Source organism: Equus przewalskii, chromosome 4 (genome assembly GCF_037783145.1).
Source record: "Equus przewalskii isolate Varuska chromosome 4, EquPr2, whole genome shotgun sequence".
NCBI lineage: Eukaryota > Metazoa > Chordata > Mammalia > Perissodactyla > Equidae > Equus > Equus przewalskii.
The window spans coordinates 1,018,397-1,162,575 of NC_091834.1; the positions used below are offsets into that span (position 1 = coordinate 1,018,397).

The 144,179-nt window shown below is 42.8% G+C and overlaps 1 protein-coding gene across 1 annotated transcript; it reads right to left on the reverse strand.

The window, feature by feature from the left end:
• Positions 1 to 34,618: 34,618 nt before the first annotated feature.
• On the reverse strand, positions 34,619 to 113,081 carry GNAI1 (G protein subunit alpha i1). The gene is made up of 8 exons (XM_070616984.1): positions 112,729 to 113,081; positions 63,325 to 63,367; positions 63,092 to 63,233; positions 54,786 to 54,943; positions 50,458 to 50,586; positions 44,307 to 44,436; positions 43,126 to 43,279; positions 34,619 to 36,711 (listed from the first exon to the last, which is right to left on the reverse strand). The coding sequence occupies exons 1-8, from the start codon at positions 112,844 to 112,846 to the stop codon at positions 36,521 to 36,523; spliced, it is 1,065 nt and encodes a 354-aa protein (XP_070473085.1). The 5' UTR covers positions 112,847 to 113,081; the 3' UTR covers positions 34,619 to 36,520.
• Between the last annotated feature and the right edge of the window lie 31,098 nt (positions 113,082 to 144,179).

Consider the following 144,179-nt stretch of genomic DNA (forward strand, 5'->3'; position numbering starts at 1 on the left):
GTTGGTGATCAAGACATACCCCATCCTGTGCTTTTAGAGCTTACCTTTTAGTAGAGAGAGAGAGAATTAATACATATTTATTCTTTAAGATAATTTTTAAGGTGGTCAGTGCTATCCAATAAATAGGATGATATGACAATAAATTGCACAAAGGAGAGACAACCATAGATCAAGTCAAGAGGGCAGGTTTTCTGATTTTGTGCCACGTGAGCTAAGGTCTGAAAAAAAGACAGCATTTCAAGAGCCTAGGAAAGACTATTCCAGGTAGTGGGGTTTATAAGAACAGAAATCCTGAAGTTGGAAGGACATTGGTGTATCTGGCTAATAAGAGATGGTTTGGTGTGATTGCAGCATAGTGAGGAAGGGAGAAAATGGCACAAATTGGTGTAGGAAAGGAGGGAGAAACCATCCAGGACCTTGTGAACCAAGCTATGGAATCTGGATTTTATCACAAGCAAAATGAGAGCCCACTGGCGACTTTTTCAGGGGGTGACATACAATTATCTCTCACAACTGCTCTGTTTCCTCCGTGGGGAAAGGGGAAGACAGGATACCAATTCCACTTTTGCTCCTACTTCAGAGATAGGTTCTGGAAAAACATTCTAAGTTTTGGAATAAAGTGGGTTTTAGCATCTGCTAATGATCACTAAAAAGTTTCTGGGTGGACCTTTGTTCTCTTGACATCTTAGCAGGAAAGGTATTGCCTGCAGAGTGTCCCACATGCAATAGATCAAATGCCTAACAAACATTCAAAAGTTCTATATCCAAGCAGATAGAATGAAGGGAAAATCTTCCAAGATCAGAGGAAGTTTTAGTTACTGCTGGGTGGACCAGCTTATCAGTAAGGAAGTAACAGGGCTGAAATAACACTGAACTACAAAGGCGCTAGCCAGGGCAATTTTGTGTTTAAGTGGAGAACACAGCATAGTTTCTCCAATTCTAACTTCTTCCCTTTCAACTATATTCATCTCTCTTGTTCTTCAAGGTCAAAGTCAGGTTCCACTTCCCATGTGAAGGTTTATCTTGTGTTTGCAAACACTACATAGACGTAATATTGTATCGTTCTCAAAATGTGTGTGATATTTTATTTTTATCTCACAACAAAATTGGGATTTCTTTTAGAATAAGGACTAGGAGATTGATAGGCAATTAAGGTGGAATTTGGTAAATATCTGATTGACCCATTTGATATGAGATGGTTGGACACATCTTCTCAAACCAATTTGACTCACATTTAACAAAATATGAGACTATTTCAGTTTTATGTTGGTTATATATGGGTTGAAGCTCCACATCTGAAAGCTATAGCCATTGCAATAACCCAGGATGTAAAACTGAGAATTTTGACAATTTATTTTTGGACAACATCTGCCCTTATAACATACTGCTTCCAAAAGCAGATAGCATTCAATAAAAGAAGCGAGCAAGGTCGCTTTCAATTTGTTCAAACGTGTTCAGAAAAATCACATAATCCTAGTAGGTAATAAGTAGGAAATTCTGAATGGCTGTATTTGGCAAGATATTGAGCACAGGAAGGAGAAAGTTCTGATTGGAAAAATATATCGGAGATTTGTAAGCCCTAATGTGAGCAGAGCAGGGGCAAATTAAGAGGAGCTGGGAAAAGTATGCTCTGCCATCAGTGGTCATTAAACACAGCTGAATGGGGTATACAGGTAGACCCGATGCCAACCCAGTGGAGCTCATAGTAGAAATCTGACAGCGTTTTCTTTTGTTGTTGTCGCCTAGCATCCAAGTTTCTATTCTATTAGCACCTTATCTCCCCGCTGTCAAAGCCCCCATTTTTGTGTTGTCTTGCTGGAAGGTAGTGCCAGTCCCAGGGTCACCAATGGGGATGTTTCTAACTCTGTACCAGCATAGCCAGGAGATAGCACATGATTTGGGATTGGCCAGTTTGATTTTGGGGCTCCTGAGACCGAGTTTGGATGGTCTCCTCGCTAGTTAGAGTTCACATTCTCTCAAGTGGCCGTCTGGACCAGCCTCTCACTGCTGCCTGAACCTCGTCACCCTGCTGTGAAGCAGCCTTCTAAGAGGCCCCTTGATCTTCCCCCACTGTTGTGAACTCTGGGATCCTCTGATGTCCTTCCAATACAATCCCTTTTTTGCCCAGGATTGCCAGAGTTTGGTTCTAATGGTTGAAAGCAAGAAATGTCACTAATTCTGACCCAGGGGATATTTAATCTCTTTTCCATAGCACCCAAACTCTCTCCAAGCCAACCCTGTCCAATGCTGTTTTCCCTTCAGTGAAGCCTCTTCTGTGCTCCCAGAGCATGCTGCTCCCCAGCCTCAGCCCTGAGCACCGAGATGCCTTATGCTTCTTTTTCCTTCAACTCAGAACCTACCCTTAGGACACAAAAATCATTAGAAGATGGAAGCTAAAGCTGGAACCACTATTCTTAAACTTAGCTCCCTTGGAGACTAATATGGTGTGTGTGAAAGTGTGGCTTCAGAGACCACACTTGCTCAAAAGCAAAGCCTGGGAGAAGCCCGGGAATTTGCATCTTTTACAATGTAAACTGAATCAAGGAACATACAATTCTATTTGTTGAATATATCTGTGTCCATTTGGCTTTGAACGAAAAGAGCCCCACTTGAATGGTCCGTATATTTTGTATTTCATTAATGTTTACCTCCTCAGCTTATTTCTTGAGCCATATGTGATTTCCTTGGCCTTCAAGGCACAGCCTGCTCTGATTTGTCTGTGCCTTCTTGTGAATTTCTTGTTGCCGTTTAAAGCATATTTATTTATTTTGCTGAAGTGTCCAGAGTCTTGCAATCAACTTCAGAGAGTTTTGCAAAGGTCAGTCTAGTCGCTGCTGTACTGAGACGACTTAAATTCTGCTCCTCTTGGGAACTTTCCTTCAAGCACGAGGAACGGTGAGCATTTGTCATCAGTGGCCACTTGCCGAGGGGTCCTGTTCTAAGCTGAAAAATAAACGTTACTGCTTCAGCATCTCGAGAACACATAAATGTGCGTTTCCTTTTACTTATCAAAAATACTGACTGCTGAGAAGGACACATTTTCACAACAAATTGAAACTAAATTAAAATTTTTGCCTTTTGAAAAAAATCAGACATTTACTATTCTGAATAAAATTTCTGCATACAAGATGAAAAACTGAAAACGTTTCTTCTAAGATTCATATAGTTTTCATTATGGCTATAAAATATAATAAAATATAATCCCAGTTGGAGGTTGAATATACAAATCTTAATCCAAAGTCTAACTTTTTTTTAATCTTATAACTTACAGTTTCAATTTTTTTCATCTATTAAATGGATATAATTCTACCTTGCCTGATTATATGAATGCAAGACAGAATTAAGTTTTGTGGACTCTAAAACCATGCCACAAACAGAAAACATTTGTAAATAGTACATGAATATTGCCACAGGGTATGTCATTCAATTTAAATGGTGTTAAGAAATAACAACAATAATAGTTTATATAGTTTTATGCGTCTGGTGCTATTCTAAGCAGTGCATGCGGTGTGTGTGTGTGTGTCTGTGTGTAAAGAGAGAAAAAGAGATTTATTTAATACTCTAAAGCACTCTATGAAATTGATATTATTATCCCCGTTTTCAGATGAGAAAGCTGAGGCACAGAAAAGTTTAACTGTCAGAGATCCCATAGATTTTGACAGCTATTTTGCATAAATGCAGCAAGAACGATGATTTTTTTTTTTTTTTAAAGATTTTATTTTTTCCTTTTTCTCCCCAAAGCCCCCCGGTACATAGTTGTATATTCTTCGATGTGGGTCCTTCTAGTTGTGGCATGTGGGACGCTGCCTCAGCGTGGTTTGATGAGCAGTGCTATGTCCGCGCCCAGGATTCGAACCAACGAAACACTGGGCCGCCTGCAGCGGAGCGCGCGAACTTAACCGCTCAGCCACGGGGCCAGCCCCAAGAACGATGATTTTTTAAATGAACATACCAATATCCACAAATATTTTGGAATTGCCCCTGGCATCTTGATAGTGTGACGTAAATATACATTTTCCTCATTATGAAGCTCAACAAACTAAATGCATTTTATTCAGCTAAAAGGATTTTGTACTAGTGTCACTTGCCTTCCAAATCCTAATACTCTAAGATGACTGCCTGCCTTTACGCAGAGAGCAAAAATAGCCAGCTGGAATGCCATGTAATTGCTGGAATTTTAATTGGCTGGGAAAGAGGAGCATAAAATAGTGTTACAGCCAGAGCAAGTCCAGATTTAAAGTCAGCGACTATTTCAGTTGCAATTTATGAGGTTCCTCTGCAACGTCTCCTCCTCCTCAGAATCCTTCACCAGAGAACTACAGTCCTGCATCTTTTCTTACCTAATCTAAACTTCCCACCACCGATAGCACTTCTACGTTGTATCATTTTTTATCAAATTTGTCCTGGTAAAAGACATAGAGGTCATTGTACTCATTGTGTAGCCCTGTGAATTGTTAATATTAACCATGTAGTTACAACACCAATGATTTTGTGCCGAACTAGATACCCTTGCTCACTAGATTATGACATAGTAAAGTTTCCTAAAAAAGAGGTAGAAGTATAAAATTTGATTTATCGGTTTCATTTTTTCCTTAAGATTAGAAAAATGCTGCCACTATTGGATTCATTCCAAGATTCCTCAAGGTCAGGGGGGGATCTTTCGACTTCCAAGGGCAGAGGTAGGATATCTGGAACGGGGAGAGAAGAGAGTCCTTTTATGTCTCCCTTTACGGAAGGCCCATCTACAGGGATTCCTGTACATGTAAGTAAGGGGACCCTTGAAGAAGCGTGGAGAATCTGGCCCCAAGATCATGAGATCCAACCGGCCGGTACAAAAGGGTAACAGAGCACGAGATGAAGAGAGCTGCACAGTTACCCGAGGGTCTACGAGCAAGAGATGTTAGCCTCACCCGGGCACCAAAATGAAGACCTCTGGGCCTTGACTCAGCACAGGGAGACGTGAGGGAGAACAGCCAGACTGTGGAGGAAGATCCACACTGGAAGGGGATGTGTTAGGAAACCCAAATAATTCCCGCTGTGTGGTAATTATATACAAGGCAATGATTTGTGCCAGATTCTTTGCTAAGGATCTCATTCTCCGGAGCTGTCTTTCAATGTGGAAGCAGTTTAGATGGAATAACCCTCCTAATCTCCTTCCACTCACTGGACAATTACGACTTGTGTGATTAATGAGTTTGCGAGGAGGAAACAATCATGGTCAGCCCAAGAGACATGGGTCTGCGTCTTTCAGGTCTGCCTACTTTGGGAGAACGCTGCTGTCTAATCTCTTCTCAACCGTGTGGTAAGTGGTCTCCCCCTACAAGGGGGCCAAGGTCATTTGACTCTGTTGATGACTGAAAAGTGTGAATTTATTTCCCGAGTGAAGAATTAGAAAGCCCATGGTGGCCACACATCCAGGTCACATCATCCAATTCAGCCTGTATCAGCAATAACACTAGTCTTCAATTTTCCCCTTGTCCTTTATGTCTCATTTCTCAGTTGGTCCTAAATTTGAGAGATGAAAGGGATGTGATTTATTGATGCCCTAAAAGCCCAACCCATGTGTCAATTCCTTTAACTCTTGCAATATTGTTAGTATTAGGATTAGTTTTCATTGCTGCCATAACAAATTACCGTAAACGCGGCACCTTTAGACAACATCGATTTATTGTCTCAGAGTTTCCGTAGGTCAGAAGCACAGCACGGTGTGGCTGGGTTTTCTGCTCACTGTCTCTGGGGGCTGAAATCGAAGCATTGGCCGGAGCCACAGTTCTCAACTGGGACTCCAGGTCCTCTGCAGAGATAACTGACCATCACCAGAATCCATTCCTTCTCTTGCTTTCCATGTGGCCCCTCCATCGTCAAGCCAGCAATAGCGCACCGAACTGCTCTCTTGCTTCGAGTCTCTCTGACTGGCTCTTCTGCCTTTCTCTTCTGCTTTGAAGTCTTCATGAGAAGACCTTGAACCAACCTAGGTAATTCAGGATAACCTCCCAACCTTAAACTTAATACGTTAGTAACATTAATTACACCTACAAAGTCCCTTTTGCCTTGTAAAAGGGTGTCATACCAGGGAGTAAAATCGTGGGGGCCAAATCTCTGCCTACTGCAGTTGGATAATGACATTCCCACTTTAGAAATACGAAAGTTGATACTTAGAAAGGATAAAGCACTTGCATACGTCACACAGACGGTAAATGGCGATGCTAGAAAGAAAGGCCGAGCATGTCTGAGTTCAGGCTCAGGGTTTCCCTTGACCCTGAAGTTCCTCCATTCCTGCCCACCGTTCACCTTGGTCACAGGATGCAATTTCTTTCTAATCAAACACAGCTGTGGGGACATTTTCCTATTTAACAGGGAAGAGAAAGACATGCTCATTATACTTCACAGCCTCTCGCCTTCCTTCATCTTGATTTTTCTGTTTTCACTCCGGTCTCACAGACATTCCCCCTTGCTCACAAATGAGAAATGGTTAGGGAGAGAATAATAAAGAGTAGATGAGAAAACAAGGAGATACAAGAGGCAGAGGTACAACAGAAAAGAGAGAGAGAAGGAGAGAGAAAAGGGAGAAGAAAATGCTGAGAAAAGGGGAGGGAGGAACAGACAGAAACGACACCGAAGTACTCAGAAGTAAATATACCCACTGTAATCTAGGGTAACGCTTTATATGCTGAGAGATTAGTTAAAAACTTCACCCACTGTTCTGTCTGTATTCCCAAGCAGAGCCTGCACATTGCTGACTAGGCCCCCAAATAAAACATACAATCTGGCGTTAAACAGCTCAAGAAAGTCTTTAAGTGCTTTGAGATGGAAACAACTTGAGGCCAGAACTTCGGTTTGAGGTCACTTCATCCTGGGTTGCTTCTCACCCTTGTCCTACTTATCAACCGTCCTGAATGCGAACGCCTCTGTCCCTCTCTCCTGCAGTGTATTCTTGCGGCAACGTTGCTCTGTCCTTCTTCCTGCCCTCCCTGGGCCCCACAGCTTACTTTTCTTACAGCATCTTTTCCGTTTTGTCTCCTAAACCTCCTAGTCCACTGGAAATGTACCCTCAACCTTTTTTTTTTTTTTTAAAAAAAAAGAACAGAATGTTCCCTTTGCAGGCAGATTTCCCAAAAGGTCAGTTCCTTCCAGCACTTACTAAGTAGAAGACACTGTTCCAGGGCTGCTACAAAAGTATCAAAGGACATGGGCGTTGTCTTGTAGATTTTGCAGGCTGGCCATTAAGTAGAACAGTAGATAAGTAGATAATGTCAATGTAACACGGTTGAAGGCAATAGCAGATGACGCCATGACTTTGCCTTGCATTCCTATTTCAGACCATCATTCTTCCACCCTCCAACAAAATCTCTTTCTTTAAGATGCATGCTATACCAATATATTATGTCTACCTTCAGTTCTTCCCAGACTTAATTCTACATGTCCCCAGTCCACTGGTTTCTCTTCTCCCTTCAGGGTATTTTCCAAGTTTTTGTCCTCTTCATGAGAACCTTCACTCCACTACTGTCCACTTCATTCTCCTGGGAACTTAAACTTTCTCCACCCCACGTAAAAATAAGGTTAATTTAATCTGCACTCTTCCTTCTTTGCTTTCCTCTTGTCTTAACAGAGGAAGTTGCCCTCCCCACCAGTTCAAGGCTAATTCTCCCTCCTGTTCTTTAGATCTCGTTGGTTTGTGCTCATCAGAAACTGTGGTTCATCGTTGATCTCTGGTCTCCTCTTTGAACAGCGTTCAAACAGTGGCGAGTCCCGCCCATCTTCGACAAGAAGCTGGCCCTCGATCCCGCGTTACTCCTTGGTTAACCTCCTCCCTCTCTTCCATACACCTTCTTGAAGAAGTTGTAGTCACTATCATCATTACTACTTGAGCTTAAATTTAATCTAAAACCCAAGACAAGGTAGCTAATGACACTTCACCGAAACACTGCAGCAGGTGCGACTTCACACCTAGAGACACACACCTGGAAAACAGTAACATTTCTTATTTCCTTTCAATCAAATTAAATACGGTTCGAAGTCTCCGTCCTGCCAAGATGCTGGGGAACCCAACCTTCACTTTCCAAGGGCCCTCTACTTCCCAGGTTCACAGCGAATCGGGGAAGTTTATGGGGTGCCTGGAAACAAGGGCTCTACTTGTGTGATCATCTGTTCACTACCCGTCACCGCCTCGGCCCCCAACACCGCGCTGCTCACCGTTTGTAGCGGTTTTATTGATTATCTGCTATGATACCGTTTATGGAGTCTGAGCCTTCGTGATCTTGTCTTGTAGGCGGGGGCCACCCTTTCCTCCCTTCCTTGCTTGGATCTTTCCATTTGTTCTTCAGAATGGGGCTCAGGTTTTCACTCCTTCATTCCCTGGACACTCCCTAACCCCTCAGAATGATGTAGACATACTCACATCACTGCCATTGCATTCTGTCCAAACTTTGTGTAATTATCACTAGATTCTGTGATTAAAACAGAGAAAATCAGGCTCCCAAGGAACTTATAATCTGGGGAAGAATGCAAGAAACAAAACAGGGGATTGTAATACTGTATGTACATGTTTACGGTCTTGCCCCAGGGCCATGTTAACGCTCCTGCTGTCTGTCGTAGTATATTCTGAAGGAATATGAACTGTCCGGACGTTTCAAGAGACATTATTTTAATCTGATGAGATGAGCAAGCAGTAAACAATGTGTCAGAAGTTTAGGAAATGCATGCACGCTACAGGGTGGGAGATGAACCCTACAACGTTTTAGCCAAACACCATATCAGCACAGTTGTTAGGGATACGGCAATCTTGGGTGTGTCAGGACATCCTCTCCAAAATAAAGGACAACTTGTTGCATGTTGCATTTCCTACAACTTAAAAAAAAATCGCTACAGTTGGTAGCTCTTTTAGAGCTTTGCAATTGCAAATACTACTTGAATCCAGTTACCCAGTGATGTGGAAAATTGCCATCTTTGAGTGGAGAGAACAACAGGAAAGAGCTCTGCAGGAAAGAGCAAGTCCAGGCTGTGGTGCAAACAACCTGGTCACTTGGGCCACACAATCTGGGATTCCCTCGTACCAGCATTATTCGTAATGAGAATGGACAGGTGGATTTTACAAGCCCAGCAGGAGACAGCGTTTGATCCTGGACCATCTAGTGACTACGTGGCCAGTTTCCCTCCTGAGCTGTTATCCCCATGTCATGAGCAGTGGGAAGGCCCAGCAGCAATCCCTTGTAAGACGGAAGTGGTACGTCTGGAATTGAGCATGCGCACAGCCAGGAAGCACCAGTAAACCACATGAGTATGTGACCCAGATCCCCCGTCATCCACCGTGTTGTCTGGCACTTCTCCCTCAGCTCGTCCCACCGCCCCACAGAAAGCCCTTTAGGGCATCTACAGAGGAGGAAAAAGGAGGAGCAGGATGAATGGATGGGTCAGCTGGACGGCAAGTGCAAGCTAACACTGGGTGTTTCTGCGCTACGGGTGACTCAGGGCTGGCCCTGAAAGACGTTGGTGAGGAGAAATCCTCCCCACGGGCAGAGCTCCCGTTGGTGGACCTGGTCAGCCACTTCGTGTGGAGAGAGAAGTGGCCTGAGATAAGTGTCACCACCCTGAGACTGATGCTCCTTTCATGTTCACCCAAAGTGCCTCCCCTTCTTCAGGGGGCCCCGGCCCTGTACAAGATCAAAGGACTCAGTGGTCCTGTAATATCACACACAACTCCGATCCAGTCAGCCTGATGGAGGTCGATTGGCCTCAGGAGGAGGCAGGCCAGCTGCTACCCAGCGGGGAGGGAGGAAGGCGTCTGGCCCCCGGGTGATTCACGGGCTCTGTGGGCCCCACCAGGCCCCGTTTTAATGGAGTACAGACAAGTACAGCAGCCGCAGCCTGGGGATGGCACAGCAACCGGGGGCTCCAGCCCTTCAGGAATGACAGTGCAGGTTGTCCAACCAGGCAAACAGCCCTAGACCAGCAGAGGTCTGAGCTGAGGGAAGGGGATCTGGAACGGGTGGCGGAGGAGGGAGATGGGGGATCAGCGGCAGCTTCGAGATCAGGAGCAGCACGGACTGTGGTTCATTCCACCCACCCTTCTCTCCTGATTTCCCCCAGGAAGCCCGACCAACCAGGATCCTGGTAAAGCCTTTCCCTGATGCGGAGAAGTTACTGAAGGAGCAAGTGGTCATGAGCCCCTCAAAGCGTAGGTGGGGCAGATATTGTGGTGCTCCACTCGGATCCCCTCTGTAGGGCCAGTCACTCGCTTCCTCAGCCAGGAATCTCCATCTGCCGTAGGTGGTTGTCCTCAGTCCCACGCAGGGCTCTGTGATGCACGAGGTGGCCCAGGCCTACAACCTTCTGATGTGGGGATTCGAAGGCCCAGCCCATGTGTCAGCTGGAGGAACTCTAGTGCTCCCCCACAGGATGATGCGGCCTCAGCAAGGACTACCTTGTAGGTCACCTCGTTCTGCTTGACCCTGCCGTCTTCACTTCCTTACCTAATTTATTTCTGGTTAACCTTATTAGCTAGACGCTACTACACTAACCTTTGAGACGGAGATCTGAGGGCATGACGATTTGCGGGGGAGTGTTCTTGGAATGAACACTGTGGAGGGCAGAAGGGGGTCGAGATGGGTGGAAAGAGAAGGCAGGACATGATGCAATCAGAATAAAGTCCTGAGCAAGCAGGTGGACTCTGAAGCTTAGATGACCCTTCAGAGTTTTGGCAGGGGGCCCCGAGACGTCCAGTCCCTGGATGCTGGTGTCCCTGAACGGGGCATGGCCTCAGGCCGGGTGACTTAGATCCACTGATGCAATTGCTGAAGAGGGCTGAGGGCTGTTGAGCAGGCTGCGCTCCCCGCGACCTTCGGGCAGCTGAGGAAGCAGGTGCACCAGCCGTGAAGGGGGATCCAGGTAGCAAGTTACAGCGTTCGCTACACTTTTCATGTGAAAGATGGGGACATTTTTCCATTTACATATCCTCTCATCTCTACTTTCCTATTTTTGGGGTACATTGCAGAATTTTTGTTTTGGTCTTTTATAGAGAAGTTATTATTTTTCTTACACAGCTTTTATTTCAAGAATTGAAACTTTTGTGTTCTTTTCTGTATCATATTCCACATTATTTTGGCATTAATTCTATGTTTCAGTGGATTACATATTCACGACTGGTCCTTCACAGGGTGACTTCTGACTAATGCATTTTTGTGTGTATCGTGGATGTACTTAGGAGCACATGGATTATGTATCTCGTGGGTACTTGCTCTTTGGAGAATGTCTTTCTGATGCCCTCACTTAAATTAAAAACATCTTTTTGTGACACAAATTTTTCCCTTACAACTCAGCGGATATCACTCCCTTGATTTCTGGAATAAAACGCTGCCGAGAAGACATCCAAGGCCAGAGACTCGTGAAAATGTTCAAGTAATCAACTTTCCTAAGTCCAATATTTTCGTATTTAAATAATGAATCTTTTATGCTTATAAAACAAAAGGCTCATTATAATATTTGACTGGAACCAGAGTGTATAAAGTAAAAAATACGACCCTCTTTCTCCCTTTCCTGACTCATGCCCGCTTTACCAGTTTAAAGTCTGTCTCTCCGTATTCATTTTTCAATTTTACAAGATTTGATTATAAGCATATGTAGCACGCTGTGCTTTTCTTGGTTCATCCAATAATCTACCATAGGCACTCTTTCCTTCCAACATACATTTCTTTTACCTAAAGAGGTTTTAGATTTTAAATTAAATTATGTTTAATTTAATCTGTTTATTATCTTTGCGGTTTCTTCTGAGCATTTCTAAGTGTTTAAATGGAGCCTACAATGTGTTTAGACATTGCGGGAATGTGGGGCATTTACTTTACTGAGAGCAAAGAATATTACTCTTTTATCTCCCCAAAACATAACTGAAATAAGGATTCAAGAGAATATTGAAAAGAATATAGTGTTTGGAAATCTGGTCCTGTGCTCGCGTGATTATCTATTGTCTGGAACTACCCAAATCAGTGACAGCTTCCACGTCCCTGTTTGGTGTCATTCTGTGAAACTGAATCTTTTATTCCAGGATATTCTCTGTTTCAACGCCTGGTTTTAAAATGGTGTCTGTACAAACGCAGACCTGGCAGAAGTCACAGCTCCAATCTTAATAGCTTGCCTCTTTCCATTCACCGAGCTCTAATTTTTAACACAATGCCTCTTGCCTTCCTGCTGCTTTCCCCTGCAGTCATACCTTGCACATTCATTTACATCCCTGTCGCTAAAGTTTTTTTCTTATTTTCATTTTTATCATTGCACATTAGTGCGTTCATGTGCCTCGTGAACGTGTGACATACCCCTGTGTATTTAGAACAGATTTCAGCTCTCTTTCCTCTCCTGTATTTTCGTTTGAAGCATGCCTTATTCTGTGCAAGCCTCTATTTTCCCAAAACAGATTGGCGACTCTTCTTGTGATCTCTTCATTTTTGCTTCCAAAGCTTACTCTTTCTGTTGATTACTTGCACAGATAAGGACGGTTTTCAGATGTCCACGCCGGAGTCTACATTTGGGTGCATCGCGGAAAGAGCAACGAGATCCTTCATTAATCACATTTCCTTTTGGCCTTGCTAAGCCTCTTGATGGCATCCGTAGTGTCAGCCCCATGGATCACTCTGGTCTCATCCTGATCACCTCAGCTTTCCATTTATTCTCTCTTGTAGGTGTCTTATTTTTTTCTTTTCCTAGACCCTCAGATCCTACTAACCCCTTCATATTTTGAAGATAATCAGGGATTAGCTGACTTCCATAGTTTGGGAGAAACTATTGCTAAAACTTACCTGCAGCTTTGTGCTACCTTATTTTTTTTTTTTTTTTTTTTGCCAATTGAACACAACTTCCCTTCTTTTAGCTTCTCACCCCCATCATCCCTCCATGCTCCCCCCCAACCCCAACCCACCCATTGTAAGGGCTAGAAGCCTGGGAACTCCATTAGCCAGAATCCCTACCAGGAGTTCCTCTAATGAGAAGCACCTGCACAAGGTCCGGAGGAAAGAAAAGCAGCCGAGGCCATTTTCTCGTTCTCCAGGCAGCAGTCGGTGGATGCGTGGGTTTCGGCAGACGTGGCCAGCAGCCTCTGGCGTCTTCCTGTGAGTCCTCTGCCTCAGGTTGCACCGTATAATCCAGCCCAGTGGTTTTCAAAGCATCGCCAGCATCACCTGGGAACTTGCGACAATGAACATTCTTGGACCCGCTCCAGACCTCCACATCCAGAAACGCTGGCGGTGAGTGTTTTACTGAGCGGCCTAGTTGACTCTGCACCAAAGCTGAGAACCGCTGATGCTGCTTTAATGCAACAGAACAGGGCCGAGTTTTCAAACTGGGTTGGTTATCAGAATTATCAGGAGTGATTCTGAAAACTACAGATTCCTGGGTCCCACCACCCACCTCCCCATAAATAAGAGTCTCCAGGAAAAGGACCTATAACTCTGTATTGTTACAGGTATCCCCATGTAATTCTGATGGTTAGTCCAGTATGGGAAGTTGGTCAAGGATTTTTGCTCTGTGGTCTCCCCAGTTTCTTGCCGAAACAGCATTCCCTTTTCCTAATAGTTGCAAAGCAAGAGAAAAACAATTATAGTTTAGTGAAAAGCTGTACTTGTTTGGAAAAGTGTGCTCACTCAGCATAAAATCCCTTTTTAAAACTTTTACGTTCTATTGTTCTGTATTTCTCAATACCCACCAAGGAACACGTTCATCACAATCACTGTTGAAGTTGCAGGTCCTGGGCTCCGTTCAGACTTATTGAACTGGATCTCTGGGCGTGGGACGTGTTTATCAAATACATCAGCACGCAAAAATTTGAGCACCACCAAGCAGTTTTTCCCTGTTCTATACTACACCATGCGACAGTGTATCACCAGATCGTCCAGCTATATGACAAGGGCAAATAGGATCAAGGGACACCTACAAAGAGGACTGGAACCAGCCTTGGGCCTCAGGTTCTTCCTGGGTAAATGAGGATGTGGAAATAGATTATCTCTAATTTCTCTTCCTGCTCTAAAGTGCTATGATTAGATTGTGCGTTTGTCAACCTGGCCACACGGCCACTTCCAGGAACCATAAATAACGTTATATGGTTTTCCTTGGGCCTCCTGCTTGACCACGTCATTTATCGCATTGACCAGAGGCAAATATTTCAATTTTATTGTCCTTGTTGGTGCAAAACAAGGGGAAAGAGAGAAAAGTGCTCTAAATATTTTGTTCATACTTTGATCAGTTTCTTACAAATTTCTTTCTCTTCTACTTAAAATATTCAAAATGATAATCATTTTCTTGGACAATTTTACAAGATGATTGAATGAGATTTTACTTCCAAATGAAAATATTAATACTTAAGTATATTAATAAAATACTTAAAGAAAACATCAAAAATGTCAAAAGTATCCAAAACATCCCATTGTACCACCACATGTAATTTTAGTCATAAATATTCTTTATTGTGAAAATACAATATATTTTCTATTAATGGCTAACATGACTACATTTGAACCACTGAGGCTTTTTATTATTGTTTTCAGTTAAAATGTGTCTTCTTAGCCTATGAATAAGTTGTGATAAACCATCTAGACATGTCAAGTGAAACTGAACCAATGTTGAGGCACATCTGGCACCCTGTCTTGCTTTGGTATTCAGCAAATGTTTCTTGAATGGTGATTAAGTACTCCACAAATTATTTCTGACATAAGTAATCATTTTTAAAAGCACCTTTCATGTGATTTGAATAATGAACAGTACATCTTTTAATGGGCTTACAGAGGCTTCAGTTTTTCTTGTCTATAATTTTAGCGTGTCTTAAAGTAATTCCGCGTCACCCTGAAATTGCTCTGGCTAAATTGAACGTTCTTAAGGACATGGAAGTGACAACTGTGAAATTACAGAAACCACATTATTCCTCTTGTGATGGGATTTTGGTGCATGTGGGGACCATCTTGCTGAGAAAGAGCGTATCAGGAAAAAATCGGGTCAAGGTAAAACCTGGCAGCCATCCAAAATTGACTAAAAGTTGTCGTGTTGTTTCTTGACTTAACCTGGAATGCTTTGTTGGCTTTTCCTGTCAGTTTTTAAGATGCTCCCAAAAGCTAATTTCACAGTCACCTTATTTCTGGACTCTCCCAGTCTGGTGAAGTATTATGAGTTAACGACAAGGGAAGGGCAAAGCCACGCAAATGGTCATGGTCCAACAAACACAAGTCTGCTCACCTTCAGGGCTCGGTCCACGATCCGTCTGTTTAGCCAGATTTTCCTCCTGAATCAGGAGAAGCCAGCCAGTTCCATAATTTCAAAATTGCATCATTTCATTTTATTTTGATGGTTTTACTTTTATATCCACAGTTCCAGTGATGTTTGATATTGGTACATTTTTAGAAATAAGTCTATAGTGATTATTATGTTTTTGGTCTTTGAGTAGATTTCGTGTTGTTACTGCTAAAAATAATACTGGTGCCATAAACAGTATAGTTTGTACAAAACACGTCAAACATTTTAAAATATGTAATTTTCTGTAAATTATTCAGTATGAAAATTCCTTGTTACCCATAAGACTTCATTCACCAGTTGGCATAAGAAATGTTAATGTGCTAAGCAGAAAGAGTCATATTAAGACCTTTGACATTATGGGACTCATTATTTATTTATTTATTTATAATTATTTTATTTTATTTTTTTTAAAGATTTTATTTTTTCCTTTTTCTCCCCAAAGCCCCCTGGTACATAGTTGTATATTCTTCGTTGTGGGTCCTTATAGTTGTGGCATGTGGGACGCTGCCTCAGCGTGGTTTGATGAGCAGTGCCATGTCCGTGCCCAGGATTCGAACCAATGAAACACTGGGCCTCCTGCAGCAGAGCACGCGAACTTAACCACTCGGCCATGGGGCCAGCCCCTCATGTTTTATTTTTTTAAATAATTAAAGTTATTTTATATTAAAAAAAAAAAACAGTGGGGGCCTACCTGTGGCCAAATGGTTAAGTTCGCCTGCTCCACTTTGGTGGCCCAGGGTTCACCAGTTCAGATCCTAGGCACGGACATGGCACCGCTCCTCAGGCCATGCTGAGGCGGCATCCCACATGCCACAACTAGAAGGACCCACAACTAGAATATACAGCTATGTACTGGGGGGCTTTGGGAGAAGAAGAAGAAGAAGAAAAAGAAGAAGATTGGCAGCAGTTGTTAACTCAGGTGCCAATTTTAAAAACAAAAACAAAAACAGTACATTCCCAACCTAATTTATATTTGATCTGACTCAACCATGCACAGTTAATGAAAAAGCAGATTTTAGTTTTACCCCCAGAACCTTGAAGTGATTTATGTGCATTTGAGAAACACATCAGGCTTGACTACAAAATCACATTTTCCCTGGTAATATTTTGCTGGAAGAAAAAAGGTGTTTTGTAAACTAACCAGGATTCCTGGAGAATTGAAAGAACAATGCTAGCACCTAAAAAAAAATGAATTAGCGTAAGCAGAGTGAGATGTGCTTGATTCTGACTCACAATTATGAGCCAGCCAACCCCTGGAACTGGGTGCTGTCCTAAGTTACAGACTCATTGCAGACAGAAACATAGGTCAGACATGGCACTTTAATGATTATGGTGGACAAGTTTTTTCTTAATCACACAGAGTAGCAGACCATTAGATTATTACATATGCTTTCATTGTATTTGCCTCTTTCTAAAAACGTGCATTTCCCCCACTGTTTGGATCGGTATTAAATTTTTAAAAAGCAGAAGAATCAGTGTAGAAAGTACTTTGAGGAAGTTCTTCCAAGCTCTCTGTTTACTTCTCACATCTATAATCAAATAAAAGCACACTGTGGTTTCTCAATCTTTGTTTCCATTTTGGTGTTTTCGCAGTGCTCAAGTTGTGAAACTGAAAACACTCCACATGTCTAAATTAATAAAAGAAGAAAATAAGAAAAGTTAGTTCCTCCAGCTAAAAAATAAATCGGTTTTTAAAATTCTCATTTCCAAATTGATCGCGTTAGACTAGTGGTTCCAAAAGGCTGATCTCAGGACCCGCAGCAGCATCGCCTTAGTACTTGTTATAAATGTGAATTCTCAGGTGCCACTCAGACGTACTGAATCAGAAACTCAGACTGGAGCCCATCGATCTGAGTCTTGACAAGCTTCTCATGAATTCTCATGCCTACTAAAGTTCGAGAACACCGGCCTTGGAGTGTGGGGCGGAAATCAACAAAGCTAAAACAGCTGGGTCTGAATTCCTGGGTAGACCTGTTGTCTCTCGTTGGCCCTCAGTCCTGCCTGCTGATCCCACCTGGGGATGTTTTCAAGACCCCCCAACCCAGATCAATTGAATCAGAATCTCTGCCTTAGCGTCGGCATTTTGGAAAGCTCTCTAGCAGTTGGAACGAGTAGCAGGATCTGGAAACACGGTTATGTGTTCCACATACTTGTTCTATAGGTCATAGGTCAACCACCTGCTGCATCTTCACCATGGACTAGCACGTGGTTATTCCTGTTGCCCTTTTCTGTTGACCCTGCTTCCCTGCTTTCCCTTGTGACCCCATTAGCTGAAGCTGCAGAGAGCCACTGAGAGCATGGATCAGCTGCAGAGTAGCTTATATATGTGATTGACTCCCATTTGGGGAGATTTTATATTCAATTTAAAAATGAGCCCACTGTCCCTTGGATTATTTGACAGACTCCGCTACTGTTCTCCTTGCTCTTAATCTTACCCCTTTTCAGTCCATTCTCCACATTGTAATCAGTGTTATCTTTCTAAAATGCAAATGTGATCATGTCCAAGCTCTTAAAAATGGCTTGAGGGGCCGGCCCTGTGGCCGAGTGGTTAAGTTTGTGCGCTCCGCTGCTGCGGCCCAGGGTTTCGTCGGTTCGGATCCTGGGTGCAGACATGGCACCGCTCATCAGGCCATGGTGAGGCGGCGTCCCACATGCCACAACTGGAAGGACCCACAACTAAAATATACAACTATGTACTGGGGGGATTAAGGGGGAAAAAAAAGCAGAAAGAGAAGAAGATTGGCAACAGTTGTTAGCTCAGGTGCCAATCTTTAAAAAGAAAACAAAACGGCTTGCAAGATTCTCCTTCATCTACCCAAGATTCCCCTCCCCAAGTTCCTTCTCTGTTGTGACCACGCTAAATGTCTAGTTCACTATGTTGGTTTGAATCCACCGTGTTTTCTCCCTCCTCCTGTCAGCAGGACACACCTCATTCTACTTGGAACGTTGCCCCCTGACACGTGGTCACGCCCCCATCACTCATTCACCCACGTCTTTGACATGACTTCTTCCAAGAAAACGACATTGCTTTTCCAAGCTTGAGATGACATTCTCTGAGGTACCGTAGAATCTCCCTTATGGACTTTGTTAGAACTTACTTGCTTATCTGAAATTCCCAATGAACTATAAAATTAAAGGCGCTATTGTTCATATGTTTATTGTTAAATTGTCACTCTGACGTCTAGCACAGAGCCTATACATAATGTGTTTTCAGCAAACCTTTATCGAGTAAACGAAAGGATGAATTTAAAGCAAGCTCACGTCAGGTAACACAACCAAAGAGCAAATTAAAAGTAAAGAATAGACAAACCAAAGAGAAAACTGAAAAGGTAATGTAGAGTCAGGAGTGAAAGGTGTGCATTGAATGTGCTGTGATAGACGCAGGGCCCAGGTGACTGATCTCCCAGGTAAGCGTCCTTTCTCTTACGCCGTCCTGACACTTCCATCCTTTTCTTTCCACCTTGTCTGAAGTAACTGTCTTCTGGGAAAATATTTCAGGTGCTGTTGTCTTATTCAAGGGAAGCCCATATCTCTGAATTTGTTGGCATGTCCATGCTGGGCTCCTCAAGCACTAGATTCACAAGATTTTGTTGGACATTTCACATAAAAACATTTTCTGGTCAAATCATTTTGGGAGGTACTAGGGTAAATTCAGGTAAACAGCTTTCTTCCGTGCAGACACATCCAGAATCCTTTCCATACTAATCTGCTTTGTAAATATCCCAAAGAGAAAAATAGTAAGCACTTCTGTGGAGTTTAGGGGGAGACATCTTGCAGAATTTATTGTCAGTTTATTGAAACAGTTTGAGAAACGTTAGTTTAAAAGTATCAATAAATTTTTCAGTCCAAGAAAGTCGAGGGAAAAAGAGAGGAGGTTTTGCAGAGAGATTTCCTCCATCTCTTGGGAAACTAATTGATCAGTATTATTTCTGAACGATGTGAACTTTGTGAGCTCAGAAAAAGAACATCTATATTTTTATATATTTGTATATTTTCTAGGCTATTTAAAAGCATGCATTAAATGCATACAGTATGAATTGACAAGTATAGGATCTTGATCCTTCTGTAACTACACACACTTTTTGAGCAGGCAGTTCACTGTGGTGTATATTGCTCTGAATTGTAAAGAGTATAAATGCATAAGAATTCAGAGAAAAAGTACAGCAATGTCAGCTGAATAGATGGTTAACTCTGGAGAGGATGGAGAGATCTGTGGGCAGAGACAGGTGTATGGGGGCTCCAAAGATGTTGCTAACTTTATGTATCATAGAGAACACCAGTGTTGGCTTTATTCTTCTTTAAACCACACAAATACATTATGTTTTGTGCACACCCATCTACGTACAAACACAATGTCATAATTAAATTTTTCTAAAGGATCCTGTAAGCAGGCTCTGTAGCTGTGTAAGAGCAAGCCCAGTCAGGAAGTCTTCATGGCTCTCTTGACTCCCTGGTTGGCAAAACCCTAATGAGGTGGAGAACCATTTGCATAAGAACCTCAGCTTTCTGAGAGAGGAAAGACCAGAACACCAGCTCCTGCCCAGCTGTTCTCTGCAAACCAGCACAGACAGTGGGGAATGTGTCACTGGACATGGGAACCTCAGAGGGTCGGGAGCACTTCACTGGACACGGGGACCTCAGACGGTTGGGAGCACATCATTAGACATGAGGACCAGACAGTGTGGAGCGTGTCATTGGACATGAGGACCACAAACCGTGAATTTTCCATCTATATTCATTAGCAATATTGGCTTGTAGTTTTCTTATACAGTCAGTTTGTGGCTTTAGTAACAGGGTAATGTTGGCCTTGTAAAATGAGTTTGGGAGTATAAGCTGCTGTTCAACTTTTTGGAAAAGTTTGAGAAGGATTGGCAATAATTCTCCTTTAAATGTTTGCTAAAATTCCCCAGTGAAGCCATATGGTCCTTGGCTTTTTCTGGTTGGGAGGCTTTAGATTAATGATTTAATCTTCTTACTAGTAATTGGTCTGTTCAGATTTTCTATTTCTTCCTGATTCAGTGTTAGTAGAGGGTGTGTTTCTAGGAATTTTTCTATTTCTTAGGTCGTCCAGTTTTTTGGCATATAGTTATTCACAGAAGTCCCTTAGGATTCTTTGTGTTTCTGTGGTGTCTTTATAATGTTCCCTTTTTCATTTGTAATTTTGTTGATTTGGGTCCTCTCTCTTCCTTTCTTTGGTTGATCTAGCTAAAGATTTGTCAGTTTTGTTTACCTTTTCAAAGAGCCAACTCTTCATTTTGTTAATATTTGTTATTGTTTTCCTGTTCTCTAATCTTTATTATTTCCTTTTTCTGCTACCTTTGGGCTCAGTTTGTTCTTCTTTTTCTAGTTCCATGAGGCATAGATTTAGGTTGTTTATTTGAGATCTTTCTTACTTCTAAATGTAGGCATTTATTGCTATGAACTTCCCTCTTAACTGCTTTCCCAGCACCACATAAGTATTAGTATGATATGATTCCATTTTCATTTGTCTCAAGATACTTTTTTTATTTCTCTTTTCATTTCTTCTTTGATCCATTGGTTGTTTAGGAGAATCTTGTTTAATTTCCTTGTATTTGTGAGTTTACTAGTATTCCTCCTGTTATTGATTTCTATTTTCATACTATGGTAATCAGAGAAGACATTTGGTATGATTTCAGTCTTCTTGAATTTGCTAAGAATTCTTTTGTGGTCTAACATATGGTCCGTCCTAGAAAATGTTCCATGTGCACTTGAGAGGAATGTGTTTTCTGCTGTTGTCAGATGGAATGTTCTGTTAGGTGCATTTGGTCTGTAGCACTGTTCAAATCCTCTTTTTCCTTATTGATTTCCTGTCTGGATGATCGATCCATTGTTTTAGAGTATGGTATCAGAGTCCCCAACTGTTACTGTACTGCCGTTTGTTTCTCCTTTTAGCTCTGTTGGTCTTTGCTTTCCGTAGTTAAGTGCTTTGATCTTGGGTGCATAAATATTTATAATTGCTTTTTAACATCTAAACTAGAGTTGTAAGTGAATTATGCACCACCATGGCCATATCACAGAATATAACTTCAACTGTATATTTTCTATTACTATGGAGTTTTCACTATCCTTCTTATGTTTTATGATGTTAATTAGCGTCCATTTACTTCCACTCAAAGAACTCCCTTTAGCATTTCTTGCAAGGCACGTCCAGTGGTGATGCACTCTCTCAGCTTTTGTTTGTTTGGGAAAATCTTTCTCTCTCCTTCGTTTATGAAGGAGAGCTTGGCTGGGTGTACAGTCCTTGATTGACAGTTGTTTACTTTCAATATTTTGAATGTATTATCCCATTCTCTTCTGGGCTAAAAAGTTTCTGCTGGTAAATCTGCCAATAGTCATATGGGAGTTCTCGTATATGTAATTTCTCTTTTCTCTTGATGCTTTTAAAATTCTTTGTCTTTGACTTTTGTTAATTTAATTATTCTGTGTCTGCGTGTAACCCTATCCAGGTTCAACCAATTTGGGGTCCTTTGGGCTTCATGAATCTGATTGTCTACTTTTCTCCCCAGGTTTGGAAAGTTTTCAGCCATGATTGCTTTAAATATACTTTCTGTCTCTTTCTCTTTTCCTTCAGGAATTCCCATAATGCAGATATTGTTTCTTTTGATTGTGTCCTATAAGTCCCATATGCTTTCTTTGCTCTTTTTCATTTTTTTTTCTTTTTTCTCTTCTGATTAGAGAATTTCAAATGTCCTGTCTTCAAGTTCATGGATTCTTTCTTCTGCATGGCCAAGTCTGCTTTTGGAGCTCTCTCGTCAGTTTTTCAGTTCAGTCATTATATTTTTCAGCTCTAGGACTTCTGTTTGATTTTTTCGATGGTTTCTATTTCTTTGTTGAACTTCTCATGTTGGTCATGCGTGGTGTTCCTAATTCTGTTTAGTTGTCTATCTGTGTGTTGTTTGAGAGGATTACTGTGAATTCGTTGTCTGACGGATCATAGGTCTCCATTTCCTTAGGGTCAGTTATTGGAACTTTAGTGGTTTCCTTTGGTGGTGTCATGTTTACCTGATTTTTCATGATCCGTGCTTCCTCATCTTGGTGTGTCTGCACACTTGAGTAAGTGATCTTCTCTTTCAGACTTTCCAGGTTCACTTTGGCAGAGGCAATTCCTCACCAGTCAGCTCAGTTTGATTTCTGGACGTGTCTGCTGGTAATGTCCTTGGGCAGGTTGCACATGCTCTCAGAACCTATTTTTGGGCAAGGCCACTGCCCAGGCTCTGAGGTTGGGGGGTGGGGTGCCAGTGGCTGAGAAAAGTTGGGTAGGACTGCTGGCACATTGCCCTGGCCATGCAAGGCTGTAGGATAGGCTCCGTGGTTGTCTGCATTCTCTAGTCAGGCTTGTCAGATGGTCAGGACTGGATGCTATACTCAGTAGTAGACAAGGCTACAGATTAGCTGCCGCCCTGGCAGGGCAGCAGAATGTGCCCCAGGGCCTGCACAGCTCATTGTTTGAGGGCCCGAATTAGGCAAGACTCTGCACTAAGTTCCCTAGTCAGACAGGACCACTGGCTTTACTCTGAGGACGATCAGCTCTGCCTGCTGGACTTTCTACTCAAGCAATGCTGGGCTATGTGGCTCTGCTGGTGTTTCAGCCAGGCTTTCTGGTCAGGCAGAGCTGGGAGCTACACTTAGCAGTGCACCCAGCTATGACTCAACTTCCTTGCCTGGGGGTGATGGGAAGACCAGGCTTCAAGGCCAGCAAGGTCTTCATTTGAGGACCTCAATCAGGCAGACCTGCACCCTGCCAAGTTCCCTGCTCAGACTGCACCACCGTATTGGCTGTGCAGAGGAGCAAAGATGCTGGGCGGGACTACTTGTGTGCTGCAAGTAGGAACTCAGTCTGTCAAGATCCAAGTGCTGGCTGTTGCAAGCCCCTTTCCCCTTCTCCATCACAATCAGATTCCCAGTGGTCAAGCCCCAAAGATTCCCCTGCAGTTCCTGTGGGGCAAGACCAGAGGTGGAGCTCCCAAGAAGCGACCCACAATGCTGGCAGAGCTGGATGTCTGCCCTGGGCTCTTTTTCCCACTGGAGGAGACGTGGGCTCAGGGTGACCCCTCCATGTGGTGCTGCACTGGTGTGGGGAAGAGCAGTTCCATGAGCACACAGCCATTCCACTTCCCACACTAAGGCAGTCTGTCTTGGTCCCTGTGGTGCAGGGAGGTACTTCAGCCTCACCCCCGTCTTCTAGGATTTTCTCAGTGACGTTTTGTCCATGAAAGGTTGCTAGTTGTTCTTGTGACATGGAGCAAAGTCAGGAGTGACCTATGTTGCCATCTTGGTGATGTCTCCCCTGCATTGTTAACTTGCTTTGTGGTTAGAGATTAACCATAGTGTCTACAAGTGGAGCTGGCAGGTGTATTTTCCTTAATAGGTCAAATGCTTCCCAACTGTCCTTGGCAATAACTAAACAGAAAGGGCATTTTCTGCCCAAGGTTCAAGGAAAAGAGGGATAACATTTAGTTAGAAAATATGGAAGGTTTATATGGCTCATTAGATGAACTCTTGTGCCAAATCTGAAAGAAGTCGTGTTGAGAGACAGCCCTGGGCTGGGACTGCCAGGCAAGTGTGTGAAGGCTTCTGCTGCTTTGTAAACAGAATAACCATTGATTTTGATTTTCTACACACTTGTGCCAAGAAAAGTCACAAGCCTAAAAGACAAAGTTGGACTCTAGAAAATTAGGTAGGAGGATTAATGCTGCTGCTTTTCTGTGGAAAACTACTGCTTCCCATGTGAACCAGGATGTGCGGAAGTAAAAGTAAGTGCATCCTATTTATTTAGTGATATGAGGAGTGGAAACAGGTGGAATTATCAGAATGAAGACAGGACTCGTAATACCATGAGCATGATGATTTGATTAAAAAAATGGATTCTTTCAAACGAGATTATTTGATATAAAAATAGGGATATAAATTTAGTTGAATCTTAATGCCTTTATTGGATACATAATCATTTAATCAAATGATAATTAAGTTGATATCAAACCTAGTCTTTTTCTTCTTCATAATTGTTAGAGTAACTTAAAGAAGCTTTAATCATTTAGGCTCTTCCAAGCCTAAAAAAAAAAAATCTAGATATATTTCTAAAATGTGCCTTGATAATTTCAACTAATTACAAATGAAATTATTCACCTATTCCAATATAGTTAACTTTTTCTTGGTGCACATTGTGCCAAGTAGGAACTCATACTTCTCATGGAGTGATTTATATATGTACCCTCTAATGAGGAGGATAGCTGACATATGCACATGTGTATAATAACCTTTCTCAGATTGACACTGTTGAACTGAGGAACTCAAACCCTGAGGGAAGTTGGAGAATCTGGAAAGCTTCAATTACACAGATAAACAGATCTGACTTTATGAACCTGAAAGAATAGATGTGATTTTATGGCTGTCTTCCGTCTTTATCAAAAACAAAATCTGCATCTAAGGCCTTGGAACATTTGAGCTCCCGTCTTGATTTAAGTCCCACAGAATATGAAATTCCTGTCCTCCTCCACAGCTCCAGGGAGCTCCTCTTTCGGAAAAGAGCTCGGAAGCTTTGTTAATGCATGACTCTGCTCAGCCCGGGCCTGTGGGAGGTGTGGAGGCAGAAAGGAATGCGGCTGGGGGAATCGAAATGTATTAAAAAGCAAAAGACAACACAATAACAACATCAAATAAAAGAAAAACTGTAAGCTTATGATTTGGCTAAAGAACACTAAAGAGATGGATTTGTAAACCGGTACCCAGATCGGCCCATTCCTACTCCACGTATTAGAACTGAAAATAAAGATGCAGCTAATTCAAGAACTCATTTTCAGAGTGTGGATTTCAAAATGTGTATTGCTGTCCTTTATCACCGCTGACAGATTCGAAATGAGAATGAGATAGCCCCTCCCCCCACAGTAGAGGCCTGTTACATCACACCAAAGCCAAGCATTTTAGAACTGAAATAGGCTTGGAATCTTAGCTTTTTATCCATGGTATCTGCTTCTCTAAAATTTGGGAACTTTCCCATGGAATGCAAATAGAGTTGTTGTGGAAGAAAAAAAAAAAACAAGTGTTTCCCTTTGCAAATGGAAATCTAATGCAAGATGCTTGAGCATTTTATTTACTCCAGCAGCCACGTTAGCAATGTAAGAAGAAACAGGTGGAATTTTAAAGATGTATTTAATTGAACCCAATATACCCAAAGTACTAGTTTAATACATACACGGGTTTTCATGTAAGTCTTTGAGTTCCCGTGTGCGTTTTATACTCACAGCTCATCTCCACTTGGACCGGCTGCATTTCCAGTGCTCGTCAGTCCTACGTGGGCAGCGGCTGCTGCGTGAGCCCAGCTCCAGTGTCTGTAGACCAGCGGTTAACACATACACGCTTCACCGCACAACTTTCCATAGCCATTGACACGCTGGCGTGCACCGTGCACGCTTAGGCAACACCATTTGGCACTACCCCACGTGACACTCTTAGGAAAAACTTCTTTACGCCACTGGGTTTTGAAGACACGGGTGATAAATGACTTAGAGCCCCGGATTTTACTCCCACCTCTGCCACTTACCAGGGAGTCAGTATCACACCGGACACTTAACCTTCTTAAATTTGTCCCCTCATCTGAAAAATGGAACCTTTACTGATGATGTGCAGGGGTGCTCTGACGGCTGAATGAGAGCACAAGCAGAGCATCATGGGAAGAGCCTGGTACCCAGGAGCCTGAGGTGCAGACCAGACGTGGGGCTCAGAGAGAAGAAAGGCCAGTTCATTCTGGCGCCAAGCTTTCCCCTCCACCTCAGCCAGAAAACTCTTTAATTATTAGACTTCACGTGAGCTTCCTTTTGAAGAAAAAGATACACAGTTAAAATGAATTGGTAATTTACTGTAATAGGGAATTTAAGAATGGAATAAAAAATATGCCCAGGCCTGCAAAAAGTTCTGTTTATTGGAGGTTAATTGCCTTGTGAAGTGGGTTGCTAGAAGTGGTCCCTTATATAGACAGGTACTTATGTCTGTCAAAAAGGGAAACACAGGTTATACTCCAGAGGAGTGATGGAAAACGAGTCCTGTGCGAATTAGATAGACGAATTTGCTGCTGTGGGGATGGGCCACGTGCCACAAGCTGCAGGACTGACGATGCAGTACTGTTTATTTTTTTTGTTTGAATGAGTGCATTTTTATTCATAGACCAATATAATTTTGAAGCTGGAAGGAACTCAGACATCTATTCCTTCTTCAATTTATCTTTTTATTGAGATATAATTGACATATATTAGTTTCAGGTGTACAAGGGAATGATTGATATTTGTATACGTTGTGAAATGATCACAATAGGACTAGTTGACATCCATGACCAGACAAAGTTACAGAACTCTTTTTTTCTTGTAATGAGAACATTTAAGATCTACTCTCTTAGCAACTTTCAAATAGACAATGCAGTGTTCTTAACTGCAGTCACCATGCTGTGCATTACATCCCATGACGTATTTATTTTCTAACTGTAAGTTTGTACCTTTTGACCTCTTTCACCCATTTCGCCCACCCCCAACCTCCACCTCTGGCAACCACCAATCTGTTCTCTGTTATCCATGAATGTGGGATTTTTTTCTTTGATTTTTGCTTGTTTGTTTTGCGTGTGTGTGTAAGGAAGTTGGCCTGAGCTAACATCTGTTGCCATTCTTTCTCTTTTCCCTTGAAGAAGATTGTCGCTGAGTTAACATCTGTGCCAATCTTCCTCTATTTTATGTGGGATGCTGCCACAGCATGGCTTGACGAGTGGTGCTGGTTCTGCACCCAGGATCCGAAGCTGGGAACCCCGGGCCACTGAAGTGGAGTGCATGAACTTAACCGTCATGCAACCGGGCTGGCCCTGTTGTTGTGTTTTTTAGATTTCATATATATGTGAGATCATATGGCATTTCTCTTTCTCTGATTTATTTCACTTAACATAATGCCCTCAAAGTCCATCTATGTTTTTGTGAATGGCAGGATTTTCTTCTTTTATATGGCTTAATAATATTCCATTGTGTGGGAGTATGTAATATATATACCTTACATATATATATACACACACACATTACATATATGTTATGTATGTACATATGTATGTACACATATGTAATGTGATATATATATCACATTTTCTTTATCCATTCATCCAGCAATGGGTGCTTCCCACCAGTGGGTTGCTTCCACGTCTTGGCTACTGTAAGTGCTGCTGCTATCAACATGGGGGTGCAGGTATTTCTTTCACATAGCGTTATTGTTTCCTTCAGACATATTCCCAGAAGCGAAATTACTAGACCATATAGATCAATTTTTAACTGATTCCATAGTGGCTGCACCAGTTTACATTCCCACCAGTGGTGCACACGAGTTCCCTTTTCTCCACGTCCTCGCCAATGCTCATTATTTCTTCTCTTCTTGATAAGAGCTATTTTAACAGGTATGAGACAAAAGCTCACTGTAGTTTTGATTTGCATTTCCCTAATGATTAGTGATGCTGAGCAACTTTTCCTAGGCCTGTTGGCCATCCATATCTTCTTTGGCAAAATGTCTATTCAGATCCTCTGCCTATTTTTTAATTGGATTTTGTGATTTTTGCTATTGAGTTGCCTGAGTTCTTTATATATTTTTGATATATATTTTGGATATTAACCTCTTATCAGATATTGGGTTTGCAAATACTTTCTCTCATTTTGTACCTTGCCTTTTCCTTTTGTCGGTGGTTTCCATTTCCGTGCAGGAGATTTTTAGTTAGTTGTTTTGCTCATCTATTTTTGCTTTTGTTGACTCTGCTTTTGGTGTCAAATCCAAAAAATCATCTCCAAGACTGAAGTCAAGTTGCTTACCATGTATGTTTTCCTCTAGGAGTTTTATGGTTTCAGGTCTTACATTCAAGTCTTTAATCCATTTTGAGTTGATTTTTGTGTAGGGTGTAAGATAGGGGTCCAATTTCATTCTTTTGGCTGTCCAGTTTTCCAACACCATTTATTGAAGAGACTGCCATTTCTTTTTTTGTTGTTGTTTTGAGGAAGATTAGCCCTGAGCTAACATCTGCCAATCCTCCTCTTTTTGCTGAGGAAGCCTGGCCCTGAGCTAACATCCGTGCCCATCTTCCACTACTTTATGTGTGGGATGCCTACCATAGCATGGTGTGCCAAACGGTGCCATGTCCGCCACCTGGATTCGAACCGGCGAACCCTGGACTCCCGAGAAGCGGAACGTGCAAACTTAACTGCTTCACCACCGGGCCGGCCCCCAGACTGCCATTTCTTCATTGCATATTCTTTGCTTCTTTTTTATAAATTAATTGACATATATGCATTGGTTAATTTCTTGGCTTTCTATTCTGTTCCATTGATCTATGTGTATGCTTTTATGCCAGTGCCATACTGTTTTGATTCCTATAGCTTTGTAATGTAGTTTGAAATCAGGGAGCATGCTGCCTCCAGCTTTGTTCTTCTTTCTCAAGACTGCTTTGGCTCTTCAGGGTCTTTGTGGTTCCATACAAATTTTAGGATTGTTTGTTCTATTTCTTTGAAAAATGCCATTGAAATTTTGATAGGGACTGCATTGAATCTGTAGATTGCTTTGGGTACTGTTTTAACAATATTAATTTGTCCAATCCATAAGCACGGAATAACTGTTCATGTCTTCTTCCATTTCTTCCAATGTCCTGCAGTTTTCAGAGTCCAGGTCTTTCATCTCCTTGGTTAAATTTATTCTTAGGTATTTCATTCTTTTTGATCCAATTGTAAGTAAGATTGTTTTCTTAATCTCTTTTTCTGACAGTTTGTTATTAGCATATAGAAATGCACCAGATTTTTGCATATTGATTTTGTACCAGGCCACTTTACTGAATTTGCTCATTAGTTCTAACAGGCAGCAGATTTAAATCATGAAAATATACACAGTCCTGTGGGACCGCAAACCTAAGCCTCACTGGCCGCCAGACCCAGCAATGTGGAGTTGTCCCCGGGCAGCAGCCACCCAAACCAGGGTGCCATATGCGTGTCCAAGCCCCTCTCCAGGAGACCCTGGTGGCCTGGAGGGAGGCAGGGGGCAAGATGGTGACCCTCGGCCTCCGTCCTGGGGCATACTGGAGGTCCCTGGATGTGTGTTAAATTAGACCCTGCCACTCAGGGCACGGCTTTCGCAGAAGCAAACACTCCCTTTCCCAGCAAGTCCGTGCTTTCCGCTCAGTGCCCTCTGCTCTGGGAGGCTGTGGGTCCGTGCGCCTGAAGCTGTTCAGAGCTCTTTCTCAGTTCGCTGTAGCCTTGGGGTCCCATGGGATGCAAGCCCCCTTGGCTTTCAAAGCTAGATGTTTTGAGGGCTCCTCTCTTGGGTGCAGGTTTTAAAAGCTGGGGTGCCGGAGGTGGGGTTCGAACCCTTCACTGGGCAGGGTTTTGAGTTCTCTGCCAGCGGGTGGCTGTGCCAGGCGTGGTCCCTGGTGAGATGGAGACTTGCTCTCCTACCTGCTTCCAAGTGATTCTTCTCATTCATCCTGATGTGCAGGAGTCCCTCAGCTAGTTTTTGGGGTTTTCTCAGAGGAAATTGGCCCACATGCAGCTGTAAATTCCGCATCCGTGGGAGGAGGTGAGTCCAGGATCCTCCTAGGTCATCCTCTTGAATTGGAACTCAGTAGTACTTAGTTTAATAAAGATTACAGACAGAGTTATCTGGCAGCAGCTTTAACTTCTCTCCTTGTTGATGTTCAAAAGTAAGTAAAGGATCAAAGCTGAAATTCCTGGGAAGTTTTCACAGGAAATAATTAAAATTCAAGAAGGCGTAACAGAAAATTCCAGGTAATATCCAGTCTTCACAGTGGCTTATTTTTAAGAGTAGCTTTTCACCGAAATTGCACAAACACCTGTCAATTTAGTAAAAAGTCACTGCAAAATTCTTGATCTAAATTAATAAAAAGAGAAAATCCTGGTAAGAGAGAGAATACACACAGAGTGTGTGTGCAGGAATACAGTTATTTTTAAGAATCCCTTAATAGACACTGCAGTTGGATAAGGAATTTGTTTGGCCTTGATTCTTGAGTCCTACTCCACATACCTTCTTTCAGGTGATGCACTGTGCAGTTCAGGAGGAAAAGGCACCTTCTTTTACTAAAAGTGGCCTCTGTCACCTGCTAAAATCGTAGTTAGAATTGCACTGTGGATCTTCCATGCACGCTTTGCCCAACACTCTCGTCTCACTTTTAATCGATTGCAATGCATTCTTAATTTAAAGAACTCTGTCTTGGCATGGGCGGTGTTTCCATTCACTCTGTTGGTACAGAGACCCAGGAAGATGGCCAGTAAATCAGAGCAGCTGGAAATATCTGACCTTGTATGTGGTGCTCGACAAGATTCACTACATGGCGGGAGTGTCTGGGTTCAGGCCTCCTCAGTGCTGGCCTGTGACTGCAGCAGATTCCTGCGTGGGTCTATTTGAGTGTTTCTGGAATTGATGAAATGTGTTTCATCACTTTTAAAGTAACTAAAAAGTACAAGTAAATAATGGAAATCACAACAGACACCAAAGCAAGCCATTATTGGGTAAGGGAAAAATGTCTGGGAAACGGGCCAGTGGAGTTGTGAAACACAAAACTCTTGATATAAAGGCATTTTAACTATTAAGATAGAGTTGTGAAAAGCAACTGCGAGAGAAGATTTCCCACATTAACTTTAAAACAACATCAATCTCTCACATTTTTGGTTACATTGACAACAACAGAGAAGTGTCCTGAAGTTAATTTAAAAAGATGCATTTTTTTCCCTCATTCCCATTTTCTAATATCAATATCAAATTTGAGACACTCACAAATTTTAACTATAAAGATAAATTATGATAGAAATTTTGTTTTGGAGGCATTTCATCCAAAGCTCATATCAACAAGTATTGGTTATGCACTGATTATTATCATAAAGCACCCCAAAATTAGTCTTTATAGTCAAGTAACAGTAAAACTTGAGTATTTACCACACGCCAGGCTCACTTCTAAGTGCTTAACATGCATTGTGAACTTATTAAATACAATAACCATTAACATTAAGGGTCTGATTATTTAATTTGCATTTTTTCAGATGATGAAAAAGGAGGGGGAGCAAGATTAAATAACTCGGCAAAGATTACCCAGTTAATAAGAGAGAGCACCAGCATCTGAAGCCAGACTGCACACCAGAGTTTAGGCCACTACCACCGGTTTCTACTTCTCTCTGAAGTAACACACTGAGCAATGACAATGTGAATGTCTGTACTATTGATTATAGTAACTTCACTTACACAAGGCAGGCACTGTGGGTGGTTGTGCAGACAATAAATAAGGTGAAAGTGTCCATAACTGTTCATCCCCTTAAGTAGCTTCAAATCTAATGGGTGCTGAGATCACATAAAAAGCTTTGATATGACATCATAGGTATCACATGCATTTTTAAAGTTTTTTTTTAATTGAGATATATTTGACATATAACATATTACTCTCAGGTGTACATCATAATGATTCAATATTTGTATATGTTGGAAAATGATCACCACAATGTCTAGTTAACATCCTCACCAAACATAGTTACAAAATTTTTTTTCTTGTGATGAGAACTTTTAAGATTTACTCTTAGCAACTTTAAACACGCAATACAATATCACTTACTATAGTGACCATGCTGTATGTTACGTCCCCATGACTTATTTTATAGCTTGAAGTTTGTACCTTTTGACCCCTGTCAACCATTTTGCCCTCTTTCCCTAACCTCTGGCAACCACAAACCTTTTCTCTGTATCTATCAGTTTTTTTTTTTTTAGATTCCACATATAAATGAGATCATACGGTATTTGTCTTTCTATCTGACTTATTTCACTTAAGGCCCTCAGTGTCCATCCATGTTGCCACAAACGTCAGGATTTTCTTCTTCTTCTTCTGTCTTGTATATATACACCACATCTTCTTTATCCATTCATCCATTGAAGGACACTTAGGTTGTTTCCATATCTTGGCTATTGTACATAATGCTACAAAGACCATGGGGGTGCAAATATCTTTTTGAATTAGTGTTTTTGCTTTCTTCAAATAAATACCCAGAAGTGGAATTGCTGGATCATAGGGTAGTTCTATTTTTAACTAATTTGTGGAATCTCCATACTGTTCTCCATGGTGGCTGCACAAGTTTGCATTCCCACCAACAAGGCACAAAGCTTCCCTTTTCTCCACGTCCTCACCGACAGTTGTTATTTCTTTTGTGATAAGTCCTTCCGACAGGTGTAAGGGCGACAGCTCACTGTGGTTTTGATTTGCATTTCTCTGATGATTAGTGACGTTGAGCACCTTTTCATAGACTTGTTGGCCATGTGTATATCTTCGTTGGAAAAATGTCATTCAGATCCTCTGACTAGTTTTTAATTGGATTGTGTGATTTTTGCTATTGAGTTATATGAGTTTATATACTTTGGATATTAACCCCTGATTAGATATATGATTTGCAAATATTTTCTCCCATTCCATAGGTTGCCTTTTCATTTTGATGGTTTCCTTTCTTGTGCAGAACCTTTTTAGTTTGATGTAGTCCCACTTGTTTTTTATTTTGTGGCCTTTGCTTTTGGTGTCAAATCTAAAGCATTATCACCAAGAGTGTCATCAAGTTGCTTACTGCCTGTGTTTTTCTTCCAGGACTTTTATGGTTTCAGGTATTATGTTCTTTAATCCATTTAATTTTTGTGAACGGTGTAAGATAATGGTCCAGTTTCATTCTTCTGCATGTGTCTGTCCAGTTTTCCCAACACAATTTATTGAAGAGACTGTCCTTTGCCTGTTGTTTATTTTTGGCTCCTTTTTTTGTAAATTAATTGACCATATATGTGTGGGCTTATTTCTGGACTCTGTATTCTGCCCCATTCATCTATGTGTCTGTTTTTATGCCAAAACCATACCATTTTGATTACATAGCTTTGTAATATAGTTTGAAACCAGGGAATGTGATGCTTCCAGCTTTGTTCTATCTTATGTCTTTTTAATCTAGAAAAGTATTATGGTTCAGATAAACTGAGAAGGTGAGAGTGGGGACAGTTAAAACACTACTTACACAGTTTCTGGAAAGAAGATAGCAGTTTTTGGAGTTCGGTGACAGACCTAAGATAGAAGCCAAATGTCTGAATCCTTGATCTGATCTTGCTCAAGGAAACTAACCTCTCTGAGCCTCTTTTGATCCATCTCACACTTACTGTTCCCATTCAGTAAGAACATACACATTTCAACCAGGATTTTTTCAGAAAGAGACTGAACCTGACGAATTAGATCCAGCATAAAAGGAGTTTCTTAGAAGGGTACTGAAATGAACAAAGGAAATTTTAGAAACCAGAACAGCTTTAGGAACCTTAGAAATGGCAACTGGGACTATGATTGGTTCAGTTTGGGTCAGTGGCCCAGTGACGGGGGACTAGGAGTGGTCGGGCCTGAACCCACGGCCAGGGGGATGAGAACTGTGATTGACAGCTCTACTGCAACTACAGTTCCCAAAGGGCAGACTGAAGAACAGATGCCAGCTGAATCTAAAAAAGCTGCCACAAACAAAAGTGCTAATGAGTAAAAATAATGACCTTAGCAGACACGCGCCATGTTCCGAGGACTGTTTTAAGTATGTCTCGGGTGGTATGTGGTATAATGTTTGGAGGAAAACCCACACTATGCACAAAGCACTATTAGCACATAGTGGGGTAGTGGAGCGGGGACACAGTGAAGTGGCTCAGATGATGAGGAGCACGGATGGGAGGCTGTCAGATTTGACTTGATTGACGTGTCAGAGCCAGTGCAGGTCAACGCACAGAAGACAACACAGCCACAGTTCTGTGTTAGGATAACTTGGGTTAGAGAAGGGACACATGGGAGGTGGGGAATTTAATTAATAAGCCATCTCAAGTGGAAGGTAAGGAAAGATCTGAATTCAGTAGGTGGTAGTGGGGATGGAAAGAAAGAATAAACAAAAAACCACGTGAGGCATTGGAAAAGTAGAATAGTGTCAAATGGTGGCTCATTAGAGATGGAGATGAGGGCTAAGAAGTCCTCCACTGAGAATGAAATGAATGCTGGTACTGGGTAGCTACCATGGCAAACAAAGTCGGGGGCGAGACCCGGTTTAAAGAGAGAATGAGGATGAATATGATTTTGGTCCTACTGAGTGGAGGCAGGCAATAAATTCTCAGAAGGGGATGTCCACCAGGCAATTCCAAGTGTGTGCCATGTCTCATGAGAAAACGTGGAGCAGGAAAAACTAGCTTCTCGAGTAGACGAAATTGCAAAAAGAGAGGAGAGATAAAGAAGAAATGCACATCCTATAGAATGACACTTAAATCCTAACGCAAAACGTGTTCAGCCAACAGGTTTGTAAAATTTTAAAAATTTAAATTTATTAGGATTTATTAGTAACACAATTACACAGAATAAAGTTCAGGAATCATCCATGATGGTCACCAATATGTACGTCTTTGTGGCTTTTTAAACTGTATTTCTCATGATTCAAATTTATTCCCAGTATAGTTGAATTTCATACATGACTTCACAATATGGATATTACATGTCTTCCATCGGTAAAATTAATGAGAACATGTCTTTCATGAAAGGCACATAAAGAATCTAAACTAACACACTGAAGGAATTTTGATAACTTTGAATTTCTTTACATTACAAAGAAGAAAAACAAGCCCCTCAAATGAAACAAAGATAGATGTAGCTTGTGGTTACCCACAGACACGCACACGCACGCTCACACTTCAACAAATATACTTCAGAATGACAGCACAGGACGAAACTCAGAAACGACGTGCCCCCGAAGTTTACTCAAAGACTTTGTCAAGATGCGTAAAACAAACAGAAGTAAGGTAGGGAATGCTGTTCATTTTGCTGAGACGAGGTCACAGGACACACAGTGAATAAGCGAAAGAAAATGACTGCCCAAGTTCACGATCCAGCCCAGATGAGACCCTCATTTCAGTGCACATACAATCACTGGCTGTATTAAATCCTGTTACTCACTTTCTAAGGGCAATTGCATGTGTCATTCTCAGAAATAATAGCGCAATTTAAAAAGAAAGAATATAAATTCAAGCAGGTGGAGGAAATTTGAATGATCTAAGGGAAAAAAGTAATTTTAATAAAGGGTGATAAGTAAATTTGAAACTAGTTACATAGATGAATTTAAAACTCGTATCACATCAGAAGCTGACTAGATTCAGAGATCTTTCCTGTTATTTTCCAAACTCGGAGCTACTGTGTGTGCTCCATGTGTACGAGGATTTCCCAAAGGAAATACACAAACGGATGTCTCAACATTCACTAGGCTGACATGTTTTACCCACAAGAATGCTCGCGAATCCACCTAAACTTAAGTTATAAATAAAAACGTAGTTATTCAAAGTGTATAAAAATTAATCTGGCATCACCTTGACGGCAACGCATGAATACCATCCAAATATTAAAATTCAAAGTGAAAACAAAACCAACTGAATAAAAATTAAGTGTCTATCATAGGTCTAAGATAGTGTATCCTCAAAAATCTAAAATTTTAGCTCTTCAAACCAAAATCTAACATAGAATCAGATCAGCATGCACTATTAAAAAAAAATCAAAATGCATATAATGTTTAAATAACTGATCCAAAGGCAAGTATATTCATCCGCTTTAAGAACATTTCAATAAAACACATTAAATTTAAAGAACAAATCATGTTATTAAAATAGACTGTGCCGTGTTTGTACAAATAACATTTTTATGATTACAAGTGTACAGAGAACCAAGATAAGGGCCGCCCCTTCTCCTAATGTTAATCACTGTACTCAAGAATTTACAGGACACGAACACAAATAAAGCTGGTAAAACTGGCAAACACAGTAAGAGCCTGTCATTCAGGGCGAAGTACTCAGTGTTTCCGCTATTTCCAACGCCATCATGCTACAATCATAGGCTGCCGCTCTGAAAACCTAGAAGGAACGCAGGCAACTAAAGCTGTAAGTACGTGTAGACACACGCGTGCATATTTACACGGACGCAGAAATGGTGAGGACACCGCAGCCCAGCTCTGACAGGCCTCAGCGCACACCGAGGGACCACCTTCCACACTTAGGAAAGGTCCTTCTGTGACCTTCAGTTAACAAACCAGAAGAGCTCTGGTCAGGCCCTACACGTGTTTGCCATACTTTACATCCTGTGTGGCTGCGAGACTCGAGACTAGAGAGGTTCAATGTACGCGTTTGGTTTCAAAATGCATTTACCCACGAGCTGCAAAACTCAGAAGAGACCACAATCCTTCAGGTTATTTTTTATGATGACATCCGTTACGGCGTCGAAAACGAACTGCACGTTCTTCGTGTCGGTGGCACACGTGAAGTGGGTGTATATCTCCTTCGTGTCCTTTCTCTTATTGAGCTCTTCAAACTGACACTGGATGTATGCGGCTGCCTCTTCATACGTGTTCGAGCCTGAGACGGGAAAAGGAAAGAAACACAGGGTGAAAAGCTGCAACGAGCACAAAGCTGTGCAAAACGGGCCTTGAAATACAGTTCCATTCGTATAAAATATGTGGACTCCGTAATTGTATTCCCCCTTCGAGAATGAGAGAAATTACTTCCCCTAAATGAAATATACCCATGTTAATTACCTTTTGATGACTGTTAAGTTACTCTTAAAAAAAAAACCCAAACCCAAATCATGGTATTCCATGTTCCCCATGATCTTTGTTCCTGCCGCCATTCCAAACGCCAGATCCCCCTTTTTCCTACATCCCAGCACGAACCACTCAGCCCCTCATGGTGGCACGCTGTTTCAGCTCTCGTCTAGGGGCTGATCAAGAAATGCCGAGTGAAGGCCGATGGGTATTTCTCACTTCCTCTCGTATGTACACGTTAATTAGCCTTTCTCACTCATTTTTCTCTATTCAAAAGTCGTACAAGGGTCTACACGTGGCTTATGGCCATGAAGTTATAAAATGAGGGACACGCCCCTGCTTTCAAGTGACTACTAGACTTCTGAGCACAAACAGTCTGGAACTTGTCTGGCAGTATCTAAAAATCACTACGGCTACTCTGCTGACCGGCTGTTCAGGTTCTAGGTGTGCCCTTGACAGACCACACACAGGCACCTCTCGGAGACGGCGCGGGCTCAGTTCCAGACCACTGCAGTAAAGCGAACATCGCGATACAGCGGGTCACGGGAATTTTCTGGTTTCCCAGTGCACATAAAAGTTATGTTTACACTTTGTGGTCTATTAACTGTGCAATAGCACTGTGTCTAAAAAAAACAATGTACACACTTTAATTAAAAAATACTTTATTGGTACAAAACGCTAACCATCATCTCAGCCTTCAGTGGGTCATCATCTTTTTGCTGGTGGGGGGGGGGTCTCGTAAAAAATGCAACATCTGCAAAGCACAACTAAGTGCAATAAAACGAGGTGGGCATGTACATATGTTCACCAGAAGACATTCAAAGACAGCTAATAGCGAACGAACTTCTACTTTAGGAAACAACCCAGAAGGTCATTAAGTGTAGACTGGCTAATGAATTCTGGCACGTTCATACAATGAGCTGCCACAGAGTAACGAGAAACGAGAACGAAGGTTCTGCTGCTACACACACCAGCATGGATGGGTTTCCTACATATACTGTTCAACACAAAAGGCCAGACACAGTGTATACTACATGACTGATGTTTAGAAAGCAATCAAAATTAGTCAATGAGGACAAAAGTCGTAATAATGGTTATTCTTTGTGTGTGTTTGTGTGTAGGGAGGTGATGAGTTAAGACTGGGAGCGGCATGTTGGGCCTTCTGGGGACCTGGAAACACTCTGTCTTGATATAAGTGGGGTATATATCAGTATGTTCACTTCTTAAAATTTAATGAGCTTCACATTTGTGCTGTATGTACATATTTTATATATGTATGTATATAATACTTCAATAAAATGTTTATTTGAAAGAATGTTCAATCTCGCTTTGCAGTAGTAACACAGAATTACATGCCTGGCTTTCAAGGTCCCCTGTTGCCCAGCCTGCTCACTAAGGCCCGTCTGTGATCCTCTATTCCACATCTGAGGCTGGCTCCGTGTCAGGGGACCCGATGTACAAGCTGCCACCTGTCACTGGAGTGCTTCCCCCGCTGCACTCACCAGCTGTTTCCATGTCTTGGCCACTGTGAAAAATGCTGCAATGATCATGGGATGTACATATCTTTTCAAGTTAGTGTTTCCATTTTCCTCAAATACTCAGAAGTGGAATTGCTGGATCATACAGTAGTTTTATTTTTAATTTTTTGAGGAAACTCCATACTTTTTTTCCACAGCAGCTGCACCAGTTTACCTTCCCGCCAACAGAGCACAAGGGTTCCCCTTTCTCCACATCCTTGCCAACACTCGTTATTTCTTGTCTTTTAGATAATAGTCATTATATTAGGTGTGAGGTGATAGCTCACTGTGGTTTTGATTTGCATTTCCCTGATGTTTAGTGATGTTGAGCATCTTTTCATGTACCTGTAGGTCACCTGCCTGTCTTCTTTGGAAAAAGGTCCATTCAGATCCTCTGCCCATTTTTTAATTTGACTGTGTGGTTTTTTTTGCTATTGAGTTGTGTGAGTTCTTTATATATTTTAGATATTAACCCTTTATCAGATATATGATTTGCACCTATTTTCTCCCATTCCATAGGTTGCCTTTTCCTTTTGTTGATGGCTTCCTTTGCTGTGCAGCTTTTTAATTTGATATAGTCCCACTTGTTTATTTTTGCTCTTGTTGCCTTTGCTTTTAAGATGTCAAATCCAAAGAATCATCACCAAGACTGACGTCAAGGAGCTTACCAGTTGTGTTTTCTTATAGGAGTTTTACACTTTTAGGTCTTACAATCAAGTCTTTAATCCATTTTGAGTTGATTTTTGTGTATGGTCTAAGATAGTGGTCCAGTTTCCCAGCATTTATTGAAGAGACTGTCCTTTCCCCATCGTATATTCTTGGCTCCTTTGCCATAAACTGAGCATATAGGTGTGGGTTTATTTCTGGGTTCTCTATTCTGTTCCATTGATCTCTGTCTCTGTTTCTGTGCCAGTACCATGCTGTTTTTTACTATAGCTTTGTAGTATAGTTTGATATCAGGAAGCGTGATGCCCCCAGCTTTGTTCTTCTTTCTCAACATTACTTTGGCTGTTTGGGATCTATCTGTGGTTCCCTACAAATCTGATTGTTTGTTCTATTTCTGTGAAAAATGCTATTGAAATTTTGATAGGGATTGAATTGAATCTGTAGACTGCTTTGGGTAGTGTAGACATTTTGACAATATTAATTCTTCTAATCCATGAGCACAGAATATCTTCCATTGATTTGTGTCATCTTCAGTTTTTTCCATCAACATCTTACTTACAGTTTTCAGTGTACAGGTCTTTCACCTCCTTGGTAAAATCTGTTCTAGATATTTTGGGGGTTTTTGATGCAATTGTAAATGGGATGATTTTCTTACTTTCTCCCTCCAACAGTTTATTATTCATGTATCGAAATGCACAGATTTTTGAATATTGGTTTTGTATATCCTGCAACTTTACTGAATTTGTCGGTTAAATGGCGTTTTAGTGGAGTCTTTAGAGTTTTCTACATATTAAATGTCATCCACAAATAGTGACAGTTTGACTTCTTCCTTCCTATTTAGATGCTTTCTATTTCCTTTTCTTGCCTAAGTGCTCTGGCTAGGACTTCCAACACTGTGTGGAATAAAAGTGGTGAGAGTGGGACTCCAGTGTCGTCCGCGGTCTTAGTGGAAAAGCTTTCGGCTTTTCACTGTTGAGTATGATGTTAGCTGTGGGCGTGTCATATACGGCCTTATTCTGTCGAGGTACATTCCCTCTACACCCTTTTTGTTGAGTCTTTATCATAAACGGATGTTGAATTTTGTCAAAAGCTTTCTCTGCATCTATTGAGGTGATCATGTGATTTTTATTCTTCATTTTGTTGATGTGTTCTGTCATGTTGACTGATTTGTGGAGGTTGAACCATCCCTGCAGCCCTGGAATAAATCCCACTTGATCATGGTGTACACTCCTTTTATTGTGTTGCTGAATTCTGTTTGCTAGTATTTTGTTGAGGATTTTTGCATTTATGTTCATCAGAGATACTGGCTGTAATTTTCTTGTGATGTATTCATCTGGTTTTGGTATCAGGGTAATGCTGGTCTTGTAAAATGAGTTTGGAAGCGTTCCCTCCTCTTCTGTTTTTTGGAAGAATTTGAGAAGGACTGGTGTTAATTCTTCAGTAAATGTTTGCTAGAATTCACCAGTGAAGCCATCTGGTCCGGGGCCTTTGTCTGTTGAAAGGTTTTTGATTACCGATTCAACCTCCTTCCTAGTAACTGATCTGTTCAGATTTTCTGTTTCTTCATGATTCTTGGTAGGTTGTATGTTTCTATGATTTTTCCATTGTTGTAGGTTGTCAAAATAAGTTTACATTTTAACTCTTAATGTAGCTAGTAGACAACTCCATATCTTTTACAAAACAAATTTTAATTTATTTTATTAAAGTATAAATAAGGCTCTTTGTCTGAAATTCTAAAGCAATAAACAGTGTCTTGTTGGCTCACAGAAGCTTTTTCAACCTCTAAATTAAAACCATGTTTTGGGAAAACAGCTTGCACTGAGTGCACAGCTCATTACTGAATATATTCTGGGCAGCTGGCTAGATTACTGACTCCCAAGAGCTACAAGACACATGAATGAACTATTGAGCGCCTTCCTCAATATGATTCTAAGTCTTAGGAACAGCAAAGAATGGGGAGGAGGAATTTGACAGATATCTTCTAGTATTTTCTAATGTGACAAGACAGTCCTGAATAAAGGTAAGTACAGATGATAACCTGGTTCAAGAAGGGAGAATTGGGAGGCTGGTGATATAATTCAAGGGAGATGGAGGAAATGGGAGAAAGAAAATGACATGAGTTCAGGCTGAGTTTCAGGTGCTAAAAAGCATGCACATGTCCATCAAGCAGCTGGAAATGCAGGCCTGGGCCTTAGGGAGAAACCAGAGTCGACAGCAGACTTGACCATGGTGAGAACAAATATGACTATGAAGGGATGAAGCACTAAAAATCACAGGACGGAGATGGAATGTGGTGCAACACCAGCATACAGATAAAAAGAGGAGAAGACGTGAGCAGACAGGGGTAGAGATGAGCCAAGTGAGGGGTCCACACACCGTGGGGATCTTCCACAGAGGCAAGGGCCACAGGGATTAACAGCTGAGGTTGCAGCAAGAGGTAACGGAGTCAAGACTTGGGGTGTGGGGAGAAGACAGTAAATCCCAATCTAACACTGGGAACGTGAAAGAACGATGTGACATTCTCTCGGTTCAAAGATTCTAAGATCGGAGATGCTCATTAACTCAAGGAAAATTATCAAACACACTGTCTACCTGGCAAAGAAAAAGCAAACGAGTCTATTCTTGGCTGCTCTGAAATCCCGATAGGTGTGTGATCTTTATGGGCTCGTTTGGGTCGTCTGGTAATATTAGCACAAAATGGCTACTTCATAGAAACTGACAAAAATGAACCAAAAGACAGACGAAAGTAAGAGCAAAACTGAGCCATGTTGACCGTGGGTAACTTCAATCCTGTAATTAGAATTATAAATGACTTTATTCCTAATAAGCACTAAAAGTGTTTCCGAATAAGGTGACTTAAGGATGTGATGACTTTCAAAAAGAAAACAGAAATTTTAAAATAAGCAACCATGTGGAATGATTTGGAATTGAGTGTAACTTTGCCGTCCACAGAAGGGCTTAGATCACGCGCAGTGGGACTGCACTCAAGGACCCTCCCTCGGTGGCTCCAATGAGAACACAACCACACACGGTCTGGCTGTGAAGGGTGTGGGTGCAGGAGCGCCACAGACTCGGGTCTGGACCCTGTCATCTCAAGAAGCCCCAGCGCTCTCCCCTGTAGAGTGGGAACAGGAGAACTGACATCACAGGGCTGTTGTAACACCGCCTGTGAACGGCAGTAAACGCTCATCGCACAACCTAACACTAGACAGACTGAAATATTGTGCATAATGAAACAAATTCTTGAGACTTTTATTTTTTGGTGAGGAAGACTGGCCCTGAGTTAACATCTGTTGCTGATCTTCCTTTTTTTCCTTGAGGAAGACTGTCCCTGAGCTAATATCTGTGCCAATCTTCCTCTATTTTATATGTGAGACGCCACCACAGGAGCGGTGCTAGGTCTGAACCCAGGATCTGATTTTACAGATGGGGTAGAGACCCCAGTAAATTAACTGCCTTGTTCAAGATCAAAGAGCTAATTGAGGAAAAGCCAGCACTGGACCTGAGGTCCCTCCTTGCCACCATGGACCATTTTCCAAGGGAGGAAAATTAAAGCAGTCTCATTACCACAATTCAGATTTCTCGGGAAACCTTGCGTGACTCCCCCTGAGGAGTCACCTGACTCCTGGATTCCCTCTTCTTCTCTCCCCCTCGTGATTACTGTCGTGTTCCTTCTACCAGCATGTTGGCTGCTGCTTTTATGTGTTTGTTGACGAGTCCATGTGTCTGTGAGATGAGACAGTGAGCAAGGACGTGTCCCATTTGCTGCGCATCACAGGATACCTGACACAGATCCATAAACCAGATGGACGAACCAATGCCTCAGATTTAGGAAGATGTGGAGTCATCACAGAAAATTACCCAACATCTTTTCCATAAAATGAATGCGTTACTTTCACTAATCTCATCCACACCTCAAGGAACGGAGTTGATAAGCAACTTGTCTTCAAGGTGCAATTTACTAAACTAAGAGATTCCATGGGCACCTGAAACCCTGCCTTAGGGGAACTTTCACTTAGAAATATTGTCCACAGAACTTAAAATACCTGCATATTCCGGATAGCATATGGTGAGGGCACTCTTCTTGATTTTCTCCTCAAAGAGATCCTTCTTGTTTAGAAAAAGGATAATAGAAGTGTCTGTAAACCATTTGTTGTTACATATGCTGTCGAACAACTTCATGCTTTCGTGCATCCGATTCTGTAACGGAGAAGAATACAACCAGTCTGTCATCACGGCAAGGATTTTGAGAAATACTGCTTATAAAATAGACCACATGCTATAATAAAATAGAGCTTAGTCAGCTGAGGAACAGGGCACCAACCACAAAAACACATTTCCGCCATTTAAGAACAAACAGCCTCTGATTTTAGGCGAGGGGAGCATCTACGTGACTCTTCATTCATCGCACCCGGCACGTGACAAGAGCTCTCACTGTCACAGTCAATCGAAGTTTCCATTAAGGGATAAGCAGAGGGTTTAAAGATTAATAAATTAAACGGAACAAGCTGAACACAATTAGCCCAACACCCTGAATACAATGGTGCATCAGGAAGGAAACCGAGGTCCCTCTTTCCTGCCCTCCAGGATCTGTGGTTCCCACAAGGGCACCTATACGTCTTCTCGTGAAGACAGAAGACAAGGACACAGGCTGGGGGACAGTGCCTCCTGCCCAACGGCTGCACACACCTGATTTCAGAAGTGTTAACATGGACATTTCTCTTTTTTCCCCCAGTTTGTACTAAAGTTGATTCAAAATGATTGAGTTTTAAATTTCTATTTAAAAATATTGCCCCCAGATTACTGGTACATTGAGATGCACGTGAAAATCACGTGGCAACAGCAAAGTATAACTCGGGTCAAAGATGACTGAGTGATCTGAGCAGTAGTAACAAGTCAAGAACAACGAGCGTTGGGGTATCGTGGAAATAAGTTTATCTCCGCTCAGTATGTAGAGACCAGATGCAGGAAACGCTGAGTTAGGCATGCACGGTTGAGGCAAGATTAAGTCTCAGCCTTTTCCTTTTCCTCTGTGCTCCTTGATCTACTTCCCTCTTAGTATCCAGACAGAGAAATGAGAGAAATGAGCCTGAACTTTCAAATGCTTCAGACATTAGCGAGAATTTCTCAAGAAGTTTTCCGAGAAGCATTTTTCTCGGAAAAATTCTCGTCAGCATCTCGGGCTCTTCCTATCCCATGCCCAATCTTGAAAAGCGGGTCTACGTGCCATCTCTTCGTCTTCAGCCAGAACCAGGTCGTAGTCGCTCAGCGCCACACAGAAGATGATGGCGGTCACGCCTTCGAAGCAGTGGATCCATTTCTTCCGCTCGGACCTCTGTCCTCCCACATCAAACATTCTGTAAGAGGAAAACTAATGAGTTGAGCGTCAAATGAAATGTTCAGAAGCTCCGAGGCATTCTATAACATCAACAGAAAAGCTCCAAACTGCAGGCGGAAGGTGGGATGGGAACAAAGGAGAAAAGGACTTTTGGGAAGAAAATTTTGATGGAGAGGAGGGGGTATCTCAAAACAAAACAAGAAAACCCCAAAATACCCTCAAAGAAAACAACACATTCATTGACAGATGAGAACACTTAGAGCAGAACATTAAACCCTGAGAAGTCCCATGAAGCAATTAGGGAAGACAGAGAAAACGGGGGAAATTCGAGTTGCAGAAGTCACGGCAAAGAGAGGGGCCCCGCCCACTACAAAAAGTCCTTTTCTCCCAGAGGAAACAAGCAAGACTTTCACGTAAACCAGGAAAGAAAAAGCTGAGCAAGCAGTCGACTCAGACGGGGCAAAGAGGCTGCTAATGAAAAGCTCAACTATGGTGCAGAAGAAAAATGGGATGAAATAGGAGATGAACGAGTGGCCGTATCGAATAGTTTTTAAGTTAAGACTGAAAAACTCAATTTTTACACAATATATAATAGTACACCATGAAACAATATAAAGGCGACAATCTTTTTTTCCTCTCTTTCTGATAAGAGTTTAAGTTAAGCAAAGGTTGCAACTCACATAGATTATGTTACGCAACCTAGAAATAACCACTTACATAACGGAAACACTATGCAAACTGGTACATTTTTAAAGGTTCCATTTATCGAGATGATGCACTAATTAAAACAGTCCCGATTTAATTCTCAGCAAAGGAATTTTCCCTGCGGAGTCGCACTGGCCTATAAACCAAATCTGAGTCCACCAGCTAGTCCTGCTACTTCTGTCATCATTTCAGCGGCCTTCCTGCTATTGGTTTGGCTGGTAAATCATTCGTTAAGTTGAAATATGCTCCGTAACAAAATGATCTGACCACACCATAAAACGGGTAAGATCCAAAAAGGACGGCTGGTGATAAAGATCGGACACAAACAACATGAAAGAAAATAAAATCGTGGCCCGTTTGTCAACCTGCCAAGGAACACAATTTGAAAATAACTTGACCAAAAAGGTAACATACTTTTAGAGAAGTCCTCTGATCAGAGGTCACGATTCCCCACCACTCGATATAAACAACAAGGAAACCCACCCAGCGCGCGCGTCCCTCTGCGACGGCTCGTTTCGTCATGGACTTTTGGCTAGGCCATCACACGGCGATTTAACCAAACACGAATCCAGGCGCAGCCGGGACGGTATTTCAGAGTCGCGGTTAACATCCATAATCAGCTGACTCCATAGAGGAGATTATCTGAGATCACGTGGGCAGACTCGCCGAATCAACTGACCAGCCTGACGGGCAAAAACCGAGCTTTCTCAGGGGAAAAAGAGATTCGGCCGCAGGCCTGCGAACGCCAGGTTCTGTCGGCACCTGCCATCCTGCTGGCCCTACGGATTTCACAGTCGCCAGCCCCACAGGCGTGGAAACCAATTCCTGGAAACAGACAGAGCCCGCTGGTCTGCTTCTCTGCAGAACCCCGATGGATACAGATCTTAGTTCCCAGAGCCGGGTGATGCTCTCACGTTCCTAAAGACGTGAAAGTGGCTTTGGAATCGGGGAACAGGCAGAGGCTGGAAGAATCTCAAGTTACCAGACAGGAAAAGCCCAGATTTCCTGGAAAAGATGGTCGGTTAGGAGCATGGACCTTCGAGGTGATTTTGGTGAGACTTTGATGGAAGTGAAGAGGACGGTGGAAAAGCTCGCCCCTTAGAGAATACATATCACCATGAACACGACGTCAGGGGGGGATGCGAATGTTAAATGTCTCCGATGAGGTCTCAGAAGGAAGGAGAAACACGTTCCTGGACACTGAGGAAAGTTGTAAGGCGGCAGAAACCTTGCTTAACCGCGTTCTAGAGCCGGGTGTAAGGTCAGACCTGAAGGAGGGGAACCTGGATCTTCAGCTGAGGATGTGACCCAGCCAAGTGGGGAAAGAGAGAAACCGAGGAATGAACTATCAGGCAAAAGGGAAGCAGACACACACAGGAAAGGCGGCCCCGTGACGAGGGCCCAGGGCTGCAGGGACGTGGCCACAGACCGAGGAGCACCAACGGCCACCAGCCACCACTACAGGCAGGAAGAGGCGGGGAGCCCCCACGGCTAGAGCCTGAAGACTGAAGACGCTCAGTCCTGCAGACACACGATCTCAATCTTCCGCCCCCAGAACCACGAGGGAATCAATCGGCTCCCGTTGTTTTACGACACCTAGTTTCCTCGACTTTGTCAGAGCAGCCCTGCTGGCTTTGTTCTTCACTATAGGAATTACCACCCCCAGCCTGTTAAATATTTAACCTCCCACCCCCACCCCCAGCAATATGAAGGCAAAGACTTGTCTGTCTGGTGCGTTCTATATGCCCCACACTGGACACACACAAGGGCACTTCCTAACGTTTCTTGAATGACTGAGTGAACTGTGTCTACAGAATATTTTCAAACACTTTCGAGCAACAATAGACTTCACGCCACGACGTTAAAGATCTAGATCTTCCAGGTGCGCGGTGGGAAGGTTAACCATAAAAGAGCTTCTACTTGATCACCAAGTAACGTGACCACGGACGACATCTCTTCAATCTACTTAATTTAGAAATGAACGAGAGCCATTCACATACTGGTCACAAACCAAGGACCTTCAATCTAAGCCTGCGTTTCTTAAAGTTCAGTGCACACCAGACGCCAGGTGGATGAAGCTGGGGCTGCTGATCCAGGGACTATGTCTGGAGAATCACTGGTCTAACTCATAAACCAAGGAGCAAGAACGACTAAGAACAGGGGCCGGCCCAGTAGCATAGTGGTTAAGCTCATGCACTCCACTTAGCGGCCCGTGGGGGTTCACCGGTTCAGATCCCGGGTGCAGACCTACAGCCCACTTGTCAAGCCATGCTGTGGCAGGCATCCCACATAGGAAGCAGAGGAAGATGGGCACAGATGTTAGCTCAGGGCCAGCCTTCCTCAGCAAAAAGAGGAGGATTGGCAAAAGATGTTAGCTCAGGGCTAATCCTCCTCAAAAAAAAAAGAGAAAAGAAAAGAAAAGATAGGACTTTAGCATCAAATAGGGAGTGAATTTGAGTTTTCTTAGGTTTCTTTTTTTAGGGGGAGGGGAAAGGTGGAAGGGGGTATTGGAGATCCTGCAGTGTGCGGACCTGTCCTCAGACTCAACTAACACCAACATGACCACGACTGACTGATGCAAAGCTAGCTGACCACACACAGACATCAACCCCACCAACACGACACTGCGCTCCAAAACCCACTACACGTTTATATTACTATAGAAACTTGTCTTATATTACGATGGCAATTTTATAATAGATGGGGTATTTTGCTTCTATATTCAGCAAACACATAATAGCAAAATAAAACTGTTTTTCTTTTCTTTTTTTTTTTTTTTGTGGTGAGGAAGATTGGCCCTGAGTTAACATCTGTGCCCATCTTCCTCTATTTTATGTGGGACACCTGCCACAGCATGGGTGATGAGCCGTGCCAGGTCCACGCCCAGGATCGGAACCTGCAAACCCTGGGCCATCAAAGCAGAGCACGTGAACTTAATCCCTACACCCGTGGGCTGGCCCCAAGCATTGATTCTTCAGAGCAAAATAATCCAAAGAGACACCTTCCACAGACGCTTGGTCATGGAGGTGATAATATATATTCTTAAAGTATAACACCTTATCACCTCATTCTGAATTTGTTAATTCCAACCATACAACAAAATAAGTGAAACTGAAATTTTACATCGGCAGTTAAAATCAGACAATGAATTACAGCACAAAACACACAAAATGATAAGCACGCTGACGACCTCCCAGTGGAATCATCCTAAGTACGTTTCTGCCCTCGTTCTCCTGAGGCTCACTGAGCATACACAGCAAAGTTGAAACCATATGTGAGCAATGACAGTAATTTAAGAGAATTCAGATCCAAAATGAGACAAAGTCTGTCTGCAGTTCCTGACAGACCTGTGTTTATCTTCAAGGCGGCAGGTGGAAACAGTGACTAAATGCATCCTGAGAAATTCTACCTCACCAGGGACACCGGACAGGGCAGCAGAAACAGATGCACGGCGAGGACCAGGCAAGGGACAACCTCACTGAATCAGGGCGCCCGCGAGATGCTGCAGTGACAACTCTGAGAAACCTCGGCTGGAGGTGAAAAGTGTGTTCTGGAAGCGAACGTTTAAGGGGGATCTCAGCAAGCCTGGAGCCGGACTTTACAGTTAGACTGTTTTAAGTACCAGAGGACGGACTGAGCCATCTACCACTGCATTTCCACCATCCGCAGGCTCTCCCTCCACAGACGATAACTCATTTGATGTCTGAACCTCTGACAACACGCAAGGTTGCAACACCCTCGGGAAGAATCTTAACCCAGTTTGCCCTCATACCCAGCAGGGGCCTGGGTCTAGGACCCTGACTTGCTCATCCCGACCCCATGCATTTTCTCCCCGCACTAAATGGTTAGAATAAAGCCATTATCCAAACATAGCAATGTAAATTTGCTATAAAATAGGGTCTTTAAAGCAAGGTAAATAAAAAGCAAAAAGTCAGAATCTAAGCTGCACTTGGTTTAAAAACAAGAACATCCTTACAGCCTCATTCTAACAGTGGGCTTCCTTATAATCAAAATCACTTCTTAATTTTAAGATAAATATGAAAATAGGGCTCAGATAAGACATACCAGATTATTTGAAATCCCAGTATTTGAATATTCCCGAGTTGGTCACTTAACATCCTAGGAGTCGTGAGCAGACTAAAAGGAGGTGAATGATTTCAGTCAGAGAGAATGCCAGCAGCGAAAAAACACCCACTGACAGCTTAAAAAAAATAGTGGAAACAGAAAAAAATAAAAAAGCAGATGCAAAACCACACCCTGTGTTAAAACAGCAGGTTGCACGGTCAGATAAACGAATTAGGATCCGTGTCTCTGTTTAAGAGAGCAGGGCAAGGTTTGTTTTCCTGGGAGGGAAGTTGCCATGGAAAATTGAAATGAAATCTTAGTTTTCTGGAAAATTCAATTACATGAACCACTGAATGTGGGATAAATTAGTGACAAACGATAGTAACAAATGCATTATATTTAAAATACGGGGAATCAGAGGTGTAATTGCACATATTTAACTGTGCTCCCCACGGTCTGGAATTGTGAGCTTGTTCATGAGTGAGCTTAGGAACATCTGTTTATCTTGGACAGGAACCTTTGCTTAAGGGGCTTTCAGAAATTCTGCCTTATCATCACGACTGCTTAAGGGCATCAGCGTTAACTGAAGTCCAGCAGTTTTTCTCATACTTTGAAAACTGTTATTTATTGGAAAAAGAAAATGAGTCCTATAAATGTGAACGTGATGTTTAATTGAACTTCCTGAGGCGGGTTCGTGACGAGATGAGTGCACTGGACAAAATGAACTCCAATTCCCTCTCATTTCTGCTCTGCTCGGGTGTCAGAATGTGAAAATTCAGCAGACTCGAAATTAAATGAATGTTTTTCATCTCGAAATAGTGCAAACATCAGTTCGCATGAACAAAACTTTTCAGGAAAAATTTTTAAAAGCTACCCTTCCTTTTTAATATTTCCATAAATAAGCACATATTCTATCAGTAAAACTCTCTCTTTTTACCTAAAAATAGATAGCAACACTTTCCCAAAATATAAAATATTAGAGAGTATTTTCTATTTAGAAATGAAAACCAAAAAGTATTTTTATTTACATCCCTGTGAACAATATAGGCAACTGGAATTTGCATAGCTATTATTCTTAAATAAAAATATAAATATTCCTCTTAAGAATGTTTCTCTCCCTCTTTCACCCCAAAATTATTTTTGTCCAATCATCTGAGAAAAGTTTTCTGTAATTTCCAACCCTAAATTTATTGAAACGTTTACTATACTTTTTTTCCCAAATAGTGTTTTCTATCTAAATTTATAAATGATATGTTTTGAAGCTACTCACTTAAAATGAAGATCTTTGAAAGTAAAATGGGTTTCAACGATTCCTGTAGTTTTCACTCTAGTTCTGAGAACGTCTTGTTGAGTGGGGATGTAATTTGTTTGTGCTATTCTGTCCAAGTCATTCAGGTAGCTGAAAAAATAAAGAAAACAATACGCTCATAGTTAACACAGCCAGTAAAGAGCATCTAAATAAAGAGGAAACATTTCGAACGCATGCAATATTCCAAATTACTGGCAGTTTTTACATTTCTGTGTAATGATGTAATACAACCAATTTAAGTTTATATCTTACAGGAATCCCACTGCAATGAAAACGTCTCTACTTCTCCAGCCACAAAGCTCTTTTAACGTTTTTTTAAAGGTTGTGTCCTATGTTTCTTAAGGACGGTAATTAGTCATTCTCTTTGCTGGGGGAGAAAACAGAATAATAACTTCTTCAAAAACCACCCAAACTAAGTGTGCAGCATGAGTTTGTTTCTTAAAACTCTTGATTCCACTTTTTTGATGCAGGGCTGCGCTCACATCCAGACATTACTCTTCTGTTGTGGATTTAAGAAGTCTCAGTCTTCAGGAAAGTGATGAGGGAACCTCTGGCCGAAGTTGAACTGGATCCTGTTCCTCTATGACCAGCCTGAAGCTCCATGAAGGGGAACACCCATAGGCTCCCTTCCTTCCCGTTTCACGGGCTCCCTAACCGATCTTTGCATTGCACCGCTCACTGACCAGTCACTCATTCAACGCTCTCGGCCGATGACGCCAAACTCGTTGTGATACGAAACCGTCCTGGTGTCACACCACGCCATGATTCTGTGTAAATTAACGTGTCACATTATATAGTAGAGTCAGTAACGTTATACAGAGTCTCGGCGTGGAGACAGGAACGTGAATGTGGTAAAGAAGGATTCGGGGAGAGTGCGGGGGGTTCACCCAGATCTGAACAGCGGGACGGATAAACAGGAATGTCAATCATGTCAGGAGGAGCAGGGAAAGAACACGGGAGCAGGAGGAGCCACAGTTTGTTTCTCAGAGAGGAAGGCCAGGGGCAGGCTATGCGTAACCTGGAATGGGAAGTCTGGAAGGAGTCCTAAGGTCAGCTGGACGTGGGGGGCATCGCCAAATTCTGGAGGGGAACGGCCCAGGAGGATTTAGAAGATGCATCCAGGCGTCTTGCAGACAGGCACCCACTCCTGCACCTTTAACTGATGTTATCCTCCGAAACTGCCCTTGGCATTCAGACGGGGTCTTGCAAACCAAAGGAGCTCAATAAATATTTGATTTGTGGAGATGGAGTCGGAAAACAATCTGAACATTAAATTAGTAATCAAAACATTTCAGATGGCTAAGTGTATGTACGTGGTGTTGACACCAGAACACACGGAGAGAGGACAGCTTGAGTTATCTGTATTGTATGTACTGAATTTAAAAGAATCTTATTACGGGGGCCAGCCCAACGGTGCAGAGGTTAAGTTTGCACATTCTGCTTTGGTGGCCCGGGGTTCGCAGGTTTGGATCCTGGGTGCGGACATACACACTGCTCGTCAAGCCACGCTGTGGAGGCATCCCACATACAAAATAGAGGAAGATTGGCACAGATGTTAGCTCAGGGCCAATCCTCCTCAAGCAAAAAAAAATCTTATTACTGCATTGCTGATAATCCCCCAGTACTTTATCTCTTTTTAATCCCACATATATAATGTTACACCTTATTGGAAGAAAATCTAAATAAACAAAACGGGCCACAGCCCAATTTTACGAATTGTGTCTTTGAAACGGTGAGCTACTCTTATTTAAAATGTGCTCTGATCACTCACAGGAATATTTCTTTGCTTAAAACTGCTAGAGTTCTAATAGCCTCTAAAAGTAACACACGTTTATATTTCAACAAAACGAAAAAAGAAAAACAGGCGTTGTGAAAAACTCCAATTGTTTTAAATGATTGTGAATTTAAAGTGTGAACTGGTGGTTAGATGTCTTATTGGCAACGTTGGTGGCACCTCCCCATCTCTGGTCAAGACCTCGGAAATCGTGACGCCTGTAACGGCCGTGAACAAGATCTCTGTGACGTCCTCGTCCCTTTACTGCCATCGTAAGGTCAGGATGACTAGTAATAAAATAACGGGGAGCCAAAGTGACATGTCTTCCTCAGCACATGTCCAAGCACCATGAGAGGAGAGGGGGCGTCTCTGGCAACAGACTGAGGGGCCCAGGAAGTCCCCCACAGGGGACACAGACTTCAAACAGTGTCCCTGGAAAGCGCCCCACAACTGCTGAAACAGCCCCTTGCCGGGCTCGGCTCAGAGCATCTTCTCACCCTAACGGTGACCCCCGTGTGGCCCTTCCTGCAGGTGCTGGTGAGGCCGAAACCAACACCACGGCCCAAGAGCTGTGTTCCTGCTCTCTCTAACTTTCCCTAATTTCTCTTCCAGCCTCCGTAAAGGGTGGTGGCTCATCCATTCATTATTAATTAAGGACATCCTGAGCGACGGCTGCGTGTCAGGCAACAGAGACAGAAGCCTGAGCAGAGACAGACCTCGCTGAATTCACAGAGTGGCGGCCAAGACAGAAAATAATCAAAAGGTCTCGGTGTAAGTGCAAATCAAATTGCCTCAAAGGAAATGTAAATCTGTGAAAGAAAACACAACGTATTAGGGGTACACAAAACAGAGAGGCAAGGACCTCCTCAGGGAGACGAGGAATATTTCCTAGCAGAAGGGAGGCCTCCAGCTGGCGAGATGGGCTACATGTGCAATAAGAAGGTGTGACATATGGGGCCGGCCCAGTGGCTCAGCGGTTAAGTTCCCACGTTCAGCTTCGGTGGCCCGGGGTTTGCCGGTTCGGATCCCGGGTGTGGACATGGCATGGCTTGGCAAAGCCATGCTGTGGTAGGCATCCCACATATAAAGTAGAGGAAGATGGGCATGATGTTAGCTCAGGGCTAATCTTCCTCAAAAAAAAAAAAAAAAAGGAAGGTGTTACACAAATATATCTAAACTGCATATGTGATAATATATATGGTTTATATACATAGAAAACATTAAAGGGGCCAGCCCCGTGGCCAAGTGGTTAAGTTCACACACTCTGCTTCGGTGGCCCAGGGTTTCACCGGTTTGGATCCCAGGTGTGGACATGGCACCACTCATCAGGCCATGCTGAGGCGGCATCCCATATGCCACAACCAGAAGGACCCACAACTAAAAATATGCAACTATGTACTGGGGGGATTTGGGGAGAAAAAGCAAAAAAAAAAGAAAAAATTAAAAATATAGATTAAGAAATAGCATTATAAAAATTACCATGGGTTATACAATAATATGCATTATTTGTTCACTCGCACCCAATCACTGATGTAACACACATGGAGTTTGCTGATGTGCGACAGATGACAGGCTGTTTGATAACAGTGGCGTAAGGGGAGCCAGACCCCATTTGTCTGTTTTCCATTGTGTCAAAGTGTGTGTATTTCCTGAGACCTAATACTTGTCATCTTCTGTGCGATCCTCACTGTGTCCCTAAGAGTCAAGAGCTCTGTCAAGAGGATGGAACAATCCTGGAAAGGAAAATGAGGGCAGAGCATGTGCTTTAAGACCAACAATTCCTACTCACATCCTATGTGGCATTTTTGAAGATGTTTGCCAAATTACGGAAACAAATACTCTATTTTTTTAATTCTATGTAGATCACCAAGCAGAAAGCGCCCTGATTAGGTTTTCTCACATCTTGCTTTACAAACTTTCTGGGCCACCACCTAGAAAACCAGGGTAGATTTTTCTGCCAAAAAGCTGTCCTTAGATGTCTAAGGCAACAAGACACATACAACTGACAAGTCTCAAGTGAAGAGCTATTCTACACTGTGGGAAAAGATATTGGGATGAGCAGACACCTCTTTAAAAAGGGTGCATGTCATCAAGGTGCCTGGGACCGGACAGCCAACCCATTCCAGGCACCATCAGCACAATGACAAGAACCCCCGTCAGTGACCCTCCCTGTGGCTTGTCCCAGGCCATCTGGAGAGACCCCCAAATTCAGAGTGAACTGTGAAAAGTTCCAGCTACTTTCTTAGAAATACACTGGAAATTCCCATTCTGCGTGTTCCAATTGGAGTCACGTAACCATGAGTCTCGAGACACTTTTGAACACAAGAGAAATAACGGCACTGCTGTCTACAGACAGACACAAGAAAGACGGAGAAGGCTTTTCCAACACTGTCACCCTGATGTCCTGCGTTGTACTGGGACGTGTCAGCCAATTCTGCAACAGAAGTGACTTGGGGGTATATACAACTCGAGGCAATTACTCATCATCGTTGGTTCTGAAGTTAGGAGTACTTACTATGCTGCGGAATCGTTGAGCTGGTACTCGCGGGATCTGTTGAAACAGGCCTGCACACCGCTGTCTTTCCACAACCTCTTTATAACCCCGGCCAGCTCCGCCGTCATGAAACCTTCCTCAGCGGCCCCCGCGAGCACGAAGAGCTGGCGGGCATCATCCTGAACATCGGAAGGCCGTTTTGCAAAAAAAGGAAAAAGGGAGACGTTACCGATAAAAACTACAAAGGGGGACGTTACGGGTCACAAAAGGCGCAATGGGCAATTTCCTTTAGGTTTTTTTATTGGTGTCAGAACTTTTATTTTTCTAAAGCACCCCTGAAAAAAATGGGCTTAATCAGAAAGGCATCATCTTAAATCGTGAGTCTATGTTTTGTGATGTTAGTGAGAGCTCTATAGGTGCGAGGAAGCCGGAAGCACCAGCACATTTGGAGGTCGTGAGGGGACACGTAGCCCACCGTCCACTGACAGTCTGCGGGACACTGTAAAGGACCACTTAGGAGAAAACAGAAGGATGTACCCTTGCTCCCTCCGTCCCAAAAACGTCTCGAATCTAAGAAACAGATTAACACTTAGACATGAAGATAAGAGTCTAATGAAATGTCAGCCTCTGATACACTCTGTAGACGCAAAGTGAGTTGAGAGAAGGGAGAGATCAACGTAGAATGAGCAAGAACCGTTTCACGGGGCAGCCAGAGACTTCTCAGAAGACCGTAAAGTGGATGTATGTCAACATCCACGGGCAGGAGGGTGGCAGGCACCCGCTGATCAGGTGCAGAAAACAGAACAGACACAGATCCGGGGCAGAAATACTCAAGATGCATAGAGAAGACGGCACGCGGAAGTTTTTAAATGAAGGAATCTTGCATACAAAGTTAATTAAATTTCCCTTAAGTTTTGAGGCTACAAATATGTACAGCTATTCTGACCCGCAGGCGATCGACCACGCTCGGCAGTGCAGTCCAAAAGAAATACAGTGGGAGCCACCGATGCAATTCTAAATTTTCTAACAGCCACATTCTAAAAAGTAAAAAAAAATGTGAAACTCATTTTCACAGTTTTATTTAACCTGTCTATGAAGCGTTATTCCAACATGTAATAGGAAATTATGAATAAGATGGTTCATATTCGCTTTGATACGTACTTAGTCTTCACGATCTGGCGTTCACTTCACAGGGACAGCGCATCTCAATTCACACTAGACACGTTTCAAACACACGCGTGTGCAGCAGCAATGGTGCCGGGCACCGTCCTCAGGCAACAACACAGCTGATTCTCCACCTGAGACCGTGGCTTTGTGTTAACCAGGCGGACGACCCCTAACTGTTCGCAAGGGGAGTTTTTCCAAAGCACCGTGGTGGATGTTCATGAAGGGAGGGTGCACAGGGTAAGGGGTGCACACGAGAAGCATCCGGTGACCCAGGCTGGCAGAGGCGCCAGCTGACGGTGTGTGAACTCCTTCTGCGGCCAATCTGTGAAACCCTTCCTTTTCAGATGGAACCCACTGCGGGAAATATTAAGTTTCTCAGCATGGGAACATACGATGCAAGCCTATGTTCCCCTTTTGAGTAAATCACAAGAGAAACGCATGCAAGCGAGCCACACGTGCACAATATCCTTAATAAACGCGGAGGTAACCAGGTTCTGAGTCATTCTGAGCACCATTTAGTAATTCCAGCAAACAACAATTCAGTCTTCCAAACATTTACCTGAATAGGAGAAATTTCTAAATTTGGTCATTTTCGTTAATTAACGGACATCAACATAATTATCTCCATCCACTTCAGAAAAGTACTTTTCAGTAAAGTGGGATTTTAAATGAGCTTTCCTTCTGTCTTTCTTCAATTTTAGTAAAATTTCTTGACAGAAAGGACTCCCGCCCTCTGGGATGGGTCATAAGATCACATCCTCTTCAAACCTTCTAGGAAGCAGCCTGAAGACAGGACAGGAGAAGCCTTGGAAGCTGGATTTATAAAGTGTGTTCTCTCTGCGGCATTCAAAAATATGTCCTATCCACAAAAATGTAAAATCGTCTCTTTTCCCTGAAAAACTAATTGGAATGTTCGCTTCAGTGTCACTAGCAGGATATTCAGAGGTCAGTAGAGGAGCTTTAAGGTAATAAATTTAAGCAGGAAGGTACTTCAGCAATTATTCTAATTTTCATTTTGTATAAAAAAAAATGTGAGGCACAGAGAGGTTAAGCAACTCATGTAAAGTCTCACAGCTAATGAGTCACCCAATCCCACATATTAGTCAGTCAATGACTGGTAAGTAGTGTTGCCTAACAGGGTAAATTTTAAATCTGTAGAATGATGACAACTATCTTATCGCTGACGCAGGCAAGAGGGCCTTCTCTGCAGACAGTCGGGGGCACCTGTGCTCTCTGAGCGTCACCGTCTGTCTGATCTGAGGCTGTCCCCCGCCGTGAGAACTCAGAAGGGTCTGCCCAGGATGGGCAAGGCTTGGAGGGACCATGACGCTGTCTTCCCACATACTAAGGATCGTGAGAGGTAAGAAAGAGTAGACTCCGCGTTCGGAAACAGAGCAGACAAAGAAGAATTCTTAGGGCAAAAGACATCAGATTTCAATTCAATAAGAAGAACACTTTTTTTTAAACAACCAAAGCCATCCAAAAAAAAAAAATAAAGGGGGGACGAGAAAGAGAAGTTTTTAAGCAAAGGCTGGATGATTCTTTATTGTGATACAGCGGAGAGAATTTATGAATGAGATCAAGAGTTGGAACAGAAAACGTCAGAAAGCTCTTCCACAACAGAGGCTAAATCGTAGGATAAAAGAGTGTCAAAAAACAGCGACACCTCTCAATTTGGGGCCAGAAGGATCATATATTGATGTCATAATAGTTACGTGTATGGAAATCTCTTGTTCCAATGGTTTAGCTCAATTACTGCTTAACAACAAACTCAGAAAACCACACACGAGAGCTCCTCCTTTATCCGCGTGTCTAAGCACACACTCACCCCATAAATCTGAGAGCCACACGGCTCCCGTCACAGGCAGTGCGCCCTGAGCAAATCCGGGGAAAGTGGGGGCGTTCCGGCTGCCAGCTCACGGCGCCCATCCCAGACATTAAAGAATTACTTTGATTCAGAAATACGCAAACTTGCAACTTTTTTTCCTCTAAAAACACAAACATAACCCAAGTAAAAATGGCTGAGGCAAGGAAAGAAGAAATCCTTTTCCTTTTTTCCCATAGCAATGGTTAAAGGGAGGAAAAAGCCTAAAAGTGAAATATTCTACGTTAATTTCAACTAAACTGCAGACAGCAAACATTTTGACTGATTTGTATTGATCACGAGCTTCATTATGTCAAGATGAAAAATTACAATAAATGCGTTATGCAAATACAAATGTTATGCATGTATTTACGAATCATAAATATATACTTTTTATTTTCAAGTTAATAAAAAATACCTAAGACTTCTTTATATGGACGATAGAACTTGTCCAAAGAGATATAGAAATATGGGATAATTGATACATGAATAGAAGGAAATAGAAAATACTAGCTGGAGGCACATACTACATTTCAAATAGGGTTAATATCACTTTGCCACATATATAAATGGGTATCTCTCAGAATGAAAACAATATAATCCTGTAACATCATCTTAGTTTGCAAACATGAGCCAGAATACGAAACCTATTCAAATATTCATCTGGAAAAATAACAAGCACAAATAACTAGGAACGTTTTAAAAAAGGATACCAGAGAAGGAAGGCTAAATATCCGATATTAAAAGCTGACAATTTGTAGACTGTCTGGTATTAATGTAGCTCACCAGGAAACAAAATCCCAAATCTGAAACTATTATAGGATAAAGGTAAATTAGCAGGAAAGAACATGATTATTCAAAAAACGCTAATAGATTTAGCCATTGAAGAGGAAAAAAATGAAGTAGATCCTTAGTCCATGGATACGACAAAATAAGTTTCAGAGGGATTAAAGAATAAACACAGAAAACTGTTAAAATTCAGTCTAAAAAATGTTAAATTTGCATGTATATGTGGTAAATCTTTGGTTGAGAGATTTTCTAAATTTAAACATAAGGGAAGAAATAATATGGCAAGATTTAAAAACCCGAAACCGTAAAACTGAAGGTAATCAGCATAACGTGGAGAATATTTATGTCAGTGGACAAGGGGTAACACGTGCACATGCGAACAGGCCAACAGACTATCAAACACCAAGGCTCCAACAGGTGGGGAACAAGGGATGAAACAGGCCACTAACGTAGAGAAATGAAAACGCAGCCAATAAAGATACGGAAAACTGTACAACTACACTAAAAATCGAACATACAAATTATACTGAAATAAGACTTGCTAACAAACGAGCCAACATTTTTTAAACGTAAGGCTCCTAAATGTTGGCTGCCCAGAGCGTTAAAAAAGGCACCCTGGTCAGCCGCTAACGGGAAGGTGAAAGGAGTCAACCTTCTCCAAAGCAATCTGGCAAATATGGCGGACACGTGTGCACTAACGAAATAAATGACAGATTCGAGGCACAGAGTGGCGGCCACGCAGGCGCACGCTGAGGCTGGGGAAAGGAGCTTCTTCGGTCAACGCTAGGCAGACTTTTCTGTTTCCTCCAGCCTGTGTTATTCAAAGTGAGCGCTTCTCAAACCATCCGTGACAGAGGACCCATCCTGTTTTACACTGTCTTACATTCATTTGTTTCCAATCTAATTCGGAACTAATACCATTAGAAAAATAAAATTTAAATGACATAAAAATATAAATCCACATTCTTAAACTATCAGAATCAACATATAAATTACCCTGTTGATGGCAATAAGTCTCTCTAAATGCTTACCCCTCATTTCTGTATTTGCCTTGTGCACGTGCTTGTGCACTGACCCGGGCTGTGGATCATCCTTGGAGCAGCACATGCTAACAGGCCCCACATAACGCTTTCCTAATTTCACATTATTAGAAACAGTAATCTAATCTATCAATATATCATCACCATCCACAGCCTGATGACAGCCATTCTGGGAGAGTTTTGAAAGGATGATTAGGCACAAAATTTGATTGTTCTACGACAGGCTTAAAAACAATTTTGTTTCGTCTCATTTTGAATAAGTCATGTATAATCTGCTTTGCAAATCTGGTAACTGCCAAATATGAAGGAAACCACAGCAAATCAGTCACCCTCTCTTACAATTTTACATCTTTTTGGTCAGTTCTCACCAAATTAACCTAGGCATTAAGATGTCATTCCAATGAAGGTACCAACAGGCTTTTTCTGCTTGGTTGAAGAGGGGTGCAGGGAATTAAGCTGATTCTCAAATCCATCTGGAAGATAAACGCATAACAGCCTTGATATTCTGGTAAAAGAAGAATGGGATGGGTGCTCTGACTTTGCCAAATACCAATTTATCCTATGAGGCAAGAGAAACTAAAACGACGTGACGGTGACAACAGCAACAGTGGCAACAAACATCTACTGAGCATCAATTCCAACCCGGGCGTGAGGTAAACACGATGTTCATTGTGTCATTATTCCTCACAGCCCTGCAACATAGAAGTTATTATTATTTCCATCTTATTATGAGGAAACAAACTTACAGAGGTTAATTTAATAAGTGAGTGATCTGGGAAGAAAAGAATATATCCCAAAAAATGGGAGTCCAGAAACACACCCAATTTCATGCTGAAGGGAGCATTTTCAAGTTATGGAGGAACGGAGTATTTAATAAATGGTTCTAAGGCAAGAAATGATCAGAGTAAAAAACATACTTAGATCCCACCTACCACGAGACATAAGTAAGATTTCCAGGTGGGTGAAGAGAGAAATCTAAAAAATAAAACTATAAACATTCTAGAAAAATAAGAGTAGTTTTAAAAATAATTATAAATCGAAGAATATCTTTCTAACAAGACACACAGAAGTCAGAAATGACTGCAGAAATTTTATTTAGGAGTTCTATAACAAGAAAAATGCTATTTCAAAAAAGGAAAAGAGGGGCCAGCCCAGTAGCGTAGTGGTTAAGTTCACACGTTCTGCTTCGGCGGCCTGGGGTTTGTGGGTTCAGATCCCAGGCATGGACCTACACCACTCGTCAGCCATGCTGTGGCGGCGTCCCACATACAAAACAGAGGAAGACTGGCACAGACGTTAGCTCACAGGCAATCTTCCTCACCAAAAAAAAAAAAAAAAAGTAAAAAATAAATTGAACAAAAATATTTGCAAAATATTAAAGAAGGGTTAATATCCCTAATATTTAAAGAGAATTAATGTGAAAAGGACAAGTCATTTAACAGAACTGAGTGAAGAACACTAACAGGAGTTCACAGAAGAAAGACAGTACTGTTTCCTATTCCTAGAACGTTTTTTCCTTGTTTTTGTCTAGAAAACTCATACACGTTTCAAGTCAAGACTGAGCGCCAGTGGCCCCTCCTCACGTGCAGGCCACATTGATCCTTTGACTCCTCAGCACAGTTCCTGGAGCCTCGTGTATTCACAGCTTCTGCAGAGGCCAGATGACCAGAGACACACAGAGGAGACCCATCGAAACCAGCGCAAGAGCAAGAGCAAGACCGCGTCCGCGGGAAGGAGGCAGCAACCACGGCTAACACGGCAGAAGCAACAGGCTGACGGTGGAAGAAAAGAGTTAGGAGGGCAGAGCAGCGGGAGGAAAAGAGCGGTCGAACCAGCAAGGCAGACGAGGCGGCACAGCAGGCCTGCACGCCGCCCCCAAGCATCAGAAAACCAGCGTCAAAAAAGGCTGTGGTGAGCAGTTGTTCCCGGTCAGTCCTGAAACCAAGTCCAGGAACGTTAAAAAATGAAATTAAGCAGAAAGTGGCAACAATTTATGAGAGAAAAACAAGAAAACAGATAGACTTGATTAAATACTGCCTGCAGCGATCTTTCATCACCCCCTAAAACGGAGGCTACAAAATCTCTAAGAATCACGTGTAAGAGCGGAATGCAGAATCCCGCACACAGGAATCTGACCAAAGTCACCATCGTTAGAAGTGGTATCAGTACAATGTCTATCAGTCTAAAGGGGGTTCCCCTCTCCGTAAGACGAAGAGCTCAAAGAGCATTTGTTGACTGAATAAATGATAAATGCGTAAATTACAGACTGACTGGGCAGGAAGCAGACAAGGCACAAAAATGCCTGGATGTGAGCAAGTCTTGTTTTCAGAAAAGACGACGTAGAAGAATGTGATGAATTACTATTAAAAAGGATCTGGAAATCTACTTGGAAGTTTTAAGTCATTACACTAAGCTTTTTTAATCCTTCTTTAAAGGGAAAAGCTGAGGAAATTATCATGGTTCAGTAACTTATGAAGAAATTTTAGAGTAATTCATAAAAAATAAACCAGGTGTATTTTACAGGTTTCTCCAATGTATATTTTCTAACGTTGCTTTCATTCATTTTTTTCCATCAAGTGTGAATTGAGCCTCTGCTAAAAAAAGGAAGAAAAAGTTATAGTCTCTGAACAAAAAAAATCTTCATAGTGTTAGAAGGGACAGAGCACACACACGTATGGAACACATAAAAATACAAAGGAATTATGAAAAGGAGCAGTATGGTAGTGATAACAATAATAATACACCTTTGTACAAAAAAAATTAAAAATGAAGCTACAGATTCAGTTAAAGGTTTCTGGGAAGGTCAAGTCTTATATGTTATTAGACAAAGAAACAGTGAAGAAAAAGCCACACGTGTATAGATAATAAACTTGAAATGAAAGGAGGAAGCAAGCCGCGTGCTGGGTTACCACCCTTTCTGTCCTGTCTCTCCTGGGCTCCAGGTTCTTCACCCACGAAACAAAGGCGTGCAGCCAGCTTGTCTCCTAAGGGCCGTGTCCCTTTAGCCGTGAAATTCTGACGTGTGTTTTCTGACAGCCAAGGCTTTCCGATTCCAAAGACAGGCTCACTCTTACACTGCTCTCATTCTAGGAGATGAGAATGCTTTTTCGTCCGGGCATGAAAACAAACAATTAGATCATTTCAGCGTTCCGAACGATAAGAATGAACCTTGAAGAGGCAGCTCACTAAACTCAGTGGGAACTGCTACAAACTGTGACGGAGACACGGCTCCCGAGCACCAGGTTACACAGGAAGCACTGCAAGGGGTACTGAGCGCCCACCATCTGATGGGGAAGGAACGCATCCAGCTAGAAAGGGGAGATCATGAGATCTCGTGTGTCCTTCTCTGGTCCTTGTGACTCCCTTTTACAGAATGTCCCGAGACAGCTGAGGAATCTATGTGACGCGGTACAATATTGTCACTCTTTGCACTCATCAGGCCGGCGCCAATGAATCTGAGAACTTACCGCCCGCGCTGAGTCGCCGAAGTCTATCTTGAGCCGGCCCATGGCCCTGATGATGGCAATGATGGACTGGATGGTGTTGCTGTATACCACAGCTCTGTACTGTTTACACTCCTCTTCCGAATAACCGGCTTCGTGGATGATCCTACCGGGACCGAGGAACAGAGAACACTCACTCCTCTGGTGCAGGCGCACACCCACGCCCAAAACACAAACCCAACGTCCATTCTACTCACTTCATCTGCTTCACAATGGTGCTTTTCCCAGATTCACCAGCACCTGAAAAAAGGAAAATACAATACGGGATTTCTAACTTCATCACTTATGTCTGCTCAGTTCCCAACACACACACACACAGTCCCTCTTTCTGTCTCTAACAAACAGTCGAATTTTGTTTCATAACAAAATGATCTTTACTGGTTTCCAAATATATAGGAAAGTTCTCAAAAAAATAAGTCCCATCTGTCTATTATTTTTTAATACTTAAATTCAGCAAACCCAAGTGAAATAAAAATCTTTCATTGGTATTTGTGTGTGTTCCCTAAAGCATTAAAAATTCAATCTTCCATAACTTAAATTGAAGCACCATAAGCAGTTTTATTCAGAGTCTTGCTCCCTCGAAGACGTTTTAACTGTTCAGCCAATTGTCGTAATTTTAGCCTTTGGCTCTGGTGAAGTAGATGGCAGTGATGCCCAGGAGCCACGTGAAAAATACTTTAAAAATATATGTGAAAATAGCTATGGCTCGTGCAATACGTGTTCATCCACCGCTACTCAACAGCTGACACGCAGCCAACACGAGCCCCAGCAACGAAGGGGCGACGGTGTGTGTGGGACAGAAATGTCTCCGTCGTCCCTGTCACCCGCCATGAGCCCATTCTCAGAACACTCTCCACACGCAGGGTCTGCTCACGACCTGAGTCCCCAGCATCCTGCCATCGTACCATGGAAGTATGACCGATGAAACGGCCGTTACAAAGCCAGCGCCCTCTTACGCTTCACACTTAGAGGAGCTGCCACCTTTACGTCAGATTAGACACATGGCTTGTCAGGCTCCGCTCGATGGCTAGACATGGAGAACGTCTGAGCGCAGAACACAAAACAGGGAAGATAGCACAGCGTCTTCTGGCTTCTCGCGTCTTTGTCAGGGCCACGTGTCGTGGAGGTGTTTATCACCGTCTAAGAGACCCGGCTCAGGGTTTTCATTGTCTGGGCCCCATATTCCCATCTTCCCAGGGATATTCCCACAGTGCTCGGCTCCAGCATCAGTGAACAACTTAAGTTCCAAGAACACCTACACGGACCACGCCCAAAGCGTCACTCTGGTTCCGCTGCCGAAACGCGACCTGGCCCGCTGCATCTCACCATGTGGTGGTCCTCGTTCACCCACCACACTCACCTGCTTCGTCACGTCCAGACCCCCTCCCTGTGTGACCCCTGCCTCTCACTCTGCACGTTCCTACTTGAATTCTCAGCAAGCTGCGCTAGACACAACATCAGTCAACCAGAAACGTAATGGGACTTATTTACGCTCTCTGTGACGGGTACCATTTGACGGCATCTTTCTGGGCTCCATTCCCTTCGCCCCTTCTCCCTCCAGCTACACACAGACACACATACCCCCAAATCCTTGGGGGCATCTGAGAATGTCATAGTTAAATGGCCTATTTGAAAATCGGGGTGGGGGTGGGCTTTAATTTTACTTGTGATTTGATATTCAAGAAATTTTCCCCAAGATAAGCAGCATATTAAGCGGAAAAGCAGGAGCTGAATACACAACGGGGGCCTTCTTCAGGCACAGCCAGCCTTTGACTCTTTCGGGGCATCTGCCAATAAAACAATTCCAAGATAAACAACCCATTAGTTCTTAGTCAACAGTGTACTTGGCTCGGGAAGGCACCACGGCAGGCATTACTGCTCACGCGTTTCTCAGACTCAAGAGACGTCGGCCCGAGCAACACACGGGCGCAGCGTCCAGCTGGGCCACCTGGGAGCGGGCCCTCGGCTCCGGAGCACTGAGCGCTGCCCAGCAGCTGGTCAACTCAAAGCCCAGAGAACAGGTCACACGAGACAAGCTACTGAGGTCTGAGAGCCACGTGAGGGGAAAAATCAGGAACAGTAAAGAATAGTTGAATATGTAATAGTTGAACTATGTGTACACATATGAGAATTTTTAAATCTTAACGAGGAAAAAGCAAATTTTTCTGATGTTAGCCGTTATCTTTGAATTCTAATTCCCTCATCTCTCAAAATAATTGGTGACACGGAACACTTAGCTTACTTTGCAAAGAACATCTAGTCAGTGGCTTGTGGTTGCAAAAATCCTGAAAACCATCTAACATTAAAGCATCAGGATGGCAGTGTTACTAATCGAATTTCTACCTAGTTTCTTGGCTAGTCACAAGGTACTCTTTGCGGAATAGATATCCTGGAGGCAGAAAGGCTGAAAAGAAGTGTTTCAAAGCTTTGCAATTTATATTAATGGTTTTCAGTTCTCACTTCCACGCAGACAGACTCGTAAGAGGAAAATGAGCAATGCCGCACGGGTACGGCTCCAGCCTTCTTCCCCAGAGTGTACAGGAAAGGGGGAAAGGACACTTTACAAATCTCAGCACAGTCACGTTCGAGAGATGGGCAGGAAGCAATATTGTAAAAATACTAGGAGATCGTGGAAGGGCAGGGAAGGGAGAAAAAGGTACATTCTCCTAAGAGCACCCAGCTAGGCAGCTATCACTTCCCTGTAAGTCCAGAGGCGGGATGAAAAGGGCGGGAGCAGCCTTCTCTCAAGAAGAATCAAGGCATACAGACCGTGTATCCATCAGCAGAGATCAAGGCACGTGGCCACCACGGTCACCAGGCCAAGCTAGTCAAGGGGACTAAGGGGCCTGCAAAGCAACTGTCAACCAGCTGGTCACTGTGAAATGAGCGGGACTTCAGAGCAGAAGGAAGGGAGAATGTACCTCCCACAGAGCCGAGAACGTGTGCAGTGTGGTCACGGCAGGCCCGAGACCGTAAAGCCAAGGGCAGGGTCACCGAGGGGTCCCCGGGCCTCTCCCCACGGAGGAAGTGGCTGATGGAAAACAGCATCTCGGAGAGCAAATGCTGAGCCAGCAGGTGCATGCAGTGGAGCTCAGCATGCGATGCTAACGCACGTGCAGACGGTGGAGGACCGAAGAGCGTCCACAGCACCGCGGCGAGGGAACGCAGCCCAGGGGAAGCCACCTACGGCGGCCTCCTAACGGATCCGGGTTCAGAAAGGGAAATGCTCCAGGTTAGGGCAAGGAGAAGGAAGGGACGGGGGAAAACTCAAGACAAACCAAGATCTGCGTAAAGTAACCCCTGGCTAGATTCTAAGTCCTAGAATAGAATGATGTAATTCACCTTATAAAAATGGCGACCGAATAGTGCCTGCCCCTGATTCTGTTGAGGAGCACTGGAGGAAATCTAAAATTTTAACTGCTGGCAAAGTTTAAAAGAAAAAAAAAAATCCTCTGACCTCAGGAAATAAATACTTTTTTTTCTTCCAAGAAGATTCTTTGTCCAACCCTCTGCTTGGGATGGTATTGACAACATTTATTCCCTGGTTTCAGGGTTGTAAGCTGCCCCATATCACAGACTGTTCACCTATTAAAACGGTGATTCAGTCAAGTTATGCTCAATTCCTGACACTACCATGCTACTTTTAAGAAATCCTAATTTTTATGTAGAATTCAACAATTCAAAATTTTTATACTGAATAAAACTAGATTACAATTTAGTCCAAATTACAAGTGCACTTAAAGTCACTTTTGTTTACCATGGTGCTACTAAAGATGCCCAAGATCAGGGTCCCTATATTTAAGATAGAACACTAATAAAGAGGGTGTGAGGGCAAATAGAAGTTCAAAATAGGAGGCTGGATTATCCCAGTTGAAAGTAAGGGAGCAGGTTCCTTCTCCTCCTTTTTCTTAGAGCCTCTATTTTCAGAAAAATTGTAAGTACTTTCTCTTCTCTTTGAAATGTATATAATATCCTTCTGAAAACTAAATAGGCCTTTTTTGTCAGCATTATGACCCAGAATGTCTTCCTGGAGGATGTGGGCACCGTTTCTCTGAAATGCAAACGTCCAAGGAGACAGCGCCCCGTCTCCCAGTTTCTCTGGGAGGGCAGGAGCCTAAGCTGGGTGGGCGCCTTACTCCAGGTTGCAAAACTAGCCTCCTGTCGGAAAGACAGAAGACTGTTCCTCCTCTGGATAAGAACACAGACGGGGTCACCAGTGACCAGGTACAGCCAGGATGAACTAGTGTGTCGGAAGGCGTTGGTGAGCCTCTTACTTAAGGACTATTATTGATCATCTTGGAAACAGCATGTAAGAAGCTGTACCAGCCTCGCTACATCAGAGGACAAGATTCCTTTCTAGACGCTCGTGGTGGACAGCCTGCGAGAGGCACACCACAGCCCGGTTCAACGTTCTTCAATAATAAAAGCGTTTTCTTTCTCTACTACCTTTGTGAAGAAGATTTCTGGGTTGGGAGAAGATTTTGTTTCTAATTATAATTCCCCAACAGGGGTAACAATCTAAAAATCTTTTCTATTTAGTGATAAGAAGCTCTGAACTGATATTTAAATAAATACATACATATTTATGGAATAGATCTGACATTCTGGGATAGGACAATAATTTGGTAATGACGGTAAACATCAGAATCTAGGTCCCCCACATGACCCACTTTCTCCAATGTTAACTCCCCACTGAAGTACTCCCCGAGCCATTCGTGCCTGAGATAGCTAACATAGTGTTACACGGAGCAAGAGTGATTGCACACACCAGACTCCTCTAGAAAAGTAGGACGAAAGGAAGGAGGATTTGGGCAGCCCAGTCAGAGACGGCGGAAGTCAGCTAACTAACCAAGAGATCAATGTTTCTACGAGGGAAGTCTACAGACTCACAGGTGAGGGCGAGGCAGGATGGAGACTGGAGGCCACAAGCATATTCTTGGGGCTCTGCAAGTTTTCTGCAAGAATTTTTAGTTCAGTGTTTTTATTTGTACAATAAGAAATAATTTAAGAAATTCTGAGGCACTTGAATGACTCCATATGATGGAACAGAACAGAGCTATGCAACTTCTGGGTCTGTATTTGAGTTTGTGTTTATAGACGCCTAAGATGCTTAAGCAAGTGCCCAACATTCACCTTGCCTGGGAACCCCTCCGTGCCCCACTCTGTCTGGTCTGGCTGTCAATCACTCGACCCTTTACCCAAAGAAGGGGTCATGTGTTTCTAGCTGACCAATCAGTTGCATGACTGGGAGTAAAATTACTTATCCTGACAGCTCTTATACAAAGCATCAAACAAAACATTTTATAAATTAATGCATGTAGATATATTTGTAAATAATATGTATAAAACTTACAAAATAGTCACTTCGGATGCACTGATTTTTTTTTTTTCCCTCCAAGAAAGGAAGGAGATCTGGGTGCCAATGAGAGGTCTTCTCTGGCTTTTTAAGTGAAAGCTATTGGAGGAATCCCAGCCCTGAAAGGATAACGTGAAATCTGGCCCACAGAAGCCATCTTCCATGATCACATGATGGAGACACCATCCAAGGACGGGGCCAAAACAGGGAAGCAGCACTGAGACACGGAGAGAGGGCGAGAGCGGGAGGAACCTGACAGCACCGCTGGACCTCAGGAGAAGTCACACCCGGGAAGACAATCACAACTTACCAGCCACACTGGGACGCTGTGAGAGTGCAGGGCAGAAGCAGAACCCAGGACTGACCTGGAAAAGCAGGAGACACATCTCTCAAGTCACAGCTGAAGACGACCTCACCTGATTTCCAAGCTACGAGAGCCCTTAGGAGTCTGCTTGCTGTCACACGGACCCAAAAAGAGTCCGGACTAACCTTGTGCCAAACAGCTTTACTTTAACGATCTTTAGCTAATGAGGGAAAAATAAAGGAGGTTAAGGATGCATTTGTGCCAAGGGCAGGTCGAATGCTAACCCCTGCGCGCTTTACAAAAGAAAGACAGAAGTTTAGACAGAGAAAAGATGTGGGAAAATCAGCCCACTTCAGAAAAGGTGCCAAATCCAAAGGAATCTATTGCGAGTACAATTTATTTGTGGCTAAGGTATCATTATTTGTCATGTTAAGTTAATATTATTCTTTTTAAATTTAAATATATATATTAATTTACAGAATTGTTTTTATAGTTCATATAAGACCCATAAGCATGAGGAATTTTGCTCCCAATGATGGTTATAAACATTTATGAAAATAACTTAGAACCACACAGGGGAAGAATATTCTTCTCTGTCTTTGTCTAAAACACAAGTCTAATTGGGCTCATGTTTTTTGATCAGCTGTTTACTATTAGGGATCAGTAAATAATTAATATATGCAAACGTTCTCAACTTGTCCTCCGTTGACCTACAACTCTCCACGGGTTTCTGCGGCATTTCTGAACAGGTATGGGCCGAGGCACCAACTGCCTTTCTCCCCAACCGTCTTGTCCAGGACGTTCATATGGGGAACAGTTTGGGAAGACAGAGGTGATGCCTCCCTCTGGAGCAGAGAGCACGTCCCTGTACTGTCCAATATAAAACAGATAACGTCCTCCGGGCCAAAGGGTTATTGCACCTTATGAAAAAGAAACTGGGGACCCCTACGCTCAGAGCTCCCCCACTGCCACATAAACTACTGCTTGAGCAGCCACCACCTGCTGCTGTTAGGGAGCTGGGCTTAGTAAACCTTCAAAAATGCTAATTCTCTGGCAACTGCGATTGTTGTAAAAAAGTCGTTCTTGTTTCTGAACCAGGAATCTCACATCTTCGGCCAGCACCCGTGCGACTGCAGTGGGCCAACTTGCTGGCTGGCAAGTACGATAAAGCCTCAGACCCCGAAAAAGTCTTGATGTGCTGTTCTGCTTAATAACCAATATATTGTTTTTCTGAAATAATTATATTTCCCTCCTCCCTTTCAAAAAACAATGAGACAAGTAATGCTGTTTTACATTTCTGCAAATAGCTTATTAAAAGGCAGCTGGATTCTCACATCTACTTCTGCATCTAACTCGGTGCGATATATTACTTTGGATGAAGTACATGAAAAAAATCAATTTTCACATAATTAGTAGTTAGAAAAGGGAAGAACATTTTAATAGTATTTACAGATAACTGTGGATAGTCTTCTTTGATTCCGTATCAAAATGTGAAAAAGGTGGCCTAAAGTTTGGTTATAATGCATTTCTACGAACTTTTCACATTTGGAATGTATCTTTTACCCAAGTCTGATATGGAAATTAGTTCACTGAGTTATGCAGAAATGAATGATGACACATTTTCAATCTAAAAAGTAATATATACGTGTGTGTATATATATTTAATCACCTTTTAAAATTACCCATAATTTCATCAGAAAAACCTGAGGGTCTTGGGAAGACGTCAAGCTCCCAGTGGCAGGGACATTTTTTTTTTTCTTTTTTTTTTTTGCCTTGAAAGATCAAATTTTATTACAGGCAACAAATACTGTCAGCTGTTTCCTTGAAGGGACAGGACTAACTCTGCCCAGCCCCAAGGTCGGACTAACCCTAATTTATCTATCAGTCATTCTTTCAAGCAAAAAGGGGCATTCCAGGAAAAAGAGCCACTAGTTCAGTTCTCAGCTCGATCCCACAACTGCTTTTCCTCCAGACGACCAACACGCTTTGGCATAGGGAAGAAGGACGCTGAGTATAGTTCACATTTGGTCACAGGGAGTCTTAAAGAGGTGCCTACCCAATGGTCAAGATTTAACAAAAATAATGATTTTTCTCACACGTGTGTAGCAGTGAAGAATAACGACGACTACTGGCACAATTCGATGCCATTGACTTGATTCAGTAGTTTGACCCACTATTACTTTGGTGCCATTGGAGCAAATACCACAACAAAAAAGGCAAACATCATCATAATATTATTATGAAAATGGTCTCAGGGGATCCCAGGGTCCATGGGTCACCCCTTGAATCGTTGATTTAACGTCTTTCTCACCCACTGGACTATAAGTTATGAGGGAAGAGAGCCCTTGGTCTTGTCACCATGATGTCCCCAAAGCTTATTCCCATACTTAGCACAAAGCAGGAGTGCAATCAACTTTTGTTCACTGGCTGGATGCAAGGGAGAAAGGCAGGAAGGAGGACACCATCAAGACAGTATAAGAAAATGTCCCTGAATCTCTATATGAACTGTGGAAAGGGAGAATTCTGTTAGAAGACCAGAAGAAATCAAGAAAACATGTGGTGGAGGGTCGTGGCTGCCCACTGAGCGGCTTCTCTCCTTCCGCTGTCGGCAGAGTAGAGGCTGGCTGCACGGCAGCTGGAGACCACCATTCTTAGGCTCCTAGGCTGCCAGGTGCAAACCACATCACCCTTGTCACCAAAGCAGGTGACGTGTGCAAAAGGAAGACGCAGCCTTGGACTCTGTCCTGCTCCTTCAGATGAGCCGGACAACGGGTGTGCCTGGGGTCTTGTCCAACCATGGGGATCAAGACAACGCCCAGGGGATGGTGGGGCAATGAGAGGCAGGCTCCCCGAATGCCCCGGCGAGGGAGAGCACGCTGACACTGTTTCAGCCCAGATTTGGTACACGGCAGACAGCAGCACCCAGCTTCTTTAGGACATGGCCAGCTTAGGTTTCTCTGATACACAGTTTGGCCTTTGTGCTGACAAATTTTTTATAAGTTATCTAGGTTTAAATATGTAAACACAAAGATATATAAAACAAATCAAACTAAAAAGTCCCCAAACATACAAATGTCTAAAAAAATCCCCATAAATAAAGTGGAAAGATAAACTACAGAATAGGGAAAAATATTAGTAATTAGTATCAAAGTATAGATTTCTTTAATTCATAATGAATTAACATTAACTGACAAGAAAAATACCAATATTCCAAATGGCAAAAGCCACAAACACAACTTACAGAGGAAAAACACACATATAGAGTATTTCTAAACTATATACACATGTACATATATTCATGCAAAAAAAAGTACATTGACTGAAATACACTGAAAAGTGTTTATATCTGAGTAACGCAATTTTACTCTCCAAACATTTCTGTAATTTCCAAATTTTTACTTTGTACATAACACTGAATCAAAACTACGCAAGTTATTCAGAAAAATTTGGTCATCGCTCTTGCATGATTGAAGTTGAATAAAATCATCTTCTCTAATCTTGCGCTTCAACTCACGTTCTCAGATCATCACTCATGCACAGAAATCTCACGTCCTAATCACAGCGAATCACTTTACTTCCAAAAGTTTCATGACCATTCCTGCCTCTAACCCTCCCCCAGCTTTCTCCCAAGTGGAGCCTCTTAACAACACGGCCCCCAAGGAGGACCACACCATACTCAGGCAGAAGAGCATCTGGGGTTGATCCCAAGGCACTGGAGAGTGGGAACGGGGTTGCCAGATGCTGGGCCTGCCATATGGCCCACATGGCAGACAGGATGACCACCAAGACCGGAGCCCTGCCGAGACTCAGGTGGGAGATGCCAAGGTCTACACTCGGAGGCAGCTCAGACAGGCAGGCTCAAGCAAGCCATGAGTCACAACGCCAGAGAGGTCAACTGTGATGCTGGGGGCAGCCAGGAGAGAGCCACCCCTCCAGGCCCAGGGTAGGTGGAGCCGGTCACCTCTAAGGGACTGGACTCTCCCTGCTACAGGGAGGAGCTCACCTGAGCCACTCCGCCCCCTTCCCACCCACCCACTGCCCCACCCACCAGCAAGAGATGAAACATTTTCATCTGACACTATGTAATCGGACTGTCTAAATGACCAGACTGGACTCTCGCAGCCCCCACTATTAACGGATAAGCAATGATTTCTAAGCATACTTAGAGAGAGACAAGGATACTGTCCCTTCCTCTATCAGACACCCCAAACTCACAGACGACCTCCACAGCCTGCTCCGAGCGACTATCAGGGACCTGGAGGAGCAGGTGTTCACACCTGACGAGAGCTGACATCTCTCTCTCTCTCCACGGTAAACGTTTCCCGTCAGTAAGTAACCCGAGGCACATACCACCATCCCCTCCTCTACTTCCACCAACTCAGAGGAAACCAGTTCCGTGACACCGTGCTCCTGGCATGTACACACGACCTTAAAGTTTCCACGAGGATTCCTGCTCAGGCCACGGAAGTGAGTGAAACGAGAGAGCGAGTGCCACCCTTCTTTCCCACCGTGGTCCAAGTGGGAGCAGTCCAGGCTCATGGTCAGCTGGATGGTGTTGGGGACCCAAGAGCCCTTTATCTTACTGCTCTGCCACCTTCATGCCATGGCTTCCAACTCAGGGGTAGACACCTGTCTGTGATCCCACCTGTCCAGGAACCTGCAGTCAGTGGGAGGGAGCAGAAGAGGAGGAGGGCAGGGAATGTGCTTAAGGGGACAGCCCCAAACTGTAAGTGCATTTCCACCCACATCCCCACGATCAGAACCGAGCCTCTTGGCCTCACTGGCTATGAAATACGGTCCCTGGCTGTGTGGCTACGTGTCCAGAAAATGGATCCCAGGGCTGGTGGGGGACGAGCAGAAGTCTCTGCTACTAACGAGGGTTACCGGATTACCTAAGGTGACGTGTCGTTCGCTAGAGAGGGGAAGAATTTTCAGATCTCGAAGGATTCTTCATTCAGAGTCTCACTTGAAAGAAACAGAAACTGGAAATAAGGCGTCCACTTTGGACATGCAAAAAAGACAACCCTGAGCGATAACCAGTGAATCATACTCTCCAAAAAACACCACGATCCTACATCAAAAGATTGCCGAATACGCCTATGTTTTCCATTAGAACAAAATATTCAGGGTATGTTTGCAAATTTTTTTTTACTTCCCCTTAAGACATAGTTTTTGACAGATGAATTCTGATCCCACCAGTACACAAGATTCCTATTTCCCCCTGCATATCAACATATTCCAAACTTATTACCTCTCTCTCTCAATTTTGATACTCCTGCCAGAACTATTTTTCCAAAATGTTTAAATTTGTATCAACTCTCTAATGCAAACTTCTGAGCATCACATTCCAAGGATTCTAGGATTTGGACCCAAATGCCTCTTAGTCTCACATACCTCCAACCATTCTCTAGTCATATAAATCTTCAAATACTCTCTCTAACCTACACAGAAAGAACCCCAACATCTTTGTGTCAAGGACTATGTGAGGCCACCAAGTCAAAGCTGAATAAGACAAGGGTCCTGATTCTAGAAGTTGTATCCAGAAGAAAAGAAGACAATGGAGGAAATGAACAATCATAATATTTTTTCTTCCATTCAAAAAATATGTATGGAGCACCCACACGATACGGCAGGCACAACGCTGGACAGTGAGGACAGAGTGAGTGGGAATACAGCCATGGCCCCTGCTCTCAGGAGCGGGAGGAACAGGTGGCAGGAAACACTTGAGATTGCGGGGAAGAAAAAAAAATCTTAATGCATCCAGTAACTCACTGGAAGAACAAAATTAATGAAAAGTAAGAAAACGACAGTAACAGCTTACAGAAAACTTAATAAGAACAAAATGTGTATGACTACATATAATTCCAAAGAACAAGAACTAGATCCCTATTATACTTTTCACAGGCCCACAACGTCTGAAAGACGCCCTTTAACCACTCCTCTCGGAAGGACACTGACAAACGGGGTTATGTCCAGAGAGGCAGCATGAAGGACTATAAACTACTTCATTTGAAGAAAGGCTGAGGAGAGAGGGAATTTTTAGGGAAGAAAAAGCCTAGGGAAAATCAGGATGTCTGATGAATAGCTGAAAAGCCCCCACATGGGAAGAGAAGTTACGCCGGGTGACACCCAAGAAGGCTGAATTAAGATCAGTAACAGAAATTACACGGAAGCAAGTTTGGCTCAATAAAAGGAATAATCTGTTAATAATCTGATGTCAGAATCTATAAAATAACATGACCCGTCAATGAGACTGTTATTGCCCCAGTTCCCCACTGTAAGAGGCATATATATCGTTTCACTGGATGCCATTTTACATCACTAAGATATATGTTAAAAAGAAATGGGGCAACTCCCCACTTCCCATAGTTCATAACACTCTATCATTGTACACTTAGAATTTTGTCAAGAGGGTAGATCCATTGTTGGGTGGTCTTATCACAATCAAAGAGTGGGGGGGCGAGGGAGGGAAGGGGGCAATACAGAACTCTGGATTACACTACTGGAAATCATTAAAATTATCTGTACTATCCTGATTCCTGCACTCCTGTTAAACTGTAGGTTTCACAGAAGCAATAATAAAAGGCGATGCTGAATTCATTCTGGCCACGGCCCATTTCCGCACAGGGTCAAAGTCCCATGGAATCAACAAAAAACAAGCCTGCACTGCTATTCCTCATCAGCTTTTCCCACCACACAAGAGAGTCTAAAAATGACAAACGATGGGGCAGCTTGAACTAAATCTCTGCACTTCTTCCCCCAAATTGACACACAGTCTTAAACTTTATAAAGAAGGAAATAGGAAAAAAGTCTTGAGTAAATATCCAATAAATTAATTTTTTACAAGGAAATAGGAAGTTACTTTTTATTAAAAAGTGAGCATCAACTCCCTCACGACTGTCAAGGACATGACAGAGTAGTTTGGCAAGTCCTGGCAAGCTAATCAGAAAAGTTGAGTAAGCAAAGAGGCTTCACATTATGAGTTATTTAAAAATTTAATCCGATGAACTGGCAGAGAAGGAATTATCTGGTCCTAATTTGAGAACATTTTAGTTTCTAGTTGAACCAGCTGCTTCAGGACTAAGAAAACAAGAAAGAGTAAGCTTGTTAAATGCCAACTGGATTTTCTTTTTTCAAATTGTCTTTATTAAAGCCATATTACATTTACTATAAGGTATGCTGACTTCAGTGATGTTAAATGTAAAAAACGGATAGCCTAGAATTAATGAAATATATGTCCCCTTGATCCATCCTCATTAATGCATCCAAACGCCAAGTTAGACCTTCCACCAGGGATTTAGTTTATTTAAGTTTTAAGAGTTATTACGAGTTCGTAAACATCAAAAGACATTCAACATCAATAGTCATCAGGGAAACGCAAATTAAGACCACAGTAAGATGCGACTTCGCACCTACTAGGATAGCTGGAATCACAAGTCAGAGAATAACAAGTGGTGGTAAGGTGTGTAGAAACCAGAAGCCTCATACGCTGGTGGTGGAATGTAAAACGGTGCAGCCACTTTTGAAAACACTCTGACGGTTCAAGAAGTTAAAGAAAGAGTTGCCATCTGGTCCAACATTTCCACTGTGAAGTATATACCCAAGAGAAATGAACCATAAGCCCAAGCAAAATTGGTACATGAATGTTCACAGCAGCGTTGTTCATAATAGTCAAAAAGACGGAAACAAACCAAATACAGGTGGTAGATTCAACCAGCTTCAGATGGAAAGATCCTACGGTGGCTACATCTGTACTGAATGTGTAGACTTTTCTTCTTGTCATGATTCCCTAAACAATACAGTATAACAACTATTTACATAGCACTTACATGGTATTAGGTATTGTAAGTAATCTAGAGATGATTTAAAGTACATGGAAGGATTGTGTAGGTTATATGCAAATACTACACCATTTTATATAAGGGACTTGAGCATCTGCAGATTTTGGTACGGGGGGTGGGGTCCTGGAACCAATCCCCCACAGATACCCAGGGATGATTATATCCATCAACTGATGAATAAAGAAACTGTGGCACAGACATACAGTGGAATATTATTTGGCCATAAAAAGGAACGAAGTACTGATAGACACTACAACGTGGATGAACCCTACAAACATCACACTAAGAGAAAGAGGTCAAACAGAAAGACCACATATTGCTGTATGATTCTACTTACAGGAAATGTCCAGAAATGTCAACTCTATAGACACAGAGTAGAGTAGTGGTTGCTAAAGACTCGGGGTGGAGGGTGGGGTTTAGGGGAAATGGGAGGTAACTGCTAAAGGATGCCGGCTTCCTTTGGGGGGCCATGAAAATGTTCTAAAATTGATAGGGTGATGACTGCACAACAATGTGACTATACTAAGAAACAGTGAACTGTACACTTTGGCAAATTTTATGGTTGGTGAATTATCTCTCAATAAAGATGTTTTCAAAAATTTGATAATTAATAATTATGATTAAAAAGATAATTTAAGAATATTTTTAAAACCCAATTGTACCTGTTTCCCATGAAATCATCCTGAAACTTTGACTTAGCCCTTGGATCCTTGTGAGATAAGACCAAACTTTTTCTAAACAGAATCTTCCTTCTACCTCTTCTTCTACTGAGCAGCATTTCTGACTGCACAGTTTGCTGAAAGACTAGTGATTTTATCAGAAGTAGAAGTCCAAAGATTTTATACCGAGCAGACAGGTGGTGTCTGTTATAAGAGAGTGATGTATTTCTACTACTTTAGTCTGGTTCCAACACCAGCTGAATATTCCCTTTGGGGGGGAATTTTAGCCCGTAGGTCTATAGACTGCAGACTCGCAGAAGTGAAAATCTTCCAGGCCATTCAGGACAGTCATTTCAGGGCTTCGTCACAGAGACCTGGGGGCCGTGGCGGCGGCAGGTGGACGGAAAAGGCACCCCAAGTGCCAGACGTAGGACATGGGGTCTTCCTAAAACCGTCGTCTCTCAAGGCGTTGAGTCTAGCTCCCTATTTTAAATCCAGGAATATTTTTAAAAAGAAAAGCTATTTTTTTTTAATGCGGACAAATAAAATAGTGAAAGTAAAATTAAGAGAATCAGGAAAAGAACTACAGTAAGAGGGCAAGGAGAAAACCATTATTTAAAATATTTAAAATAGTCAAGATTTCAAAAATAAACCAACACAGAATAAGGTCAGAACAAGCAACCATAAAGAAACAAAAAATGAAACACAAGAACTGTCAACAGAGGAAAAATACAAGCCCTGTAAACAGAAAAAGACAGCCAATTGCACTAGGCATCAAAAAAACACAATGTTTTTAACCAAGCCACTATGGTAAACCGTAAACAACGGTGTGAGGCTGTGAGTCCACTCACATACCATTACTGAGGCCAGAGCTGTGACCACCCTTCAAACAATGTATTTCAAAAGCCGTCAAAAATGTCCTGTCATACCAGGATCCTCTTCAGAGATCCATCTTAAACACATCTACAAATTTTAACAATAGGAAAAGAGTCCAGTCAACCTAAATGTCCAGGATTAGGGAGCTCATCAAACAAATTATGAAATAGCCATATAAACATATTTTTATAGAAGCATTAAAAATGTGATAGCTCTGCATGAGTCGACATAGAAAAACACAGAGCACACACGATGCTGTGAAAGCGTATGGACAGTTTACATATATATGTAAGATCTACACATGCACCACCAGTCAGCATCTGGAAGGGCACACACTAAGCCACTGTGATCTCCTGAGACTAGGATTATGAGTGCTTCTCATTTTCTAATTTACATATCATTTTTGGGAAATTTTTTTATACTAATCACATCACTTCATAATAAAAATAATCTTACAACAGAAAGACAGCATTCGAACCAAGTAAATAACATATCAAGTGGGCAAGCACAAAAAGAGATGGTTAAAAATAAGAAAGATTGAAAAAGAGGATACAGCTAAAATAGAAAAGTTAAAAAAATAAAACGTGCACATATTTAAGAATAAAAATGAATAACACAAATTAGAGAATGAATGGAATGTTTTAAAAAATAACTAGAAGAAAGTTACATGTGAAAGGAGATGAAGACATTATAATGGTAAGGTAGCTAAGACTGTAATAATTTTGAAAGGGAAAAGTTAAAAATTTAGTAAGTTAGACAGCCATGTGCAAAAGAATGAAGTTGGACCCCTACCTTTCACCATATACAAAAATTAACTCAAAATGGATCAAAGGCCTAAACATACAAAACTCTTAGAGACACAGGGCAGAGCCTCAGCGCATTGCATTCCGCACTGATTTCTCAGATATGACACCAAAAGCACCAGCAACAAAAGAAAAAACAGCTAAATTAGACTTCACCAACATTTAAAACTTGTACATCAAAAGACACTATAAAGAACATGAAAAGGCAACCCACAGAATGGGAGAAAATATTTTCAAATTATGTATCTGAGAAGGGATTAATATGTAGAATACAGTCAGCCATCGCTTAACAACGGGGGTGTGTTCTGTGTTCTGAGAAATGTGTCTTTAAGCGATTCCGTCGCTGTGGGAACACACAGAGTGACTCGCACAGACCCAGATGGGACAGCCCACTACACACCTAGGCTGTATGGTACGAATCTTGTGGGACCACCGTCGTATGTGTGGTCTGTCGTTTTCTGAAACATCGTTACGCAGCGCATGATTCTATATACATATAGAAGTCCTACAACTCAACGACAAAAAGATAAGTAACTCAATTTAAAAAGGGACAAAGGAACGGAATAGACATTTCTTCAAAGGAGACATACGAACGGCCAACAAGCACATGAAAGGATGTTCAACATCACTTATGATTAGGAAAATGCAAATCAAAACTGCCATGAGACACCCACCTCACACCCATCAGGACGGCTACTATCAAAAAAACAGTAAAGAACGAGTGTTGGGGAGGATATGGAGAAATCAGAACCTTTGTGCACTGTTGAGGGGAACGCAAAATGGTGCGGCCATGGTGGAAAACAGTACGGCAGTCTAAAATAAAAAAAAAACTTTTTTTTCTACAAAATAAAAATATAATATAGAATTACCATATGATCCAGTGACTCCACTTTGGGTATAAACCAAAAGAATTGAGAGCAGAGTCTCAAAGAGATACTTACACCCCCATGCTCACGGCAGCATTATTGACAATGGCCAAAAGACGGAACAACTGAAATGTCTACCAGTGGATGACCGGACAAAGAAACCACGGTCAATACACACAATGGAATATTATTCAGCCCCTAAAAAGGAAAGAGATTCTGACACATGCTACAACATGGATGAACCCTGAAGATATTATGCTAAGTGAGATAAGCCAGAGACACTAAAGAAAAATATCACATGATTCCACTTATATGAGGCATACAGAAGAGACAAATTCAGAGACACAGGAAGGAGAAGGGGGGGTCACCAGGGGCTGGGTATAGGGAGGTATTATTTAGTGGGTACAGAGTTTCAGTTTGGGGTGATGCAGAAGTCCCAAAGATGGATAATGGGTGAACAATAGTATGCTTAATGCCAGTGAATTGCACACTTAAAAAAAGCTGAAACAGCAAATTTTATGTTGTGTATATTTTACCATAATAAAAAAAAAATTTTTTTTAAGTGTATCTGGTGTTCTGGATGTGGCCTTTGTATGCATGGGGGATTGTTTCTAAAAAATTTCACAGCATCTGAAAATCTAGTAAGTTAGTCAAAAGGGGTTAAATACAGGACTAGCGATTGCTGGAACGCATTCACAGGTGCAGACTGGTGTTACGCTTTTGGACCTGAGGTAGCAGGGTTTCAAGGTGAAGTTCTAGTGGAGTCAGCGCAGGGCACTGATTCTCAAAAAAGATGGTGCCACCCCAGGGGCAGGGCAAAGGAAGTTTATGAGAGCATTTTTGATGGGCGGAGTGGTGAGGTATATTACTGCGATATATAGAGCAATCCTATCAATGAAGCATTGTGCTGTGTTCTGCTCGATTTTCTAACGACCTTCTGAACGTCCCTGTCAGTTAAAAAAAAAAATTCCCTGTCTGACTCTAGAACCTAACCCCAGTTCCCACATAAACACAAAGACCTTTCTGCATGGCATTAATACATACTGAATTGTTCCAGGAGTGCAACTACCACCAGGAGGAAAGAAGAGTGTACCCCCATGGTTCATCAATTTCAGGGAAGCTGAACTCCATTTCTGACTCATTCTCAGCAGCGCACCTCTGCAGTCTGCACGTGTCGCGACTACAAGACTTGACCCACAGAACCCGGCATGGAGCTTTCAGAGCGACTCGTAGTTGTAGCTGACCACTTACGTACCGAAAAACATACTATAAATTACTTTCCTTTGTTTCTCCTAAAACATTACAGTTAGGGTGTTTTATTGACTGTTTTCTAATAAGTCTATAATGATAGGTCATTATTATCTACAACTTTTGTTTCAGGGTATCATGGGGCACAGGAAAATTATTGGCAACAAAAGGAGGCATTGGATCTGACCATTATAGGAGCCACTGCTCAGGGCAAGTAAAATATGGACCTCCTTTCCGTTGCCAGAGACCTGACTCCGTCTTCACTTTAGCAACGCTGACTCCATCTCAAGGACAGAGAAGACACGCTAACCCCACGTGCCTCTTGCTGCCCATTAGACACTGCAAATGCCTGTTTTCCACGAAGGCCAAGCTTCCCAGAAGAGCTTTCTTCTCTCCCTTCCATCCAACCACATGCAGTGCTCAGAGGCAGGGTGCCCACCAGTCAGAGATGCAGAATCATAAGGCCATTCTCACATTGGCTGTAAGGCTGGACAACGGTCAACGCCAAGATTGTTTCCCACTCCAAGAAGTGTGTGAAACCATCAGTGGTCTTCAGGCGACTCGGTCAGGGCACGCCCCAGGAAACAGCAATCCACGAACCCACTCACTCTCCCTGGTCGTTGCTTATAATGACGCCATCCACCTCCGCGGCTCCCACAGGCAACGAGGCCCCAACATCAACACCCCAACGATGACAAGAACCCTGTCATGACAACCTGCACAGACCTTGTCAACTTCCAAACCCGAAGAACCTGCTTGGGGAACGGCAGCAAATCACTTTTAATAACCACATACACATCTTAGAGGGCGCGTGGAGAAGACCCATTTCCACCCCCAACCAACGACCTTAGGAGTAGTGAGAGAAAAAATGAAGCTGAAAATGTCTTCATAAATATACACATTATCAAAACTCCCATGTCATCTGAAAGGATTAAAATTAAATTATACTAAGTAGCGTTAAAGAAACAAAATTAGAATGAAAACTCAATATGAGTGATCGAGTCAATTTAGAACACTCAATTAATATCAATATGCAAATACCCACAACGAAATCTTCTGCGACACTGCTCCCTTCCTCCAGCAGGCTCTACACACAGTCATTTATAGTCAAGAAAAGGCAAAATGCATTTCTATTAACTTTATGATTATTTACGTTTGTAAGAACAATATGTCAATCCACTTGGCACAAAGGAAAATGATCTAAACAGCGCCGCCACTTTTTAAAAGTAATTTGGAAGTTCTGTTTTTACCAGTGAGCAAGTTACTATCCAATTCCACCTTCTGAAAGACTGCATTTCTAGGATCACAGTTTCTTGTTTCTACCTAACGTTTCCCAGGTAAGGACGAGAGCTCCCCCAGAGCAGAAGCCAGTCTTCTCACTGTCGGCTGCTCAGTGCCCAGCACAAGCAACCGTGCCTGTTTCCGTGAATGCACAAAAATGGCCACTTCTATACCCTTACTAGGTGACAGGCACTATGCTAAGCATTTTGCATTCTTTTTTTGATCAGTCTTAATAAGCACTGCGTCACTACCATGTTATATTATAAAGTGGTAAAACTGGAGCTTGACAAAGATCAAACAAATTGCTCAAGGTCACACACTTGAAAGCAGAGATCCAGGAGTCAAAGGTTTTGTATTAATTTCCCTTCTCTGTCTTTAATTCTCAAAGAAGGACAAAGTAACAAAGGTCAAACCAGACGACACGGTCCAAAGGATGCGGTAACTGTTATGGGAATATTTTACATATTTATTTTGAATATATCCATGGTTTATTTTACTTCCAAATCAGAAAAAAATTAGGGATATTTCCAAATAGTATTCATTCTTTTGGGGATAGATAATACCACCTGCTTGATAGTAATCTAGTTTTTAAAAAGTACTTTAGTGAAGAATACCTCTGGTTATAGAATTTAGCTAAAAGAACTAACTAGCAATAAAATATTAAGTAAAAACAAATGAATGGCACCTTCAATTTCACAACTGACAGAAAAAATGCTCTGCCAGAACTCTTAAGGTAAATGGAAAAATACCGATTGTCATTAAAAATAATTCATCAAGCATCTCCTGCCATTTTAATTACTGAGGCATTAGATGAAGTATCTGTATTTTACGTAAACCTAGGAAGTATTTATTTTTATACAGAACAGCACCTTAAACGGCACAGCCACTCTCCCATTAGCAGATGCATGATGGAATGTTCCGGCACTCAATGACAGACAGGGAAAGAGGAAGAGGAACTCTAATGGAACACCTCTAGATGGGAGGTGAGAATCACTGAGCAAGAAAGGACATGGAAGGTCACCCGGCATCTCTGGTAGCCTCTGGGAGCACCACACGACTACACCACTGCTGGAGGTGAAAATCTGTTATTTTTAGAGACTTTTAGAGGGGAGGGAAAAAATTCCAACTTCCTTTAAAACATCACTCCAGAGATGAACAATATTTAGAATCATAAAATTCCTATTTATACTCAATATAAATCCTTGAACAGTTCAGCTTAAATCCATTTCCTTTTGTTTGGTCTTTGTGGAATGTGCGAAACAGATGGCCATTCCAGTCAATCCTCACGCACAAAGTCTCCAGGTTTCTCTCTTGGAGGGACAAACACGACATCTTCAGCCTTTTCTCGCAGGCTTTATTTTCTAATCTGCTATAAAGCGTTTTCTCGGATGCCTCTCCATGACTCTTAGAAGGCCGAGTGAGGAAGGAGTGGCCCTCTAAGGCTTCTGAAATGTCAACAGCTCTTATTAAGGCGTCACTGCCGCTTCTCCAATGGCTGGTGTCTTTGTGAAGTCATCCAACGGCAGCCGAGAAATCATGGAGAACGTCAGCGAGGAGAAGAGATGGGCCAGGAGGAGCGGGAAAATCAGGTGAGCCTCGAATCCATTTCTGACAATTCTGAAGACAACTCATTGAAAGGTAAAAAGGGGCCATTTAGAAAAGAAATCACTGGCACGAGGAAACAGCAGACGCTCACTAAAAAAGGCCAGCCCTGTTTCGACAAGATTATTAGACCGAGAAAAGACAAGACCACAGGTGAGACCCAGAGTAGCTTCGTTTCAGCCAAGCGTTCACCGTATGTCCCACAACATCCTCTGCTCAATACAAGAAGATGCCAGACTCCAGTTCATTAGGTGGCCTTGTATCTCGTATCTATTTAAAGAACACCGATTAATGAATTACTATCTGCATGTGAATAATGTGCTACAACATTCACACTTTAATCATGAGGTGGGCAGAAAAAGACAGAAGGAAAACCAGTGTCTCTAAATATCTCAAAATTCAGTAATTAATGGGCTGGAACAAATTATCTTCACATATGTTAAAATGGAGGTAAAATACAGAACTTGGACTCAAAACGTCCAATTTCTCAAATGTGTGATCCTACTGGTTTGTGCTAAGTAGCTACATAAGGATTTTCAATGGAACAGAATTAACGTGCCAATTAAGTGAAGACTTTGCTCAACACAGAGTGACGGAGAGTCCACCCTAGACGGGCCGTATCCTTATAGCCATCGAGCAAGGTCTCTGTACTCACCACTGTTCAAATACACCTGGGCTTTGCAAACATACGGGCCCACACTCAGAAGGGCTCCTAGGATGCTAAGCTGTCGGCAGGCGGGTAATGTGACAGAGATGGTTACAGAACTAAAATTATTTAGTTAAATAAAAGATTGAGGGGTTCTAAGGTAGGGACCACCCTGTGCTTCCAACATCTAAAAGCCTTTCAGATGCAGGGGAAAGGAGAACAGACACATACACGGCCAGAGGGAAATGAACACGAGGGCCAGGGAGAAACGCGACCTCCACCGTCACCCTCCACTGGGTGGTCTCAGCAAGTCGGCTCCGAGGCTCCCTGAAGCTGTAGTCAGGACGTGGCCCCGTTCCCTAAAACAAATCCAGCTTTGCAAATTATTCAGGGAAAAAAAAGGTTTAATAAAGATTTTATGGGGAGACAGGACTAAGATTTACATCATAACACCATGTGCACCAGAAACCCGGTATGACTTACACACATCCATTCTTCCTTCTCGTTTCTCTTCACGGGAAGTGACCCCAAATCTGCTCCATTCTCTCTCACGCGGCATCTCAAGCACCCGCCAAGCTCAGCCACACCAAATCCAGCAGGTGGCTCAGTAGGGACCATTCATGATTTCTCCCAGGTATCTTAACCATCTCTCCTCTGACTTCAAGGAGCCATTCAAAGTATTCCCTCAACCCAAGAAGGGTTTCTTTCTGGGCAGAGAGATTTCCCATTGCTGCTGACACGGTGGCTCCAAGAGCAAAATCTCTTTGCAGACACGACACTGAAGAGAAGTCCACTGATTTCACTCGTGCATGAGCAGAGCCAGCTGCGGAAGGCGCAGGGTAGGTCTCTCCCCGCTGTCTGAACCGACCTGGCAGGCAGGTGTGGCCCTGAGGCTGAGACGCACGAGAAGAGTGTCTGTTTCCTCATCGATCAAATGGACATAACACAGACTTCCTCACGAGCTGGTGCAGGATTTAACACAACACCTTAAAGAGCCAGGAAACCGCCCGGCACATTAGCAGACACTCGATAACTATTAATGAAATAGCCTGATGGGTACAGATCCCCAAGGACACTGCCTGGCAAACGGCAGGAACGGCGTAAGAACCTGTTAAGAAACAGAACAACTGAGCACCTTTCCAGTGACTTCGAATCTTGGTAGACCATTCCATAATCCAGTAGGAATGCTGCAGGGGTTATTTCAGCTTTCTGAAAAGGCGGATGGACTTAGGAACCCCAGAAAACTTTTGGGGCCGGCCCAGTGGCATAGTGGTTAAGTTGCGCACTCTGCTTTGGCGGCCCAGGGTTTGTGGGTTCGGATCCCCGGCACGGACCTACACACCGTTCATCAAGCCACACTGTGGCAACATCCCACGTACAAAATAGAGGAAGACTGGCACAGATGTTAGCTCAGGCCAATCTTCCTCAGGAAAAAAAATAATCTCTTTGAACTCAACGTCCTATCAAGCCTACGATTCAGAATATTTTGGATCTTGGAGCTCACCTTTCAGAAACAAGCTGCCTTAGCAAACAATAACATGATAAATTAACTTGTACTTTCACATTTAATAAGAACCCAGAGAATTTATATGGCAGAGCCACAACACACTTCTAAAAACATACGGCATTTAAAGAAATTCTTTCTCCTTGACACAAACATAATTAAGGAGTGGAAAATTTCACCAGCATGCCCGGTCGTAAATAGCTGACATTCTTAAACTCTCATTCTCTAAATCAACGTCTTCTAACAGAGTTCTCTTTAATCACCAAAGCTGCACTCAATTAACTTCTCAAATATTTCTCAAAACAACATGCCGTTGCTGATTTAAGATCTAATTTCCTTCTCAACATAAACTAGTCTCCAACTGAGTAATTCTGAGCCTCCAGGTGTAGCCGGTTTCTCCAGCGCCCATGGACCTGGCCAGCAAGCACCCAACCAGGCTGTGAGAATCAAGAGAGGTAATAATGCGACCGTGCTGTATGGACCGCAGACCACTGCACATGAAGGAGCTTCTCACACCGTGTCCTTGGAACACTGACGTTATCAAGAAGGCCAAGAGGTTTCTGGGAAACCAGGCCACACAGCATAATAACGTGTGTGCTATACTCTCTTTTCGAGGATGCACAATGCGTTTCAGCCTATTAAAGATTCAAAAGCCTCCTACATTAAAAAGTCTGTTACCTTTAACTCAGCATTTCCTAGATGTAATTAACTGGGGAGCCATTTTATGTGACTTATGGAAATTCAGTGTTCCGGAGAAGACTGTTTGGAAAATAGCGTACGATACAATATCAACTATTATGTTAGCTATCAAAATGTTTTCTCATGAAAAATAGTACTACTAAGTGGAAAGAATATAAAAAACATACATACTTCCTGCCCTCCTTAGGAAATACTCAAATTGTTTTACCAAAAAACCCTCTTTAACAGATTTTCAGGTTGCTCTCAAGAACATAACGTGCTATAACAACTCAAGGTAACCTTCTTCTTCTTGAAAGTATTAACTGGCGAAATCACTCAAGATAATACATTGGCAGATAACTTGATTTGCAAACAGACACCACAAATATTCATTTTTAAAAGGTAATGAAAATCTTTAAGGCCACAACCAAAAGGGGCTGGAAGCTGTGGGATCGATTTGCAAACTCTGACGTGTGCTGAGTTTCTCCTGGACACTTGCTCATTCCATGATGGGAAACCAGAAAGCATCCTACTTATATGCAAACCAGCAATCTAAAATACCAAGTTGAGCACAGCAGATCTGTCCTATGGAATAACAGATTCATTTTCTTTTTAAACATGGAAAAGCTCTTAAAAGATCACCTGGTTCTTTCCATCTTAACAACCCACCGCGGCTCAGAGAACCACAGAGAACCCAGGCTCTGTGCACAGTTGAGGTTAATCTACGCTCTGCTGATTGTCACATGCTCACGTCGCGTGCAAACCGTTCTAACGTTTCCCCCACATTTTAAAGGAAAATGGTCTGCAGGGAGCTAGCCTAGAAGAGAGGCTGCCCATAATACGTCCATGTCACCCGTGGGGCGGCGGGGGTAGCATTTATAAGAGAAGCAGCTGTTTCTAGAGGGGCTGCAGGGAACTGATTTGCCAGAGAGCTGCCTCGAAGCTCAGATCCAAGCAGCAAAGTACAGCAAGGACTCGTTTATTTACTGACACTTAATGAGTGATCCAAGCAACGCGGGGAGGTCAACACCAGCCAGCACGTAATGAGCATCCGGAGTGTGCCCAGCACTGGACTTGCATCTAATCCCCATGAGACAGATGTCTTCTACCATTGTTACAGGGGAGGAGCCTGAGTTTCCCAGAAATTCAGAAATGCGCCATGATCATCCTGCAGGTTCAAGTGTTGAAGTTGGGATGCAAACTGAATTCTCCCGCTTCGTGAAGACAAGGATCTTTGAGCACAGAAGAGCAAAGTGGAGACAGTTTACCTGGAGACGACCACAACCACAGGTCCTTGGCCATCCAAACAGGAAACAAACTATATTTCAAAACGTTAACAGTTTGCTGAAAGAGAAGACAGTAAAGAGAAACATCTCGAGGGTCTGTTACGGACGACCCACTGGGTGTACAGCTTGGACTCGAGCTGTGGGCATCTCGGATTTAGGCTTTTCCAGAACTAAAAGGCACTATTTCAAAACAAATACAGGGGTGAGGAGGAGTCAGTCCACGGAGTCTGGCTCAAAAACAAAGGACCAGCCTGTCGCTCAGCCAAGCCCATCTGGACTTGGGCGGAACAGGGCACAAGGGCAGTGCAATGAACAAGCAAAACCGAGAAAGAACTGTTTCTGCAAAGTCTCCGTGGGACTCTGAGAACACAGGGCCCCAGAACTTGTGCCAGCAGCTCTGGCCCGGGTGGGACAGCGTCCCCAATGTGACATGGGAAACATCGAGAGAGACTTGGTGAGGCCAGGAGACAGACACAGCAAACTCAGGCCTGGGTGCCCGCAGCCCCAGCACATCGAGGGCGGGCGGTGGCGGAAGCTGGGCCACCTCCGACCTCAGCAGCTTCAGCAGACATCACCACCGTGAGCCACAGAAAGACTGGAGGAAACGATGGCATCCACGTGGAGGCCAAGGGCAAGGACACAGCTGGAAGTCTCCTGACAAATCCCAGGATGTCTGGGAGGAATGTGAAAGGGCTGGCGAGAGCCGCCTGGTGCATACTGAGAAAACAGCGTCTCGCCATTTGCACGGCGACTTTTTATTTAAAGGTCACTCTTTGGAAAAGAAAAATTTAATTAAGTATCTAGAAACACTGTTAAACATAGATACTGACTCAACAGGCAAGCACATCATCAAGAGTTTTGGAGTTAGAAAGAAATGGATCTCCTTTCGCTACTTGAAGCCCTCCTTCAGGATAAGCGTACTTGTAACACACACTTGGGGCCTGTTTCACGTCACAGAGGGAACCTTAAATCTCTCACTCGCCCCTAGATCCGGGGCCAAGAACTTTATCTTTCCTTGATTTCTTTTAGTTCTTCCAACGGGATGCATGGCACAGGATAAGCAGACAGTAAGCGCTTACTGAATACAACACATTTACTTAAGACAGGGGAAAAGGGTTAGGAAGAATTTTGCAAATGAACACCCATCCTCCAGGATGAAGGCCGCTCCCAGAGCGCTCTTCTGCTGCCAGGAGAAGAGGCAACTCGCCTGCTCACGGGTCCCCGCTTCCTAAGAGTCTGCTCAGTGACACGCGGGATTTTTTTCCTTAAACATCTAGCTGTACAACTCCGTTATCATTCTTTCTGGAATGCCACTGCCACTTAAAATCTCAAAACTTCAATTATAATCACCGATCCTTAATAATAAAGACACCAGCCTACTCACCGACTTTGACACCTTAATGACTAAGAGTGCAAAGTCTTGAAAAGGAGACGACATAAAATATACTAAAGGGAGGTGAGCACATGGGAGATTCTGTTTAACCTCAATGAAACCGTGTGATTTCCGAATAAAAACAACACCCCCGACAACCAAATTCTCAAATCACTAAAACCGGTATCTATTATAGACCTGGCACATACCAAAAAAATTAAAAAGTCATTTTTATTCTTTATACATCTATTGCCTGATAGAAATATAGAATTAGAAATTATTGGAAATTGACAATACTATCAAAGAAAATTTCGTTTCCTTTTTTATGTAAGAAAAAACAGTTCAATTATGACTAAAATATGCAAAAAACAAAATAATTCATGTGTTTCCTTAATATCAACTCAATAGTTTGTCTTACTCATGTAAGCAGACTTTATTAAAAAGCAATAAACTGTTCCATTTATCAGGAAAAGCTCAATAATTCAAGAGTTGCATAATCTCACTTATTGGGTCAATAATTTTGAAAAAGCTCTGCAGTCTAGGTAGAAATACAACATTTATAGACAAATCCATTTAAAAATGAATTCAAAAGCAGGCTAAAGGAATAAAGAATAAGCAACATATTATTTTATTTTTCCATAATATGTAATAGGTACTTTTGCTGCAGTAATATTTCTCACTAAAGATGAAACTATCTTTTATAAAAAATAAGCTAATTTAAAAAATATTATATCTGTAATCTAATAAACTGTAATCCAAGTCTTTCACAATTAGAACCCAAATCTAATTCTGGAGCACAGCCCAGAAAGCTATTGCTGAGGGCAAAGTTCTAGCTACACTAATCAAAATCTTTCTAAGTTCTTCCAACTCAGAGGAAATACAATTTTCAAGAGATATTTTACAGTGTTCTCTCAAATGTAAAATGTACACATCATCTGCTTTACTGTAAATAAAGAAAACAACCCTAAAAAATGATGTAATAACTGGGGCCTGCCCGGCAGCCTAGTGGTTAAGTTCAGCAGGCTCCACTTTGGTGGCCCAGGTTCAATTCCCGGGTGTGGACCTACACGATTCCTTGGCCGCCATGCTGTGGTGGTGTCCCACATATAAAATAAAGGAAGACTGGCAGGGATATTAGCTCAGGGCAAATCTTCCTCAGCAAAAAAAAAAAAAAAAGTAATAATTGAAGTGTTATTTGTCAACCATAAACCTAAATAAAGTTACTCTAGTAAAGAATATAAATTATGGTAGAAGTGTGTTTATTTAAGAAGTAACCAAATAAAAAACAAAAGCCCCAGATAACTTCGGTCTAGAAATTAACGTACACACAAGAGTTGACAGAATTGGGCACTGCCACCCCATCCCCACCACTGTTTCCACACCCAAGGGTTTGGGGAAAATGAAGGCTTTATTTCTAGAGTCCCAGTGCATCGAGTTCAACCCTAGTTTATCACAACGGCACCAAAGACGACATTCAACATATTCACAGAGGCTTAAAAATACACCCTTGAAACATTTACAATCCAGAACTCAATTAAACACAAGACATTATAACCATGAAAATAACAATTAAAATAAAGATGTGCCTCTCTATTTCTTTCCTAAAAACATTAGTTTACTGAGTATATAAATCTGATGTCCATAGAGAATTATGTAAATTGACTGCCAAAAATTATTTCTAGGAATTACACTAAAGGAAACCAAACAGAAGTCACAAAAGATTAAGAAAACTAGACAATCTTCTAAATGCAAGAAAAAAAGTATTACTTTCAGTTCGATAAAAATTTCTTCCTCTCCTTCTCAGCCAGGGCACACAGGATGTGCCTCTATTTGACGGCTTCAGGAGTAAAATGTCCGATGAAGAGATAACATTTCAGAATGTTGAGGCCATTAACTAATATGACCCCTCAAAATAAGCTGATGAGAAGCACCCCTTTGTCTACTTACAATATCTCAGCGTTCTAGATGGAACAAGCATCTTATCCCCGGCACCTCTGACTTCTTTATTAATCGTCTCACTGTTTCTTTCATATAATATCAGAGCAAAACCACCCCCGACATACTCCTGGTTAACTGGCAGAAATGGAAATGGTTTTAATTCCAATTTGATAATTAGATGTATCACTGTTCACTATACTTACAAAGTTATTAGAAAAACGCATGCATTAAGTACAGCTTACCAATTTTTAAGATATACATTTTATAACCAAAACCTTAAACCAGGGATGTAAAACCGTGTACTAGGCCGCTACCAAAGAAAAAAAGAACGCAAAGTCACACGAATGCTTTGACTCTTCTCAATGAGTACGTTAGACATGATAAGATGGATTAATTTAATCTCCCCCCTTCCAGGCTCCATCATCACCATGCAGGGGCCAGCTTGTCAATGACGGGGATGTTTTTCCATCACGGCATATTCTTAAAAATTTGCTATTTTAGTCAACTTGGTTAATGGGAAGGTCATTGATGCAGAAAAAGTCTTTCTGAAATACAACAGCCCACATGTTTTCTTTAGTAACTACAGTGCAGTAAGCATAATTAACTTTTTCTTCAAAGATTCGGGAATTCAATTGCATCAGTTTTTTTTTAATAAGAAATTTCACTTTTCATTTGAAATACTTCAGCCCTAGATACAGAAGATGTAAGAGATGAGACCGAATCTATACTATTACACCCAGATTATACCCTGAAGTTGGTTTTTCTTGCTCATTTTTTTTTAAGATTTTATTTTTCCTTTTTCTCCGCAAATCCCCGCAGTTACATAGCTGCATATTTTTAGTTGTGGGTCCTTCTAGTTGTGGTACATGGGACACCGCCTCAGCAGGGCCCGATGAGCGGTGCCATGTCCGCACCCAGGATCCAAACCGGTGAAACCCTGGGCCACCGCAGCGGAGCACCAGAACTCAACCACTCGGCCACGGGGCCGGCCGCTCTCTTGCTCATTTTTTAAAAAACAAAACACTGACACTATTTTAATGTACATGCACGATTTTGTCTTCCCTTAAAAAATACCATTAAAATACGTGATTATGTATACCAGTTAATACTTGCATTTTAAGTTGTAATTATTAATTCTTTCAACTAAGACACAATTGTTAATTAATTTATTTAACCCATATTTACTGAGACACACAGACCCAGCCTGGCACCTGCCGGCTGCACGTCCTTGGGCAAGACACGCACCTTGTAAGCCTGCATCTCCCACTTTGTAACATGAGATTAATATCCCCTCCCTTAGTTTAGAAAATTGAAGGAAACAGGGTCCACAAGCAAGAAACGAGAAGAGGCAATGAAAGCAGCATGAGGAACATGAATGTGACAGTAGAGAAATCAGCTCAAAATAAACACATCGACCTAATATCCTGGCTTCCGCCTTTTCACAGCCCAAGGGCCGCAGAGTTCACAGCTGAGAACCTGAAAGTCAGCTGCCGCCGCCCTGGGTGAGTTCAAATCCCACCCCAGCGTTTATCCCTCCCACCAATAAGGCTGCCGTCTGCTTTATTTTGCAGCTAAAACCCCTGAGGGCAGGACCCACGTTTGGCGCCCGTGTGGATGCCCACAGCTCACACAGCCCGGAGCAGACGGCATCTCACTGAGGATTTCTGAATGACCTCCGCACTGAGTCCAGAAATTTCGCTCGTGTTATAAAAGCAGGCTCCTTGGTGGGCACGTTACTGAGCCTCACAGTTCACACCATCAGAGACCCAGTGAAGGGAAGCCCCCGGGGAATGGGGCTCTGCAATGACTCAGCTGGAGAAGGGTGAGGAGAGAGTGGAGACGGGCTGTGGCCCAGTCCAGGCATGCCCAACGCAATCGCAGTCTACACCCAATTTAGGTCCCACCCAGCACAGGACAAGCAGTTCATGAGAACTGCAGAGCTGGCACTTTTGTTTGTAATTTTTCTGGCTTTGTGGTTGCTTAGGAGTAAGAAATGTATAATTTTTACACATTATTTGTTTGAATAATTATTATCTGAAATCTGCAAGCATTGTTTCCTCTTTATTAACGATCTAGATATTATTCAATTTTGATAGAAAATGTCCCAAACTCTGCTCATGAACATACATAGGCAGGACTGGAAACAGATAAGGATGGAAGGGTATTTCCAGAAAGAGGAACAGCATGATCAAGATGGAAAAGCAGGGGACGTGCGCAGAGGTGCCAAGGGAGAGTCACGGGAGGTACGAGGAGGCAGAGTGGAAGCCACAGGACAGAGGCTCCTGGATACCACGCTAATAAGAGGGTGGGAGTCTGAAAGCAGTCAGAGCTACTGAGGACTCCTGAGCAGTTCCAGATCAGATCAAAGCGTCACCCAGGAGGATTAATTTAGAAGGAAGGGCGGAAAGTGTGTAGGTGGGAAGACCAGGGCGGGGAGTATTACAACAGACTAACTTCCGTGAAAACGGGAAAAGGAGGATGACGGGCGGGGTGGTGGAGAGGAGAGTAAACAGTGTTTGGGAAATAACCAGGTGTGGAAGCAGAGAAAGAGAGGACGCCAAAATTCACACAAATTAGCCCACAGTCACAAACCTTCTGTTTAGTGACAACATATTCCAGTCATACAAAAATATCTGGAAAATAAGAGAATTAACATCTCTGCCTCCAGCTCCCGGCTTAAGAGTGAAGATGTCACAGCATCCTGGGGACCTCGCTCTCATCCACATCTCTCCCCCATCTCAGAAAGAACCAGCGCTCTGAATCCGAGCTTTGTCCTCCCCGTGCGTCTCTCTGTGCTTCTGCTATATGTTCGCACCTGTAAACATGGAACAGTTCTGAAGAGTTTTTTTTAACTCTCTATGAATGTGTCACAGAGCACGTCATTTTGCAAACTGCAGATTTAACTCAACACTGTCACTGAGAGTTGTCACAGGTTCACTTTCTCTGTATAGTATTTCATTCGTACAGTCCTATATAGTATTTCATGTTTAATATATACTCATTTATTTATTCACTCCTGCTCATTTATTCACTCCTGATGAATATTTTATGTTTATTTCTAACTTTTGTATTACTAGAAATTTTGCAGGAAACATTTTTCTTGGTACAAGTGCAATACCCTCTCTGGAGGCCAAATCTAAGACTGATTATTTGGTCCAAGGGATGTGTATCTTTACTAGATATTGACCAAACATTATGCAAAATGGTTCTACCAACTGATGCTCCCACCAACGCTGCATCAAAGTTGTCCAAGTCAACATTTGGTACTGACTGTGACAGGTGTGAAATGGTATCTTATTCTAGTTTGCACTTCCATCCTAACAGGCGGTACCGTATATGGCACGCTTTTTGCCCCACTCTGGTTTATGGTGCATTTGTTATCAATGTTCACATGAATGAATTAATCAATCTTGTCTCTTAGAGTCTGCATTTTTTTCTTCTTGTTTAAGAAAGTCTTCTCTATTTCTGATGAAAAAGTTCTCAGGTTGTATATCCCGAAGGCACATATAATTAAGTGAATTTAAAAACATCATTTGTTAAAATCACTCCAGGCACAGTTATACGTGCCAACCATTTAAACAACTCTAAATCTTCTTATTTAACCCAAGGCAAAACAAGTGATGTATGTCAAAAAGCAACAGAATCAATAAGCCCACAAGTGGGTAAAAATATATGCAACAAATATGCAAAGTGTTACAGGACAGCTTCTGACGAATCTCAAAATGGAGCAGATTCACTTCTTTAAAAAGTCGTTCTACCTTGGCAAACCCGAGTGCAGATTAAAGCAAGGTGAAACCACTTTTACTCATCATTGTAGCGCAGATAATCATAAGAACACCCAACGCTAATGAGGGTGAGGGCCACAGAGCCTCACGACCACCTGTCCGGGTGGAAACGGGAAGATCTGGGGAAAGCAGTCATCCCATAACACATCAGAAGCCTTCAAACAGTTCAAACCTTTTCACTCAGTAATTTAAGGAAATAATCACAAATATAAGTAACGACAGATGCATAAAATATACTCGACACAGCACAGTATCTGATTATAAGACTGGAAGGCCTCCACTTTCAACGTGAGTGTGATTCAATAAACGACGGCAGATCTAGAAAATGAATTATTATGTAGCCACTGCACTTGAGATTTACAGAAGATGTTTAAGGACAGCTAAATACGTAAGCCAAAAAGCGCACAGGGACATCCAGATACAGCATCAGGTCAGCTATTCAAAATGCAGAGAAAAGCAACTCACTCACAGGCTTACTTTTCCCAAATGCCCAAAGTACACACATAAAACTTTATAATTAGAGGATCAGCATTCGCAAATAATTAGATACCAGAACACAAGAGCAATGCCTGTATTTTCTTCCTCTGATAAAATAATGCTGAATATAATTAAATCAAGTTACACTGAGACATTGGTTAGTAATATCCCATATCAGACTCAAGAGCGAACAGCCCAAAACATGTGACACGATGAACACGTATGTCACCCCTGATGGAGGAGATGAATCCAAAGCTCTATCTTTGTTGTTTAAAAGGCAATAAATAAACCATTTTCTGATAATGGGGACATGAAGGATCTGAAAGCAGCACCACATTCCTTTTTTTGTTTAACAGTCTGAGGGCCTTCCCCGGCGTTCCTGAAGAGCGGGCTCTGTGACCTCACACTGCCCTCCCCCCACAGCTGCCTGGACCAGAGGGCAGCGAGCACTCGAGCCAAGGGAGCCCAGCCTCTACCTGCCAAAGGCCCAGGACCCACAGCGTGGGGCCAAAGCCAAGGTGGGCACATCAGATTTGTCCGATTTGGGAAAATTCATCAAGAGTTTGAGGCAGTGAGCAGTGTGAACTGAGCTGAAAGCTCACGAAGCGAGGGGACGAGAAGCTGGATGGCAGGTGCCACAGCAATGCCCCTGGATGCAGAGCCCGAGGCACCAGGTTCGTTCTGACCCACTGGCCTGAAGAGCTGTGGCCTTGGCTTCCTGGGAGCCCTCTGTGCCTGAGCTAACTCAGGGAGCATCTCTTCCCAGCACGGCAAGAGCCCTGTCTAATCACAGACGTGTTCTCCACACACTTACCACGCCAAACATTTACCACATCTACCAGCACAGATCCCACTTTATTTTCATAAGAGAATGACATATGAACATTAAATAGAAAATTAGACGAACAGAGATGGCTAGAAGGGAAAGAAACACTTGGTGAATGTGTTGTGCCCAGGAAAGCGGGAGAATGTGTCTTTTATAAAGCCTCCTACTGAAGCGATCAGAGTAGACCGCATGAGGACATGAAACGATCTCGGATCTATGTCACACCATCAAACGTCTTCGGAAGATTAACAACAGAAGGGCTCTGGCTGAATGCTTCAATTTAAGGCACACACATCTCAGGCTGGAGAACCTTAATTATCGTAAACTAAACCTCGAAGGTGCAGCAGATGTAAATGACGCACACATTACTAAAAACCAAACTTGCCTCAGTCACAGACCACTGTGGATATGGGAAATACACGACAACTAAGTCACGCCTCTATGATTTTACTCAAAATGGTCTATCAAAGAAGCTGGCTATCTTGGTTGCAAACTTATCCATATAATATTGAACGATTAAAGCTATCAAAAATCTAACTACCTAATCTTAACTTTCAGAAATCCAGACAAACCCTTATGCCCAATGATTTCTAGAATACTACACAAGTCCAAAAATACTAAAGCTCGGCTCTCAACTTACTCCGTCACCTAGATGGATCCATTGTAGAAATTCTCACGGCATTTTCTACTTTTATTCAGAAAAAATTAAGTTCCTTGTCCAAGAGACTCATTCTGATGCTTTAATTTTCTGACTTTTTTGGTTTCTTAAAATAACTTTTGCTCACTGATGAACAGAAGCATCCACACAGACCCCAATCTAACTCGGAATCTACACAAGTCTACGAATTATAAAGGGTTGAGTCCTGCTGACTGACTCTCCAAAGGCAGCCGCTATTGAGAGCCTCCTCAGAGTTCTGTATTTTTCAGAAACCGTCTTTTGATACAGGTTGCTCTTTATACCAGAGTGTAAGTGATTTCAGATGTGACTGCTAATACGACAATGGGCTGCACCGACGGCTGGTAACTCTTCAGGAAATTACTTCTGAAATTCTAAGCAGCACCAGGTGCTCAGGGTTAAGTTGCTGTGAAGCTCATTGCTTGTCCTTTGCTCTGAAAGGTTCTGAACAGCCTTTGGCAAAAAGGAATAAAATTCAACCTGATGCATAAAAAGCAATGATCCAAATCGAAGTTGAAATGGTCTACCACAAAGGCATACCAAGACAAATGGGAGCGAGAGGAAACCCAGAACCTATTTTTTTATACTTAAACTTCTAACTAGACAAGCCGAAATAAGCGTATTGCTTTTATCCAACGGTAAAATGATTAAAGAACGTTTTCTCTACCTTAATCAATATCAGCTTCCCCAAAGTTGTCCCATTTCCAGATACTCAGATAATAAATGCCAGAGGTGGCATTCCAGAAATATTTGTTGAATGAATTTACACGTTTCATAAGAACCAGATGTCATAAGTAACTGCAAGTTAAGCCTAACTAGCAAATGATACTATGACAAAAGCAGAAGGTATAGATCATTTATGCTATATTTGATCAGAAAGTGTTCCACATTTTGTAGGTGCTTGTCAGTAAATATTGTTGTGAAAGACAGTTTTCTAAGATGAGAATTCCCTTTCAAAGGCAACAGCAATTACACTGTATGTGCATATAGATTAGCAGAGCTAAGGTTACATAAAAATAGCACAATCAATTATTCCAAGAACAACAACTATTAACCTTCTCAGATTTGCAAGCATCCTTTATTTACTTCCGAAGAAGGAATCTCACCATGAACACTGCCAGATGGAAATGTCCATAAAACATTATTATAAGGTCACATTCAACCTGACCTGAATAATCGTACCATCAAAAGAAGAAACCCACTTTAAAAATTCTTGCTAAAAACAGAGAAGATTCATTATCACTAATTATAGTTTTTGATCACTCTCCAGGAAACGCGTGTTTCCATGCAAGATTACATCAAACAGTTTTTCTCAAAATGCACTACTAAAAAAAGGTTTCAGATTAACATTAGAAGAAGTTTAACTACATAACAACAGTAAGGATGACAGGCATCATATATGCGTGTACATATATGTGAGTGTATAAAACATAATGAACGAGCTTTTGGGCAAGCCACTGGTTCAAAGCTTTATAAACAAGGTGACGAGAGGTTTCATGAACGTGGCAATGATGGAGGAAGTCTTGAAAAAGGCTCATGAAATGGATAAATGGGAAAGATGTAGGCGCATCCGCCACTCCAGGACTCTGCTTCTCGAAGTGTGACCTGGACTGTGGATCCCTTGAGAGCTTGGGAGAAATGCACCATCTCAGGCGCCACCCCAGACCTACTGGAGGAGCATCTGCATTTTAAAAGATTCCAGCTTATTCCTATGCACATGAAAGTCTGAGTTTAAGGCGAGCTGCTTTAGGAAAATAAGGTGGAGAAGCAAGATCAGTGGCCTAGTAGCGACGGCAGAAGGGGACCAGGGAGGCGGGAGTCACCTGTCTGATGTCATCTTTGGGCCAGTTTCAGAGGTGAACAGTATGTCAGAGAAGAGGAAGAGAAAGCTAACGGCAGAGGGATCTGTCTGGGATCCTGGGAGGATGAAGTCGCCAGGCAGCCTGGTGGGGAGGAGCGCTTGAGCAGAAGGACACCTGAGCTCACATCTCCTCAGCACCACAGAATGGATGCAACATCTAATTTCGCACATGCTTGAGGGGACCGGAGAAGCAGAGCACTTGAGATCCCGAGAGCCTGGCCACCACGTATGGCTGTGCAGCAGAGGGCTGCCCGGGGGACAGAAGTGGGAAGGGCCACAGCATCCACAGAGATGACGGAGGGCCCCCCAGGAAGAGAGGTGGTCCCGGCCATGACCAAAATGCAACGTGAGGGACCAACCGGACACTCAGACTTCAGCAGCAGACGCCAGCGGACAGGAAACGAGCTAGATGCAGGGGACGGAGGCCCGATGGAAGTCGAAGAGGATCCCAGCGTAGAAGTGGGAGGCAGTCCTGGCCACGCACACACACGCGCGTGCACACACACATACACGTGCCTCTCACTGAGCAGAGACCACAAGAGCATAAAGCAAGGCATAAAAACAAGCAAATTATTTACAAAATAAAGTCCATGCAGCTTCGCCTATGTGAGTGTGAAAGCAAATGAGAAGTCAAGGACGGGTGGTGCCAGCAACCAAGGAAGAGAAAGCAGGAGGAGGGAGAAAGTGGCTGAACACGTGGGGGAGAGCAGATGCCTTCAGTTTAGGAAGAATGTGTCCCGGTAAATCCAAAATAGGCCAGCCCTCCACCCTCAACCCACCAGCCTGAAAGGGAACTCGAGCCACGCCAGGGGCACAGCATTCACACAGACCATGTGCCGGTTAACATATGCTCACAAAAGCCACAGGAGGACACGATCCCCCGTGAGATTCAGTCAAGACGCCACAAGGAGCTGAACCCCAAGAACTTCAAATAATAAATTCTTCACCAAGAGACTGAAATAAGTCTGGCATAATGAAAGCGACTTTTTAAAAAGTTGGGAAATAGAACAATAGAAATCATAAACTATTTTTTAAAAGAAGGATTAGAAATAGTTTCTGGAAATAAAAATGTCACCATTACAATTAAAAATTCACCACGCTAAAAGGCAGCTTAGGTTACTAATGAATAGACACAGTGAACCAGAAAATATATAAGCAGCACAAAAAGGTAAAGAGATAAAAACCTGGAGAGAGGTTAAGAGCTAGAGAAGTTAGAACGAGAAGCCCAACCCGATTGGAAAAGAAACTCCAGCAGGAAGGAAGAGAGGGAATGACCACAAGACGTTCTCCCTTCCAAAAATAATATGTAGGTGCAGGTCACAGGAGTGTCTGTCACATTTCTCACTATCTCTACATCACTGGGAAAGTCCACCATGTTAAAACAAGAAGCAATTCCAAGAGTGAATGGGGAGTGAGAAAGTAACAGTGGAATGCAGCCTAATATTGTGAAAGGTTTAGATGAACAAACGAGACATTAAACACTACTAAAGGTGGGTGTGAGCAGTTCGGCTTGGATTTTATTCCTTGTGATGCGGAGCACGACTGGAGGCTGTCTGTGGACCGGGACACAGGCGTCTGGAAAGAAGTATGAAGACAGCAGAGTCGGGTGGGCGGGAGGCCCAGGAGGAAGAGCAGGTGGGAAAGTGGGAGCAGTGCACAACGCTGGCCTCAAACGAGGGGAGCATCCCCTGGTCACTCGCGCCACCCTCCCTGGGTAGCACGATGACTCGTTCTGGTCCCCATGCGTCCCGTGCAGATGTTTCTTGACCTAGCTGCTGATGGCAGCGATGGGCTCAGTTTGTGAAAACTCCGCGAGCTACCATTCGTGGATTGATTTTAAATCGTATAGACATAAATGTAACTCTTGGAATTAGATTAACTTCAGAACTATGTCTAAGAAGACAGTTTTGTTCTAACTCCTATCAGGTCATATTGATCTTATGTGCGGTTTACTTACAGCTCCCATGCATCTTAAATACCATGAAAGGCTGCCAAATAAAAGGCACGCGCCCAAAGAAGAAAAAAACGTAATACAGATGAGGTCAGCAAATTACAGGAAAAAAATTCTGGACTGCACCTCAGAAACGCAAGGTAGAAGGAATTCAGAGAATTCTAGGCTAAGTCCTAAGGGACTCCTTTGGAAAACTATTAAAAGGCATAAACACTACACATTCGACGCTTCGTTGTTCCTCTATCTAGGTTACAGCTACTCTTCAGGAGACTGCTTCTCTCTTAAAAGTAACCTGATGGCAATCCTAGTGTTTTATTAGGAATCTCTTGGAGTCATCAGCACGGGGAGTTTCCGAGAGGATTAGCATTTGCCGGACGGAATCGTAACCTCCCCGCAGAAATGGCACACTCATTGCAATCAACGCAAGGTTTCATCACCTACACTAACAACTTTGTTTTATTTTCAAGAACGAAAAAAGGAAAGTTTGAAGTTAATTACTGCATTTGTTCTAAAAACGGGCAATCAAATGGAGAGAAAATCACCTGGAAAGCATTTGTCAGGTTTTCCAAAGACTTAAAATTCACTCTACAGAATTCTTTGCATAGCACAGGCATCCACCTGGTCTATTCCCAGTGGGGAAACTGGGAGCAGAAACCCGAGTCCTGCAAGGAAGCTGTGGCGGGATCAGAAACTAGTAATTAAGATGGACTGCATCCTTCCTGAAGTCTCCGTGGCGTACACACCCTTTGCTAAGAAGAACCAACAAAAGGATTTAATGTCTATGACTATAAATGGGTCAACTGCAAGGAGCCAGAGAGGGAGGGGGGACCCCAGAGAGTCTCCGTTCCTCATACTCAGTGCTTCAGATGCATTAGTTGACTTTGTCCCCCAGCCCTGTGAGGCAGGTGCGTTTACTATCTGGCATTTATAGAAAAGAAAACCAGAGCTTGCAAAAATGGGGTGGGTAGCTTGCCACGGTCTCAAGAAAAACATTTTACTGCCAGAGTCCCGAGTCAACCGCTTTCCCTACCTGGACGGTCTCCTTACGGAGCTAAATAAACCTTGGAGGGATGAAATGCCTTATGCATGAGAATGTAAGAAAACTACATTATAGATGGCAAAGTCTCTTCTAGATTGTAGGTTTCTATATAATACAGAGCTTATAACTGATCAGGATCAAAAAGCAAGGTTGGAAATACACAAAGAAAATGAGCAGATTTAGAAGCATGGTAATTTCTGAGAGGCAGGCTCCGTCCATCTTCACCCCACAAGATCTACAGTGCAGACCTCGATATTAAAGCACACCTCACCTGGTCTCCCTTACACCACTTCTTCCCCACATGCCATTACGAGGAATTATTTTTACTCACATATGGGATTTCCCTAAGTAGACTGCAAATGATCTTAAGGATCTGGTACACCTCGGGCATAATGCCACAGCGAAAACATGGAACGCACTTTACAAATGCCCTGAGAGACCATTCTCGCCACATAAGGACGGGGGCGACATAAAGAAGAGGCTGCGGTGAGCTTCCAAGCAGCCTGCTGGGCCCTGAAAGCCCAGAGTTTACAATCGCCTCATCCTGAGTGACAGACACGGCCATGAGAACACACTGAAGGCCTCTTGTATCACTGTATGCACATTAGGAAAGCAGTCAAATAACATGAGAAGCAGCAACGTGACAAACACGTAGAAAACAGTGTCCAGAATATTCAAATATAAAAACCACATTTCACAATACCACTTAATTTCCAACAGTCCAACAATAATTTTCTGGTCATGCAATGAGAATTAGGTCCCCAACTTCCAACTCATTAGAATTCTATGAGGCCAAGACGACCTTGATACCAAAAGCAGAGAATAACAACACAAAAAAAGAAAATTACAGGCCAATATCACTGATAAACACAGGGGCAAAAATCCTCAACAAAATATTAGACAATTGAATACAATACATTAAAAGGATCACACACCAAGATCAAGTGGGATTTATTCCAGGGATGCAGGGATGGTTCAACATCCACAAATCAATGTGATACACCACATTAACAAAATGAAGAATAAAAATCATTGATCATCTCAACAGACACAGAAAAGCATTTGGCAAGATATAGCATCCATTTATGACAAAAACTCTCAAAAAATGGGTATAGAAGGAAAGTACCTCAACATAATAAAGGCCATATATGAGAAACCCACAGCCAACATCATACTTAATGGGGAAAAACTGAAAGCCATCCCTCTGAGAATAGGAACAAGACAAGGGTGCCCACTATCACCACTCTTATTCAACATGGTATTGGAAGTCCTAGCCAGAGCAATTAGACAAGAAAAAGAAATAAAAAGGATCCAAATTGGAAAGGAAGAAGTGAAACTGTTGCTATCTATAGATGACATGATTTTATACAGAGAAAACCGTAAAGAATCCATCAAAAAGCTATTAGAAACAATAACAAATACAGTAAAGTTGCAGAGCACAAAATCAACATACAAAAATCACTTGCATTTCTACACACCAACAACGAACTAGCAGAAAGAGAAATCAAGAACACAATCTCATTTACAATTGCAACAAAAAGAATAAAATGCCTAGGAATAAACTTAACCAATGAGGTGAAAGGCCTGTATATTGAAAACCATGACACTGTTGAAAAGAAATCAAAGAAGACAGAAACAAATGGAAAGATATTCTGTGCTCATTCACGTGCTCATAGTTAAAATGTCCATACTACCTAAAGCAATCTACAGATTCAACGCCATCCCAATCAGAATCCCAATGACATTCTTCATGGAAATAGAACAAAGAATCCTAAAATTCATATGGAAAAATAAAAGACCCCAAATAACCAAAGCAATCCTGAGGGGAAAAAAATGAAGTTTGAGATATCACACTCCCTGATTTCAAAATATACTCCAAAGCTCTAGTAACCAAAACAGCATGGGACTGGCACAAAAACAGACACACAGATCAATGGAACAGAATCGAGAGCCCAGAAATAAGGCCACACATATACGGACAGCTAAACTTCAACAAGGGAGCCAAGGACATACGATGGAGAAAGGAGAGTCTCTTCAATAAACGGTGTTGGACACCACATGCAAAAGAATGAAAGTAGACCAATATCTTTCACCATACACAAAAATTAACTCGAAATGGATCAAAGACTTGAAGGTAAGACCTGAAAGCACAAAACTCCTAGAAGAAAACATAGGCAGTACACTCTTTGACATCGGTCTTAGCAGTATCTTAGCAGTATCTTTTTGAATATGTCTCCTCAGGCAAGGGAAACAAAAGAAAAAACAGACAAATGGGACTTCACTAAACTAATAAGCTTCTATACAGCAAAGGAAACCATCAACAAAACAAAAAGTCAATCTAACAAGTGAGAGAAGATATTTGCAAACCATATATCTAATAAGGGGTTAATATCCAAAATATATGAAGAACTCATACATCCCAACAACAACAAAAAACAAGCAAGCTGTTTAAAAAATGGGCAGAGGATATGAACAGACATTTCTCCAAAGAAGACATGCAGATGACCAACAGGCACATGAAAAGATGTTCAACGTCACTAATTATCAAGGAAACGCAAATCAAAACCACAACAAGATATCACCCCACGCCCTTCAGAATGGCTCTTATTAAAAAGACAAAAAATAAAGAGTGTTGGAGAGGATGAGGAGAAAAGGGAACCCTCATCCACTGCTGGTGGGAATGAAAACTGGTGCAGCCACTATGGAAAACAGTATGGAGATTCCTCAGAAAATTAAAAATAGAAATACCATATGATTCAGCTATTTCACTTCTGGGTATTTGTCCAAAGAACACAAAAAAACTAATCTGAAAAGATATGTGCACCCTACGCTCATTGCAGCATTATTCACAGTAGCCAACACCTGGAAACAACGTAAGCGCCCATCAACAGAGGAACAGATAAAGAAAATGCGATATCTATAAATATGCAATGGAATAGTACTCAAACATAAAAAATGATGAAATCTTCCATTTGCAACAACATGAAAGGCCCTTGAGGGTATTATGCTAAGCAAAGTAAGTGAGACAGAGGAAGACAAACACTGCATGATTTCACTCCTATGTAGAACAGAAACACACACAGATACAGGGAACAGATTGGTGGTTACAGGGGTGTGGGGGTGGTAAAGGGGCACATGTGGATGGCAACTAGACTTCTGGTGGGGAAGATATGTGGTCTACACAGAAGTAGAAATACAACGCTGTACACCTGAAATTTAAATAAATAAATACGGAAAACGAATAAGCTAAAAAAAACCATCAAAGAATTAGGTCCTGCAAATTAATTTCATTTTCTAGAACGGTGTGAGAAATAACGTAGCAAGTTTTAGTTACTCCAACCAGCAAGATATAAAAGAGATAAATGGGGATAGACTGTGCCAACATTTACTAAAATTACCCAAGGCACAAAGAAAATGTATCACCATTTCCCTTTAAAGCACTATTAGTCAGAACTGATGTTCAATAATTTATCTAGTCATTCATTTAATCAACATTTATGAAAGGACTACAGTGTGCCATGCCATTAGGTGACAAGTCGAATAGGATTCACGCTCTAATGGAGCCAACCCCATAGGGGGATGCAACATACAATAAAAAAGGAAATGCGGGGGCCGGCCTGGTGGCACAGCAGTTAAGTGCGCACGTTCCGCTTCAGCGGCCTGGGGTTCGCTGGTTCGGATCCTGGATGCAGACATGGCACCACGTGGCAAGCCATGCTGTGGTAGGCGTCCCACATATAAAGTGGAGGAAGATGAGCACGGATGTTAGCTCAGGGCCAGTCTTCCTCAGCAACAAAAAGAGGAGGATTGGCAGCAGTGAGCTCAGGGCTAATCTTCCTTAAAAATAAAAAAAATTTAAAAAAAAAAAGAGAAAAAGGAAATGCAGAAGATGATTTCAAAATGGTGTAATTAGGAAGGGAGAGCAAAGACTCTCCCTTTAGACTAGACGGTCAGGAAAAACTCCACTGACGAGAAGGCAAAGAAAATTCTATTCTTTCACACTATGTCTCAAGCGAGATACGATGGGTTGAATATGAAGCACCATAAACTGGTGAATTTGCTGTTACCATGATGGTTACATCAGTTACAAAGGATTGAGGAATATGAAATGACAATCATTAGGCGTGCCCTAAAGTTACAGATGACATATCAACGAGGGTATCTGGAAGTGGGGTGTTCCTGTAACAAACACCAAAAACGTGGAAACGGATTTGGAACTAGCCAACGGGCAGAGGCTGAAATAATTTTGAGGCGTGCGACAGAAAAAGCCTAGATTGCCTTGACAGGCTGTCAGAAACACAGATGTCAACGTCTGTCCTATGAGGGCCTCGGTGGAAGTGGGGAACGTGACAGAGAAACATACTTGAGCTTAGAAAATACTGAACTGTCATGAACAGACTGTGGACTTCAGATGCGCGGCTGGAGAGGACTCAGATGGAAAAGAGCAACGTGTCATCAGAAACTAGAGGACAGGAGATCCTTGTGAGGTAGCCACGGAGAGCCGAAGTGAATCATGTCCTGCAGGTATGCGGAAGGCAGAGTTGGTAAGCTACGAACTGGGGTATTTAGATGAGATTTCCAAGCAAACTGTGGAAGGTGCTCCCTGTTCTTTTCCTTGTTGGTTATAGGAAAGTGGAAGAGGAAAAAGACAAATGAAGAGGACAACAAGAAAGGATGCTGTCACATCACCATAATTCTACAGGCAAGAAGCAAAGCTGATAAAATCACTCAGCTGCAAACAGGTGCCACCTTCCATTAAAAAGGAAGGACTCCCAGGGCGGTCCAGGTCCCAGAGGGCAGAGCTGACAGGCACAGAGATCACTTCTAGGCCTTGAAACCTAATGTAGCTTGGACAGTGCGTGGGACTGATGGCTCCTTTCTTCTTGCCACTTCCTCCTTTTTTGAAAGGGAGTGTCTCTAACTGACACCCTATGCCGGTCCCACCATCGTATTCTGGGAGCAGATACTGTGTTTTCTAGATTCACAGGTTCACAGGAAGAATTTTATCCCAGTATGGATTATGCCCAGAATCCCACCCATACCTGAGCTAGATTATGAGATCTGGATGAGATTTTGGACGCTGAGTTGATGCTGTAATGGGTTGAGACTTCAGGAGGCGCTGGGACAGGGCAAACGTATTCTGCACGTGAGATGGATGTGAATCTTTGGCGGCCAGAGGGCAGACTGGGAGCAAGAAGAGCAGCCCCCAAAGATGCCCATGGCCTGCCTGGAACCTGTGAGCGTGTTACCCTACACGGTGAGAGGAACTTTGCAGACTTAGTTAAGATAAAGACCTTGAGATGAGGCTGCTGTCCTGGATTACCTGGGTGGGCCACCAGTGTAATCACAAGGGTCCTTGTAAGTGACAGAGGGGACCAGGAAAGCTACAGGACCTGACAAAGACTCCACCAGCCACCGCTGGCTTTGCAGAGGAAGGGACCATGAGCCAGTGAAAACAGGCAGCCACCAGACAGAGGCTGGAAAAGGCAGAGGAGGGGATTCTTCTGCAGGACCTCCAGAAGACAGCAAGCTGCCGACATCCTGATTGTAGCCCGGGGACACTCATTCTGGACTTCTGACCCCTAGAAATGTAAAATTAACCAATTCTGCATTGTTTGAAGCCACTAAGTGTATGGTAACAAACACTCACTTTAAAATTACTTTTGCCCTGTTTCTGATAAGGTTTTTAATTAGTATTTAGCAAGTTATGACCAAAAGCAGCCTAAGCACTCCAAGATGAGGTGCAGCTGACCTCAGCTCTTTCGGCTCAAACGCCATCTGGGATCCGAGCCTCACCAATGTCACACTCTGAGAAGTCACGCAGTGGCCGACTGCATGTCAGAACATGTGACCAAGAAATATGTGACCTAGAAATGTGACACATACGATCAGGGCCTCCCAAGGGAATCTGTGGTATCCTGAATTGTCCAGGCAGAGAGACACATAACAGAATAAAAATTAAGACTGTGGGTGGATATTCAGTTTTTGTTTAAGAAACTACAGCAATCTTTTTCAGGTTTAAACAAATCTTCCACTAAATCCTGTAAGATAGGCATTGTATTTCCTGATATGTCCCACTAAATTCTACAATATAGGCATTATATTTCTCATCACTGATAAATTTAACAAGACTTGTGCTCTTTATTTATGGTTAAAAGAAGCCAAAAATAAAGATTAGAAAATGAGACTTACCCTTACCAAAAAAATGTTTTAAGGAACAACACAACAACGGCACAACCACGGCAAACCCTCCTCCGATGAATTATCCTTGTCATTGTCTCTAATTTATCAAATAATACAATGACTGTGAAAAGTTCTTACAAATATGGAAAAAGTTCTTAAACTAAATAATTTGCTTTTAGATAATGCACGCTTATTTTGGTCATCACACACTATTTCTATTCCTTTTTTGTTTGGCTGGGTAGTTATTCCCATCAACACTGAAAATGGCAAGGTATAAGGTTTATATTCTAGGTAAGTTCTAATCCTATAGAAGATAACATAATTAAGAACTAATTGTGCACAAGACAGTAAATGAGATGTTAGGGACACGAAGGATGACTAACAAAGACTCTGCCAGCAAAGAGCCCGCACTCGTAGGGGACAGGCAGGGCACAGGCTCAAGAACCGGGAAACAGCGCAAATACGGCTGGCCATATGTCAGCGGTTCCTGTCGGGAGGAGGGGGCGCCCGGAGGAAAAGAGCAGAAAGGCAGAGGGAAAAGCCAGGGCTAGAAGCAGCTTTTATTCTGCAGGCAACAGAGAAGGCAAGGAAGGTTGAGCGGGGAATTAGCATGACACCCAAGGCAGGAAGAAGAGGCCAGAGGCAAAGACTGGAGGCAGGAAAGCCTAGCGGAATCGGGGAGAGCAGAACCTGGACAGTAAATGCGAGGAGGAGAAAAAGAAGACAGAAGAATCAGCCCTTTGGAACATCCTGCAGGACCACCTGTGGCTCCAGTCAAGGTAAGTGGCCTTACGAGGAGGCTTCGAGAGAGGAGCACACGACCCATGGAACACCGGGTCCACTTACTCAAGGAAATGGGCTTTCGGACAGCTAAGGTCCTGAGCCAGTTCCAAGAAACACCTAAATCAACGCAAAATCCAAAGTCTGGCAACGCCAGAATTTCTCAACTAAAAAAGTCACAGGGCCAGATCAAGGGGAAGAGGAAAGACTAATGATGCAGCTTCTCAAACAGCTGGTTGGTGGTAGCAACAGAAAAACATGCATCAAGCAGAAGAGGTCTGATCTGTCTCCTCATTTTCACTCAACGTAGGACATTTAAACCCACCTCCAGGAGGAGGCAGACTGGGCATTTTCACTTCCAAGGATGAGCGGAGGGAAGGAGAATAAGAATGCAAAGCTTCAGGGTGCAAAGATTTAGGAAGAACTGTTTCCTGCACATTTCACTTTCATTTAACTCCATGAAGATTATGATAACATAATATTTAATAAGTACCCATATGTACAAGACAGTCTCACTGAAACAGCCTAGGTGTAACAGATACTGCCCTTAAAAGGATGATAAATTGTAACATCTGCCAAGATACAACAGTAACAAAAGGATTCTCCTGAGACATTATATATATGCACACATATATATACACACACACACACATATACATATAACGGAAAGAAAACTTTAGTTAAAATAAGTTTTTCTAGGGGCTGGCCCCGTGGCCGAGTGGTTAAGTTCACGCGCTCTGCTGCAGGCAGCCCAGTGTTTCGTTGGTTCGAATCCTGGGCGCGCGGACATGGCACTGCTCATCAGACCACGCTGAGGCAGCGTCCCACATGCCACAACTAGAAGAACCCACAACAAAGAATATACAACTATGTACTGGGGGGCTTTGGGGAGAAAAAGGAAATAATAAAAATCTTTAAAAAAAAAAAAAACTCTATAAAAAAAAATAAGTTTTTCTATTTTGGATTATTATTCTGACACTAAAGCCTGAAAACATATTAATACCTAAAACCTAATCTAATACAAAAACATGAAGCCTTGAACCACCCAAACCCTAAGCGAATTTCCTTGAGGTCAATGTTTACACGAGGTCTTCTCTTTCCTAAGGTCTAATTCACTGCTCCTCATAAGGATAGTGAAAAACCTCTATTTTTTTTTTTTAAGTCATTATAGATAGTACCCAAAGCTTCTTCCTAATAATGTTTGTCTCATACCTGAATATCTCATCCCAGATGCCTAAAAAGGCAACACATGCCTCAGGAAAAAATGCAATATAATGAACAATTTACTATACTATCTTAAATATATTTTGGAGGCTTTTTGCCTTAAATGAAAAAAAAAAAAAACACGTGATAAGAAAAACAAATAACTGAAGAGGAAGAACACCTGATGTAAATGGAAATGACACTGGTTACAGGTCCCCTAGAAACCATTTTATATTTCCAGTTGATTCACTTGCCGTGTTTCACGCACAATGATTTCACATTGTGACTTTAAGCATCTAGGAAAGAACCAAAGGTCAACACTTCCTGCTAAAGCCAAATTGGGGAAAAAAAAAAAACAAACATTTTAAGAATTATGATGTATGAAATAAGTAAGCCAGCAGTCTGTTTATAGGAACGGGGGTGCTGGGACTCTGGGCAAAAGGGTAGAGTCAAGTGGGAGTAAGACAGATCCGGGGGCGGGGGGGGGGGGGGGGTGGACCACAGACAGGCACGCCAAAGGATTTCTGCAGAGACGAGATGCACGGAAAAGACTAAAGCCAGAGAAGACGGCTGAAGGGACTCAGCTACCGAAAGATTTTAAAAAGTCATCGTGAAATCTCTCTAACCTTACTGGCGTGGAGAAACAAAAATTCCACGATTTCTTCTGAAAATCTTGAGTCCGCGACACCTTTCTTCTAAGTCTCTCTATAGCGGGCTATAGAGATGCAATTTGGGGGTCTTTATTACACATGCGACTATATTTAACGGCTAATCTACAACAGTGGTTCTCGGCCCAGGTTAATTTTTGCCCCCAGGGGACGTTTGGGGAAATCTGGAGATATTTTCTGGAGTCACAGTTTGAGGGGGCTGCTATGGTGATCTAACCGGTAGAGGCCAAGATGTACTAACATCCTACAATGCACAAGACAGCCTCACCACAAAGAATTTTCCTGCCCAAAATGCCAGCGGCGCTAAGACTGAGGAAAAACACCCACCTCTTCTGAACAAAGCAAAACGCGAGTGCCCGGACCTTTATGCCTGCCCATCTCTCTCTAACAGACATCTAATTAAAGCATAAAATAACAGCCAAGGGTTCATTTTCCACCTGCCTCAAACATGGAGGATGGCTGGCTCAAACTAAGAGCCACATTACAATAAACCGAAATAACACTTCACGGCAGGAGCGCAGAAACAGCAGCAAAATAACTTTTCAACCTTTTTTTTTTTTTGCATTTTTGCCTCAAGCACATTAATGGGTAAGAGGAGCGTCCATATGTTTCCATAGCAAGGTGTGTCTTCCATGCTCAATGCACTAAGAATACACTGACCTCGTCAAAATACAGTATTTCTTATTAAGGTAAAAACTTAAGCTAAAAGCACCAAGTGCAAGATTTACGTGGGGGAAGGTGGCGAAGAAAGCCACCCAAGTCTTCAAAATGCAAAGTTATTTCACAGTTTGCTCGCAAAATGACTCAGATCATTATTACTTTTAGTCATGCCAAGTTTGCTGCTTCTAAGCCTACTAGTAATGGGGGAAAAAACCCACCATTTTTCCTGCAATCATTAAACCAATGAAACAGAAGCTTACTAAAAGCAGGTTTGTGCAATGTTTGTGTTTTATTATAACCGATACAAAATTACAAGCAATCGCTGGCAGTGCAAATGATGATTCTGAGAAGTCTTTCATCTACCTAAATACCTATAGGGTGTAGGGGGGTAACATGCAAACAAAAGAAAATCCTAGCTCATATATCTACAAACCGTAGGCTGCGACTATTTCCCAACGTATCCCCTAGTCAAAACCCTGGCTCCTCTTTTTATGTTCTCTCCTTTCAAAGAAGGAAAAGAAAGCGTTTCCCCAAGAGCAAATGAGAGCCCTGGCGTGTGTCTGGTCAACCTCATCCATCAGGACCCGCGGCGGCGGGGAGGGTCCTGTCGCCGGCGTGACCCTCTCGCATCTCCCCCGTCGGTTTCTCCGCTCGAGCATCTCCCAGGAGCGAATGTCACCCCGCCCCGGTGGTTCCCAGGTCCCCACTAACGACCGGGCGCAGCGCAGCCCGCTTCCTCCCGCACCGCAAACACAGCCAGTGCTCCTGCATCGGGCATGGAGTCGCCAGGGCAAGTTCACAGGAGACGCACGCGACCCACGGGGACCCCACGAAGGGGCCTCGACCTCACCGCGCGCGGCGCTCGGGCCGCGGGGAACGCGCACCGCCACAGCGCCCTGCGCACAGGGCTGGGCTCTCACGGTGCGGATGTGCCCATCTCCACGCGGCCGCGCTAACTCCAATAAAGGGCGCCCTCCCACCCGCTCCTGGCTCTGGGGTCCACACCCGGTGAGCCGGGAAGCGAAGGGGGAGACCAGGACCCGGGTGCGCGCTCGCCCGGCTCTGCCCCGCACCGGACACGCGCCCTTGGACAACATCTCGGGCGCTACCCGACGCGCCCTGGGCGCCAGGACACGTCCCCGCGAGGGTCGACCCCCAACGCCCTGGCCCCGAACCCGACCCCGACCCCTGGCCCCAGCCCCGGCCCCGACCCCCCGACCCCGGCCGCTCACCGAGCAGCAGCAGCTTGACCTCGCGCGCCGCCTTCTCGCCGTCCTCGCGCAGGTTGCGGTCGATCATCTTGCTGCGCTCCACCGCCGCCTTGTCCTCGGCGCTCAGCGTGCAGCCCATCGTGCCGAGCGGGCCCGGCGCGGGCAGCGCCTCCTCTCCGCAAGCGGGCGGCCCTCTCCCGGCCGCCGCCGCCGCCGCCCTCCGGACCCCGGGGCAGGCGCCGTCCGCACAGCCCGCCCGCCGCGCCCCTCGCTACGCGCGCTACGATGCCGGCGCCCCGGCGCCCACCAGCCGCGACCGAGCTCCCGGGAACCCCTGCTGCCGCCTCCCGCCGCCGGCCGCGCCGCAGCCTCGCGGAGCCTGGAGCTGTCGTCCGCGCGCCGCCGCGGCCCGCCCCCCGCCAGCCCCGCCCCGGCCGCTCCCGGGGCGCACCGCCCATCATCACCTTCGCCCCGCCCCGCGACCACTCCCGGGGCGCACCGCCTCCATCACCCTCGCCCCGCCCCGCGACCACTCCCGGGGCGCACCGCCTCCCTCACCCTCGCCCCACCCGCCCCCCGCCAGCCCCGCCACCGGCCAGCCCCGCCCCTGGCTAGACCCACGCCCGGCAGCTCCCAGGGCGTACCGCCCCCCATCACCCTCGCCCCACCCGCCCCCCGCCAGCCCTGCCCCGGACTAGACCCGCCCCTGGCAGCTCCTCGCGAGCACCGCCCCCCGCCAGACCCGCCCCCCGGCCTTTCCCAGGGCAAACCGCCAGGCACGCCCCCGTTCGCTCCCGCGGCGCACCGCGCCCCCATTACCCTCGCCCCTCCCGCCCCTCGCCACCGGACAGACCCGCCCTCGGACAGACCCGCCCCCGGCCGCTCCCGGGGCACACCGCGCCCCCGTCACCCTCGCTCCGCCCGCCCGCCGCGGCCCCGCCTCTCACCAGCCCCGGGCCGCCCCACCGCCCCGTCCCGCCCACCACCTCTGCCGCTGCCGTCCCCCCAGCCCTTCCCCGCGGCGGCCCTGGAGCGCGCTCCCGCGCACGTGCCCTCGGACAGCGCCCCTCGAGCGGGCGCGCGCCCCGGAGAAGCGCCCCCGAGAGCCTGGCCGCCGGCGAGCGCACCGCCTCTCTTCCTCCGCGGGAGCGGGTGGTCTCTGGCCGTTGGCTTGCACGGGGGTCTATGCGGACCTGCCGCTTCGGGGGTCGGCCGGAGCGCTGCCCAAGTTGGGCGCGGGGAGCGCCCGTCCCGGCTCCGAGCGCGCCCGGCGCCCGCGGCCTCGCGGGGTGGTCCAGCGCACAGCCCCGGGGCCGGCCTTCTGCGCGGCGGGAGGGGATGGAGCTGGGAGGGAGCGAGCCGAGGCGAAGGCAGTGGGGACGGGGGAACAGAGAAGTCTGGGGAGCTAGGAGGTCAGCCTGCTCCCTTCCGTCTCCCTTCCCTTCCTTGCATCCTTCCATCCATTCTCACGTTTCTTTTCGCAAGCAGAGAACGTTTAGAAGGATTTCCTCACGACCTGAGAAAACGTGAGACAAAGAAGCAACGAGTATATTTTTAAATGACGAGAGCAGTAAAACACACCCACGCAAACAGATCTGCTCCACACCGCGACCGGGGCGGGATGGAAGCTCCCCAGCCAAGTTGGAACCGATATTTATGACCACGTTAGTAAGTCATAAGCCACGGAGCATGTCGTTCCTTCTCGCAGGCTTCAGCTTCCTCGCCCAGGAACTGAGAAGGAGCGGATGCACGCCATCGGTTGTACCTGGTCTGGGGGAGGAGGTCAGCTTCTGGGGCCTGCCAGGCATTCCACTCAGCATCTGAGGAATGGGCTGAGGTTTGAGGTCTGTCTCTTGCTGTCATTTGCACCACACCTCTCCCTGACAGCCACGGCAGAGAATGTTGCTGGTTGCTTCTAAGATGGGGCTGGCAGCAAAGAAAAACATCTTTGATGTACTAAAATTTGGGAGATTGGTCTTTCGTTTCCATCTGCAAGTCTTGTTTCCTAAAAGGCATTTGCAATCACTGGGCTTGAGTTTTCCGAGAGAGTGAGGCTGAGCTGATGCAGTCAGAAGAGCTGTAGAGGGGTCCCCTAGGCCAGGCCTGGCAGGGCAATTGGGGACTGTCAGGGTCCTCCCTGCTGGACATGCCCTTTCCTGTTCTGCACACCTGCTGGGCTCAAGAGATGCCGTTTCAAGGACTGCCTCCACGTTTCCTATGACTTTTAGTAAAATAACAACAAAAAGGAACAAGCCTTAAATTGTAGTCACCTTCTACTCTCCCTGTATTTCTTGGCGCTCTAAATGGTGATGTTCCTCAGAAACTCTGGAATTAAACTTGGTGGAGTGAACTCTCAACGTAGTGTTTGTGTGTTCGCCATGTTGGATTGTCTGTTGTTGTCTTTCCTATAAGCTTCGGGCGATATAGAGTGTGGGACCAACAATTGCAGGGAAAGAGGAAGCAATCACGACTGAGGACTGGTGGAAATGGCTACAAAACTTGTGTTTTGGAGAAAAGAAGGTATAACAGAATGTACACATTACCCCGCTCATTTGAGAAGCTTGTCCAGTAGGTGAGGAGGTAAAATATAAAACAGGGATGAACAAGAACTGGAAATCAGCTTTACAGGAAGCTAAACTTCCGAAAGGATGCATAGGAATGGAGTGATTTGTATGAGGGGAAACTGCAAGAGAAGAAAGTTTGGAAGAAACTTGTGAAGCAAGAAGAAAGCCATTCCTGGGCGTGGGTGGGGAGTTTGAGGGGTGTGTATTGGTCAGCTCCGGCTGCTGTAACAAAATATCATAGACTGAGCGGCTTAAACAATGGGAATTTATTGCTCACAGTCCTGGAGGCTGGGAAGTCCAAGTTCAAAATACCAGACAATTCAGTGTCCCACTGAAGACTCTCCTCCTGGCTTGCAGATGGCCAGCATCTTGCTCACATGTGGAGACAACGTGCTCTGGTCTCACTTCCTCTTCTTATAAGGACACTAATCCCACCCTCATAACCTCGTCAAAACTTAATTACCTCCCAAAAACCCCACTTCCAAATACCCTTATACTGGGGTTAGGGAGTCAACATGTGGATTGCGGGGGACACAAACATTCAGTCCGTTATAGGATATATTTTAATTGAGAAGGATAACCAGCTGGAAGGGTTAATGTGCAAAGTACACGTTGGAGAAGCAATTGTTTTATAATCGAAACGTAGTTTGGCTGTGAAGCATGATAGGCAGTTGGAAGAGAGCTTGAAATATTAAGGGGAACAGTTGGACTTTATACAATGGGTACTAAGTGTTTCTTATGTTCTCCTGAATTGGGTAGTAGGTACTTAAAAAAAAAAAAATATCTTACCCAACAAAACAAATGAGTTACCAGCAAGTGGATTGTGTTAGTAACACAGATATGAGGTGGCAAGAGCCACTCAAATCAATAATTTACATAATTATGATGTTGCAAAATGTGATTCCACAACCTTATCAAGGAGGTGGAGTGGATATGATTAACTCATCTATTTTATAGAGAATGAAATTGAAATACAGAGGTTAGAGCAATGTACTTCAGAGAACTGGTTTACCTTCTGGACATCATATTTTTTAAGTGGCTATGCTAAGATGTAATTCACACCCCATATAATTTATCCATTGAAAGTGTACAATTCAAGGACTCCTAGTACAGTCACAGAGTTGTGCAGCCATCAAGACAATCAATTCTAGAACATTGCCATCATCCCCAAAAGAAACCCTATTCCCCATAGCCATTATCCCCTAATCTTTCCACCACCCCTAATCCCCCTGGGTCCTAGGCAACTACTGATATACCTACTGTCTCTATAGATTTGCCCATTCTGGACATTTTATGTACAAGGAACCATATGGTATGCGGTCTTTTGTGACCGACTCATTTCATTAGCATAAGGTTTTCAAGGTTCATCCACGTGGTAACCTGTGTCAGTCCTCCACTTCTTTTTATTGCTGAATAATACTAAGCATCATGTGTTAAGAAAATTAGAGACATATGGTAAAAGACAAATTGGGACACGTTCAGCTGAGAGCATCTAAGTCTTAAAGTAACTCCAAATTGTGTCATATTCTTATTATTTCTATAATTGAAGAAATTGGGGTTATGAGTGAGAAGGTACAAAGTGACAGGATGCTGTTTCCAAATGACTAAAGAGAAATTATAAATCGGAGGGAGTAGACATTTTCTGTGTGGATTCAAGTGGTAGATTTAGAAGTATTGGAAGAAAGCTGTAGCTAACAGATTTTATCTTGATGTGAGAAAAAATAGTGTACAGTTCCCCCCAAAGGAGATAGGGAACCTCAGAAGCTCATACATTCTTGACTATGATGTAAAAATCTAGACTGACTGGATGATCACATATTGGGAAAGATCCAGCTAGAGAAGAACTTTTGGGATCCCTTCCAACCTTGAGATTCTGTATTATTCGGAAGTCAAATGGGATTAAATGTCAGAACTGAGAATAAAATTAAGAAACTCTTTTTCTGGACTCCAACCTTTTCCCTACTCATTCTGCCATCAGGAAAAACAAGCCAAAGTGGGAAAGGAGAGTTTATCTGAGATGTGTTGGCTTGGTGTGTTGATGGATTAGTGTGGGGGTAAGAAGGAACCATAGAAGAAGACAGAGTCAGGGCAACGTGACATGAACACACACACACATCAGAGGGCAGTATGTATCTTTGGCTGGCTAAGTGGGAACCTATGTGGTGTGTCAACACCTCTCCATTGTCTACATTGGGGTTGTTGCTTTCTAAACAAGAAGGAGAGAGTGTGGTTTGGGAGGAAGCTAGGAATAATTAGGAGAATAGAGCGGCTAGCATGGCATCTATACCCTTCTATTGTTAGAGATATGACGGTCCCAAACCCAAACTGTTTTTATTAGAGATGTGAGACTCTGGGCAAAGGTTGAAAGACTAAAGCCCTTGACTATTATTGAGAGACTTTGTAAGACAAGCAGACTCTGGGTGTGCAGATGACAACACTGCGGGACAGAGAGAATGTAATGGCCGTCGTGTCTGCGTGGAGCATGCCACCACTCAGGCACAGAGCACTGAGGGACTTGCAGCGTCTTGACACAGTGCTTTTGGTATGGACACTGGCTGATGGCATTGCACCATTGGCAACACTCAGTCTTCCTCAAGAGCTTCACAGACAGAGGTTATGACAAAAGGGACCTGGAAAAGAAAGGAAAAACATAGAGGGTCTTAGGCAGTGACTTCCACCAAAAGATTGGTTTGTGAGCACCTGTGAATATGATGCCACCTTACCGGGCTCTCAGAAATATTTGGGGAACATTTTTAGGAAGCTTAACTTCCTGCTGAAGCAGGTAAGTCTTGAAGTCATTGTTGATGAGGCCGGGGGGCATTGAGGAATATAACAATACACAAGTAAAGGAGGGAGAGATTTAAGAAGAAAAGGCTAATATGTGATTTCCAATGCATCAAAAAATATCCCCAGGGACAAGTATAAAGAAAAAGAGAATGGCAGTAGTGGTGTGGTAGAAGAAACTTTAGACGGGTAGTTAGATAACCATGGAGCAATGCAGAGCTCTGTGTTCAACTGTTTCTCTGTCTTTGAAAGTCCCTTACCCTCTATAAATTGCAGAATCCCTATCCATAAAAGTGAGTGTGTTGAATTAGATCATCTCCGAGGTCCCAATCATTCTGAATTCCTGTGAGTCTGTCATCTCAGCAGGAGGTGGTTGGCATATATACCGAAGCACCAAGCTGTCATGAATGGAAGCCACACCATGTGCAAATTTAAGGAGCAGGTGAAGGCTGGGAACGCAGAGCTTGAGGAGGAAACTTTCCAGAGTGTGAGCCAGGAAGAGCGGCAGACACACGGGATGCTAGATGGAGAGGTGGGTTTGGGACCTTGTTTGGTTTCAGTCATGACTCTTCTCAAGCGTTAGGCAGGGGTGGAAAAGGAAATTGTCATGGTACGAAAGAACATGGCTGCCCTACTTTCTGATCTCTACCTCTGATTTCTCCATCTCACGTCCTCTGATACCTCATCACCATTGTTTCTTCAGTCCTACAGAGACCTTCCTTCCATTGACCATATGCCTTTTCCCCCTCCCTTGCGGCTGTTGTGTGCTATTTCTCTCCTTATGCAACTTATGTTCCATCTTCCACCAGGATAATCATTCCTTTGTATACACCCCCAAAACATCCACCATTGTGTCCAACAGGAAAAACCTCAAATTTGGTTAAATCAGCACTTTGCCTATCTGTGTCTGCACCTGTATGGATGAACTTGACCAAGGAGAACATGCTAATCACTAACTCCAGCCATCCTTCTATTTGCTCAGGCCAAAAACCTGGAGTCACCTTTGGTTCCCCGCTTTTCTTCAAACCCTATATATCTGATCTGTCTGGAAATCCTGTTAACTCTGCCTTCATATACATCCGGAATTTGGCCAAATATCGCCATCCACTGATACACCCTAGCTCCAGATATCTGTGGAAGATTAGCACAGCCTGCTTTCTAGTCCGTCTGCCTCCACCATGAGCCCCTGCTGTTTTCCACCTAGCAACCAGAGTCATCCTTTCACATGTAGATCAGATATTGTCACTCCTCTACTCAGAACTATCCACTCACTTTCTATCTGACCTGGAGAAAAATCCCATCTAAGGTTCTTATGATGACATACAAGGACTTACCTGATTTGTCAAGTTCACCTCTTTCACCCCGATGCTATTTCCTACACTCTCCTCTTGCTCTCTATGGTTCAGCCTCGCTGACCTCCAGGCTGTTCCTTGAATTTGCCAAACACACTCTGTCATTGGCCTTTGCACTTATGTTCCCCCTGCCTGGGACACTCTTCCAGCAGATGTCTGCTCAGCCCATTCCCGTATTTCATTCAAATCTCTATTTAAATGTTGCCCTCTGACCATCCCTCTGTCACTCTTCATTCCCTCACCATGCACTACCATTTCTTTACAGCTCTTATCACATAACATGTTTTTGTGATTATTTGTTTATTTCCTATCTTCCCTCACTTGAACATAAATTCACAAGAGCAGAGACTTCGTGTCTTTTGTTTACTGTTTCATCTCCATATGCTAGAACAGTAAATATCCATAGTAAATGAACAAAGAGGAGGAGCTGGGTTTAGACGATAAATCTAGTCTTCTAAACCATCTGTTAATTCATTCAACAACATTAATTGAAGATCTGTCGTGAGCCTGGCAAAGCTCTTAGCACTGGGAATAAGGTGGTGAATCAGACCTGTTGCAATAGAATGGGGTTGGGGCCAGTGGTAGGAGAGACGTTAAATAAATAGCTAAGTGGATCAATTAAACAGGATACACTTAAAAGTAGTTGTAAGTGCTATGAAGATAAGGAAGCAGAGTGTTTTACAAGAGAATGAAACAAGAGTGAATGATGACACAAGAGAGCTTAGCACAGGTCTTCTGAGAAGGCAGAATAGATGGGCAAGAGATTTCTTGGGGGCAGTGCCTGTGAAGGATAAAGGAGAGAGGGGCCAGGAGGAGATGGGGAGAGCCCTCAATGGGTTGCAGCCCCGACACTTGGGGGAGGAGAGAAGGAAAGAGGAAGGATGGAGTAGAAGAGGCTCAGATTATGGTACGACTCAGAAAATCGCGGCCAGGCGGATGGAGATCCCTTCCCTCACACCCTAGTCAACATTGCTCATGGGAGGAGCCCTGCTTTGGGCAGAGTGGTCTGGACCTAGTGCCCAGCCTTGTCGGTCAGGGACCCTGGGCAGCCTCAGAAGAGTGAGGCCTCAGGTCTGCATGCGCTCTGCCATGGATCCGAAGGCGGGGCAGTTGGAGGTGGTCAGCCAGCTATACCCCTCAGACGGTTATTGGAGCGGGGCCCCTCCATGGCCAAACGGGGAGTTACCCTGAGGGAAGAATTAGGAACTTTCGACTGAGTGCTCAAGGAGGCCATTCTGAGGAGATGACGCCTTGCAACTGACAACTGGAAGATGAGAAGGAACCAGATGGATGGAAGAGGGTTCCAGTCACTGTCGTGGGCACAGAGCAAGTGCTCAGTCCCTGGGGGAGACCGAGGTCACCCAATCCAGGGGCCCAGAGGCCGTTTGATGGAAGCATGACAGTGAAGACGAGAGGCAGGAGGTGAAAGAGTGGGGGCTGCGAGGTGGGCAGGGGCCAGGCTCTATGGAGCCGTGCAGACCATTCTAGAGTGCTCAGAATTTGTTCTGACTATATTCTAAATTGGTATTGGTAAGCCTCAGTTTATTCTTCAAGACTGGAGATATCAGAGGCTGGCCCAGTGGCCTAGTGGTTAAGTTTGGCACACTCCACTTTGACCACCCAGGTTCACAGGTTTGGATCCAAGGCGCAGACCTACACTACTCATCAGCCATGCTGTGGTGGCATCCCACGTATGAAACAGAGGACGATTGGCACAGATGTTAGCTTAGGGCCAATCTTCCTCACCAAAAAAAGCCAAACAAACAAAAACCTGGATGTATCTGTAGAAGTGTTGTGATAATTAATAACATCATTTGTAATGTAGTTCCTGGCACATCGTGTGCTCATCATGATGGTAGTTTTTCTTTCTGCTCTGTCAGATCCAAGAGTTTAAGTATTTTACTCTTATGCGAAACAGGAGAGAGAAGAGATTAAGGTGGAGAGGACAACTGGGGGCTTGGAGGGCGGAGATGAGGGGTTTGGGTAAGATCCAAAGAGGAGTAATTAGCTTATGGTCAACTGCATCGCAGCACAGTGTCCATTTGTATCTTGACAGACAATGCTAAAATTTTGAATATATTTTTGCAATTCCCAGCTGCCTCGTGTTTTCATGGTTCTCAAGCTTCCTACTCCTCTTTTTGAAAATAAGCCTAAGAATGAAGACATGTCTTTTTTTTCCCCCCATATTTGTTTGACTTTACCAAAGTTTCAAAAATGCTGTTCTAATAAAGGATCGAGTAAACCTTGGGCCACGCTTGAAGCATAGGGCAGCATCTCAAGGGAAGAGCTGCCCCGCTTTATTAAAGGCTGTGTGTTTATTTACTGCATCGGAATAAAAAGAAGCTCTATTGACACCTCCTCCTCAGGGTCTGCCTCCCGCTGGCTCGGCCGTTTTTCCGTCGCTGGGGCCCTCTGTTCACGCTGTGACACCGACATGTGTGTCTCTTGTTCGGCTCAGCAGGAACTACAACAGATGGACTGACGGACGACCGGTAGCAGGAGCCAGGCCAGAGGGATTCTGGGAAGCACCGAGGGCTCTTCTGTCCTAACCACAGTTATTGGCAATGCTGCTCCAAATAATGGTAGTAAGGAGTTTAGCCCACATTTGTTGAAGGTCAACACCTTAATGGGCTGTATGTTGATTAGGGGATAAAAGGGGCAAAATCTATTAGATATAAACTTATTAAGAAATGAGTTCTTTGTAAGAGGTCAGGGTCATCGAATGGGGGGAGAAATCACATATGAGGGGCCTTGAGACGTGAAATTATCCAGATTTTCCATATGCCAACGACGCCAGCATGCAAAGTGGAGAGTTAAGTAGTCAGACGCTGAAGATGCGATCCTGGACCTCCTGTGAGAAGCAACTGGGGTGAAATACAGGCAGGACTGGCAGAGAATCTTTGGTCCCCTCTCCCTGTGCCTGGCCTGTCCCTGCGCCCTTTATTCCCAGCTCGCTGTGACCCTACCCCTACCCCTAACACCCGGGAAGATAAAGTACATAGCTCTGCAGAGCCTCTCTTTTCCCTGGATGCACCTGCGTGGGTAAACGGGCTCAGGGCCTGCCTGGGCTACACCGTGTTCCACAAGCAAGCCTGAGCATGTTGGTCCACAGATTTTTAATACGCGCTGACTGGGAGGTGGTGCTTAGCCCTCAGGCTTCTACCACCAGTTCAACCTCATCCTTTGCTCTGCTTTGGACATCTGGGGCTGCACAGCTTCCGACGGGGGGTGTGGGGTGGGGTGTGCTTTGATTCACAGAGCACTCCTGTCCCTTTTCTAAAAAGCTCCCCGGGAGCTCCTGGATGAGGAAGAGTGTCTCGACTGGCAGGGCACTTTCCAAGCACTCCTTCAAAGTGAAATTTAAAATAATCATCAAAGCTTTACCCTAACCGCTAGCAATTCGCAAAGCAGAGGTGGACAACTGACCTCGACTGGGTTGAGCCACTGACAACTGCTTTTTCAACAGCAACAGAAAGTTTACTCTGAGATGGAGGCAGAATATGGAGAAAGGCAAGGCCAAGTAGGGCATCGGCTCCTTAAGAGTTCAGTGTCCGTAGGTTTATTGAGACGCCTTTGTAACACAAAGTGGCTGACTGAAGGACATTTTGATAGCAAAGGAAAACACTGATAAAAAAGGTAACAATGGCACTCCTGTGATTGCAATGTGGCTAGTGTTCATCTTGATGCTGATTTTATTATCCTGAATTTGTTCACATGTAGAGATGTGATGTGGTTAGTTTTTTTCATTGGGATATAATCCATATGCAAAGTTCACCATTTTAAAGTGTAAAATCCAATGCTTTATAATATATGCACAAGATTGTGCAACCCTTACTACTAATTCTGGGACATTTTCATCACTGAACAAGAAACCTCATACCCTTTAGCAGTTTCCTAATTCCGTGCTCATCCCAGCCCTTGGCAACTCTTAAGCTACCTTCTGTCTTTACGGATTTGCCTGTTCTTGGCATTTCATATAAATGGAATCATACAATATGTGGCCTTCTGTGTCTGTCTTCTTTCACTCAGCCTGATGTTTTTACGATTCATCCACGTGGTTGCATGTAACGGTACTTCATTCCTTTTTGTTCCTGAATAATGTTATCCTGTTGTACGGATATGCCACATTTTGGTTTTCCATCCATCAGCTGGTGGACATTTGGGTCCTTTCCACTTTGGGCTGCTGTGAATGGTGCTGATATGAACATTTGTGTGCACGTACTTGTTTGAATGCCTGTGTTTGTTTCTCTCGGACGCACACCTAGGAGTGGACTTGCCGGTCATACGAGAACTCTATGTTTCCCTTTTTGAGGAACTGCTCAGCTTTTCCCAAAGCTGCTGCATGCTCACATTCCCATGAGCAGCGTATGCGGGTCGACGTGGTTAGTTTCTGCAGCTGAAACCACAGCAGACTTTGTGTGCAGCTGCAATTTCAAAGAGTACCAAAAAAAAAAACAAGAACATTGGGAATTGCATGGTCTCCCATTACTACTTAGTCATTTTCTTTCCTAATTTTAAGATTCATTTCCGTCAGACTATTCTTACTCATCAGCAAAGGGCTGGTCACAGAGCAGGAATTCAACAAATATATATTAAATGGATGGATAAATGAATAAAAGGAATCTTAGTGATTTCATTAAAAGCATTGCATCGAAAAGATGTCTTCTCGATTCTTGCCACTAAGGTTTGCTCTCCCTGTTCTGTCGCGGTCATAACAGTGGAAGCAAATAAAGTGGATTCTGTGCAGTGACAGGAGCCCAGGAGTGAGGAGATGTACAGGCTTTAGTTGTGCTTCAAGACGAATTTGCTCTAAGACATCGGGTAAGTGCTTGTCTTCAATTTCCTCATCTGTTCAACGGGAAGAGTGTCTGTTCTAACTACTTGACACGTTGTTGGGCGGCTCACAGAAAATAATGCATTTATAACCCTGTGTCAGCTGCTGCCGCCCTGCCCTTGAAATCTTGGGTGATGTGTGCTCTGCTCCTGCTTCTGCACGCGTTTCCTCTGTTCCGTACTGCTTCGGTCCAGATGTACTTAATTTATACACACGGACACATACACACACACACACACACACACAAACTCTTATTTCACTCATGCAATGTCCATAGAGCAGACATGTAGCCCAAAGTAGGCAGAAATAACCACAAATCACATATTGGTTATTTTTCTTCTTAAAGGCTTCTCGGGGGAAGGGAGAGCTGGGGTGCCTACCGTCAGGGAGATTTTTACGGGTTCTTTATTGCATGCAGCTTTCATGCAGAGTGTTCCTGGTCTCTTTGCCTCCCAGTCTCCCCTTCTGTGTTTCCTCCCCAGTCCTCTTAGGAGCAGACCCGGTGCCTTTCGTTTTCTGGAGCAGATCACCTGTAAGCACTCCTTTGTTCTTGGGATTCAGATGGTCAGACTTTTCTTTCAAAGAGCTTGCCAAGGTATTTTTTCCCCTCAACAAAAATAGTTCCATCCCTCAGAGAAATTCTGTTTCTATCTGTTAAGGTAATACTTTTTTTTTTTTTTTTTTTCATTTTATTCACATGTGAAAGTGCTTTGGGAAGTTAAGAAAGGCAGTGGATGTCTAAGGGATTTTGTGTTCTACCATCCCTTTTCTTGGGAGGTAAAAAGGGTCTCGTTCCAATCTATTGGAGAAGAGCAGTGTTCACCAAACAGGCATTTTGTTGGTCTTGTCCTTGGTCATCCGTCACAGGTTAGGACTAGGTGTGGCCACATAATCCAAGCATTGCCAGATTGCCTGTGAATTTGTAGTCGGAAGTGAAAGAGATGGAAGTGTCTTTAGGTGACTGGATCTGTAAAAACATGCTCTGGATCTGTGCGTAGACACATTTTCATTCAAGGAGAAGCAGAAGAAATCTGTTTAGATATATTTTTTTAAATGCTTTAGACAAACAGAGAACAAATAGAAGAGAAGAGAGAAGGAGAAGTAACAGGTTTCATTTCTTTCCTGAGACCCTGATGTGCGCCTGGTTTCGGATACCAGGAGATGCTTTGGTGTCCTTGTGATACAATCCTTTCTCCATCTTTTGGCCCGGTTAAACTACTTTGGGTTGATTTCTATTGCTTGCAATCATAAGATTCCTAATAAAAGAAAATATTTACAAAATGAGGACTTATTATTACTCTAAAATTTTCCTAAGCTTCTAGGAATAGTATCTCCCTTTGTTTTCAAAATGTATTCATATGTTTCACCTTGTTTGATTCTCATGACAACCTTGTAAAGTAGGTAGCGTAAGAGGTATCGTCCCCATATTGTATATGAGGAAATTGACTTTCAGAGAGATTAATTTTCAGAGGGCTTACCCTTGGTTTAATAATCAGGAACTGGCACATCCAGAAAGACAGGACAGAGCTTCTGGGTGCTTCTGTGACACTACAGAAACGATGTAGAGAGGAGTCACTTCTGACTGAATTTCCAACGTGTTTATATAGAAGGTGTAACTGCTAATAATTTAACAGTGCTTAGATCCCACTTCTTATTTATTTAAATTCAGTGAAATTGTACTAAAATTCCAATGTAGGACATGGGAGGCAAAACTCTCATTGACGAAACAAACAAATGAAAAAGTTTCAACTGTATTGCCCTAAACCAAGAAAGTCCTATGATTTTATTTATAGAGTAAGTAGAATAACTGGCTCAAATTTTAAAAGACTTTTCTGGCAATGCTAAATATGCTATTTATATTTTATTTCCATAAAATATTTCCTATGTCTGCAATTTTCTCTCTGTTAAACGTGAATCTTTTGCCATCTAGGAACCTAACAGTGGTCTGGGAACACTGGAATATGCAATTCATACAGCGCTGAAACCCTGAGCATTTAGGGTACTCAAAACACTTGGAAAATCAAGACAGTCCTGCTCTGTGTGTTTCCCCTAATGTGGAGCTCCTTATAAGTTCCCTGGAGACCACATTGTTCTAGATTCTGGCCACCTGGAGTAGATCTAACAGGCAGGAGCACAGAGGGCAAAGGCTCCCTGAACTGGTCTGAGAAGTATGACATTCCATGACCCTTGGCACGGCCCTGGGGCCGGCCTAGATGGGCAAACGTCAGAATGGAGATAACAAACACTTTCTCAGGAGGGCTGGTCCGGGCACCTGTCCATGCAGGCTCTTTGTCCTCTGAGCTGTATTCAGGGCATCTTCTCAGAGACGGGAAAAAATGACAGAGACCAGAGCTGCCAGTCCCTTAGATCCATGAACTTGTATCCTATTGTTAAATGTGGCAGTATTTCATTTATCTAAAATCATAAAAAGGTGTTCTCAGAGAGGTGAAGTCATCATAGAACATATTTTCCCACAAAATTAGAACAGTCTTCAATAGAATTTTTTTTTTAAATTTAACTGATGTTGATAGCAGCTTCATAATATGTGTTATTTAGCTGCTGTCTTAACAGGCAGCAGGTATGAAGCATCTCGAATCTCCCATTTCTTATCCACGTGACTGCAATATGTGTAGGAGTTGGGGGAGGCCATTTGGACCGAGTGTCTTCAGATGGCCCTGATGGCCCTGTTTCAGCCCTTCTGTCTTCTGTTTATGGTGCTCCCACCACCACTGGAAACTTCCTGCCACCACCTGTGCTCCTCCCGAACCCGCCGTGGCTGTCTGCCTCCCTTTCCTCTTACCTTTACACACAGGCATCCATGGTTGCTTTTGCTTTCCATTGTTCTCATTACTTCAGTGATTTTCTAAAAATTTCCCTCGGCCTTCTCCAATTCCTTTAAAATTTAGCATAGAAGGTACTCGGCCTTTATAATCAGCCCTCATGAATAAAAATATCCCTCAGTGTGTTTCCCTGGCATTGGATATCAAAGTGGAAATTTAGAAACCATCCAAGTGTTCAGTAGTAAGGAATATATCTAATATTCCACACGGTTAAATACTAAACAATCATTCAAAAAGACTAAATATGGATCTGCATTTATTGACTTCAAAGGATGTCTGTACAATATCACTAAGTCAAGGAAGTAGTTCATAAAAAAATATGTTTTATAAAAAACTTATATATGTGACTGTACGTTTATATAAATGCATATGTGTGTGTATAGAAGTGCTGTTCAATACAAACATAATGTAAACCACATAGGTAGTAACTTAAATTTTCTGGTAGCCACTTTAGAAAAAATAAAAATAGACTAAATTTAAAAATATACTTTATTTAATCCATTATATCCAAAATATTATAATTTCACATCTAATCCATAAAAAAGTTATTACTCAGATCTTTTGCATTCGTTTTTTATATTAAGTCTTTAAAATCCACCATATATTTTACATTTACAGCATATCTCATTTCAGACATTATGTTTTCAATAAAGCAAAATGTAGTCAAAAATCGTATGTAAAGCTGCATGGGAAAAATCTGGAAATTATGTAGAAAATATTAAGTGAGGTTTTAACCACTTGATGGGATAACAGATAATCTTATTTTTCCTTGTATATATTTTCTAAGATCTGTAATTATGTATTCATTTCTTTATAACTTTTCAAAAAACTAAAAAAAAGTGTCCCTCTAAACGTAATATCTTTGTTTTTTTGTTCTCTCTGCTGTGCTCTTGCTCCAGGTCTTGGTGGGTTATTTATATTTCCTGAATTTTCTAGATAATAGAGAGTGTCGGACCACTTAGTTTGGGTTACATCATGATGCCATCCAATTTCTCAATTCTTGATCTCTTACTTATGAGAGAGATGCTTTATAAATAATCTGTTCGTTTAGTCATACGTTGACTCACTAATAACCTATCAAGTGTGGTGCAGGGCACTGGCCTAGACCCAAGAAAATACAAAACTGATCCAGATAAAGGATGTCCCTGTTCTCTGGGAGCTGCCGTTCAAATGGACATTCGAATGGATAGAGAGTGGATAGGATGAACCGAAGAAACCAAAGACGATGTTCTCAGGTGGCGACAGGTGTAGGCAGAACAAACAGAGTGAGAAGATAAACAGTGGTAGGTAGAGTCGCTTTAAATGGTATGGGGGGGACGACTCTGCAAAAAGGAGATGTTTGAGCTGAAATATGAAGGATGAGAATGAGCCGGGTGAAGGGCAGGAGTGGGAGGGAGATGGTTTCAAGCAGAGAAAGGTAATGTGGATACTGGAAGAGCAATGCGGAGGCCAGGCAGCTGAGGCAGGGAGTGTAAGCAAGAGGCGATACCAAGAACAGTGTTTGTGGAGGTCAACAGCTTGATCATGGAAAGACGGACGCAACTGGGGACAATTCAAGGAGAATAAACAGAGAAGTGATATGATCTTACTTATTTTAAAAGATCACTCTTGCCACAGTTGGAGAATGGGAGGGTGGTTCATGGGAGCAGGGGTTATAATTAAGAAGTTTTTGCAACATTTTAGGAAACACATGATGATAACTTGAACAGGGCAGGTACAGTTCAGAATTAGAAGTGATATCTTTCAGATAAATTCAAGACATATTGACATATTTTAGAATTAAGCTAACAGGCCTTGATGGTCAATTAGATGTCAGGGATGATGGTGTGAAACAGAGAGGAATCAAGTATTATTTTTAGATTTTTTTTTTTTTTTTGGCTTGAATAACTAGCAGAGCCATCACATAAAATGGGAAAACATGGGGAGACAGAGGTTGATGGAGAGAATCATCAGCTACCTTTTGAACATTTCCACCCAATTAAGTATCTACGGGAAGACGTCAGACAGGCAGGTGAAGACATGAGTCTAGAATTCCTGAGCCGGAATTCAGACCTAGGGGATAATCAGAGACGGAGTTTGAGGAGATAGTGAGGTAGGAGGAAAAGGCTGAAACCATTAGGGCAAGGACTCCAGGAGGAAAAGATTCCACAGGAACAGCATTGCCAATGTGTTGAATACTGTCAAGAGTCCGTGGAGACTAAACACAGAGAAATTCCTGTTGGCGTTGGCAACTCTGCAGTAGATGGGACCTTGAAAAGAATAGAGTCGATGGAATGGGGAGAAAGTCAAATATGTGTAGTTTGTTGGATGGATTGGAGAGACGGATTGGAGCAACTAATAAAGCAACTAAATAAAGAACGTTTGCTGGGAAGAGGAGTAGAAAAATAGGACAGTAACTAGAGGAAATGAGGGGTTAGCGAGAGATTTCAAAATGGAAATAGTAGAGACTGTCTGCATGATGATGGAGTTGTTCTGGTACAGAGGAAGAGACTGATGACGGACAGATGAAGAGACTGAGGAGGTAGGGGAGGGGAGACACGACTGAGGAAAGGAAGTCCTTGAGAAGGCAGAGGGGACAGAGTCCAGTGCACGTAAGAATAAACTTGGGAGGAGGGTTAGTTCCTTTGTGCAAGGAGGAGTGCAGAGAAAATGGATAGATTTGCTGCTGGGAGTGTGAGGGAATGTCCCTGTAATAACTTTTCTCTGAACAGTGGGGTAAGGTGTGCATCAGCTGAGAGTTAAAGACTGGAGCAGAGGAGGGCAGGCACAGAGGGCATAGACAACGGGGTCATCAGTTATGGGGGTGGGGGCAGAGGAGGGGTGGGTCTGTTGTATTTTAATGTCCTAATGAATGCGTTCCCTTTCAAGATGTGGAAGGTGAATGCACAGAAGGAGGGGACTGACATATTTTTAAAGGTTTGGGAAGATCAGGCCCCATGTAAACTTTAGAATTGGCTTTACAGTAATTGTTAGAATCTAACTGAGTCTGTTTCCATTTAGCCCATTTCTTTCCTGTTCCAATGTTAGTGCTCTGGGAAGCACTTGATTATCCATTTACTGACACCTCACAGGCGAAACGTATAAATGTCTTGGATAAAGAGTGATGTTTAAATAGAGTCCCTCTGATATAGTGAGAAATCTTAGAACTACCATTTCCTGTCCTATAAATTCAGACATTCTGTTATTAAAGGATCTACATCATATTTTCCACAGAGATTTTCCAATATATACACATAGGCATGCACGTGAAAATGTCTTCTCAAAATATTCAAATAAGTGCATAAGATAAATTAAACTAAAAAATAATTTGAGATTTTAAAGGCTAGAAATCACAAAAACTTGGATTTTAGTAACCAAAATAAGATTATATAAATAAAGATCCTAATATGCTAATATGCGCTAAAGCAATACCTGGTATTTTACTAAATATATTATATGAATAAAATTAACTGGGTTACAATTTAAAATAGTCTTTTTTTTTTACCCTGAGAAAGAGAAATGGCAAGCAATAGGATATATTGGAGTATATGAGGAAGCTATTTGGTTTAAACCTAATTTGGCCTGACCTTGTTTTTCCATAAGGGCCTGACATGGCCTTTGAGCATGCTTTGGGTATCTGCTTTATGTGTATCTGCTTTACATATCTGCTGTGTCCCAAAGGCAAGAACAAATGGCCTTAAGATAAAGGTGCAATTTACCCCCCCACATTGGCCTTTCCCTAAGGATGAGAATCTCTCCCTAGGCTAGGAACTGATTGCTGTGCTCACCTCTGACCACCCAGCTCACCTGTGACCACCCAGCTCACCTGTGACCAGCCAGCTCGAGACAACAGACCAGCCACCCTGCTGTGTCCACCGAGTGAGCAGACCTACCTGCTGTGTCCATCAATCGCTGTGCCGACAGAGCAGTCTAGCGACTATTGTAAAAGGGACATTTCAATCACATATGAAACATCCTCTTTGTGGGTATATAACCTCTCCGTACACCCCACTTCTTTGGTGCTCTTCCCTCCTTGGGGAAGAAAGGCCCTGGACTACATGGTCCTCACATTTTAGCTCAGAAAAAACTCACCCAAATTTTCATATATAGATTGGTTATGGATTATCTGCATCAACATTTCTTGGCATAGTTGCAACAGGATTTCAGAGAAACCTACCAGAGACTACCTGGAATCTACAATGAACTGGCATTCAGTACCAGTAGGGGCCCATTGAACACCCCAGATCACTGCATTCTTCAGGTGGCCCTGGTGAGTTCTCCTGAAACCCGGACCTCCTTATTTTAAGGTGACAGTTCAAGAGTTTATATGAGCTGGTGAAGGTCTTAAAGGGTACTGGTACATACCCTAGGTAGGAGGAGCCTAGAGGGAAGTTCCTAGGTCAGAGGAGCCTAGAGGAACTTGGGAGTGAGTGGGGAAGGCTGACCATTTCAATTTGGCTTTAAATTGGAAAGAATTGTGTTTATAAATTCTGAACAAACAGCTTGATAGAGAAATGAGAGACTGAACTTGTTCAGCTCCGAAGAAAAGGGACGCTTGCTTCTCCCGGCCTTTACCAAAAGGCGTCCTTAGGTGACCAAGGACCTCAGCGGGAGTGTCAGAGGATCAATTCTCATGACATGCAGCGGTCCCATAGGGAACTCCACTCTCATTCACGGTAATTAATTGCAGGCTCGTCCGGGGATGCGCACATAAGGACTGGTCACCCGGTGCTCCAAGCCCCCACGGCGGTGTTAGACTGCCGGAGGGAGAAACTGAGGCACGTAAGAGCGTGTTTACGACATTTCTACAGGGAGTAACGCTCACAAGCAGCACATTTTCTGACCCATTACAGGGTCCTTAGGAGTTGTTCGGACTTTATAACAAAATAAAATTAAAAGAGAAGTGAGAAATTGAGCTTCTAAAACAGCCTGGTCAGTTCCCGAATGGGCAGCCTCTCCTCTGGAGTCCAGCTGGCTTCATGCTGTGACTGCTATTGCTTAACAAAGGGGGATCCCAAGCCAGATTGATAAGGCCAGAAGAAAGAATAAGAAAGAGAAAAAAAACTGGGAAAATAAGTTTACTGTGGAAGTCTGTTATGAGAACCCCTAACTTAGAAATCTAAGGAAAATCTTTGTTGTATCTGTCTGTTTTTTGTGTGTGTCTATGTGTGTTACAAACTTGTGGTATTTTACCTCTGAAAGGTACAATTTCTAAAGAGCTCTATTCCATTGACTTAAAGTAAGTGCTTACAAAAAGTTTTTCTAAATAGGCCTAACCCAAATGTCTTTCAAGTTAACCTGAGATGAAATAATTTTTGGTAAACGAAAGCTTGTTTAAATTTATTGGTTTAATTAAAACAGGCATATCCTCAGAGCTGTCATCATTGGCTGTGATACAAACACACAGCCTTTATTCTATGTTTATTGGTCAGGTAAGCTGATGTTATCTCTATTACAAAACTGGTTGGCAAAAATAATAACTTAAAATGATGGCTAATTTTGTCTAATGTCTCATGAAGCCTGATAGGCAATCTAAATGATTATTGGGGACAAGTGAATACATGTGAAAAAGATGAGTGTTGGGTAAACTTTTAGCAATAAAAATATTCTATGACATGTATTTAGTAACTTCCAAAATCTCTTTGGTAACTTGAAACTTTGACATTTTTCTAGGTTAATTTAAATGGTAAAGATTCATTAAGTATCTAGATCATCTCTAAATAAGATAGAGTATTGGATGTTAATTACTAAATGTAAGTTTGTCTACTTTTGGCTTTTATTACCAGAAAAACTAAAAGGTGTCTAGATCCATAGGTTAACATGTCTTGCTTGTTACTAAAAGATTATACTATAAAGTAAGATGTTTTACAAATTATGAAAGTATTATAAATTTGCCAAGGCACGAAATGCTAAAGAAAGTTTATAATTGCTTACTTCTTAATTTTCACTAAAAATTAAGGTTTCTAAGGGTTAAAGGATTCTAATATATATGATAAAACTATTAGAAATTAATAAGGAAAACATTTGTATTCAAGAAAAGTAAGATGTAAGTTTTCAGTAAAGAAAGTATAAAGAATGGAAATATTTTGTTTGTTTGGTTAAGAAAGATAAATTTGTCCTAAAGTACTAGGAGGAAAAAAGAAAGACATTGGACAAATTCTGAATGTAAAAGGAAGTTATAGACGGTTTGTGAAAGAGAAATTCTGAGAAGAGTTTTGTACATGGTCAAGCTGGCTAGGATTGAAATGAGTCTAATTAAGTAAATAAGGTTTAATGTGAAAAAGCAAACTGGTACAAAAGTTAGAATTTGTCTTTCTGTCTCAAAAGGATAATTTTCTTAAACTCTTAGTCTTGCTCTTGATAAAGAGGTTATAAAAGGTTTTTCTTCTGAGTAAGTTTACCTAAAAGATGGAGGATCTATATTTTGTTAAGATAATTTCCTATATTCAAAAAAGACTGAGGTCTCTCTATTAAGAGTTTTAGCTGCTTCTGTTGTCACTTTAGCTAAATATTATTATGAAGCATTGTTTCAGTGGCCCTTGTTTCACAATGACAAGATCAGCAACACCTTGATCTCGTTTAAATAAGTGTTTTAAAATCTTTTGATATTTTTGACAAGCTCCCAATAATTCATATCCTAAATGAAGTCTTTATCTGACATTCTTTGAGAATTTTCAGAGGGCCCCTGGGACTTCTCAAAGAAATTTGTCCTCTCTTCCTATATTAGAGGGATACTAATTAGGCTTGTTTGGGATGCTAAATTGCACAGGATGCATTGTCAAGTAATCGATGATAAACCTTCTTAGGTTGTATTATGTAGGTAAATATTATTCACTATTTTAACCCTGCTACCTTGCTTCCAACATCACAAGGGAAGAAGGCCAAGACTACTTTCTATTATTTAATTTGGTTTACAGATGGGTCTTACTTAAATGATAAGCAAGGATGTTATCAAGCTGGAGATGCTGTCCAACCTCAAGAATGCCCGCTACTTTCTATTAACTCTGCTAACCCAGTGAAAAGATTTCCTTCTATAGGCTCAAGAAATCACTACAGAATAAAAATATCTATATATAAAGGTGGCAAAAAAAGAGGAAAACAATACCTTTGGAAACCTTCTCCCACAGTGACTGAGATAGCTTATACTTGTTATGCTGTATGATCAAAAATAATCTAGAGAAACTATTTCATGAGTCACAAGACCACTTTCCCCTCCCTAAGGGACCCTTTGAGGTATGACAATTGGACTTCGTCCAAACGCCACCATCTCAAGGATAAATATATCTTGTAATGATCCATATGTTCTCACATTGTTTTGAGGCCTTTACTTGCAGAAGAGCAATGGCTTTAGGTAATTATTATTGAAAAAGATAATTTCTGCTTGAGGAATTCCTACCGAGTTACACAGTGACCGGGGAACTCATTTCGCCAGACGACTAATTAAATCTATCTGTAATATTTGGCCAATAACGCAGCATTTCCACTGCGCTTACCATCTTCTCTCCTCAGGATTGGCGGAGGGAACTAATGACACAGCCAAAACTTAATTGACAAAGCTTTCAGAAGCATTTACTCTCTCACGGCCAAAAACTCTTGCGCTAGTGCTCCTTAATCTTAGATCTACACTTTTTATAAACATCAGCTGTTTCCTTTTGAAATAATAATAAAACAGCCTATGCAATTAGATGAAGAAACATATGAACCAACTTTGCTTAAGGGATATATTACATTGTTGTCAGGGTCTTATTGAGGTGGTTAAAAGAAATGAAAGATTCGTAGCTGATTCTTTCACAGAGAACTCCCAGAATTTAAGGATCATGGACTGTAATCTGGAGAATTTCTTTATTGAGAGAGACATCAAATAAAAGACTTTTTGCAGCCTTGTTGGAAAGGACCACACCAGGATGAGAAGAAAACAGCATCTGTTGTAGACAGCTGTCCCAAGACTCTGGACCAGACCTGTATCCCTGACTATATATCTGCTCATTTAAACCTTTGTTATGCTTAAACTATATACCTATGTTATAATTTGTTTGGAATACTATCATACTTAAAGAAAGTGATTGATTTTGAACAGACTGGTCTTGAAGGCCAGGCATTTATCAAGTGGCTCCTAATGGAACTCAGTGGTTATATGGAACAAACCTCTGGCCTTGGCTACTGTCTGGATGGCTAAGACACTGCACCCTGAGTTTCCTTTAAAAGCAGAGAAGGAGTCAGGCTGAGTTAAAACCTGTTGCCCATCTCCCTCTCTTTAAGGACAGATGGGCTCATTCAGCGTCCACTGGTATGGCCACCAAGTGGCTATGTTTGCTCCTTCTTTGGGGCTAAAAGATGTAATTACCACATGAAAGCCCTGACTAAATTTACTCAACAAGCAGGAATAACCTTATTAAATACTGAAATGTCTTTAATGAGAAGGGCTGTCCTTCAAAACGGAATGGCTTTAGATGTTCTTACTGCATCCCAAGGTGGTACATAGACAATCTTTCAGACTGAATGCTGTGCTTTTATGCGTGATGAATCTTCCAATGTGTCATCTCTGCTAAAGCACATGAAGAAGCAGGAAGATGCCTTAAGCCATCCTATACCCAGTGTCACTTGTTTGTTTGGCTCCCTTCCAGTATCGGTTTCCTTTATTCAAACTGGATTGCAGTTCCTATTTCTATTACTTCCTGGAATTCTTGTACTAGTCATAATATTCAAACTAATTGTTGTTTTCTTTACTCAGTGTTGTAAGAATAGCATACAAAATAGAGTAATGATTGCTTGACGGCTTGAGATGGTTGATCTGTCTTATAACCCTGGATTTCCTTTTCTGATAAGGACTATGCCTTAGAACTCATTTTAAAATAATGTTTTCAAATATGTTGAAATATTATTATTGTTACTGTACTTGTTCTATGATCATATGCAATGTAAACGTGAAGAGTCATAGAAAAGCACGTATACAATGTTTGTGCAACAATCTAAAATTAATTGACAATTACATAACGTATGAAATTTTTCCTCTGTTAATATATATACTTCTATGCTTGTCCACTATATCCCCCCAATGTGGACGACTACGCAAATAAATGAGATAAAAGCCCAGCACCGAGGGACATGATGGACCCAGGGTGGGCAGAAACCACCCTGGCACCGAGGGACAATGTTTTGATCATCAATGCTTTCTATCGAAAGATCATAGATCAAAAAGGGAAAATGACAAATAGAAATGGCAAGCAGTAGGATATATTGGAGTAGATGAGGAAGCCATTTGGTGTAAACCTAATTCAGCCTGACTTTGTTTTGTCCAAAAGGGCCTGACATGGCCATTGAGCATGCATTGTATATCAGTCTCAAGCAAGATAAAGGTTTCATTTTCCCCCACACTGGGATTTCCTTAAGGATAAGCATCTCTCCGTAGGCTAGGAACTGATTGCTGTGCTCACCTGTGACCACCCAGCTCGAGACAGCAGACCTGCCACCCTGCTTCGTCCGTCCATCCCTGTGCCGACAGAGCAGTCTCGTAACTACTGTAAAAGGGACATTTCAGTCATAAGTGATACGTGCTCTTTGAGGGTATATAACCACTCTGTGCATCCCACTTCTTTGTGCTCTCCATTCCTTGGGGAAGGAAGGCCCTGGCCTAGGCTAGTCCTCAGATCTGGCTGATAACAAACTCACCCCAATTTTCATTTATAGACTGGTAATGGATTATGTGCATCGATAACCCTATAAAATGCCAAATTGCTTCAGCTTTATATGTTGTATCTGCACATTTTTGCCTGGAATATTATACAGGCTGTTAAGAATGCAGTTTTTTCAGCATTTTTTCCTAAAAATGTCTTTAGTTATTTTCAATACAGGCTGTGATTTCAGTATACGTATGTATGTGTATGTTTGTACACAAGAAAACAAAGTGTTTTTTTCATGAATAATAAATCAGTAGAGAATGCAAATATATTCATTTTTAATTTCCTTAGTGTACTGAATTCCAATGGATTTATTGTTTAGTTGAATTATGCATTATGTTTACTGGGTAAATGGAATTATAAAATTACCTTTCTCTATATTATCTTACAGGACTTTTAATTGATTTGCCTATGTCCCATACAATAGTACTTTTTTCTGTTTATTAACTTGTTACTAGTCTGTCATACCAACATAAATACAGAAAACATTATCTTTCTTAATATTGTTTCAAACCACCTGAAATAACTACATTCAGAGGCTTCAAATGAACAAAAATCTATACTTTTGATAGGAGAAATGCCTTTGATGTGACCATTTAGGGAAGTGGCTATCCCTTCAAAAAGTCATTCGCTGCTTAATGGTTGGGACACATTCTGAGAAAGGCATTAGGCAATTTCGCTGTTGTGCAAACATCAGAGAGTGTACTGAAGGGGAACAAAATTTGCCACCCCAAAATATGCTTCTCTAACATGAGGATTATTTTACGCTGTTTTTAAGAAACACAAGACTCAGAAAGTTTTTGTCACCTCCTCCTTAACTGCCTAAAAGAATTCAGATCCAGAAACCGATCTCAGGAAGCAGCTATCACTTCAGCACAACACGAACCAGGTGGAAGACAGGGAGGAACCTGGAAAAGTCTGTTTGCTGGACTCCCCTCTGTTTTCTTCTGTCTCTTGTGGCTGAGCACCTGTTTCCAAACGTTTGCTCTTTGTCACCTACCTGTGAACTGCCCTTCTTCCCTTTGAAGTCCCTGCCTCTCCTCACCCCTAACATCTTCTTTTGTCTTTAGCTGAGCATGGTATTTAAGGTGAGAGCTTTGGTCATTTTGAGGAGTTACTCATTTTTCCTGGGTTTGTCCTGTGTATACATGCTATTAAACTTCTGTTTGTTTTCCTCCTCTTAATCTGTCTCATGTCAATTTGATTCTTAGACCAAGAATCTAGAAGGGGAGAGGAAAATTTCTTCCTTCCCTACAGTACTCCTACAAACCTGGATGGCACAGCCTCCTACACACCTAGGCTATATGGTGCTAATCTCATGGGACTACCATCATATATGCAGTCCATCATTGACAGAAATGTAGTCATGTGGTGCATGACTTACATTAAAACCTTCTCTCTGAGGCTGCAGATCACCATCAAGAAGCCCAGTGTCACCCGACGTCTCGTGATCCTCTCACTTGAAACTGGTCTCCTGCCAAACTCTATCTCTTTCTGCCTTTTCCTGTTTCTTTTTAATTCCATGAAGGCCGATGCCATCTATTAAGTGGTGAGTTCCACTGACCGACTAGTTGTACTAACCAACTAATTCCACTAATCAAAATATAAAACCTAAAGCTGTCCACCACACCTCCTATTAATTTCTTTCTGAAAACTGTCATCTACCTGGTTCAGACCGCTGTCACGTCACACCCATACCACTGAAATATAGGTTTGACCATTTATTGTAAATCTCAGCCTGGGACAATTCTGAGAATGAAAGAGGATGTCAAAATAAATTGCATAGCTTTTTGAAATGTTTATCTCTTCACCCTCAAAATTGTTTTATTATAATGCTGGAACTATGCAACCATTTCTAAAAATAAAAAAGCACACATCCATGTTTATTAAAGCAAAAATGATAACATTTATGTATATTGACTATATGAACATTAAAAAATGTAAGCAGAGTAATTATTCTTGACACATATTTATGTTCTTTATGCAGTTAGTCATATAATGCCACTGCTGTTTTTCTTAAGAATGCAGTTTTTTCAGCATTTTTTCCTAAAAATGTCTTTAGTTATTTTCAATTTTCTTGCAATTACCTGCAATATTCTTTAAAGTTGTATTTTATGGTTGCTAAATTTGAAGTTGTTGACAATTTAGATTAATATTTATCTGTAGACCATCATATTTCTAATTAAACAAATAATCTCTTTAAAGATGTCGAGATGCCTGGTAAGGTCTGAGCAAATTTTGCTAAATGGAGGATATTGTCAGTTCTTCTTTTTTCATTTTTGACATTAAAATGTGCAAATATTTAATCTAAATATTTTGACAAGTTTTGTCTTTTTGCCTCTATTCAGAAAACCTTTCTTTGACGTATATTTTATAAGTTAAAACTTGTCAGGTAAGTTACCTCTTTTTATTATTTTTTGGATATTCCACAGTATTTAAAATTATAGGTCTTTTATTCAGTTTTGGTAGAAATTATAAATGTATCTGTTAACAATAAGACCTCTATCAAAAGATTCATCCTACAAGTTGAGATATTCCGAAGTACAACATTAAAATTCAAAAATTAAATTGTACACCCTGTTTGACCTCTCGTCCTGTAATTTACTCAGTCTCTCCCTTGCATTTATACACATACATTTTAATGTCGTCTTGATTTTAGCCTTGTTTTCAATAATTTTACTTTTCTAAAACCTGAAAAGCTGAAGTTTCTTATTGTTCCCTTTGTAGAACATTTTGATTAAATATTTTCAACTTTAATTTTAAGCAAAATACAACCAAATTTAGAGGCTTTCCTTTTTTGAAGTTCGGTTCCACTGTACGCCTTTTAGGCTGTTTTACAAATTATGTCTTCCGAGTGTCAGATATTTCTTAAAATCCTGCTGACGATCAGCAGCAAAGAGAGAAAGCACATACTTCAAGCCTGAAGTATGTTTACATTTATTTGACATCAGCTTTATCTCCCAAACTGTAGTTTATCTACTCTGTGGACATATTTAAAAGTGTAAATTTTGGCATCTGCATCCTCTATTTTGACCACAGAACACTGCACCTTTGGGGATGCGCTTAGTCGTGTCGACCACAGCCAATCCTAAGTACATCTGTTTTTGAGCTCATTGCTTCCAAAAGGGTTTGTAGATTGAATGATTGGCCCCAATCTTTGCGTCCTTTTTTCCAGCCGCACCCTTGTCATCCCGAGAAGAATCTACATCCTCACCCCTTAGCTTGTCTTGGCCAGTGGTGTTCGGGCAGGTTTGGTAATATGCTGGCTCTGAGCCTCAGCTTTCAGAGGCCTGCAGTGTTTCTGTTTGCCATCACCATGAGAGGAGCAGGTCCTTGCTGGCCCACCAGAAGGATGAGAGACATACAGAGTAGAGTGGCAGCAGAATGTATCCCAGATCGGCTGACCCTGAGCTGCCACAGTCTGAGGCAAAGTTGACCCACATATTTAGATTTAGTCTCTTCTCACCACCAACCAAGTCCTCACTCCTATCCTCCTCGCCGGGGCCGCCATCCTGTCACTCGATTGTTGCATTCATCCATTTGCTGGTCTTCCTGCTGCCAGCTAATCATGTAGCCATGAGAATAAATAATTTTTGTCTTAAGACTGAAATTTGGGATGATTTATTATGCAGCATTGATGGGGCAGTGGTTGAGTGACACAATGGGTTTCCTAAATTAGCCAAAAAGTTGTTTTTATCACAACAATAATGATTTTGGTGGGTTCGCCCCACCAAAATTTGTATTCATATTATTATAGCACAAATGAATAATGATGTCCAACTAAATTTACAACTTTCACGTAATGTTGTAAACATCGCATGTTTCACCTTCTCCAAAATTTTTACTTTGATTGCATGAATTGGGTGAAAAATCTGAAGCATTATGGGAATCACCTTGCGTGAATTCTTATCCCAACCATCCAATGACACTTCAATAAAACCGACTTCAGAGCTGTTGCTTGAGTTTTCGTATGTGCCCAAGAAAAATTGGGACTGAAAATTAAGCTATTTAGCAGAGCACGTTTGATCTAAAAGTCGTGCTTCTCAGAATGAAGGGTATCAGCTGCAGGGATCACATTGCTGTCTTTGGGAACGTCCTTCTTAAAATTCGTATTGACTTTGGAAGTAGACGTCAATGATTCTTCAGAGATTTATGTTCTCTGGCTTTGTGGTGACTATTAGCTTTACTGTGGCCCCCCTGGTGAACGGTATGCATTGATAAGCTCTTTGTGCAAGTTCGCGTTAATTATCCACTTGTTCAAAGAGTAAATATTTCATACTAAAATGTTCATTAAACATGCTTTTCATATTTTGAGTTCATTGCTGCCAAAAGAGTCTATTGCAAAAGAAAAAAAAAGCTTTACCAAGCAAAATAAATATTCATAATTTACAGTATTCAATAAATGACCAGACTACTACAGCAACAGATTTTAAAGTGCTCTCTGACATTACACTGCAGAAGCCTCAGGCATATCTTACCTTTAGGTCTCCATATTCCCCACTGACTCTACCGACTGCTGACTGGTAGCTTTGTGCATCTTCCAAACTGTGGCACGTGTCACGAAACAGCTGGCTGGTTTACCCAGTGTCTGGGAGAGGCTGCAAGTCCAACAGCTTCTCCCATCACCACCTGAAACGGCAAAGAGTTCATTGTCCCCAGACGCTCATGTCCGAGTGTACTTGGTTTTATCAGTGAGCATCCCATGTGTGGTCCTTAAAAGGGAGGTATTAGTTGCATTGAATCTGAAAAGGCTCCAGAAAAGGTGGGTGGTTTTTTTTTTTGAGGAAGATTAGCCCTGAGCTAACCATCCACTGCCAATCCTCCTCTTTTTGCTGAGGAATACTGGCCCTGAGCTAACATCCATGCCCATCTTCCTCTACTTTATATGTGGGACGCCTACCACATCATGGCTTGACAAGCATGCCTTGTCCGGACCCGGGATCCAAACCGGCGAACCCTGGGCTGCCAAAGCGGAACATGTGAACTTAACCGCTGCACCACCCGCCCACCCAGGTATGTGGTTCTTAGAGGTTGTTTTGAAGATGTAACCAGGTTCCTGGCAGATGATGACAGAAGCTGGATATACATTTGCTTCTTGTACCTCTCGATAAGCCCTGAAATGTCTTGATGTTGCCCTGCTGTATTAAGAAAAGGGCATTTAAAAAACTCAGTTATTCTGTTTCTAGGGTAATCAGAGCCTTCAATTTCTATCTGATTTTTGAGTCAAAGCGGTCTCATTTACATGAGTACAATCAACGTCTCCAAGTGTGGCTGGCGTCATTTCCATAATTCTGTACTTTTTATCTTCCCTTAGTCTTCTTGAACCTGACATTATGCTATAATTTGCTAAACTAAATTCCATTCAGAAATAAAAATCTTTGGTAGAAAAGGTGAAAACCAAGACGACAGTCACTGCATTGAATGCAGCTTTGTTCTTTCATTATTGACCCGATGGGCAGGAAGAAAGGCTCGCAAAGTAGTGCTCCCTAAGGGCAGGGTTGATTAAATTGCTTGGAACAGACGCCGTCTTCACCCAAGTTGAGACTGGCTCCAGCCAAGCACTGTGGTTTCACTTGGAGATGGAAGCCCCAACATGAGCTATATGCCTGAGCTGAATACACAAACTGTACCGGCGCCATTACTCTCCCTTTTTGTCTGGAATATCTTATAAACACAGTGACAAAAGCCCAGAGAAACGTTGCAATATTAACAGCAATATGAAAATACTTTAAATTTTTTTCCTCGAATTGGTGTGCTTCACAAATATCTCTATACAATTTTTTTCCCCAAACAAGAGCCTTTTCTGTGTGTCTCTTGGCATTCTTGCAATCATTGGTGTCGTGTTCCATTATGAATGTGTTCCTTTAATTGAGAGCATTGAATAAATTATATGCCTATCTGATGAAAGCACTTTCTGAATAAGCAGATTGAAATGAAATACTTCAGGAAGTCACTTATCTCTATTTTACTGATTTTGAAATTTGTGTCAGAAACTTCTGCGTATCCCCAGGTGCTATATACTTACTTGTCTGCCAGGTTTTCTGTTTTTTCTGAAATAAGGCTGTGTTACTAGATGAAGTCAAAATCTCCGCGCAGCTTTTTCTCACACCCTGAAAAGCAAGCACTTAGGCAGATAAAGGAAAGTGTGCCTCATCGAGCCACATCCTCAGTGGACCTTTTTCAGAGGAAGAACTTTTTTTTTTAACTGAAACAGGATACTTAGAACCTTCAGAGATGAAATAGCAGAACCTACCAGACTCTTAGCATCTCAAGCCACAGTCTGTACCCGTCAGTGATTGTTTTGTAAATGAACTAAAAATAAAAGATGGATGGGTTGTGTGAAATCCATAATTTCTGTTAATGGCCTACAAAGAAGCCGCGTGTTTAAGACGCTTTTATTCAATGATTCTCTCCACTATGTTTCAAAGAGAGCTCTTACAGCACCTTTTTATTTAGTCATGTTTTTCCTTATTTTGATTTTGAAGTAAAGTAATAATTTTAACTTATTAAATTTAGTTTCTTTCTATAAATACACACAACACGTGATTTTGCTTTCTAACTTCACAGAAAAGCAAGAGTTCTCAATTTCCCGTCCCTCCCCGATTAACTTCCTGGAAACAAGGCAGCGTCCCCATCAGTTATTTTTCTTTCTAGTCTCAGGGGCTGTGCTTATGTTCAAAGCTAATGCTATATATGTCATGGTCTGGCTATTAGTTTCCACTCCTGCTCAAGAAAACATCTTTACTACTCATCTTCTCTCTCTCTCTCCTTCTCTATCTCCAACTCTCCATCCTTATCTCTGTCTCTTCTCTATCTTTCCCTCTTTCCTGTATTTTCAGCTTCTTCAGCTCCACCTGTTCTTTCCTTTTAGACTTTTTCCCTTCCGAGTACAAACACTGTGAGTCTCTTTTCTAAAACCAGTGTTCTATAACTGACTCTCTTTCCTTCCTTTCAAAACCAAACTTCTTGATAGAGCAGAGCATGCTCCACTCCACTCCTCACCTCTGATTCAATCATGAACCCACTGCAATTTGGCCTCCGCTCCCAGAACTCCTCAAGGCACCAACAATGTCAATAACTCCCTCCACACTGATACCTGCTCAACACAAGGCTGACATAGAGGAAGCCATATTGTATAAAAGAAACCATAGTGTAAATTTAAATGACCTCTGACTAACTAGCCCAGACATGCTCTGTAGATTTTGTGGTCCCTCCCAGCTGCTTTAAGATGATACCTTTGCTCTTTTGAGTTCCTTAGGAATGTGATGACCCCTGGGCAGAGAGCCCATGCTGATAGCCATCATCAATGACAACTGAAAGATCAGGGTATAGGCATTGCTTCATTCTCTGATGCATATCCAGTAAACAAAGGATTATCAAGAACCAGGAGCAGATGTCTGCCCCACCCAGAGCCCAGCCGCTTCCCCCACCTGGAGACTGGC

Bases quoted from the DNA above. Each gene is read 5' to 3' on its own strand.
- GNAI1 (XM_070616984.1), bottom strand. From the start codon at position 112,846: ATGGGCTGCACGCTGAGCGCCGAGGACAAGGCGGCGGTGGAGCGCAGC. The intron at 54,944-63,091 runs GTAAGTTCTCAG...TCCGATGTTCAG, and splicing joins TCGGCGACTCAGCGCGGGCG to GATGATGCCCGCCAGCTCTT. The intron at 43,280-44,306 runs GCACGTAGACCC...TCTCCGTTACAG, and splicing joins TGGCTGAAGACGAAGAGATG to AATCGGATGCACGAAAGCAT.